General features: G+C 54.0%; 4 protein-coding genes across 13 annotated transcripts in view; all 4 read right to left on the reverse strand.

The window, feature by feature from the left end:
- Positions 1 to 2,252, reverse strand: part of P2RY1 (purinergic receptor P2Y1) — a 3,320-nt gene extending 1,068 nt beyond the window's left edge. The window contains exons 1-2 of the mRNA XM_021547506.2: positions 2,145 to 2,252; positions 1 to 1,761 (exon numbers count right to left, since the gene is read on the reverse strand). The exon at positions 1 to 1,761 is cut by the window's left edge and continues 1,068 nt beyond it. Coding sequence (XP_021403181.1) covers positions 602 to 1,693 — 1,092 coding nt within the window. The 5' untranslated portion in view covers positions 1,694 to 1,761; positions 2,145 to 2,252 and the 3' untranslated portion in view covers positions 1 to 601. The remainder of the gene's footprint in view (positions 1,762 to 2,144) is intronic.
- Positions 2,253 to 27,886: 25,634 nt separating this feature from the next.
- Positions 27,887 to 93,181, reverse strand: MBNL1 (muscleblind like splicing regulator 1). 10 transcript variants are annotated; one of them, XM_077785769.1, is made up of 11 exons: positions 93,164 to 93,181; positions 73,069 to 73,965; positions 49,716 to 49,886; positions 47,421 to 47,621; positions 42,435 to 42,692; positions 41,507 to 41,560; positions 40,576 to 40,729; positions 35,194 to 35,229; positions 34,411 to 34,505; positions 31,425 to 31,499; positions 27,887 to 30,636 (listed from the first exon to the last, which is right to left on the reverse strand). In XM_077785769.1, the coding sequence occupies exons 2-10, from the start codon at positions 73,240 to 73,242 to the stop codon at positions 31,443 to 31,445; spliced, it is 1,200 nt and encodes a 399-aa protein (XP_077641895.1). In that variant the 5' UTR covers positions 73,243 to 73,965; positions 93,164 to 93,181; the 3' UTR covers positions 27,887 to 30,636; positions 31,425 to 31,442. The 10 variants fall into 10 exon arrangements, with proteins under 10 accessions (XP_077641895.1, XP_077641894.1, XP_077641893.1 ...); XM_077785768.1 differs by lacking the exon at positions 93,164 to 93,181 and adding an exon at positions 89,054 to 89,148; XM_077785767.1 differs by lacking the exon at positions 93,164 to 93,181 and adding an exon at positions 88,814 to 88,889.
- Positions 93,182 to 105,624: 12,443 nt separating this feature from the next.
- Positions 105,625 to 108,129, reverse strand: SUCNR1 (succinate receptor 1). The gene is made up of 3 exons (XM_021547510.2): positions 108,111 to 108,129; positions 106,744 to 106,796; positions 105,625 to 106,575 (listed from the first exon to the last, which is right to left on the reverse strand). The coding sequence occupies exons 1-3, from the start codon at positions 108,127 to 108,129 to the stop codon at positions 105,625 to 105,627; spliced, it is 1,023 nt and encodes a 340-aa protein (XP_021403185.2).
- Positions 108,130 to 110,929: 2,800 nt separating this feature from the next.
- On the reverse strand, positions 110,930 to 118,386 carry AADAC (arylacetamide deacetylase). The gene is made up of 5 exons (XM_021547504.2): positions 118,196 to 118,386; positions 114,576 to 114,798; positions 114,303 to 114,372; positions 113,798 to 113,969; positions 110,930 to 112,709 (listed from the first exon to the last, which is right to left on the reverse strand). The coding sequence occupies exons 1-5, from the start codon at positions 118,331 to 118,333 to the stop codon at positions 112,101 to 112,103; spliced, it is 1,212 nt and encodes a 403-aa protein (XP_021403179.2). The 5' UTR covers positions 118,334 to 118,386; the 3' UTR covers positions 110,930 to 112,100.
- Positions 118,387 to 139,007: the final 20,621 nt, after the last annotated feature.

A 139,007-nucleotide genomic window follows, 5' to 3' on the forward strand; every position in this document is an offset into this window, starting at 1 on the left:
CAACCATGCACACACCAGCAAAGCCTACCTCGAGTAAAACACCGGCACTGAAAGAGGACTGAACCAAAAATGCCACCAAACTATCAAGTAATTATCAGCACTAGAAGTAGATGAAAAAAAAAAAAACTGAAAATGGCAACTGCATCATGACTTTGATTTAAATCCTTGCGTACAACAGCGAGTGAGCAGAAAGCCTGGTCTATGGCTGAGCCTCAGAAGACAAGATACTGCTCTTATTTTTATTTCCTATTTTTAAAGACAGGCTGACTGAGAACATTTTCAAACGTGGGAGACTAAGTCATTAAACCAGATGCACTTGGATTGCTCTCCTCCTTTAGGGAATTTACTTCATTTTACTTTATCTGACAGAAGTCAGAAATAAATGAAACTACTGAAGGCAAGCTGAATTTTGACACATTATTTTCTATTAAAATTCTTCCACTGACTTAGTTAAGCTTTTCCTAAGACCAGAAAGTGAGGCTTTATCTAAAAAAGAATTTGAGACTGGTAGATTTCCCTCACACACTTGTAAGCCCTACAGTCTCCTACTGCCTCAAAGCGGAGGATTTTTTCGAACCGTTCCCAAATCTTCTGCATTCGTTCACAAACTGGTATCCCCGTTCTGTTTATACTCTGATAAAATATTGAGAGTCATGTCCTCGCTTTTGGACTGCACGTTGTGCTCGCTCCTTCTGGATGATTTCCTGGTGGCCCTGGAAAGGCGCCTTCGGAAGGTGTCACCTGCCAGGAAGTAAAGGATGGGGTCAACGCAGCTGTTGAGGCTGGCCAGGCCCCTCGTCACTTGGTAAGTGGCATAAACCTTATCGTTGAAGGCACACATATCTGGGGTTTGAAAATCCACCCTGGCCCTTAGATTTAAGGTCTTCATCACGTGGAAGGGAAGGTAAGACACTGCAAAAACCGTCAACACAATAATGACCAGGTAAATGGATTTTCTCCTGAGAGGAGTATTGTCCAAATCCTTGTAAATCAAAGCTTTCACGATGAGCCCATAGCAACCAAGAATCACTATGAAGGGGATGCAGAACATCAGCACGGTGGTGCACATGCTGTAAATGAAGTAACTTCTCAGGTAATCATCAGCCGTTGTGTCGTAGCACGTTGTGGTTTTATTTTTCCTTATCCCGGTTCCCGAGTAGAAGAGAATGGGAGAAATCGCGGCCACCACAAGGACCCAGACCAGGCTGCTGATGTACACCGCGTTCTTCTTCTTCAGCCTCCCCAGCGACTTCAGGGGGTGCACCACTCCCGTGTACCTGTGCACGCTTATGCAGGTCAGAAACAGGATGCTGCCGTACAGGTTCACGTGGAAGATGAACCTCTGCAGCTTGCACATGACATCTCCGAAGATCCAGTCTGTTTTGTTGAAGTAGTAAAAGATGAGGGCGGGCAGAGTCAAAACATACAAGAAATCGGCTAGTGCCAAGTTGAACATGTAAACCGAGATTCCACTCCAAGGCCTCATGTGGAAGACAAACATCCAGATAGCCACGCTGTTGCCCAAAAACCCAGTGATGAAGACCAGAATGTAGACGGTGGGCAGGTAATAGAACTGGAAGCCGGTTTTGGTCAGGGAGCACTTGGTGGTGACGTTTCCCGCAGACCAGCCGCCGCTGGATAACAGGTTGGGTTCAGTTCCGTTCAGAGCAGCAGAGAGAAGGACTTCGGTCATGATCCTTCCCCCAGAGTCACATAGGGCCGAGGCGAAGCAGCGAAGTCTCTACAGGCACAGAAACGCATCTGATAAAACAAGAGAGCAAAGGAAAGCTAGCTGCAAGGTGAGCCCTGCCCTGCTTTTCCTCGGAGGTTTCCAAGCGGCGGTACCGGGCCCCGCTCCGCTCCCCGCCCCGCTCCGGGGAGCCGCGCACGCCGCCGCCACCGCGTGCTGGCCCGGCCGGAGCGGGGACCGGGCCGGGGCGGCGGCGGGGCCGAGCGGGGGCGGCGGCAGCGGGGCCGGCAGCGGGGCCGGCAGCGGGGCCGAGCGGGAGCGGCCGATCCACCCGCGCCCCTCGGCGATCGCCGCCGCCCCCGCGCTGCCGCCCGGTCGCCTCCGCCCGCCCGGTCACCTCCGCCCCGGCCCGCCGCACCCCAGCCCGGCTGCAGGAGCGCCGGGGCCGCCCCACCTGCCTCCTCCTCCTCCTCCTCCTCCTCCTCCTCGTCGTCGTCGTCGTCGTCGTCTCAGCCCGCGCTCGCCGCTCCGCGCCGCCGGCAGCGCCCGCCCGCGGGGGGCGGCGCCCCGGCCGCGGCTGCCCCGGCGCCCATGGCCGGGCAGGGCCGGGGCGGCGGGACGGGCCCCGGGCGGCGGCAGCGCCGCGGAGCGCGGCCGCTCGGCGGGCACGGCGCCGGCCCCGCCGGACTGAGCCGGGCGGGACGAGGCGCGGCGCGGCCCCGCCGCTCCCGCCCCCCGCGCCGCCCCCGCCCGGGCGGTGCCGCCGCGCCCGCCGCGCCGCGGGGACCGGACGGCAGCGGCGCCGCCCCCGCCCCGGGGCACCCGCGCACCGGGCTCGGAGAGCAGCCGCGCCCGGGAGGAGCCGGCGGCGGAGCCCGCGCGGTGCGGAGGGCGCGGAGCCGGGCACGGCACCGCCGTGTGACGGTGGCACCGCCCGGGCGGGCGGGACGGCAGCGCCGGCCGGAGGCACGGTCCCCTGATCAGCCCGCACGGGGACGGGCCAGGGTCCCCTCATCAGCCCGCACGGGGACGGGCCACGGTCCCCTGATCAGCCCGCGCGGGGATGGGCCAGGGTCCCCTCATCAGCCCGCACGGGGATGGGCCAGGGTCCCCTCATCCCGCACGGGGATGGGCCAGGGTCCCCTGATCAGCCCGCACGGGGACGGGCCAGGGTCCCCTGATCAGCCCGCGCGGGGATGGGCCAGGGTCCCCTGATCAGCCCGCGCGGGGATGGGCCAGGGTCCCCTGATCAGCCCGCGCGGGGATGGGCCAGGGTCCCCTGATCAGCCCGCACGGGGATGGGCCAGGGTCCCCTGATCAGCCCGCACGGGGACGGGCCAGGGTCCCCTCATCAGCCCGCACGGGGATGGGCCAGGGTCCCCTGATCAGCCCGCACGGGGATGGGCCAGGGTCCCCTGATCAGCCCGCACGGGGATGGGCCAGGGTCCCCTCATCAGCCCGCACGGGGATGGGCCAGGGTCCCCTGATCAGCCCGCGCGGGGATGGGCCAGGGTCCCCTCACCCCGCACGGGGATGGGCCAGGGTCCCCTCACCCCGCACGGGGATGGGCCAGGGTCCCCTCACCCCGCACGGGGATGGGCCAGGGTCCCCTCCGCCCTCAGAGGGGTGCGGCAGGGTGGTGCTGCACCGAGGCTGAGACCTCTCTGTCGCACCTCTTTGCCACCGGGTGGGTGCCAAGGGCGCTGCTCCCGAGCTGCTGCCAGAGGCGGAACAGCCCTTCCCTGATTCTGCCTTCACTCAACCCTTTGAAATGTGCTCTGCAGACCAGTTTAAGTGACACGAACATGTTAATTGCTGTAAATGGAACAGCTGAGCAGAAATATGCTCTACTGACCTCTAATTAAGCGCTATACATTTGGCACTTGAGTCAGAATATGGTTATTATTTATTGTCTTGGCAAAACACAATCTGCTGGTTTCAGCCATTTCTTCCTCGTTCCCATTTTTGCTGTGTGTGGTGGGTGAGACATGAGCCAGTCAGAGCTGCTCTCAGCTCAAAGCTGTGTTCTAGACAGAGTGTTATTAGTCCTTCATGAATATGTATTCATTCCTCAAACTTTTGAGTCTGTTTAAATTATAAAACTTCTTTGCTGGAAAAGCTTAATTGGGAAATCAGCTGCATATTGTACCCCTGTGGGAATATGCAAGTGGCTGCAGATGGAGTCACCGGCCTGGCTTCCCTTTTGGGGCAACTTAAGCTACAACGTCAAAGCAACAGCTTCAGTTTTGTAAATACAATACCTGCCCTTCTTTTATGTTAGGGTTTTTTTCCCCCTTCTGTATTTATCCACTAGCAACTGCTTATTCAGTATTTTAAGATTCTTTTAAATTTTAATACCAAATGAATGTAAAGAAAAAGGAAAGCAAAAAAGGAGACAAGAAGTGTAACACCTATGTAATCCATGTGGTACAGTGAGCCCGATTTGGAGAGCTGTTCTGTGGTGCCCTCTAGGATTTGAGAGCACTGGAAAACGAATCCTGACTCTTCATTTTCCCAAAGCAAACACCAACCCACGAGCCAGACACATGGCAAATGCAGTTCAATGATATCAAGCCTACCACGCCAGCTTAGGGAAAAGCCATCTTGCTCCTCTGAGGATCAGCTGTATGACCCAAAGCAGAATTTATTTTAATGAAGGACTTGGATTATTGTGTAAAAAAGTAATAAAATATGCAAACCGATGCTATTAGTAGAGGAGAAGCCTTTTAGTTTCTCTATCCCTTTGTAAGAGCCGTTTCACTAGTGACTTCTCAGAGCCACTGCTCGCTGCAGCTTCTCGCAGCAGCTTCCTTGAGTTTCCTGTCTTGAGCAAATTCTGAGTCACGCCGAAGCCGTGCCGATAGCATCAGCAAATGCACGCTGCGAACTCCAGCCTGCCCTGCTCCCCTCGGTTACCTGAGCAGCGCTGCAAATCCAAACTGGAAAGGCAAAAGGTTAGAGCAGCAATTCCGGGAACACGCAGCTGCCAAGGCAGGAGGCACTCCTGGGCTCTGGAAAGGCAAAAGGTTGGAGCAGCAATTCCAGGAACACACGGCTGCTGAGGCAGGAGGCACTCCTGGGCTCTGGAAAGGCAAAAGGTTGGAGCAGCAATTCCGGGAACACACGGCTGCCAAGGCAGGAGGCACTCCTGGGCTCTGTGCTGCTGCCAGAGCCAGGCTGAGGTGCAGGCAAGGCCAGGCAGGGAGCGGGCCCTGGGCAGCTGGAGGGTGATGTGCCCAGGGGTGTGCCCTGCCCAGGGATGTGCTTCACCCAGGGATGTGCCCTGCCCAGGGATGTGTTCTGCCCAGAGGATGATGCTCTGCCTGGAGGATGATGCTCTGCCCAGAGGATGTTCTGTGTGTGCTGCCTCGCCCAGGCACCTGTGGGTCACACTGGCCTCAGGGGGAATGCTGACATGACAGAGAGACACCCTGGGGAATCTGTGGCTGCATGGAGAGGTGACAGCTGCACTGGTGGGACATTCCTGGTGTACCAGTGTGTGCTGAAGGATGGATACAGAAGTGCAAACACCTGAAGGCAGACGTGCTCAGTATTGGATCCATCCTTCCCATTCTTTACCTGCAGTACTCTTGATCTGTTACTACATGCTCCAAACTCAGATTTATAATCTTCGCTACCAGGGCAGGATTTTCCGAGATACCAGACTCATCCCTGTAACTTTTTTCTGAGTGTCATCTCATTTTCCAATGGCTCTTGGGAAGGGTGGGCCGCTGAACAGACTGGTTGTGACAGGGCTGACGGGGATTGCAGGCACCCAGCTGCCTCCCTGCCCGGCAGGGTCGATGGCACACCTGCACCCAAGCAGCCTGTGCTGTCCAGGTACTCCTCCCTGCCCGCACGGGCAGCCTGCTCCTCAGCACGGCCCTTCTGAGCCTGCTGGCCCTGGGAATGCAGATCCCACAGCCTGGCTACAGCACTTTGCACATTCTGGCTGCGCTGCTTCAGCTGCAAAAGGTCCAAACGGATGAGTAAAGAACAAGGCAGATTTTTTCTCAGCCACTCTGTTCCACGCCTTCTTCCACAGCCAGCAAACGAGTGCTTTCCTGCTTGCCACGCCGAGCTGTTCTTATTTTGGAGCACAACATGAAGCATGTTGCATTAGCACCTTTCCTCCATCGCTCCAGCATATGCCTGGAGCTGACTTGGTTTCTGTCTGGTAGAGCTGGAGCTGAATTCCTTCCAGCTCTGCCTCTTAATGCATTTTCTGCAAAATCTGGGATTTTATACCACTGATTTCCATTAAACTGAATGTTTTGTTCCGTTAACAGCCGATTGAACCCAAACGGATGATCTATCCCTAACGAGGAACCAAAGTGTGCTGGAGCACGAATGGAAATTCCCAGTCAACCCAATTAGTGCTGAGCTGTTTGGTGTGGGGGAGTGTGGAGGGAACAGGCTGCTCCTGGATCCAGCTGCTGCTACCTGTTGGTGCTGGTTGTGAGGAAGACTCAGATGCCTGTCTGCCAAGGGGCCCAGACCAGGAGCAGGCTGAGAGCTGGTGGAAAGGACCCTGGTCCATGGCCACCACACACCTGCCCGTAGGGAGGGAAAACATGCACGTTGACACACACACAGAGGGTGTAAGGCACGCTGCATCTCACCCGGGAGAGCTGCTGGAAAGGACAGGTGAGCACAGAGCTCGGGGGCAAGTGCAGAGCTTGGAGATAGAGCTGCTCTCAACTCCCCACCACAGGACACCTTCCCTGCTGCAAAAATTCCTATTTCACACTTTACCTCAATTGCCTTGTGACCTACCTATTGGCTTCCGGAGAGCTTGGTTCGCCTTCACCTTAGGAAATTCCTTAGGTCAAACATCAATTTACCACACTGTTTTCCTTCTTCAGTTCCTGAAGATTCTTTTATTCCTTTTTCATGTGCCACAGAAGACAACATCTCTTCCCAGCGCTCATTTATGCACCCTGCAGGCTTTCCACGGGGAGCCCAAAATACAATTTATTTCATTTTAAAATACTTCTGCCCTCAGAGCATAAAACACGTTACAATATTCCCTTTACAGCGCACCATTCCCCTTTCCCCTTTTGAAGGGCAGGTTTCTAGTGGGCAGCTCTGCAGCAGCCCCAGGGCTCCCCAGGAGCTGCTGTGCAGAGGGGAGCCCGTGTGCCCGGGCAGCCGTGCCAGGGGAGGGGAGGGCAGCGGGAGGGGCCGTGCCAGGGGAGGGGAGGGCAGCGGGGCAGCCCTGCCCGGACCCGGCCAGCCCCAGCCCCGCTGTTCGCCCTGCCTCGGAAACCAAGCGGGAAGCGGCAGCTGCAGAGCTGATGAGGATAATGAGACGTGTCCGTGGCACAGAGGACACGCGGGATGCCAGCGGGATGTGCCCGGGGAGAACGGGAGAAAGGAGCTCGCTCCGCGCGGTGCCCGGCAGGAGGGTGCGGCGGGGCCGGGCTCTGCTCCCGCACAACGGGCAGGACAAGGGGAAAGCGAACCCGGCCTGTGCCAGGAGACCCTGGATAGCGGGAAAATCCCTTCATCCGAAGGGTTGTGCAGCCCTGGCACAGCTGCCGGGGCAAAGCTGCAGTCCCCGTGCCGGAGGGGTTGAAAAGCCCCGTGTGGCACTGCAGAACCCGAGCAGATGGTGGCACTGGCAGCGTGGGGGACTCCGTGGTCTGGGAGAGCTCCTCCAGCCCGAGCGACTCTGTGGTTCTGTGACTCGGCTCTGCTGGTGTTTCTGCCCTGTGCTTGCTGTCCCTGGGCCTGTCCCCCCACAGTTTAGGGGGTGGCAGAATCGTGCTGTGCTCCAGCCCTGCCGGAGACTCCCCAGCACCTGCTGTGGCCTGGGGAGCAGCTCCCTCCCCTCCAGCACAGGAGAAACCGGCTCCTCTCTGCATTTCTGTGTCTGAGCTGACATTTTGCTGTCTGGAAAACAAAAGCTGTTCCTGGGCTAATTAAGTAGATCTCACACAGCATGGAGCGTGTCCCAGGGAGCCAGAGTCCCACGGTGTGGGCTTTGGGAGGCAGGATGGCACAGTGTGGGCCCCTGGGAGCTGCTGAGCCACTGACCAGCGGTGGGGACGTGGGCAGTGTCTGGGGACGTGGGCAGTGTCTGGGGACGTGGGCAGTGTCTGGGGATGTGGGCAGTGTCTGGGGACGTGGGCAGTGTCTGGGGACGTGGGCAGTGTCTGGGGATGTGGGCAGTGTCTGGGGACATTGGCAGTGTCTGGGGACGTGGGCAGTGTCTGGGGACGTGGGCAGTGTCTGGGGACGTGGGCAGTGTCTGGGGATATGGGCAGTGTCTGGGGACCTGGGCAGTGTCTGGGGACATTGGCAGTGTCTGGGGACGTGGGCAGTGTCTGGGGACGTGGGCAGTGTCTGGGGACATTGGCAGTGGCTGGGGACGTGGGCAGTGTCTGGGGACATTGGCAGTGTCTGGGGACGTGGGCAGTGTCTGGGGACGTGGGCAGTGTCCAGCACGGGACGTGGGAGTGCCCGGCAGGCCGGGCCAGTGGCCGGAGGGAGCCCCACAGTAGCTCCCCAGAGGGCTTTTTGCCTTATTAATGTTATAAACCAACAACGATAGCAGAGTCCCTTCTGTATTCCAGAGTATGCAAATGGTTTGTGACAGCAGTACAGCACAGCAATAATTGGAGTTAATGGAGGTGACTTATTAATCCTAGTAGAGCAACTACACTTCCAGAGCCTAAAGATAACACAGGATCCTGGAAAACTTGCTCTAATTACAGCAGGGAGCAATCTTGCCTTCTTCCTATATGGCCAATTCAAACTGAAATTACTATTTTCAGCAGAAAATCTCTTTTGTTCAGCTCCTGGCCAAGAAAGACAATTCTGCCGAGGCAGTTTGATGGCACATTAATACTCACATTATACAATTTCCTCAAATGCCAAGAAGACAAACAGGTCAGAACACTGACAATCTCATACCAGGGGAGACAAAATTAAATATTTCAATTAAGAATTTGCTACCTAATGCATAGGGGGATGAACGTGACGCTGTCTCTGAAGTGCTGTGACCAAAGCTATGGCCCAGCTGACTGGTAGGACACTACTGAGGCATCAGTGGGACCCTGCGAGTGTCTCCTTCCAGCCCTGTGAGGTTCCTCATGTGGCACAAATAGGGGCAGTAGCCAAGCTGGGACAGAAGAAGTCAAATACAGCTCAGAAAGCACCTGTCATTGCCTCAGCATCACATCACAGCCATCATCTGCTGATGTTAACAAATATTAGCAATATGTTCATTTGGGTTTTCCATTAAATTTCACTATTGGTATTTCTTCATATATTTATTTAAATCCAAACCCCTGAGAGCCCTGTGGAGCTGCCGCCCCCGTGCCCCGTGCCCGGCCTCTGTGCCGCCCCTGCCCGCGCCCGGCTCCCGATGGTTCTGCTGGAGCAGCACCGAGCAGGGGCGCGCCCCGGGCACCCTGCACAGCCCCGGGCACCCTGCACACCCTGCACACCCCGCACAGCCCCGGGCACCCCGCACAGCCCCGGGCACCCCGCACACCCTGCACACCCCGCACAGCCCCGAGCACCCTGCACAGCCCCGGGCACCCCGCACACCCTGCACACCCCGCGCAGCCTGCACACCCCGCACAGCCCCGGGCACCCCGCACACCCTGCACACACCGCACAGCCCCGGGCACCCTGCACACCCTGCACACCCCGCACAGCCCCGGGCACCCCGCACACCCTGCACACACCGCACAGCCCCGAGCACCCCGCACAGCCCCGGGCACCCCTCACAGCCCCGGGCACCCCGCACACCCTGCACACCCCGCACAGCCCCGGGCACCCCGCACACCCTGCACACACCGCACAGCCCCGGGCACCCCTCACAGCCCCGGGCACCCCGCACACCCTGCACACCCCGCACAGCCCCGGGCACCCCGCACAGCCTGCACACCCCGCACAGCCCCAGGCACCCCGCACACCCCTGCTGCCCCCGCTGCCCCGGCCTCCGTGGCCCAGGCACTCCGCTCTGCCCCGCGGTGCCCGCGGCTCCCGGAGCCGTCCCTCGGCATCTGCCTAATGGGTCCAAAGAGCTGCTCGGGCGCTGCTTGCAGAGAGTACAGCAAACACAGAGCAGGGAGCTGCAGCTGCTCAGCCCTCGCTGCCAGGGCTGAAACCGAGTGGTGCTGGGAGGCGCAGCCCCCAGCCCTTGGTGCCCTTGGTGCCCTTGGTGCCCTTGGTGCCCTTGGTGCCCTTGGTGCCTTTCGTGCCCTTGGTATCCTTGGTGCCCTTCATGCCCTTCATGCTCTGGGTGCCCTTGGTGCCCTTCTTGTGCCCGTGATGCCCTTGGTGCCCTTCATGCCCTGGGTGCCCTTTGTGCCCTTCTTCAGGCCCTTCTTCATGCCCTTTGTGCCCTGGGTGCCCTTGGTGCCCTTAGCACCAGCTTGGTCTGCCCGTTCCTCACATGGGTTTTCCTCTTTGCAACCTGCCCTCCCTCACTCCCTCCCATTTCTGCTTGAAAGGTCTAATTAGGGGAAGGAATGGCCTTGAAAATTCCAGTCCTGGAAGTGGGAATCAAATTGTTCCATTTAGCGCTGCCACATAATGAATCCTGGATTTTTAGCCTGATGCCAATTCTCACTTTTATTTTATTTCTGGAATATATGAAAATGCAGTAATGACAAAGAAGTGTCAGGAGTTTAAACCAAGCGTTAAAAGCCCCCTTTTCTGAGCTCCCTTCCAACAGGTTTGAAGCAGATGGGGGTAGGAGCACCTTGAGAACCACCTCTGCACTGCTATCTCCAGCCAGATCTTTTCATCCCTTCCCAGCTCCTGTTCCCTCCCTCATTATCCTGCAGCTTTCTCTCCCGGCTGCTCTGGCCTCCTTCCTCCCGGAGCTCTGCGGGGCACGGTCACCCCTCATTACCGGGGTGCTCTGGACATCCCTGTCCTGTGTCCTGGGACCATGAATGTTCTCCTGCCCCCTCTGCCCTGACCCCAGGACCCCTCTGGCTGCACATGATGCCGAGGGTGAAGCCCAGCAGCTCGCAGTGACGGTGAGGACGGAGGTGATGCCAGGGGACACAAAGACAAATCAGTACCCCAGATAAAAACCCCTAAAGCGAATCCTGCAGGACAAAGAAAAGCCAGCTCAGCCCTCACGGGAAGCAGACCCTGGCACTCCTCACCAAGGCCATTTCCAGCACAGGGGCAGCCTCTGAGGCACAGCTTTAGCTGGAGCTGCAAAGGCTGCAGCTCTGCAGTGCTGGGGGTGGCCCTGCTGCAGGGCCCCTCTGTCCCCACATTCCCTCCTCCCTGTTGACATGCCAAGCACAAATAAACTCACCCGGCTGGCACCCTGAGCCCTGGCCCTCTGCACCCTGCGGTGGCACTGGGACCCCCCCACCCCCGTGCAGCAGGACTTGGCACCCACACCTGGGTGAGGCCAGTGCCCGCTGCAGGCACATCTTCCCTCCTGCCCTTCAGCCTCTGCTCGTCCTGTGCTAATGCTTTCCATCCCTTAATGACTGATTGTTTATCCAGCTCTTAAGGGATTAACCTTTGTCTTTTCAATTTGGAGCTTCAGGAGCTTATTCCATGAGCCCGCTCTAAAAATGTACCAGGAAAAAAAAAATCACTGGCATAGATAATCCTTTTTATAACCTCTAGAATTTGACTGAAAGAACCCACTGCTAAGGAAAAATACATCTGTTAATGTTCAAACATGAGTGAGCCTGGTTTTTGTTGTACAAACCTTTTAAAACTATTAATGATTGATTTTAAAGTCTTATATTTAGTGGTGGGGGGGCAAGACCAGCACTGACTTATAACCAGAGCAAACTGGGCAGTGGGAAGGCAAAACCTCCTCTGTGAGTTCCTCTTTGCTGCTTTGCTTTCTAAATGAGGTAAAATCAATTATAAATGGGGCAGGTAACAGAACTGCACTCCCAGCTCTGCAGGGATGGCTCTGATGAGGATCAACACCAAACCATTCTGTGTCCTGGGGGTTTTCTTTGAGCAGCTCATCCTTCATGCCCAGGAGCAGCTCCCTGGCACGGAGCTCACTGGGTCTCCCTTGGCAGACTGATTCCTCTCTGTCTGACACTTCCACTGCAAGCTACGGATTGAGGTGTTTTATCTGTCCTGCTGAGAAGCCCGATGGACGGGCTGCCCAGGAGCTCAGCTCTAATCCAGCCCAAAAGATGGGCACGGGTGGGAGGAGCAGGCAGTGGCACCTCAGCAGCAGCAACCCCACCCAAGTGCTGCATCCAGCACAGAGAGGGCTGGAGCTGCTGGAGCAAACCCAGAGGAGACCACGAAGATGCTCTGAGGGCTGGAGCCCCTCTGGAGCCAGGCTGGCAGAGCTGGGGGGGCTCACCTGGAGAAGGAGAAGCTCCAGGAGAGCTCAGAGTCCTGCCAGGGCCTGGAGGGGCTCCAGGAGAGCTGGAGAGGGACTGGGGACAAGGATGGAGGGACAGGAACAGGGAATGGCTCCCAGTGCCAGAGGGCAGGGATGGGTGGGAGACTGGGAAGGAATTCCTGGCTGGGAGGGTGGGGCAGGCCTGGGATGGAATTCCCAGAGCAGCTGTGGCTGCCCCTGGATCCCTGGCAGTGCCCAAGGCCAGGCTGGACAGGGCTGGGAGCAGCTGGGACAGTGGGAGGTGTCCCTGCCGTGGCAGGGGTGGCACTGGGTGGGATTTAAGGTCCCTCCCAAGCAGTCTGGGTCTCTGATCCCAGGGCCAGGCTGTGCTGGCTGTCCCAGAGGTGCTGAGCTGCCCCGGCTGGCAGCAGTGGCACGGGAGGGGAGGGCAGGGCTGCCAAGCTGCTTGTGTTCAGCCAGCCTGGTGTGCTCAGCTGGGTTAGCAGCGTGTGAGTGATGGGGGAGCGCCGGGCAGGGGCAGCAGGGCTTGTGTTTGTGCTGTGCCTGGCAGGAAGGCACACTCCAGCTGCCTTAATGGAAATAAATTCCTCCCTGGTACAGGTGCTAATGAGGCTTCATGTGTTTGGCCAAGGGAGCTGCCCCAGGAACCCTGCCAAATCCCCTCGGCCTGGCTGCAGCCAAGGGAGTAGCAGCCACAGCTCGGGCTTAGTGCTGCTGTGAAGGGATGAGGAGTGGGATCAGCCTGCCCAGCTCACTGGCCACGTCACGAGATCACATCTCTCAAGTCAAAATCCGGCGCTTCGGTGAATTAATTCCATGTAAGCTGACAGGTCGAATGGCTGGGGCCACTTCTGGGAGCAGTGGGGTGCCCATGCCAGCCCCGCTGCCCCAGGCTGCTGGGCACCACGGCGGGAGGATCCATGGATGGATGATGGATGGACGCTTCCCCACGCCTGCCCTGCATGCCAGGCCCCAGTGCCATGTGTTTAAACCTCATCCCTTTTCTGTGCTTTTCTCTGGTGGGAAAACCCGATTTTAAAAAATTGTATTTTAGCACTGCTTAATATTAAAGCACATCTCCTTAGGGGCTGTTTTAAAAAAATGAGCCTTTGGGCAGGGGGAAACACTAATGTGCACGAACCCACACAATTTAATTGATATTTTCCTGTTTAAATTAATGCAGAGTTTTTAAAGGATGCTTAAAGCCAGGGCAAAGAATTCTCTGGTGGTGTTAACTGGGCAACTTAGAGCAAATGGGCTTCAGCAGAGAAATGCACAAATAAATGTGCTGTTCTAGCAGTGCTCACGGAGCAGGCAGTGAATCCTCTCAGTGAAAGCACAGAGAAATGACAGGCTCGTGGTTATTGACTTTGGGTTTTGAAATGAAATTACAGCAATTATTTTTGCTCTCGTGAACAAGAAACGCAGAATTAATAGAACTGGCAGGAGATGAATATTCAGTGATCGGGCTGGGGGCTGCGGTGTTGTCAGGGTGCTAAAGCAGTGAGCAAACATTCCCCGGGAGAGCCGGGTCCGGGCTGGCTGCCCGGGGCTCCGTCCCTCACTCCTCGGGCCGGGCTGTGCCAGCCCCGTGCCAGCCCCGTGCCAGCCCCGGGGGCTTTGCAAGGACGAACTCGGCTGCTTGAGCCGCAGGGCACGGATTGGGCTGCCCGGGCGGGCTCGGGCTCCTCGGGCAGCGATGTCCTGCCCTCCCCACGGCCAGAGCCCCGCCTGGCACAGAGCCCAGGGTGCCCTGAGTGCCCAGAACAGAGCCCAGGGTGCCCAGGGCGCCCAGCACAGAGCCCAGGGTGCCCTGGGTGCCCAGCACAGAGCTCAGGGTGCCCAGGGTGCCCAGCACAGAGCCCAGGGTGCCCAGGGCGCCAGGCACAGAGCCCAGGGTGCCCTGGGTGCCCAGCACAGAGCCCAGGGTGCCCAGGAACACAGCCCCGGGTCCGAGTGACGAGGGCACTGCAGGGCACGGTGCCCACCAGCCGTGCCCAGCTCCGGGGCTGCAGAGCCCTGCCTTGAGCCAGCCGGGAGCCAACAACTCAGAGCCACCCCAGCCTGCCCTGCCCACCCCCCAGCCCCGCAGCTCCCCCACGGATGGAAATTTAGGGCAAGGCTTCTTTGTCCAGCTCACAGCTTACCTTGGGAAAGAAAGTATTTTCTGCTGCTAATGAAAAGGTATTGGTTTGGTTTTGGAAGCAACAAACTACCACACAGCAGAAACAAATGGGGGGAAATTATCTTAGAAACAGTAAAATGCACCAAAATTGGTTTATGCTGGTGCTTGCAAGGTCCTTGAGCAGCCTGTGTGTGCTTTGTCCCAGGACTGCTGATCCTCAGCGCTCTGTGCGTGCCAGGCCCTGCACGGAACGAGGACACAGCCAGGCCAGGAAGGGAGGGCATGCAGCAGAGCCAGGCAAACCCTGTCCTGCGGGGAGGGATTAGAGATATCTATATCTAAATCTAAATCTAAATCTAAATCTAAATCTAAATCTAAATCTAAATCTAAATCTAAGTATAAATAAATCTAAATCTAAATCTAAATCTAAATCTAAATCTAAATCTAAATCTAAATCTAAATCTAAATCTAAATATAAATATAAATATAAATATAAATATAAATATAAATATAAATATAAATATAAATATAAATTTATATCTACAAATATATGTTATCTCTATATATGTATATACATATATGTGTGTATATATATATATATTTCCTATATATATATTATTTTAGGTTCCCACAGCCTTGCAGAGGAGGCATCAGAACAGCACAAGCAAATGTGTTTACAGCTTCACGCTTAAATTTGAAGCGTGTTTCTAACCTGACATCTGTGTATTTTCAGCCCTTTCCAAAGCTCTTGTTTTGCTTTCTATGGCTTCTGCTTCATTATTCTAATTTAATAAAGCCGCAGTGAAGGCAGAGTGCCGACTCTTTGTGGCTAATGAAAGACATTGATTTGTTTGTACTTCTTGTTATAGATTTTACCTAATTACAGACATTTTTCAGAGGCAGTTGAAAAAATAAACCCGCAGCTGGTTTGAATGTGCAACCTATTATTGTATTTCCTAGAGCTGCAGAAGAAGTGCTAATGCTCACAGCGGGATGGTTTTCCATGCAGGAGGGCAGAAAAGGTATTTTCCAGGTGGGAATCCGCTCCCTTCCTTCCTCCAGTGCCGCTGCCAGGAGAGGCTGAAAAATCAGCTTTTTCTGCCAGAGCATCCCCAAGGTTGGCACCTGGGCTCTGCCGGGGAGCTCCCCAGAGCAGGGGCAGCGAGGAAGAGGAGCAGCAGCCCGGGGATGTGGGAGCAACTGGGAATGGGCAAAGGAGTGCCAGGGGCTGGGCGAGCACGATGGGATTTCGGAAAACAGAGCAGGAACTGGGGAGCAGGACACTGTTCAAAGAGAATTGTAACGGGGGAACAGAGCTGGGGTGAGCAGGACGCTGTTCAAAGAGAATTGTAACGGGGGAACAGCCGGGGTGAGCAGCACATACAGAGAAAAGGGATGAGCAGAGAACAGGGAGTGAGCTGAGAACAGAGAACAGGGAGTGAGCAGAGAACAGAGAACAGAGAACAGGGGGTGAGCAGAGAACAGAGAACAGGGGTGAACAGAGAACAGAGAACAGGGAGTGAGCAGAGAACAGAGAACAGAGAACAGGGGTGAGCAGCACACACAGAGAACAGGGGGTGAGCAGAGAACAGGGAGTGAGCTGAGAACAGAGAACAGAGAACAGAGAACAGAGAACAGAGAACAGAGAACAGAGAACAGAGAACAGAGAACAGAGAACAGGGGTGAGCAGAGAACAAAGAACAGGGGTGAGCAGAGAACAGGGGTGAGCAGAGAACAGGGAGTGAGCTGAGAACAGAGAACAGGGGTGAGCAGAGAACAGAGAACAGAGAACAGAGAACAGAGAACAGGGAGTGAGCTGAGAACAGAGAACAGGGGTGAGCAGAGAACAGAGGACAGGGGTGAGCAGCACACACAGAGAAAAGGGGTGAGCAGAGAACAGGGGGTGAGCAGAGAACAGAGAACAGGGGTGAGCAGAGAACAAAGAACAGGGGTGAGCAGAGAACAGGGGGTGAGCAGAGAACAGGGGGATGAGGAGCACACACAGAGCCTGCCCAGAGACCCCCCGAGACCCCTGGCACGGTCTGTGGTGGCCACAGGGCCCAGCCTGGCACCACGGCACAGTGCCCTGCTGCAGGGACAGGGACCTGTGGCTGGCAGCAGTGGCTGCCAGGGGCTCTGGCACCCACAATCAAAACCCGCTCCTTACAAATCCCGGGGCAGCTCCCGTGGGACCCATTGGCACCATCCACAAAAGGGTTTCCCTGAGATGCTGATGGGAATATGTCCCGAGGTACAGGCAGCTTTTCTCTCTGAGCAGGGATGTTTTTCACTCGACAGGGTAAATTCCAAGGTACAGGCAGCCCTTGCACTAGGGAGCTCTGGCTGGGCAGGACCTTGGCAAACCCAAGGCAGCCCTTCCCTCCCACTGCCGCTGCAGCCTGGCCACTGCTTGTCACACAGCTCACTAGAAATCACACACGTGTTGCAAAAGTATTGCTAAACTCTGGAAACTCGTCCAAGTCCCAGTCCCTACACGTTTGAATCATGCTCCCAACAAGGGCTGGTTTTCCTGTGAAAACAAACCACTACACGCTTCTCCACCCCCAGGCAGGAGCAGCTGTGGAGGTGGCTTTGTTTGTTTGTTTGTTTGTTGGTTGGTTTGGTTTTTTTCTTGGAGGAACCATTTAAGACTTGAATCAAAACAAAGATCTATTTGGAGCCGGTTCTCTTTGCTAGGGCAAATTAAGAAAAAGTTGGATTTTAACCCAAACCGTTGACATTTTGCCCTGGCAATGTGTCGCGGAAGGGCACAGCACAGGAGTCCTGCCAGCACTTGGCAGCTCTGCCTCTTCCCTGCCCAAAGTTCTTTCAGAGCAGCAGCACTGCAGCACCAGGGTCAGGAACGCTGCTGCTGGAATTCCCTGCTGCCTCTGGGGCTGCAGCAAGGAGCCTCAGGCAGCAAGGAGAGCCTGAGAGGAGCAGAGGAAAGGCTGAGCTTTACCTGAAGGCAGGGCCTGGGAGCCTCCCCTCGGGCTGGGCCACCGCAGGACACAGCCGCGGCTCCCCGGGGCTGGAGGGCTTGCACTGCCCTGGGCTGAGCTGCAGCACCAGTGGAGGAGCAGGGGTCACTTTGCCAGCATCCGTGACAGAAGCAAAAATAATCCTGTCGCTCCCACATCATGAATTCCTTAGCATGATTCATTTGAAAGCAGAAAAATTATTCCAGTGGGGTTGGCCACGAATGCTGCTGCGATGGAGGAGCGGAGGCAGGAATGCTGTGGGAGGGCAGGAGCTTCCAGAGGGGAGCCCGGCCACTTGCAGGGAGCAAATCCCTGCACCTGCCCCTGCTTCAGCTTCCTGGTGAGCAAACGAGGATGATCCAAATGAGCCGCCCTGGCAGAACACCTGGAAATGCAGAACTGAGAGGGACTGTAAAAGACCTGAATCTATTGCTGCGGGAGTACTGAACTTTAAAACTCCCTTGTGATTGTTAATGAGCCCGGAGCTCAGAGCTGCACACACAGGTCGGGTCCCGTGGTGGGGCCTCGCCAGCCCCCAGGAGTCACAAAGGAGTCACAAAGGAGCGGAGGAGGAAAAATCCCCACAAGTCCGGTTTGAAAACAAGGAAACAGCATTGTTAGCTCGTTCAAACCCTCCTCGGCTGCCTCAGGGTGTGCGCAGCCAAACCCGCTGGGTTTCCTGCCAGGGTGTCAGCGCCCTTGCTGCTGCTGCTGCTGGGCATGAGCGGCAGGATGCAGTGACAGGACTCAGCTCTGCTGAAATGTTGAGAGAGGCTCCCTGAGCTCGCTCCCCACCAGAGCATCCGGATCCGCTCCGCTGCAGCCTGGCCGCAGGGGCCGGGCGGGTCCCGCTCCCCCGCAGCACCGCGTCCTGTCCAGCCGGCACCGAAACCCCCTGGGCTCCCCCCCAGACCCAGGGGGTCTCGCACACGGGGTCGGAGCAGATTCCGCTGAGCAGCGCAGCCGGTGAACGAGCCAGCCCCGGCACCAGCAGCCGAGCCAGGAGGCTGAGCCGACCGCAGCGCCCATCCCTGTCCGCCCAGCGCCCCCAGGGTCCCGACCCCTCTCCCTGGATGTGCCAGTCCTGCCAGCCCGCGGCTGGAAGCTGCAGCTCGTTTTGCACAGGAGCTGGATCTGGCTCGGGTTCGCAGAGCAGCCACCTTCCTTCCCCCTGAGCCGGGTGAGCCTGGGCTCCAGCCAAGCTGGGAGCGCAGAGCCGGAGCCTTGATGCTCCCTGCTCTTCCCTGTCATCCCAGGTGAAGGAGTTCAATGCCAACTGTTTGGGGTGGTGTTTTGTTTGGTTTGGGGTGTAAGCACATAGTTTTTATTGCTTAAACAATAAGGAGAAGATTGCACTCCTCCGGCAGGTGCCCATCCCCTCAGGGAGGGCAGGACGTGCCTCGGGCTGTGCAGCACAGCTCCCAGAACCTCGGGTGGTGCTGGCTGGGCCCTTTCACTCCAGCTCCCTCCCTGCCCTTCCACTTTGCCTCTGGAAGCTGCTCCTGTGCCACGGGCCAGGCCCCTGAGCCCCACGGCAGCGGGTGGCTGAGAGGGGCTGTGCTGACCCCCAGAGCAGATCAGGCAGTGGGGACACGGGGAATGGGGGCACTGGGGTGAGGCTGTCCCACCTCCCAGGCACCGAAATCAGCTTCTTCTCTCCCTGCCCGCAGCCCAGCCTCTGCAGCACGGCTGTCCTGTGCCATTCCTGGGTGAGCCGGAGCCTCACTGCTGCCCTGGGGGCTCCAAGGGAGAACCTCACTGCTGCCCTGGATGAGCTGGAGCCTCACTGCTGCCCTGGGGGCTCCAAGGGAGAACCTCACTGCTGCCCTGGGGGCTCCAAGGGAGAACCTCACTGCTGCCCTGGATGAGCTGAGCCTCACTGCTGCCCTGGGGGCTCCGAGCTGCAGCACAGCCCCTGCCCAGCACCCCGAGCTCGGCACAGGCTGCCCGGGCTCGGTGCCACAGGTGAGGAAGAGCAGGAGCTGCTGCTGCCCCCTCCTCAGCCGGGGTGCCTGGCAGCTGCAGGGAGTGAGGGCTCCGCTCCTGCCCTGCCCCACACGTGGGCTGTGTGGGGATGGCCGTGGGCAGGGGGCTGCCGCGGGGGCTGAGAGCCTGCAGCACCCCCAGCCCTGACACTGGGCTCTCTCTGGGGCTCACGGGCTGGTCAAACAATCCTTTCATTCCTGGAAGCTCCCAAATGGCTTTCAAGACCTGAGAAAAGTGATTCTTAATAGCTGCCTTCTAATCAGAACTTTTGGCCATTCGTGCCAAAGCCTTTGTTGACATTTTGTAACTCTTTTATTTATAAATTCCCTTCCCTCCACCGCGGGCTCTGCACAAACAGCTGTTCCACACAAACAGCTTTGCAAGCGGAGCTCTATCTCCCGGACTCAGTTATCATACTTCCCCCAGACACAGGCCTGCTTAATAATTAACGACTTTTTAAATTGACTGGAGTATGGTGTGGATTCCTGCGGTGCACCGAGGAGCCAGCCCGGGCCCAGCTCTCGCTGGGAGCCGGGAGATGAGGCTGTACCCGGGCGTGGGCAGCGCCAGCTCCCGGGAGCCCCGCTCCTGCGGGAAGCCACGCGGGGTTTAGAGATCGCCGCTTTCCCAGCTCTCAGCCACGGCAAAGCAGCCGATGTTTAAACAAGACACGAGCCTCAGAGCCGGCGAGGCTGGGCTTTCCGCAGCTCCTGCCCTCCTGGGTCTGCTGGAAACGCCAGCCTCACCTGGAGGTGCTGCCCAGCCCAGAAACCCCGAGGGATTTGCTGTCCCCACGAAGGGCTCGGGCTGTCCTGGGGCTCTGCCCTGAAAACCCGTCAGAGAGCATCAGCATTCCTCGTCCTGGGCAGCTCTGACATGTTTTGAAGTGAGCTGCGAAGCTTTTACATTCATAGTTGCTATTCACTATTTTGAGTAGAAATATTAATTTTTTTTCACATCGAGCAGTGTTAAACCCAAAGTGCTGGAGCATGGCAGTGCTTCAAGCTGCTAACAACATTCTACTCTGAAATGTACCCATAAATAGGAAAGACTGGATAAATTATACTGTACAGCTCCATAAAACTGACATAAACCCATAAGCAAAACTAACAGGAAAGAAAACCTCTCCTCAGCAAAGCTTATCTGAGTCCTTTAATTCTCATCTCCAAGTCTTTCCTCGTTTAACCTTGGTTTTAAAAGACCTTTGAAAGTTTACCTTTTTTTTTTCCCCCTTTCTTAAAATAGTACCAGCTCCATGCAGTTTTGCAGAGTGAGTGGCAGGATTTTTCATCTCTCATTGCATTTACTCTCCCTGCTAGTGACAACTGGTAAACCTGGCATTCAGCCTGGGTGGGGAAAACCGGCGGGGCAGTCAGGGCTGGAGCTGCCCTGGGCTGTCCCGCAGCGGGGCCCAGCAGGGCTCGGGGCTGCGGCTGCGGGGAGCGCTGGGTGCCCGGTGAGCATCCCCGGGTACGGCTCCGCTGCTGCCCCCCGGCCCCCGGCACCGGGACCGGCCCTGCCCGCGGCCCCCGGCACCGGGACCGGCCCTGCCCGCGGCCCCCGGCACCGGGACCGGCCCTGCCCGCGGCCCCGGGCACCGGGACCGGCCCTGCCCGCGGCCCCCGGCACCGGGACCGGCCCTGCCCGCGGCCCCGGGCCGGCCCGGCTGGAGCAGCCCGGGCAGAGCAGCCCCGGCGCTGGGCTGGGCTCTGCCTGGGGAGCTTGGCCGCTCTTCTCGTAGGTGTTGAGTTCCTCAGCTGCCTGCGGGCACAGCCGCTGTGCTCTTGCCCCCGAATTGCGAGCTGCAGCCGGGGCCGGTCCAGCAGCCCCTGGCCCCGGCCAGGGGAGCTCCCAGCCAAGGACAGATCCCCTCGCTCCCGCGGCCTCTGGGACCCAGCAGGAGCCTGACAACGAGCATTTAATTAAAGCCAGTCCCCACGTGTTTGAAAACAATTGTTTTTAATTACAGTGCATCAGAATTGTATTTTAATGAATTGTACGGTGCTGTGGTGATCGCCATTCACTTCCAAAGCTCAGGAGCACACAGATGTTCATTTTCTGATCTCTGTTTTTTCACCCTGCACAAACACACTAAGACAACAGCCTGCCTGCAGAAGCAGCCCCTGGCCGGGGCGGTGCCCGCGGAAGGGCTCCGGCATCACGGGGGCCAGCACCGTGCGGGAATCCGTGCGGGAGCGCCCCGCTGGCTCCGTCCCGTGCCAGGGCTGCTTCCAACGGCACCGCTGCGGCTTTGGGGGGTCGGACCAGACCGCAGTGACCCGCAGCTCGCCCAGCACTGAGCTCTGCCCGGAGAACGGCGGGGGCTGCCTCCGAGCAGGGCCCACCCTTCCCGCATCTTCTGTACCGGAACCACCCGGTCCAGCCCGGGAGGAGAAAAGGCACGAGAAACCCCGGCTTGCAAAGCCGCAGGACAGAGTCGCAGCTCCGTCGTGGTGTTACTGCTCCTCTCCTCTCCTTTCTGGGGTGAAGGCGGAGCGCAGCCCCGTGTCAGCCCCACCGAGGCGCCCCGGCAGCCGCGGCAGCCCCGAGCGAGCGGGGCAGCGGCTCACGCCGTTCGGAACGGCAGCAGATGCGGGGGGAAGGCACCGCGCACGGAGGCTGGAGCCGCTCCCCGCCCGGCGAGGAGACAGCTGGGCCTCCTCCGGACCGGCAGAGCGGCGCTGACTCAGCCCCGGCGCTGCGGAGCCGCGCGTGGGGCTCCGTGTGCCCCGAACCGCGGGGCTCTGTGACCCGAACCGCGGGGCTCCGTGTGCCCCGAACCGCGGGGCTCTGTGACCCGAACCGCGGGGCTCCGTGTGCCCCGAACCGCGGGGCTCTGTGACCCGAACCGCGGGGCTCTGTGTACCCCCGAACCGCGGGGCTCCGTGTGCCCCGAACCGCGGGGCTCTGTGACCCGAACCGCGGGGCTCCGTGTGCCCCGAACCGCGGGGCTCTGTGACCCGAACCGCGGGGCTCTGTGCCCCCGAACCGCGGGGCTCTATGTGCCCCCCGAACCGCGGGGCTTTGTGTACCCCCCGAACCGCGGGGCTCTGTGTGCCCCGAACCGCGGGGCTCTGTGTACCCCGAACCGCGGGGCTCTGTGTGCCCCGAACCGCGGGGCTCTGTGTACCCCGAACCGCGGGGCTCTGTGTACCCCGAACCGTGGGGCTCCGTGTACCCCGAACCGCGGGGCTCTGTGTGCCCCGAACCGCGGGGCTCCGTGTGCCCCGAACCGCGGGGCTCGGTCCCGCTCCAGTCCCGGGGACGATCTCGGGCCCCGGCTCTCGGCAGCGTCCCGAGGAGCGGGAGCAGAGCCCGGCAGGCAGCAGCTCTGCCAAAGGCATTCCCGGCTTGGCACGGGACCTGTTCCCCAGGCAAGAAGAGACACGAAGCCGCTGACACGTTTCTTCCTGTTCCCATTGAAAAACCGAGAGAAATCATGCGCTGGGTTTAACAGATTTCTCCCAGAATGAGGCTTCGGCTCAGAAGGGGAGGATGGGAGGGTTTAAAAAATTAATACAAAATTCTGTTTGCCCCAGAGTACTGTCACAGCACGCTCGGACAGGCTGCCGGGTCCCTCACCGACTCCTCCTGGCCTGCAGGGATCTGAGCTGGTGCCACTCGGAAAGCAGCAGTTTGGTTTGTGTGATCGTTAATGCCCACTGCATCGGGAAAGGATTTACAAATCAAGTACAAGAAAATGTTGCCCATCTGTTACGAGTGGGAACCTTCAAAGTGCAGCATCACAAATTATCACCCAGGACTGTGGAGAAAAAGAAAAGGAGGGAAGCAAAGGAAAAGGGTTGGAGGAACGTCCCCTCGCTGCTGCGTGTCCGGCTGGCTGCAGGCGGGGCACGCTGCGCCGCCGGGCAGAGCGGGCAGCGGGCACTGCCCGGGGCTGGGCTGGAGCTGCCGGGCAGGGGAGCCCTGCAGGGCCGGCAGCAGGGAGGGAGAAGTGCAGAACGCCAGGAAATCTCCGGGAAGAGGAAGGGCCCACGTTCCAGCAGGGGAATGACACGGGAGAGGCACGGCAGACACAGAGCAGGGCTCCGGCAGGTTCTAGCTCTGGGTGCTGCCCGTGGGTGCTGCCTTGCTCCTGCATGTTAGGGCACCCCAGGGCGTGGGGCCGGCGCCATCCCATCCCATCCCATCCCATCCCATCCCATCCCATCCCATCCCATCCCATCCCATCCCATCCCATCCCATCCCATCCTGCCTGATCCCGTCCATCCTGTGCCGTCCCCACAGGAGGGTGGCAGCGCTGCCCCGACAGCCCCAGCTCCCGGGGCTCACGGCCCAGCTGCCCTGCGAGGGACCCAGGGCTGCAGGAGCCCAGGGGTGGCAGCCAGGGCAGCACCGGGGGCTCAGCAGTGGGCACAGGGCACAGCCCCGTCTCCCTTCCATGGCAAACGAGGGGTTCTGTCAGCATCTGCCCAGCGGCAGAGCCGCGTGTGTGAACTCGCAGCTGGATTGCGTTCTTGCTGCCCTGGAAGCAACGTGATGCCTGGATTCCTGAGCAAGAAAACAGATTGGGAAAGAGAGGATTGCTCAATGCACCTGCTGGTGAGTCAGAGGGCACAGACCCGGCACGGGGGTACCCAGAGGCAGCAGGGAATGACCCCGGCGGGACCAGCCCCTTGCTCTGGCAGAGAATTGGTACTCCAGGCTCAGCTCTGGCCTGAGCCCTGCCCTGAACCACTGCCAGGGCGCTGGGCAGGGCTTGGCCAGGCCCCCAGGGCCAGAGCTGCCCCCGGCAGCAGTACCCTGCAGCCCCAGGCTGCCCTGGTGGCACAGGCATGGCCAGGGAGGGCTGCCACGGGCCTGGTGGCACAGGCTGCGGCCACGGGCTCGCAGGAACGGGGCTTGGCCAGGTCACCAGAGAAGGTGCCAGGCCAATGTCTGCCTCTGCCAACAGCCAGCCCCAGGAGGCTCCTCCAAATAAAGTGACATGGATAAACCCATGAAAGGGCAGCCAGACCAGGGTGTGCATCTCACAGCAGAGACACACGTTCTCCGAACAGCATGGAGGCATTTTGGAGAACAGACACCAAGTGGCTGATACCGGCTATGGGGAGAGGTCAATCCAGGCAGTCAAGGGGACCCTCGAGACGGAATGTTGGTAGAGGCTCAGGGACCCCCCCAAAAGTTTCATAGGGTAAGTTGGATTTTGTGAATTCCCTCCAGCTCTCTCCTGTGAGCTGCTCCTCTTTCCTCTCTATCTGTGCATCTATTTTAGGATGAAGTTTTCACTTCAGCACAGATGTTCAGAACTGGGTTTCATGCAGTAACAATATGTTCACATCATTTTCCTTTTTGCACCAGAAACCACAAACCGAGGAGCTGGAGCCAGCAGCAGCTGGCAGAGCTGGTAAGTGACTCTGGGCACATTCCCCCCTCTGCTTACGGCTGCCGATGCCATGGGCACGGTGGCCACGGCCAGACCCCTTGGCCACCACGTGTCGGGGTCTCCCTGGCAGCAGCCCGGCTCCTGCTGGAGCCCAGCACATCCCTCTGGCTGCCCTGGCTGGCCCCAGACCCTGGCAGGGGGCTCAGAGACCCTGGCACAAAGTCAAAAACACCTGTGGCTTTGATTTTAGCCCGTGGAAAAAACTGCCAAGTCTGTGTGAGAAATTACAAGCCACAAGGGTTTGAGTAGTGTGATATTTGAACTAAGACAGGGTGAAAAAGTAGAATTTTGGGGCTTTTTAGAATGGGGTTCAGGGGTATAAGGTGGAGGGATATGTGTGTGTCCTGACCTTTTTCTCCTTCTCCTTGCCCTCCGTGTCTTGCTGTGCTGGTGACACTTTTCTGTTGGTTTAAGGTACAGACACACTGCCCAACACAAATGACAGATATTGGCACGTTATTGCAAACATGGCACAGGCAGTTTTTGGTATAAAATGCAAACATCCCCTGAGGGCAGACAGAATGCCATGGCCGAGCTGCTGGCCAGAGCTCAGCAGGGCAGAGAGAGAATGTTCTAGAGAAGGGAAAATAAACAGCCTTGAGGAGCTGACCCTGTGCATTCAGACTCCTTTGGCTCCTCGGGCTGGAGACGAGGACTTTTACACTCTCAGGCCATCCCGAGAGCCAGCAGGCACCGCTGGCACCCCTCAGGGCAGAGCAGCGCCCAAATGTTAAATCAGGCAGCAAAGGGAGCGTGGAAGGCGAAGGCCGGCGTGGGAACAGTGGGAATGGGAGGGAAGGGAGGGAAGGGACCAGAGAGCCCCTCCACAGCCACGGGGCTCCGGGGCAAGACCTCAGAGAGGGGAAATGTGCTCTTTTAAAAATTACAACTAATATCTGGCTGCAAAAACACCCTCAGAATTATACTGTTTCCTCCTTCCTGCAACCATTTCCTGCCCAGGGAGCAGAGGCGACTCAAACTCCTCCCCAGGTTCCTGTTCCTCCCTCCCTGAAGGCCCAGAACCCTCCCCCAGTTCAGAAAAGCCTCCCAGCTGCAGACACAGGAGATGCTTGGAACAAAGTTTTATTACTTTGCTTTTCACAGCTGATACAGCCGTCATTGCTGCTCGCGGGGTTGTCACTGTGCTGGCCCTGGTGCCCCATCCCAGAGGGGTGCCAGGGGCAGCGAGGTACCAGGGGCAGCGAGGTGCCAGGGGCAGCGAGGTGCCAGAGCCGCGGCTCCACCTGGCAGCAGCTCCTCCCGTGGCTCTGCCCGGCATCCGAGCCCGGCATCCGAGCCGGCATCCGAGCCGGCATCCGAGCCGGCATCCGAGCCGGCATCCGAGCCCGGCATCCGAGCCCGGCATCCGAGCCCGGCATCCGAGCCGGCATCCGAGCCGGCATCCGAGCCGGCATCCGAGCCCGGCATCCGAGCCCGGCATCCGAGCCCGGCATCCGAGCCGGCTCCTCGCCGCAGCCCCGCGGCAGAGCCGCTGCTCCGCATCCCCTCCCCAGCCCGAGCCGGGCAGCACGGACCGGCCCGGGGGTCCCGCAGGACGGGGGAGCCCCGGGACCGACCCCACCGCCGCTCTCCGCTCCAGAGGAAATCCAGCTGGGCTCCTCTTGCCAGCTCTGAACCGGCGCTGCTCGGCGCGTTGTTTTGTTTTTGCCTTGGCAGCTCAGTGTGGGGACAAATGATGCGCTGGTGTCATCCTGAGCACGGGACACAGGGAGTGCAGGGACTGGGTGCTCGGCCAGCAGGAATGGGGTGTCCAGGTGTGCTGGGCTGGGAAACGGTGCCAATGGACCTGCATGGGAAAGGCCAGTTCGTGCTAGGGGTCACAGGAGACACCTGGAATCCCCCCGGAAAACGACTGCCCTGAGGTGTTTCCTGTAATCAATTAAAGCTGTGATATTCTGATCAAAAATTCTGCTTATCGGTGATTTGTGGGAAACCGACGGAGGAACTGCAACACGTGGCAGCAGAGCTCCCTCTAATGTCAGCAGCCTCTGCCTCACCCGCTCCCTCACCGCCCTTCCCAGCTCCTTCCTTCCCTGGGCCCCATCCCTGGGCCCCCATCCCTGCACCTCCAGGTTTCTGCTCCCCATTCCTTCCCCCCAGTTCCATGCTCCCCTCACTCCCTCCACTCTGAATTCCCTGCACCCCCAGCTCCCTGCTCCCCATTCCCTGCACCCCCAGCTCCCTGTGCCCCCATTCCCTGTGGATCCAGCTCCCTGTGCCCCCATTCCCTGCACCCCCAGCTCCCTGCTCCCCATTCCCTGCACCCCCAGCTCCCTGTGCCCCCATTCCCTGTGGGTCCAGCTCCCTGCTCCCCATTCCCTGTGGATCCAGCTCCCTGTGCCCCCATTCCCTGTGGATCCAGCTCCCTGCTCCCCATTCCCTGCACCCCCAGCTCCCTGTGCCCCCATTCCCTGTGGATCCAGCTCCCTGCTCCCCATTCCCTGCACCCCCAGCTCCCTGCTCCCCATTCCCTGTGGATCCAGCTCCCTGCTCCCCATTCCCTGCACCCCCAGCTCCCTGTGCCCCCATTCCCTGTGGGTCCAGCTCCCTGCTCCCCATTCCCTGCGGGGCGGGCCCAGGGGTCCCAGTGAGTCCCTGAACCTCAGAGGTGTTGCCACAGGAGGGTGAGGACAGCGGGGGCTGATCCAGGATCCTGGGGCTTTGTATTTACCCCCAGGATTTAACAAGAATATCCTCAACAGGTGCTATTTTACTGCCTGTCCTGTGGATGGAACGTGGGGGTGCAGAAAGCCCCAGTACCAAAAAAACTGTGGGCAGTCCCACAAGTGCTCAGGACATGTCCAAGCCTGCATAACGCAGTGGAGCCACTTTTAACCTGGTAAAGGATAATTAAGAAAGAGAACTTTTATTAGGGCAATTTCACTTTATTTTTTCCATACAGCAAGGTCAACTATAGCAGTAATAATAAAATAAGCATAAACCCAAATTGCAGCCCAGGACAGAGTACGTAACTGGAGCAACTACAAGCAAAGTAAGTCTGTGGTTACGTAAGAGCAAACCCAAGCGCCCGTCCTTCCAGCAGATGGCCCGGGGGCTGAGAGGCTCGTTAATGAATTAATTACCGATTGCTGCGAGCCCAGCCCCAGCCCGCTCCCAGCCTTGGCACGCACAGGGTGGCCGGGTTCCTGCAGCGCTTCCTGCCAGGGAACATCTCCCGGGCTGTTCTCACCTGCTGAAAGAACAGGAGCACTACAGCGAGAAAAGAATCCCCTACCTACAGCTACGGGTGCTGTTCCGTTTGCCTGTCCGTGGTTGAACTCCGTGAATGTCAGTATTCGTTTTGAAGAATCTTTTTTGTGAACAAGAAACCACTGAAATTGTCAGAAACTGGTTTGAATAGCATATATCTTTAATATATTTTGATACTTTAAACATGCAGTAGAATTTGAATAATGTACGGAATATCTGAGCCATGATTCCCTGGATGGGCTGAAGTACCTGCTTTTTTTTTTCTTTTTTTTTCTTTTTTTTTTTCCTTTTTTTTGTTTCTTAATGATTTTCAGGCAGATTTGACCCAGTGGAGCTTCTGTCAGTCATGAGATCTCAGAAGGATGGCAGATCTTTCCAGCTGAAAAAATCCTGGCAAACTACAAGCTGTCCACATAAAGCAAAGCAACTTTTTGGAAGGGGGATGGAGTGCTAACTCTGTGCCACTTTTGCAAGCAATTTTGTTCAGCCTGTCATTTTATTTAGCCTTAACAAAACTCCTTGTAATTATAGACATTTTTATTCAAAATAAGATCTTACTATTATACAGGTTTCTCTCTTTTTTGACTATATACAGAAGTGCAAAAAGTCAACCTTCGCTCTCGACGTCCCAACTGCAGCATAATCAACCCTCAAGAGTTTGCACACACACACTAGGATTCTTGTTACGTAAACTTTGAGTATTTGGATTATCAACAAAAAGTCCCTTGATCTATTGATTATGCAGCTTATTTATAACAAGGCCTGATATTCAGGGATTTCAAAAAATATTTAAACAATATTTTAACATTTGAAATGGATACAGTAGAAAATAAATTTTATTCTAATATCTAGGAACTAGATTTTTTTTTTCTCATAATAACTAATTACAAACAAAATAAATCATCAAAATATTACTCAATTGTCTGCCAGGATTGTTGCCATAGCAACAACTTAACTTCTTACTTAGCAATGATTATATAATTATAAGATATCCATATAAAAGATCTTTGTTCTTTGAATGAAAACTAGACAAGAACTAACAATGACTGACATTCTTACATTGTCGTATTAGATCAGTAAAATAGAAATCATTTAGTTAACAATAATACGAATACTCATAAGACACTACATATAGATTCCAAACTGAGTATGTTATGAAGAAAACTACTTTTTTTTTTTTTGTATTTTGAAAAAGCCATCAGTAAACTCTAATAAAACAAAATTCTATGAACTGAAATGGTATCAACTGATAATAGAAAATGAAAACGAGCTAATAAATGTAAGAAAACTACACTTTTAACAAGAAAAAAATAAGTAAATTCTCTATGGTAAGTCACTACAATAACATGTGAAGTCACCTATACTTTCTTAACACGATTGAAATTACATTGGTATGGGTTTTAACCCGTAATGTAATAATCTAAGGCTTTAATAGATGTACAGTACAATCAGGAAAATCAACACATCATTCTTGTCTATAAAGCATCTCTCTCAAGCATAAAAACTCGCAGTAAACTCGGAGTATGGCGAGTTCTACAACTGAACCCGCGCCTCTCCCTCCCTGCCCACCTGGGGCCTGGCCCCAGGCAGCCCCTGGCTGAACAGAGCAAAAATATCCTTTACTGGCTGCAACATCCAAACCACAAAAAGGAATTCCTTTGGATGAATCCATTCTTAGAACTTGAATGCACATCTATTTGTTTGTTTTTATTTTGTAAAGGCTTTCTAAGGCTATAAGCAGTTAATCTGAACAAAAAAAAAATCACATATAAAACTCACCCGAGTATTAACCCACCCAATTTCTACACTAACGTCTCATTTGTCCTATTTTGGTTTGTCATGCATCTGCTGTCAGTGCTTCTGCGTCTTTGTTTAGAGTCGCCGCGGACGCGGGACTTGATGAATTAAAGTGAAACCCATCTCTGCAAAGCATTTATAGTCCTTGTGACTCCTGACAGAGGCTATAAATAGAGCAAAAGAAGTTCCTCAAACATTTGTTACTGTGTCTCAGAAATGGCTTTTCCCTTTGCAGCTCACCTTTTACAGTAACTATGCATAAATAGGGCATACAACGCCTTGGGAGAGTTTACAGATAATGTTGTCCATAAGGGTTATGCACAGCTGGAGCATCTCTCTGGTGCTGCCCACTGGCTGTGAGGAGCAATTGGCCATTTCTGAGACAGCTTTGGTTTGAAACAGAACGGTGCCCTTTGACTGATCGGTACTCATCAAGTCAGTGAAAACGTGGTTCTGAAAATAACACTGCAGAAATAATACTCTGATGGATGTACAGTCTATGGCACTTCATGAGAATCCTTAACAACGTGGTACTTAAAGCCATTGATGTGCTTTAAAATATACACAGTTGTGGTTTTGCTTGGCACATTCATCTCTGTCAGATTCCTCTCTTCTCATTTCTTACAATCTATTACATTAAAAATATTACTCTTAAAACAAAAATTACTGTGCATGCACGCTCTCGTCTATAATGGCAATTTTAAATACAAGGTGCACCTTTGTTATTTGTAAACCTTGAAAGAAATAAACTTACTTTAAAAAATTATATCTTGGTCTACAGACGTACCAATACATAATAGATTGTGGCGCAGCATCGTCGGCCTTTCGGGCGGGCGCGGGGCTGCGGGAAAGGCGGACGGTGCTGCGGCCCGGACAGCACGATCACCTCAGCACAAATATCAATTCAATGTACAAAGGAGATAGGCAACAGTGTGCAGTGGAGTCCCACGGCCTCGCTTCGTCTCGTTAACATGCAATGTGTGATGTCACTGCTGAGGGGTTCCCAGTGCTGCTGGACAGTATTTACAAACGTTATGGCTAATGAGCTCGGCCTCTTCCCACCCAAATCGGCCTCTTCGCCGCGGATACCATCTGGGAAGGGAAGAGCACAGAGTGTTCTGGGCACAGCCAGGACGGTGTCACACACAGCAGCCCCAGCTTCACACGCGAGGCTGTGGCCCTGCAGAGCCCTCCCATCCCATCCCATCCCATCCCATCCCATCCCATCCCATCCCATCCCATCCCATCCCAGCCCATCCCAGCCCACCCCACCCCCTGCCATCCGCCCTCCCTGCATCACTCCAGCCGTTCAACGATGGTTATGCTCAGCTGAAAGAGCCGCCATGATAACCAACCCACTGTGGCCAGAGAGTCAATCCTCACCCTCAGAAATAATTCCATTATGGCCAAGGAATTCAATAAAAACACAGCAGAAATGGAGCACAGGAGAGAGAAAGGTAACTCAAACGAGGAGCCATCAAGGGGAATCTCACAACAGGAGAATTATGAGTTTCCAAACCCAGGGAATGCTGGGGTTCCAAATGTTGAGATTTAAAATTCTGAAGAGAACCTGATGGAATCACCTTCTCCCCAGGGCTACCCCTCAGCTCAGGTCAGTGCTGAGGCCACCACAGAGCGAACATAAACCTTTGTGAACCCCGATTTTGCTGGGTGGGCTTGTACAAACTAACATGATGTGGCCACTGGTATCTGTGGGATCTCCCCTTGGAGAGGAATGGCTCCTCAGAGGGGGCAGAGCCTCTGCCCCCAGAGCTTACTGGTTTTCTTAGAAAGAAGACAAAAACATTCTGTCCCTTACAGCAATAACCTGCACACATAAGGGTAAGAAAAAATACAGCAACAACATATTGGGAACTTACTGTTTGATGACCAAATGTCTACATCTGTGTAACATACTTGTGGCTAGTCAGATGTTCGGCAGATATTATGGGTATCTACAGGTAAGAAATGTAAACAGTGAGTGACAGGTGCAAGGAGCCCACCCAGAGGCACAGCATTTGCTACAGAACATCAGTTTGGGAAAGGGAGGATCAGCTGTGAGTTGGTGCATTTATATTGTAACTATAAGTTAAAGTCAACTGAAGTGCTACAATAGCAACTTATAACTGGAAAACACTGGGTTAATACTACTGGACAAATACAAATAAGTATTACTGGTTGTTCAGGAAATAGGAGAAGTTAACATCTACAAGTCATGCAGTGCAGTAATTGAAAATAGCCCTTTTTGTTGGCCTACACAAAATTCTGTGCTTTCAGTGTCTCAGACGGTGAATTCTACAGTGGCCTCTCTCCAGTGTGATTTTGTGAAGTGCTCACTGCTGTCACTGTCACTGTCCTGGGTTCTGAATGCCAAGCCTACGATCCCTGGGCGTGATTACCATGGCTGGTGGAAGTGCGTGGCTCAGAAGAGCCCCGTCCTCCCCGCAGCGCTGCGGCACCGCGCGGAGCCGCCGGCACGCCAAGCCTCCCGAGCAGGGACCGGCCCCCAGCGTGCTCGGCTGCACAAGCAGCACCGGGCACGCGGCTCCAGGTGCCCCTCCAGCAGAGCAGGCTGCGCCGGGGCCAGCTGCCAGCAGTGCCACTGGCGGGTGACGCTGCGCCCTGGCTGTGGTCACGGCGGCACCCAGCCCCGCAGCGCCCAGGGGAGCAGGGAACCACGCTGGGGCCAGGACACAACACGGATTTGCACAATCCCAAATGGCCGTGGCACTTGGAAAGACCCTTTTTCCTGACGGGCACCAGGGATGGCCCGTGAATCTGCCCAGGCAAGACAATGGGGGCTTCTTCTCAACTAACTCCCTGGCAGGACCTGCTGCTGCTTTTCCACCCACGTGCCCTCTCCTCCCCTGGCAGCTCGCACATCCCAGCATTCCAACTCCACAGAAACGGGCTTGGAGCAGAATGAAGCTTCTCATACCATGTTTTCCTGCTGCTGCAGGACAGGCTGCGGCACCCGGCTGGAGCAGCATCAGGGGCAGTGCTGTCGAACAGACCAAGGACCTTCCGCACCAGCCCGGGAAGATGGAGGGCCACATCTTTAGCCTTTGGCATGCAGGCACACGGCATTGGGTGGCATTAAATACCTTCAGCATTGCTCACATGGCATATACATATATGGGCATATATGTATATATGGAGGTTTGGCTGCAGACTGCACTAAGTGTGTTATGAGGCTCTGGGGAGGAAAGGCATGAAATGACCAGATTCTACAGGAGGAGGTTTTCCCTGTGATCTCCCTGGGAAGTGCATGGCTACTAACAGAGAGAGGATTTTAAAATAATGACTTTTTCTGTGGCTTGTCTTGCTCTCACAACCCTCAGGTCATGCACAGGATACAGAGACACACTGGAAGTAACTGTCTGGTGCAATAAACTACAATATTAAGAGACTTTGGGCATACAGGAGGTTGTTTGCTGAGGTGGCACATATGCAGAGGTAGCCCCACTTGTGAACTAGCTTTTCAAAACGCAAATTCTTAGGCAAGTTTAAAGCCCTGAGTGAGCTGTTCGTTCAGCAAACATTTCTCAAGAGAAGAAAGTGCTAGCTGCTGAGCAGACTAACCTGGGCTGCTTTTGGAATTCTACAATATCCAGGTTCCTTTGGAGCTCGGGATGTGCACGCCTAGGTGTCACTGGTGTCACTGCAATGACGCCATTTGGGAATTGTGTTTTTGAGAGATGAGGAAGCAGACAGGTTAACGAGGGATGTACAGCTGGGGCAGCACAAAATGGTAAAGGTTGAAGCCAAAGGCCCTGGGGCTCACTCTGCAGCTCTGGTGTCCTGAGGAGCCACCTGTCCTGAGGCAGGAGCCGAGTGCGTCAGGTAAGCCTGCCTTAACACTGGCATTTACCTGCACAGGAGCAGAGCTGCACAACGCTGAGGAGAAGCTGGAGCTCCCTTTCTAAGGGGCACACATGTGATCCCATTGAGCTGGAAGCAAGACCTGCATATCAGACCAGAACTGACAGCTTCATGGCATGGACAACTAACTGCCCAGCAAACCTCAAAAAATAATTAGCTTTTAGAAGAGGAACAGGAAAACTCTTTAAAACGTTTTTATTGTTGCACTTTCAGCCAGGCGTTGTACAGAAATCTGCTTTTCTGACAGCATCCTGTGCTCAGGTGCAGCTCCAGCCGCTCCTCTGGGCCAGGGACTCATCTTTACAGCATTGGTTCTGGCTTTCCTGGGAGGACTTCTAATCACTTACGTGGCAAAGCATTACTCTCATATTCCTGAAATACATCCAAACATGGCAATGACTGGGGTGGCTATTGAGAAAAAAACCCAGACTCTAATGGGCATTTTCTTATCTGAGCTCTGTTCAAAGCAATGGGCCACGCCAAGGAGAATCACAAGGCTGCAACAAAGGCTTCAAGGAAGTTTCTGTGTGGCCCATGCTCACAGTGTTTTGTTTTACGCTTGGAAGAGGAGAGTCAGAACATGTCTGGACTGCTAAACTCAGACTGGAAGAACCTGCAACCCCTCTGCACAAAGACTCCCCTGGCTTTCCCTGAGTTCTGCGCTGAAAGGAGCTGTTGGCTCCACAGAAATGGAAATAAATCATGGGTTTGTGTATTATCCCTTGCTCTTTGCATCCCTGAGAGCAGAAATAAGCAGCATGGCCCATAAATGTCAAGACTGAGTCAGAAACCCTATTGTCAATTATTTTTAGCATCAGAAATGGAACTGCAGCACCTTTGGAGCACAGCTAAGGGCTGATTAAGCCGTGCTGCAGCTCTCTGAGAGAATGTGTAGGCCAACAAGAGGTCAGATCCAAACCCCCATGCTCATTAAAGCACCGATTTCGAGTCGTCTGTAAGGAACAAAGCTGTAAATTAGCAAACCTGGTTGGCTGTGGCTGTTGCAGCGAAGGGAACACTTGTGGCAGATGTTGTTGCTGCAGACACAGTGGCTGGCGTAGCACCGTGCACCATGGGAACTTTCGGAAGGAAAATCAAATAAGCAAACGTACAGAAGAGTGGAGCAGAATGGGACCAGAGCGCCACGTGGCAGGGCCATTGAGCATGGTTCACCACAGCGAGAAGCCCGAGACACCATGGCCAGCGCGTGACATGCAACCACAGTGCAAAGCAGGACAACATTCCGGGACAGGGGGAGGGAGGTGAAAGAGAAAAAAAAGGGGAAAACGCTTGTTACCATCAAATCAAGAAAATCGACACAAACAAGCTTAACCGTTTCAATATGAAAAACAACAGGAGAGTTTTTTTCAATGCCCTTATATTTACAAATTTTTGTCTTTTAAAAATTCAACCCAAATATTTACTGCTAGCAGAAATTAATCTTGTAGAAGGACAGAATACAGCTATGTGGCTATGGTAAGATACAGTCTTTAGTTAACACAAGATAGTTTCTAAACACTGGAACTCATAGTCCAGTCAAAATCCACCAAGGAACAAAGTGCAATTAAAAACTGCTGTACAAAATTAACATCTACGTCTCCGTGTCAATTAAATAAAACAATCACATTTAATTGACAGGTGTTAGTGCAGGAGGCTCGGGGAGATGGACTGGCACAAGGGCTGTACATTAAATCTAGCAGTGGATTTTGAGGGTCTGTGAGCTGCACCACAGGTTTAAGATAATCAAGAAACAAAGCTGGCACCTACCAACACTTGTAGCGGGTGTCATGCACAATATTGAGCCTGCTCATCATGCATTGCAACAGGAAGGTGGATTTGGAAAGGGAAAAGAATTAAAACAACCCATCACACGTGTAATTAGAAATTTCATTGAACAAAGAAGAAAAATTGTTATTACGGGCACAGTGGCATGTAACTGTCAGCACAATCAAACCATACAATAGCACAGTGATCCGTCAGAACGAGGCCTCGGGGACAGGGCAGCACACAGAGCTGTGCTGGGACCCTGCTGGCCTTCCTCAGCTCCAGCTCACAGCTCCTGAAACCTTTCTGCCTTTTGACACAAGCCTTGTCATGGCCCTTGCCCTGCTCTTCTCAGATCAAAAGAGATGCTTCAAACTCACCCTGCCTGCGGTCCTCAGTGAGGTACCAGGGACCAGGCCCTGCTGTCCTTGTTGGAGCCATCCAGGCAGATGGACAGTGGGAGGTGACACCTCTCCTCTCCTCTCCTCTCCTCTCCTCTCCTCTCCTCTCCTCTCCTCTCCTCTCCTCTCCTCTCCTCTCCTCTCCTCTCCTCTCCTCTCCTCTCCTCTCCTCTCCAGTGCCCAGGGAATGTCTGGGAATGTCCAGTGAGTGGGCAGGCAGGGCTTTGGCTGCCCCTGAGCCCTGGGGCTGCCAGAGAAGGGGCAGTGCCCCAGCCTGTGCCCCACACATGCAGTGGCTGGATGGTCACAGTGCCTGTGTAGCTCCTGGTGACACCCCACAGCCCCTGCTCGGCCTTTTGCTCTGCGTTGTAGGATGTATTGTAAGCTGCTGGTGCTCACAGCCCCAACTCCCTGCACACACACACCTGGGCAGTTCTGCCCTGCAACCAGAGCCAGGAGCAGGAAGGTCTTTTTAGGATCATTCTGGCATCATTTTTAAGTATCACCAAGTTGGCAATTCTCTTTATGTTACACAGCAAAATGCCATCCACCAGACTAATCTCACAATCTTCCATTTCTGCTTCCAAGATGAAAAACGTATACTGACCTTCCAGAATATCCATTTTTAATAAATTATTTACTTTTTAATTTAACAAGTAACATTTATTAACACTGTTAATGATAAGTGGGAGAGCAGAAACGGAAATAAACTCTGGAATCTGGGAATGAGACTGCAGTCGAAATGGAAACGTGTTCTAGCAGGCTGCCAGAGGCAGCCAGGCAGTGCTGGCCTGTGACATCCCGTGGCTGTGTGGGGACAGGGAATGGCTCCAGCCGTGCCAAGCGCTGCAGGGGATGCTCAGCCCCAGGAGCATTTAAGTATGCAGGGAAGAAGCTGGCCAGTTTAATTACTGCTGGGGCCAAGGTTATCCTCTGTCACTGCTGTATCTGTACAGCAACAAGGGCAAGGGCATCATCATGCTTCCTAAGTACTCCTCTGTGCCATGCAAGAGACTGAGGACACTGGCAGAGGGTAGAGGGAGGGTGCCTCTCCTGACCTCCCCTGGCACAAATCACGGCTGAAGCCAATGGGATCACTTGCAAGATAAAAAATGGAGCAGAATTTGGGTAAAAAGCACAACCAGTAAGCAGAACTGCTTTCCTGGTCCCCCCCGTGGGCGCTCAGTGGGGCTCCAGAGGAGCTGAGCTGTGGCTGAGCTGTGGCTGAGCTGTGGCTCTGCAGGAGTGCCCTGCTCACACGCTGTGCACCCTGCAAGGTTCCTTCCCTCCATGCACCAGTGCCCTCCCTGCACCTGCTACATCAGCTGGGCATTGCAGCCACTCTGAAACATCCTGCAACGCTCTTCAGTTCAAAGCTCCACACTTCAGTCTCAATGAGCACCATTAACATTACAACCAGTGCACACAGTTTTTGAAAGGGAATTAAAGCAAATGAATGTGAGGCAGAAAGTAGAACGCTTGCTGGGGTGGCATAATGCCCAAACACAGATATTATGCTTTGTGACCCTCTTACCAGTAATAAAAATAATTTTTGATATGATCTTAATATTCCACTTGACTTCAGAAGCTTTGACTGACTGATGAGAACACATGAATAATGAATGTGCACTTTCAATGTTCCTTGGCTGTTCAGCACAAGGCAGAACTTTAATTTGAGGATATTCTGACTTAACTGACCATAACTTCATAAGCAGATTATTTTTGCAGCACAATAAAACTATTTCTATAAATATTCTAGGTTTACTGTTGTTTTATTTATTTATTCTTTTTTCTCTCCTGTATTATTTCCCTCAGCCTATTTTTTCTGCCCAACCTACTAAAGCCTAATTAAAAACAACACTCCAGAGAGCACAGGCGCTCCTGTGGAGGTGAGCAGTGGTGTGTGACCTTTCCCTCCCCAGTGTGTTGGGGGAGAGCAGTGGTTTTGCATAGGCCCACAGCCCCAGGGAGGAAAGTGCTTTAGTAAAGCCTCTGTGCATTGAGTCACAGGCAGGAACAAGGGAGTCTCTGGTGCTGAAGCTGGAGTAACTGAACAAATACACAAGGGGTTATCATGATGCAGCCTTTCCTCACTGGCTCTGGGGCTCAGCTGCCAGCTGCAATCCTGCCCCTTGCACTGCAGCAGGTGCCAGCTCCTGGGAGCATCCTGCCAGCCTGGCCCTTCCTCTGGAGGAGCTCGCTTCTCTGGCCACTCTGGTCCCCTGGGGACACACCTGGGGCAGAACAGCTGCACCCACACTCCTGAGGAGATGGGAGCACTGGAGGCACTGGAGGTCACCAGCTGCCCCCAGGGCACTGCAGCCAGGACATGGAGCAGGCGAAGGGCTGAGGACCTGGAGCTCTGCACATTGGCAGCAGGAGGGTCACCCACGTCTGCCGAGGTGCCCCAGCTGGCAGCCGGGACCCAGGGAGCAAACCCAGGCATGGCAGGGTTTGCAGGCCTGCCTCCTGCCTCGGCAGACTAACTCCCTCATCCCACCAGCACAAACGGTCCTGGTTCTCTCCTGCAGCACCCCTGAACTCCCCTCTCAGCCTGGGGACAGCTTCCAGCAGCCACGGTTTGGGGACACCTCAGGAGGAGGGGAGCTGTGCAGAGGGAGCTTTAGCTGGGAGAGCTGATATGAATGTCTGAAGAACATTTAATCACTTAGGGCGTGCTGGAGTGCAGTGTCCACCCCCAGGCATGGATGTTTCCTGGATGTGCTTCACATCCCTGGCACAGCCAGCCAGGACAATGCCTTACAATTCATAAGAGGTATCTGAGGCTTTCTGGGTTATCAGTGGGAGAACATGAGGAGTGAAGTGCCCTGCAGAGGGGAGGGTCCTGCCCAGCTCGCCCACAGGGGACCAACCCTGGGCACACCCACCCTGTGGAGGCTCTGCAGGTGTCCTGCCCTGCAGCCCTCCTGCACACTCTGCCTGGAGCAACTGGGAACACAAACAAGCACTTACACCTTGGCTGTTTGAACCTGAAAAGTGTCACTTTAATTCAGATCCCACTGAGCTGCCCTGGCCCTGCTCCGTGGCCGTGGAGCTGGGGGCACCCACGCTCTGTGCTCTCCGTGGTTTCGCAGGGACAGATGGAGAAACTCTGTTTCCAGGTGACTGTGCCCAAACAGGAACTGATCCCGCTTCTTTTGGAGCGGGAAAAACTAAAAAGGGCAAGGTGCCCAAGACACTTTTCAAACTTTTTGGAAAGTACTGGACTACTGGGAAGCTCAAACTGCAGCTATCTGAAAAATATAAAGAGAGAATTTATAACAGCTCAGGCTAAAAACTCACTTTTCTTGTGTAACATACACTAAACTTCAGTGGTCAGGAAAGGCCTAATGAAGCCTCAAGAACCACTGCCAAGCTCCTGGAGGCTTCAGTGGGGATCTGCTGGAGGAAGAGCTGAGGCAAGGTGTGTCACTGACATGAAAGACCCCAGTCTATGATGAGGTGCAAATGGGGTCTGGCACACACAAACCACAACCCCGGCTCCTGAGTTTGAAGGGGAAGTACAAAGGCAGCTCCAGCATTTCCAGAAACCATCCAGACCCTTGCTGCTTTCATGGAAGCTGGAAAATTGCAGTTTATGGACTCCACTGGTGATGCTGCGCCAAGAGAGATGTATGAATTGTTTAACATTCATGGGAAGGATTCTGAGTCTATCTGGATGGGGCTCTGAGCAATCTGGTCTATTGGAAGGTGTGCCCCCATGGCAGGGGGTCTGCAATGAGGTGGTCTTTAAGGTCCTTCCCAACCCAAACCACTCAGTGGTTCCGTGAGTCTGTGACTGCACATGTATTTTTATATGAATTTTAATGTGTGGGCTAAGGATCTGACCTGCAGCTTACCCATCCCATCTTGCTATTGACTCTAGCAAGCTTTGCAACATTTACTGATACGTTTCAGTAGCTGTAATTCATTTTTGAATTTTTAAAATGCACTAGATCAAGAAACGGAATTTTGTGCCATTTAAAGTACACGTGTTGGTTGCATGCCAGGTCAAGACACAACAGTAAAGGGCATTATACTGATCTCCTGGGAACATACTTGTCGAAGATGTTTAGGATAAAATCCTTTAAATTTCTGGGTAGGGACTGATTAGCTCTATTCCTTCCCCTTCCCAGTCTGCATTATGAAGGGCTGTCCTCACAGACTCTTTCCCATTTCTGAGTACAGATCTATCAGCTGGACACCTCCTGGAATGATGGTGCTGCTTTAGGTGTAACAAACTACCTCAGCTGTGTAACTGAGGGCAGGAGCTCCCAGGACACACTGGAGATCACTTCTCATGCAGTGCCATCGGCAGAACCAAAGCACAGACTCCAACTTTATGTCCCATCCCTAGTCCTCCAAAAGGATTTCTGCTTGGTCCATAGCACAGGCATCAACTCTTCAGCGATTACACCAGGACTCTTGTGAGGACAAGCACTTGGCTTTCCTCAGTCCAAGACCAGCCCTGAGACATCAGTGGTGGAGGTGTGCAGGTTTGTGATTCTCCACCCGTGAGACTGCCTGTGCCACCTGGGATCACTGCACCCCATTAAAACCCCACTAAAAAACCCCTTCGTGTGTGTGACTCAGAGCCACCAGTGCCAAGGCCAAGGGGTCTTACAGGGAAACAAGCACGACAGCTGAGGGATGTGGAAGGAAGAGCAGTTAATCCAGGGAAAGAGGAAGGAGAGAGGAGATTTCAAATTCTGATTTGGGGTGACAGAGCATGGTGCTGATTTTGTGTTAGACTGGAAAACACCCACCCAGCTTCTGCGAGGAGCAGAGAGAAGCCAGCGCTGCCGGCAGCCCGTCCTGTGCCCAGGGGCACGGGGCACTGCTGTGCCCTGGCTGGAGGGGCTGCCCGTGCCTGCCCTCCAGCACACACCACGTTTGCACCAGCAACCAACAGCTGTGTCCTAGTGTGCTTTCCCCAGAAATCCCCCTGCTCCCGCCCCTGGAAAGGCACCAGTGATGCACTTACCTGGTGGGAGAAAGGCTGTATGCTGCTGTAACTGCATGTTGGCAAGAGCTTGCTGGTATTGGAAGATACCAGTGTTAAAGACTGCGGTGGCACCATTGGTTTTTTCAAGCGCAGGCCTCTTTGGTAAGGGGGGAAGTACAGCTTGAGGAATTCCCTGAATGGTGGATGGGTATAAAAATAAAGTCCAGTAACAAAAAGAAAAAAAAAAAAGGGAGGGGTGGGTGGGGTGTGGAGGAGGATGGGAGGGAGGGAAGAAGGGAGGAGAAAAGGAGAGAGAAAAAGGAAAAAAGAAAAATCAGTAGAAGGCAAAATAACCAGGCAGCACCATGTTTCTCCATGAGCAAGCAAGCGGCATAGCAGACTGAACTACCAAATAAAAGGCGAGGGAAGAGCTTTCCAGGGAGCACCATTTGCCTACACTAGAGCGGCACAGGGACCGGCGGGACAGCCGCCACGGGCACCGCATCAGTGCCACGCCACGGGAAAGCTTCGGGCTGGGCCAGGAGCCAGGCTCTCGGGGAAGCAGCACTGCTAGCTCCATGAGGATCACACGTAGAAGCCATGTTAATAGTCACCGCCTGGAGTGGATGGCAGGGCCGCGGTGACACCCCAGTCCCCGGGCCCCAGCGCTGCCCGGGCATGCAGAGCGCGCCGCATGCCGGCCCCGGCCGCCTCCGCGCCACCAAGCCATGCCAACGCCCCTGCGCCGGCACCCGGGAGGGGACAGGGGACAGGAGGGCAGGGGAGGGGACGGGAAGGGCCGGCAGGGCGCGGGGGCGGCGGGGAGGGCACCCGGCCTGGCCCACCGCCCGCACGCCCTTTCCGGGGACGTGGGGAGGGAAACCGGGATGTTCCATTTCTACACATTAACCCCAAACTCGACTCTACGATACAGCTACATGCCAAGCTAAAAGGTGAAAGGTCATAGTACCAGGTCAAAGGTTGCCTCGAGGGGTCGCTTCAGTGATTTGACAGCCGACTGAGTCTTAATTAGCAGGCAGCGAGCACATGATGGCAATGGCCAGTGGGGTCAAGCGCATTAACATAAACAGCAAGCAGAGGTGCGTCATGGGGGCAGCAGTGCATTTGGGGAGGTGAGAAAAAACAAATAAAAACAAATCACCGGATGCCGTGTACAACGGTAACAAGACTAGGCATGCAGGGCCCGACGGGCAGGGCAGCGGGGCGGCGGGGTGCCCACGGCCAGCCCCGGCCCCACCAGGGCCACGCCGGGTGGCCGCGGGGCTCACGGCCGCGCACAGCTGGGCACCCGCGGCCACCGCCTCGCCCCGCCGGCCCTGCCGCCCCCACCGTGCTCCGCTTCCCACACCCACGGCTCAGCACAGGCGGGACCCTCTGCCACCACAGCCCCCCAGTGCTGCCCTCGCCTCGCCAGCACACCTCAGGGGCCCAGGTCTGGCTGCTGCCGCGACGGGCACGGGACAGCCACCGCCAGCCCTCGGGGACACGGGACGGGGACAGCAGGAACATGGTCAGTCCACTTCAAACTACACCTCTACAAACACGGACTTACAGAAACTAAACATGGATTTATCTAGCTGTGCACACACACGGACACACAGCTGACCAGAGACACAGGCAGTACAGACACGCACACACGCGTGCACGCACAGAGGTACGCACAGCTACTCCGTACGTCGGCAGGCAAAATTAGTCACACACCTCAATGGTCTGGAACTACTTCACAGCACATCTGCACCACATGCTGAGGAAGCTCATTGCACCGTGTAGTGACCGGGGTCCCCAAGCACACGCACCCTCCTCAGCGAGGACAAACACACATCCACCATTGCCTCTCCTCAGTGTACGCCTACGTCCAGAAGTGCTCCCACACTCACCATGGCAGCTGCAGTCGCTGCTGCTTGGGCAGCTGCAGCTTGGTTAACCTGGTACTGGGCAGCCTTGATCTTGGCTTGCAGGTGTGCAGGAGGGTGAAAATATTTGCACTTTTCCCGGGAGCACCTCCCTTTGATGTAATCCATGCAGACGGTGACCGTGTTGTCGTTGGTGTCGATCATGGCGCTGTCGGCGGGGTGAGCGAAGCGGCAGTCGTTCTCTCCCCTGTTGCAGTTCCCACGCTGGTACTCCCGACATACCTGTGACACCAGGAAAAGAAAGCCACTTACTTTGGGTGATGGGTGCTGCAGGCACGGCTCAGGGCAGACACAAACTTTCTGAAAGTCTGTGAGAGCACCATGAGGAGGGCTCAGGAACCTGGCAGCAGAGACTGGCTTCTCCAGAGCCTCTTCTGATGTCAAGGAGCATGAACCCCACCATGATCAGAGCCAAACACACTGCAGGTGTCATTCTGGCTCCCCTTTAGCTGCCCAGGGGGCTGTTTCTGTCTCCATATGCTGTGGCTGCTCTCGGGCACCACCCCAGCACCCCAAGGCGCCCAGCCATGCTCTGCTGTGACCTGGCTGTGCTCGATGTGCTCATTGAGGTGATGGACGGTGTGTGGCCGTCCCCAGCGAGCCCCACCGGGTGGGCACTCTGTGTCCATGTGCCCCCACAATCCAGGAGCCTGCCAGGAGACAGCAGCCCAAGGCCACGGTGGTGGCACAGGCACTGTGCTGCCCAGCATCACCCCGGGGAGGTGGGGAATGGCTGTCACACGCCAGCAGCCAGCTGGGGCTGGAGGGCTCAGACGCTGCAGCTGCCTGGGTGACAGCCCCTGCAGGGTCCCCCTGGGCTCCAGCCAGCCCCGAGCCCACACAGACCCCAGGCCCCCAGCACCGCACACACAGACTGCCACCGGCATGACAAAACCCAGCCCCTCTGCACGGGTGCAAAACCCTGTGTCTGACAGACCAACGTGGGCTCCTGCCATGGTCACTTCTCCCCAGACTGCCACAAAAACAAAAACAACAAAAACACTTCACATTCCGGTTTTCAAAAGGCCATAGGATACAACGGCACAAAAGCAACCTGGTCTGCCCAAAAATAAAACCCTTTAGTAGATGGAACTTCCTGTTCAAGGTGGGTGCCTGTGAGCTTGGATCATAAGTATTTCCTCAAGAACCTTGGCTCTGATCGCTGCAACATCCCAGATTGGTGGTGGTTTGGTTTCCCTTTACCCCCACCAGCCCTCTGGCTGCCATTTACCCTCGTGCCACTGCCACTGCTCCCAGCAAATCCTCATGGTTATCAACTGCCCCCCCTGTAGGACCAGGACCAGGTTGAGTGTGAAAACATTTGTCCAAGGCTATTCCTGAACGTTCACAGGCTTTTTTCACGTGGTGACAGACTCCAGGTGTGTACTGGCACCTGAGCCACCTGAGCCAGGCCCAGCCCCTCCACGGCCCCTGCTCATCCCGTGCCCTCTTGCTCAGGGCTTGCAGAACAGATTCTGCAGCACACCAGAAACAGCTCAGGCAAATTCCTGGACTGGAAAAGAAGCACTGGCCTGCCAAGTAATCCTGCAGCCAGATCCCTTCCCTGGTCCAGTCCCCTCCAGTGACACATGCCAGCCAGCACAACCCAGAGCTGACCAGCTCCAAGAACTTCTAAGCTGCTTCTCTCTGGCAAAACATGGCATGCAAAACCAAGTGAAAAACAGCTTGGCTGTGGTCATTCCTGACTTTGGAACACCTCTAATAGAGAATAATAGCATTCCAACAGAAACAGCTGTTTTTGGTAAAGCATTAGGCAATTCCTTTTTCTCTCACTTCCCTGTCCTTCTTGCTTCTTTTCTAGTTCACTGAAGAACCACACTTTGTTCAAGAGATTTCCAACAGGGGAGGAGTGTGAGGAGAGCTGTGGAAAAGCCCGAAACCATGACACTTCCATCCTGAGATGCAGATTCTTTACAGGAGTGGCTGAAAACACTGGACACCCGACACCTGCATGCTGTCAGTATGAAATCCGGATGAAAGCAGTCACCGACCTCACTTTACCAAGACTCACATTCATTCAGGAGACGCAGCCTGCCCAACACAGCTGTGGTGTCTGCCTGCATCCCTGAGAACCCCAGGTGTGCTTACTGAGAGCTTTCAGCCTGGGAACAGCTTGGGGCTGTATGCCAGAACGTGTGCTGACTTAATTTCTGCCAGTGTATATCACTCTTGAAAATAAATATTTAAAAGTCTAAGCAGAACCAATCATATTCCAAGATTAGATGCTAACATCATTGTGGTTATTTTTCTCCAGGACAGTTCATTCCAAGGGAGAGTGAGTGGAGCCTTATAAAGCTCTGATCTCGCTGTAACAAATGGCAATGCCACAGCTGCAGCCCCGGGAAGAGCAGGTAGGCACTGCTGGCTCCTCTGGAAGGCAACAGCCACATCATACAGAATCTCCAAAATCCATTCTGCATTTCTGTAGCCTATAAAGTACATTCAAATATTTTGCTGTTCATAAAAATTACATGCTCGATTAGTGTTTGGATACTAAATTTGGATACTCCAGATCAGATGACCACTGTGCTGGAAAGCATTTGCAAATTATGTTCTCACCTACACGTTTCACTGTTTAAATTGGATTTTTAGAAGGGAAAAACAGTATTGTGACCCTAAGAGTGCTAGTCTAGCATCTCCCTCTCATGCAGAGGAGTTTGGCTCAGCAGTGCACCACTTCTCTGAACAGCAATATCAAGAGAAGGCAGCTTCCAGAGGGCCCAATCCTGCACGCCGAGGTCCCAGGTGACATCAGCTCCCTGTGCACAGCGCTCACAGCCTGCAGCCAGCACCAGGGCTGCCCTGGAGGGGCACACAAAGGGGTGTCCCTGCTTTCCAGGGTGCCTGGGGACAGTGGTACATCCTGCTTATGACCAGGATGCTTCTGAGCCCTCATGTCCCACCCTGACCAGCCCACGGGCACTGCAGGGCTGGAGGCACAATCAAACACAGCAGCTGATCTTGGCAGCACAACTCAAGGGGTTCCCACCATAGGTATTCTCCTCTCCATACTAATTTCCAAATCCATTATGATTTATTTATGAATTTACCTAATTGCATTTTGGTTTTAATCCACCTCTGGCAGGTGTCCATCATGAAACACAGTCCTCAAGGGAAAAACATCCCTGGGTGATTCCAGCAGCCACCTGTGTGCCAGCTCAGAGCCCGGCATGGCTGCCTCCCCTGCAATCTGAGCGTGCTTTGGGGAACGCTTCCCTCGGGGAAAACATCTCTAAAAAGGGAAATGATGTGATCCCACAGGAGGGTGACCTGTGGTGAAGTGAGCTCTGAGAATAGTGACAGCAGCAGCGGGAAATGCTGGCTGCCAGATGATCCTCCACACTGCTCCCAGCTCGCCCCTTCTGAGCAGCAGCTCGTCAGTCAGGGATGCAGCTAAGGAAAAGGAATTAATTTCCCTTGGAAGGAGAGTTCACCCCTGCTAGTGCAGATGCACAGGCAGAAAGAACAGAGGTACAATACAGTAGGCTGCATAAAACAGAGATCGTTCTTGCTCCTCCCAGCGTGCTCCCTGAGCTTAGTGAGCAGACCCAGTGCCAGGAGGGAGAGCAGCAGCAGCCGTGCAGGAGGCAGCAGCCTCGAGCCCTCACCCCGCCGTGCCCAGCACACACCAGGCTGGCAGCAGGGCAGCCTGGCTGCTCAGCCTCCCCCATGGCTGCCTTTTAACCAGCAGACCCAGCTAGGGCTGCCAAGCACCTGCTCTCAGGCTGTGCCCACGGGCTGAGCTCTGTGCTCTCAGGCTGTGCCCCAAGCTCTCAGGCTGTGCTCCATGCTCAGACTGAGCTCTCAGCCTGTGCCCACAGGCTGAGCTCTCAGGCTGAGCTCTATGCTGTCAGGCTGAGCTCTCAGGCTGCGCTCTATGTTCCCAGGCTGTGCTCCATGCTCTCAGGCTGAGCTCTCAGGCTGAGCTCTCAGGCTGTGCCCCAAGCTCTCAGGCTGTGCCCCAAGCTCTCAGGCTGTGCTGCATGCTCAGGCTGTGCCCCAAGCTCTCAGGCTGTGCTCTCAGGCTGTGCTCCATGCTCTCAGGCTGAGCTCTATGCTGTCAGGCTGAGCTCCCAGGCTGTGCCCCAAGCTCTCAGGCTGTGCCCCAAGCTCTCAGGCTGTGCTGCATGCTCACGCTGTGCTCCATGTTCTCAGGCTGTGCTCCATGCTCAGGCTGAGCTCTCAGCCTGTGCCCACGGGCTGAGCTCTCAGGCTGAGCTCTATGCTGTCAGGCTGAGCTCTCAGGCTGCGCTCTATGTTCCCAGGCTGTGCTCCATGCTCTCAGGCTGAGCTCTCAGGTTGAGCTCTATGCTGTCAGGCTGAGCTCTCAGGCTGTGCCCACAGGCTGTGCCCCAAACTCACTGCAGCTGGCGGCACGTCCCTGGTCCCTGGCTCCCCGCCCACGCTGCCACAGCACCGATAAGGTGCCGAGAACACTGTCAGGCCTTTCAGATAAGAAAGATTGGGAGCAAGGGAGAGCAGCAGCTCGAGAGCACCGACACTTGTCAGGGTTGTAGCGAGGGTGATAAGGCAGGTGCGGGAGGCCGGCAGGGGAGCGTGGGCACGTGTGCCCGGAGCCAGAGGCCGAGTTATCTGCAGCCCAGCAGCTGCAGCTCTCTGCACTCTGCATCTCTCCCCAGCGCTCAGGGGCTGTGCCCCACCATGTTAGCACCTTCTGGGCACACACTAACAGCTTCGTGGCACCCTTGCTGCTGCCATGATCATTCCTCAATATTCCCATTTCCTTCTGCAAGGGAGGCTCAGAAGCAGACTGGCAGCCTGAACTTACTGAATAATCACTCAGTCAGATACAACATTACAGCCCAAGTGAAACCTGCATTATTTGCTTTCACAAGGGAGGTATTTCCTACCTAAAGACATAATAAATGACAGCACTGGTGAGAGTAAGTTGCACCACGCAGCTCCTACCTCCAGCCTGTCTGTCCTCATCAGTTTCTGGGCGGCGGCGGCGGCGGCGGCAGGGACGGGCACGCCGGGGTTTCCTGTCACCAGCATCGGCGCCGTGGGCAGGATCTCGGCGGGGACCAGGCCCGGAGACACCGGCCCCAGGTAGGGGTTGAAGGCGGCTGACGCGTTGGTGGCTAAGCTCGGCGCAACGGAGAACATGGGCTGCAGGGAGACAGGGAAAGACACGCTGAACTCTGCTGTGCCACGCTGTCACCAAAACAGCTCCCTGGCCGTGCCCTGCTGCTGAAGGAGCTGAGCTTCTGCTGCTGCCCGGACCAAAACAGCTCCCTGGCCGTGCCCTGCTGCTGAACGAGCTGAGCTTCTGCTGCTGCCCGGACCAAAACAGCTCCCTGGCCATGCCCTGCTGCTGAACGAGCTGAGCTTCTGCTGCTGCCCGGAAAGGAGCACTTGTTGTGTTTGTGGGTCAGGGAACACCTGTGCAGTTGTTGCACGTGAGCCAGAGCATGGGACAGACGTTCCCTCCAGCCCCTGCGGGCTCTCCTCCTCCAGGTTCCCTGAACACTCGCAGCACGTGGCAGCTCCTGGAGCAAACTCACAGTGCATTCACCCTCCAGCAATGCCACACTGAGTAACAGATGCTCTGTGGGGTCACAGGGGACCTGGCCACAGCAGGTACAACACTGACTCTTGGGGAAAAGGCATCTGAGAGCCCTGACAAAACATCAACCACACTCGACTTCAGGCACAGGCAAAGCTTTTCTGACCCTGCTGCAGCTAGAGCTGGCTCAGGAACTCCTGGGGTTTCACAGCCACAATCCTCCTGTTTTACAGACTCCAGCAGCCTGGCCATGCAGATACTCAGACACTCACTGCATCAGGGAGATGCTTTAGTTAGGCTAAAACATTAAACCAGTGGAAGAAAGAGCACATGCAAATATGATTTTGTTTGTTTGTTTGCATGTTTTCAAAAAAAAGTCAAATGCCCTTGTGGGTGTGAAGAGCCCAAATAATGCTGTGAAAACCCAACACAGAGCTGCTACACTGCGGCAAGGATTAAATAACACTCCTGCCCCCAAATGCAGTGTAACTGCCAAATAAAATTCAGCCAGGAGTGTTTGTCTTTCACTATCTAAATAAAGTTACTCGAGGCATTTAGGTTATTTTCCCCAACTACTTTTTAGAGGGGAAAAACAACTACAGATTTAACACAACTCTTTCTCTGTTTCATATCAATTTAAGGCAGACAGCAGAGAACAGCACATGTTTCTGTATTCCTGAGGAAATGACTGAATTGTCTGGAAGCAAGAGACGTTGGAAATAATGAACAAAAACATGCAGGGATTACTGGAGAAAGCAGAATGAGGGTTGTGTAAATGGGTATAATTTCTGCAATGCTTATGATTCTTCATCCATGTGAATGGGAAACAACCTGGCAAATATTACAGGAAATTAAATATTACTCTTAAATACACTATTAATTAACTGCACTTTTCATTACTGGTTTATCAGCTATGTAATAATGAACTTCAAAATAGAACCAGTCTGTTAGTGTGTAACTTAAGAGATGCTGGTGTTTGATTTCAGCCCAATACCCTCAGACAGACACCTGTGTGCCTGCTGTATGGCAAATAAGACTACCCCATTTATTTCCTACTGAGCTTATTTTCTAGCAATATAAATATCCTGCAGCCTTTTGACCACTGCAGAACAGCAGCAGCTATCAGAGCCAGCTGGCATTGCTCTGAAGCTCGCAGGCACATTGTGATGTGCTGCACAGTCCAAGTGGGGATACCCCCTGTCCTCCAGCCCCATCTGCACATGGCCACTCTGGGCCAGGCACAGAGCCAGCCCAGCTCTCTGCTGCTGGGTGGGCTCATACTGACTGATGCACTAGCCATGCTCAAGCTGAGCCTACCTCCCTCTGAACTAAAGCTCAGTTCCAGCAAGCAACTCTTTGGGAAAGTTCCCTTGAGTGAAGGGAAAACACCCAGTGGGCATCTTCTCAAAGCCAGGAGGTTCCTAGAGCACATAATATTGCAAAGGAAATGAAAATCTCATGCAGATCACTCACTTTCCAAACTCTGAGAATAAAGTCGTGAAAGATAAAATAACTCAAGATTACTGAAATTAATTAAAAACATTACTTCAGGCAAGGCAGAATTAAGCAACACAAGACATACAGAGGGGCATTTCAGTGCAGTTGGTTCCTCTCCCATTCCCAACCTTGGTGGGATTTCCTGGTGGGAAGCCTGTGCTTCCTGGACTCAGCCCCAGCTCCTGAGGGACCCCACGTACCACGGGCTGCAGCGGGGCTCCGGGCATCATGGCATTGGCCAGCTGCATCTGCTGGGCCAGCATGGCCATGTTCTTCTGCTGGATCAGGTTATTGCGGCCATTGATCTCCAGCTGCGTTTTTAAGTGTGGTGGTGGGTGAAGATATTTGCAGTTTTCCCTTGAACATCGGCCCTGAAGAAGAGAATGGACACAGTAGGATTAGAAGCTGCATCTTTGTTCCTTATGCCACGAGCTAAAGCAGACACAAGCAGACACACCACATACCTGGAAAAAGAGATCTTAAATGAGCACAATGTAAAAGTCAGAGCCAGTTACTGCTAAATGGGTAACATGGAATTACAGCATGTGTTGTTGGAATCAGAGCAGTTAACCAACCTGATTCTGAAACCCAGATTTAACTCAATGTCCTCATTTCAGTGCTGGGGTTAAGGCTGTTCCACAGCTCTCTGGATGAGATTCAAACCCTGGCAGTACGTGTTGTACACCCCAACCACTCAGTGTACTTCATACACTCAAATGCTTTACAGCCATAAAAAATGATTCCTGTGATCTAATGCAATGTCCTCTGGCTCCCAGGAAACAAGCAGCCTCGCTGCTTCCCTATTGAGACCAGCATTTCTATCCACCTAGGCGATGGTCTTTAAGGAAAGCTATTTACTCAAAGACTACCAGAAAATACCCCAGCCCCAGGTAAACCGTGCTTATGCTTTGCTACCACCAGCTACTACCAAAACACTTACATCCTCCTTGTTTGCATGTAGCTCTGGAGCTCAGGGCACCTTTAACCTTCAATCTTTTTTAATTTACAGATCTTAGCACATTTCCCAGAAGAAATGCAGATTTGTCTGTCTGGGAGCAGGGTTTCCTGCTTCACTTTTATTTCATGGACCTGTACAAACGGTGCACAGAGCGCCCAGGAGCTGGAAGCTGCAAGCCAGGGGCACAGATGTCACCAGAGCACGGGCAGTGCTCACCCCTTGACCCCGCAGCTCCCAATCACCCTGCCACCGGATCCTGCTAACTGCAGCCCACAGAGCTCAAGGCAGATCTTCATCTCTCTGAACCTTCTCTGAACTCTCCTCCAATCATTACAAAAGGACTATTATAACTGAGAAAATTCAGAGGTGGCAGGGGATGCTGCAGTGGCCTGATGGGCCACACCAGCAGAGCAGGGGATTAACCCAATCCTACTGGACTGAAACTCGGGACAAATGCTCCTGAGGCTCCCCAGCACGCCCCTCAGGGCCAGCTGGGTGCCTCGGTGTCCCAGCAGTCTCACGGGGTGCTTTGCCCCAGCTCTGGGCTCAGCAGGGTCGGGCAGTGCCTGCTGAGCTCAGCTCAGCCCCTCTGGACAGCGCCGTGTCTGCAGCAGCTGCCACGCAAACTCCTCACTCTTATTTGAAGCGTGACTCTCCTTGCAGCAGTAAATCTTTTAATCTCATGCTGCCTCTCCATTTCTTTTTTTGGTGTTTATAATAGATTTATTTCCTGCTCTGTATAGTTCACTTTCATTGTCACAAACGAAGAAATGCCATCCACTCCGGATGGGAGCAGGACGTGCCTGACCTTGCTGTGTTCAGCCTCCTGTGACGCCTCATCGGGTGCAGCACAGGGCTCAGCATGGTCTGGTGATCAGGAGTTGGACTGGGAGGATTTTTCACCTTGCTTTCAGGGGAGCAGGAACTTGTACCCGTTCCCAGGCACCCTCCCACAGGGCAGAAGCATCCCCAGCTACTCCCCACAAAGCACAAGGCGCTTTGTGTGAACACTCAGAATCGTGGAAAACACAGCAAACTCGGACAAAAGAAAATGACCAATCACGCCTTGGAAAAATCATATCCAAAATTCTACATTCTGAAAATCCAGGGTATTTCTAGAAGACTTGGCTTCTCTGACAGGTGTGTTGGATGATGTCAGTACATATGGGTTTTTCAGACCTGCACACAGGTGAACAGGAGCGTGCCCATCTCTGTGTGGTCACCACCAGGCTCTTCCCCACAACACCAGATTTCTGGGAAGTATAGCACACCCTGTTTTTAACATCCCACAGTAAATGTTAGCAATACAACTGCAATTTTTGCTTTCTGATAACAATCTCCTTCCAGAAAACACCCTAATTGCATATTTAATAACACAAAAGCTTTCTTGGGATTCCCTTCTTAGACTGCAAGCTCCTTTACTCGCCGAGTCTGTGATTCTGTAATTTGAAGTGGCTATTCATGGTCAGACCTACAACCCTCTAACACTGAACGGCCTACCTCCTAAAAACAGAAGAAGAACCTCCTTGTGGCAAACAGAGACTCCAGTGAGCGCTACACATCCCAGCTGCCCTGCGTGAACACACCACCCCATCACTGCTGAGCAGTAATTAATGACTGGCAGAGCTGCCACTCACTGAACCACGTGGGGATGCTCGGAGGGTGCTGGAGCTGCGTGTTCCCTCTCTGGGGGCTCTGCGGGGGCTGCTTCCCCCGGGCCGGGCTGCCAGAGCTGCAGAACCAGCAGCCACGCTCGGCAGTGCAGCTGGAACACACGGCACGCTCCTGCTCCAAAACAAACACACAAACAGCTCCCTCTGCCAGGAGCACAGATCGAGCACAAATCCCTCCTGACCCGAGCAGGACGATGGATGGCTGCTGCGTACCATCAACCATTGCCTGTAAATGGTAAAACTATTCCTCCTGGCCCATGTGTTTTACCGGAAAACATTTAACTCCATGTAAGCTATGGTTTACTTTTTAAAAATAAACTGTTTGCAGGCGTGTTGAGGCTGCCTGCCACGTTCAGAGAAAGCTTTTTAATGTATCCCAGGGCCTGCCTGGCTGCCTGCAGCCCATGACTTACACCTCTGAGGCAGTGAGAGGCAGGGCTGCAGTCACTGAGCCTCCACAAAGCTGATGCACAGCCTGTTTGCAGACAAGCCCAGCGCCTGCTGGAGGGGTCCCCGCACCCAGCCCTGCCCCTGCCCGACGCGGTGGGACCACCGGGGCCTCTCCCCAGACCTGGTCCCACACCGTAACCAGAGCTGGTTCAGGGCCAAACCCAGAGCTGGGGGCAGTGCTCGCCCTCCAGACCCTGCAGCTCCCCCAGCTCACAGCCCAACAGCCTCCCATGGAGGGGCTCTGGGTCTGGACACTCCCAAAGAACTCTCAGAGCAAGCAGAATGCCAGCTGAGGGCAAACACACATCTCAGGGCAAGGAGGTGAGGGCATCACCCCTGTGGAGCCCCCTCAGCTCCCCCCAGGGCTGCTGCTGCGGCACAGGGATACTGATGGCAGCACTCCGCAGACACTTTTTAAAGTGAATCCTTTCATGTGAAAACACACCAAAGTGACCACTTAATGACGTCTCTGTGTGCGACTCTTGTACATAAAAGCCTCAACCCCTCTAATGGATCATTTGGCTTGCACAGCTAATAGCACTCCTACCGGAGTTGTCCTACTGCCATGAAATACAACAGGATTTAAAAAAAGAAACAAAAAAGCAAACAGAGCAAGCAGACTGCCAGCAGGAAACAGAAGGAAAGACACCAGCTCAGCAGCAAAACCCTCCCTGCTGCTCCTGCTGTCTGTGGGTCCCTCCTCCTCCCCAGCCCCAGGGAAGCACAGAATGATCCCCAGTGCCACAACAGTGGCATGAGGATGGGGATGGGGACACGGATGCAGATGGTGACGTTCACACCTGTGCCACTTTTCTTTGCACCCACAGTGATGTCAACTCAGCACCTCTCCAGCCCTAGCCACCCTGACTCAGGGTAAGGTGGCTGCTAGGATACCTCTAATGACCCCAATTCTCATTTCATAACAGCATGAGCAAATGCATCAACTACATATGGGCATACAAGTACTTACATAAATTCTCTAACTTTTATACATTTTATTTATATTTATGTATTTTAAAATGTATGTGTTTTAACATTTGTATAAATATTCAATACAAGATGTGGTTGATCTTGGTATTACTACAAATGTTTGTATATCCCCATGTCTGTATAGACACCACATACGTATCAATCCATCAATATTTATATTGACACTCCCAGGACACACAAACTGTCGCCTGGGATTGAGCAACACTTCATTTCCTCCCACCTGCCCCTAGGCAGTGCTGTACCCCAGGACCCGAGGGAATTACGTTTTTCCAGGGGTGCAGAAAGAGCAGCCTCCCCCCAGCCCGAGGGGCAGCACGGGGCTCACAGCACCATTGGGAACCACAAGCTCTTCCAGTGCTGCCAAATCCTTTTAGAGGCATCTCTGGTAACCCAAATGGTGCTCACTCAGGCATGCAATGACCCACAATTTAAGAGGAGATGACTACGACTTTCTGTCCGGATCAAGTAAAACACAGGGCAGATTTAATCTGTTTATCGGTGCAGATTGCCACGGTGCCCAGCTGCAAGTGGCCAGGACAGAGGGATGCTGAGCAGGCACTGGGATTGCTGTCATCCAAATCCTGCTCACAGCTGTAATCCCCTGACAGCGACCCGGCAGGCAGGACACAGAGCACTGCACAGAGCCCTCACCAGGAATTTGCCCTGAACAGACCAAGCAGATAAGCAGCAGGAGAGGGGTGAGGGCCCATCCATCAGTGTGCCCATCCTTCTGCACAGAGCTCGGGACTGAGCCCATCGCGGGCACCCGCTGCACCGGGACCGCAGCTGGGCACCCCTGGCAGCTGCCTTTAGCTGCCAGAGACACCACATACCCCCAGCCTGGCATCCCCTGTCCCACAGGGCAGGACCCGCATCCCCCACGTGCACTGATGTGAGCAGGGACAGAACAACCCCCTCCAGACGTGCACACGGGCGAGGGGTGCACAGGCTCCAACGCAAGGACTGGGGGAGAGGGGCAGAGAGAAGCCCCCCTTAGCTTGGGTGCACTGCCACCCTGACAGCAGGCAGGACCTTCAGCAGGGCATTTTCACTGCGGCGCTGTTTGACACCTCAGCTCCCGAGCAGATGGCACAGGGAGCTCCCGGGGGCTCTGTCCCCAGCCTGGCGTGAGCACAGCAGTGCCCACTCCCGTGCGTGCCCGGCGCACACCAGGGCAGCGCCGAGTGCCCCAGAATTACCGTCAGGGCCACAAACCGCCCGTGCTGCCACAGCACAGCACCGGCCTCCTGCAGCTCCGTGCCTGGCAGCTCTGATGTTTTCATGGCACAGAGCCTGCCCTAAAAGCACTGCTGAGAACTGCAGCCCACGCCCCAGACACTGGAAAGCACTGCTGCAACCCAGTCCTGAAATGCCAGCACATCCACACTTTGGGGGTTTTATTGACAGAGTTTATACAAGAATTATACCTCTCCTGATTTTCTTGTTATCCTTTTAATTATATTTTTTCCTTGTTTTTAGCAAGTACAGTATCTTGACATGCTGTTTTAAATACCATTTAAATATTATTAGAATACATTTGTCAGGAAAATATATTGACTGAAAAAAAATTAATTCCCCAACATCAGTGGGGAAAGTATCAAAATATCATTCTATTCAAGTGAAGTTAAATGATAAATTCTGACTGAAATTTGGGAAGTTTATTAAACTTAATTTCAAAAAAGGATTTGAGTTTACAATTGAGCACAGGTGAAACAAAGCACTCTGAGGGGAAAAGCTCTAATTGTGAAATTTCATAGCATCACAGAGTATCATTTCATAGCATCACAGAGTATCATTTCATAGCATCACAGAGTCACAGACTTGTCAGGGTTGAAAGTGACCTTAAAGATCACCCAGTTCCAATCCTGCTGCCATGGGCAGGGACACCTTCCACTACCCCAGGCAGCTCTGAGCCTGTCCTACCCAGCCTTGGACACTTCCAGGGTTCCAGGGGCAGCCACAGCTACTCTGTCAAGCTGTGCCAGGGCCTCACCAGACTCACCACCCTCACAGAGAAGACCTGGCCCTATCGTTACAGATAAGTTTTCTGAAGCCAGGGTCAGCCTCAAACGGGAACTGTTCTGAGGATCAACGCCAAAGCCTGGAGATATGATTTCAAATGATCCTGAGCTCTGCTCCGAGGTGGCACTTTTCTCAGAATGTGGAAAGCAGGCAGTGAGCCCTCCCCAGGCGGACAGCACCAGCACAGGTACCTGCACACAGGAGCAGAGCAGGTCCATGGCACGGGGGAGCAGGGGCTGCTGGCACCTGAAGAGCACCAGCTGCGTTCCCAGCACGAGCAAGTGTACAAAGGAGCACACGTTTGAGCTGGCAGCATGAGGAGTGATCCTGACTCTCTTTCGGCAATGGCACACGGAAACCCCCGCGCTCTGCTGGCACCCGACAGAACAAACCCAGCACGTTCCCCTGCCGGGAGCCCACGGGCTGCAGGGCACCCTGTGACATCCCTGAGAGGAGCTCGGAGACGTGACCTGATTCCCAGGGACACAAACAGCTCCTGGTCCCCGACTGCAAATGGCAAGAGATGTTTTACAACGCAATAACCTGCCTAAGATGGACAGATGCTGCTTAATGACATCCAAACCCTTCTACTTAATTACTGCACACCTCCAGTACTGCCAAAAGAACCCCGAGTGGCTGTGGAGGCGGTGGGAGAGCTGTCAGGACTGGGACAGAGGTTCTTGGGCATTACAGAACCCACAGCCTTTCAGAGCAGCAGGGACACTGGCGTGGGTGCCATACCCACAGACAGGCTGCCTCTGGCAGCTAGCTGACACCAAGCTCTGCCTCTGGCAACCAAAAATATGACACTTCTGGCTTTTCTGTACACTTTGCTTATATGATAAACAAATGAAGGCCATTCAGAGTATTCAGTAATAAAACAAAAGAGAGGCCAATACAGCACCCCTGGCACCCAGCACAGGCTGCTGCACAAGGCAGGGTGCACAGGGTGCGCTGGAGCAGGGCACTGGAGCTCAGTTTAGTCTGATGTCACCACACCACTAAACACGAAGCTTGGAGATCAATTTCCACAGGGGGCTGAGGGCCACTGAAGCCCATCACAGCAGGCAGAAGGTGGAAATCGAGACCTCTAGAGCAGCACAGGGCGAGCCACAGGTTTGACAGTGAAGGTCCCTGACTGTCACCACCACAGTGCCACTGACTGAGGTGTGTGAGAATGGCCAGTGCTGCCCTGCCTTCCCTGCAAACCCCAAGGACGAGAGAAGTTTACATAGGAATGGAAGAAAAACAACTCAGAGCTTCCAGTAACAGGACACATCAGGCCAGTGGACACCTCTACCAGCCAGAATCCCACTGTGACTGAAAGGACAAACCCACAAACACACTTGAGTAAGGCAGAAAGCACTGCTATTGTCCAACAAGAAGTTTAGGAACTAAATAAAGTTGAAGAATTTCTCTTTTGGAAAAAAAAAAAAACAAAACCAAAACAACCAAAGCAAAACCAGGGAATCTTTAACAACTTCTAAGAAAAAATTCCATCTGTTTTCCACAAGAGGGAACTTTTGACAAGACAGTGATTTCCTACAAAACACCCCTTTAAAATCAGTCAGCGCAGCTTCCCAGGACCTGTGGCAGAAAGGAGACCCTTAATCAGCAATTCAGGAGGAATCAATGAACCCAGCCACATCCACCTACGAGGGCAACGCACGAGCCCCAAGGCACTCCCAGCTCAGCAACAGCCCCAGCACCATGGTGCCCACCCCAGGGCACTGCCATGTCCCACCCCGGGGCACCACCACATCCCCCTGAGACACTGCCAAGTTCCCCCTGTGTGCCCCTGCCAGGGACCACCACACCCCCCTCCTATCCCACACCTTGCCTCCTTCCTTCTGTTGGCTAGCAATTAAGTACCCCTGGTCACTTCGAATTTTTTTTTTTTTAAAGCTCATACTGTCTAGTTTCAAGTGAAAATCAAAGAACAATCATTAAAAGATAAAGATGAGGCTGACAAAAACTAACCTTGCATCTTTCCTTAAATGTGCAAGACAGACAAACACAGCTCTTCTCCCTTTATTCTCTACCATATCATAATTATCACGTAAGTTGAACTGTTAGCCTTGGCCTTCGTTTCTGCATGTGTCACCACCATGAAACCCATGGAGCCTCAAGGGGTACGTGCAAGGTAAAACAATTAAAATTAGTACTTGTAGTGATAAAGTGCCACAAAAGAGTAAAACAAAGGAGAGATGCTCTTTCCCTGGCATACCCAGCCCTGCTGTAGCCTCAGGGTCATGAGCGGTTTAATTCTGTGAACGAGAACCTGTTTTTCATGCTGTGACATTTATGTGTCAGTTTTCACACCCAATCTCTGCCAGGCACTATTCATTTCCTATGAGTTCTGTCCCTATTTGCTTGCAGATAAAGTTTCCCTCCCCACCTGTTGAAATTCCATGTAATTAATTGTACCTGGGCACAAGCACCACCCGAGCCAGCAGCAGCTCCAGCAGGACCCGACCATGTTGCTGGGGACCCGAGGACCTGGCGCTGGGATGTCTCCTGTCTGTGACACAGCAGCACTGTCCTCTCGGGACACGGGCACCTCCCGGGCCCCACTGGCACCGTCCCACCCTGCCAGCACCGGGGGAAGTGCCTCCAGCTGGTCCGAATGCCCAGGATGTCTGAATAAGCCCTCGGTGGCAGCACAAGGCGAGGCCCTGAGTCAGCTCTGCATGGCCACCCCAATACACAAAAATAGCTTGTTTATTGCTCCTGAGGTGTTATTTTTACACCAGCAGCACTGGTGGCTGTTTGCTGTGCTGGTCCCAGCGGAGGCACGTGGTGGGGCCAGGTGCAGGAGCTGGCAGGGTGCTGGGCTGGGGACATCCCTACCCGCCTGCCCACCGTGCCTCGGAGCAGAGGGCTCCACGTGGGGCTGGGAGAGCTCCAAGACACCTCCAGCCACTGCCACCCTGCCACCGTGCCCAGCACGCAGGGACCGTCACCTCCGCCTGCCCATGGCACCAGCCAGTGCCTCCAGGCTGCCCCCGGAGCTCCGGAGGGAAACCCTCTCCTGAGCAGCTCCTTCCATTCCCACCATCCCAAGGAAAGCCTGCCAAATCCTGGCGTGCCCGTGGCTTCCCGTCAGCAGGAGCAGTGCCCCTGTACACACGAACACGCCCGTCAGCAGGAACAGCTCAGGGCAGCGCTGCGATGCCGCCCGGCTGCGCCCATGCCAGGCGAGCGCACATGGTGAACCCAAGTGCAGCTCTCCCTCCACAGACCAAACAGTGCCCAGTGCATTCCTGCAGCACCCAGGGAACGCTCTCCTGGGCTTCACAGCTCTTTACACACCCTGCCTGCAGTGGAAGTAAGTCCAACGGATGGAAAGCGAACATCCCCGAGGGCTGCAAGTAGCAAATAAAGAGGCAAGTGGGAACGGGACGGAGCACAGTGGGACAGCGGCAGAGGAAGCTGCTGGCAAGTAAATATTGCCCAACACGACAGCAGGATTGGGGAAAAACTGACAAAGTGGAATAACAGGAAGCTTAGTCACTTCTGGACAAAAAAAGTGAGCATGTGAGCGGGGCGGAGGGGAGCGGAGCGCCGGAACACCGGGATAGATGGGAGGGCTGGGACGGGAGCGGCGCTCCACTGGCAGGGCAGGCATGGACACCCTGCCGTGGGCACTGCCCTGGCCATGGGCACTGCCCTGGGTGCCCCACTGCACCAAACCCTGCACACACATTGCAGGGTCCTGCACAGGCAGGGCAGGCATGGACACCCTGCCGTGGGCACTGCCCTGGCCGTGGGCACTGCCCTGGGTGCCCCACTGCACCAAACCCTGCACTCACACACTGCAGGGTGATGCACAGGCTCCCCCAGGGGAACTGTGACCCCGTTAGCCCACAGACCCAGCTCCTCCTCAGCACAGGGAACACCCCAGCAGCTCAGTTTGGGGTGGACAAGAAAACACCAGCAACAGTCCCTCGGAGAACACGGTGCTGGTGATGGAATTGCCATGGTCTGGTGGCTCTCAAGCCAGCTGATATTCAATCACAGAGGCACTTTGCAGAAGCTTCAGGAGTGGGGAGGAAAGCTCAAAGGAAGATCACATTTTCCTGATGGCAACGCAAGCATCATTACTGTTGAAATATGGTCTGTCCGTCACTGATGAGGGCATAACAGCACTGGGTGTTAGTAAAGGGACTAGAAAAACAAACCCAAGATTTTACTACTTCATCCAGAGAGGCAAGAGAAAAGGCGAACTTGAAGTAATTAGAAGCTAGACAAAGAAAGCCACCAATACATGGCCAACTGATGACAAGCTTGAGTAATAGTTTACTGCTTAGGCAAGTGAGGGAAGAAAAGGATATAAATAACAAAGGGTATAGCAGAAGAGAAATTTAAGAAAACTTAAACTAAGTTTATAGTTCGAAAACTCATACAGGTTGGATCAATCTAAGTAATTCAGACTTCAGGGACAAAAAAATTATACCAAAAAATGTTGATGCATTCAACATTACAAGGTGAATGGAGAGTTGAAAGTCTTTAACAAAGAACAAATTGAAGCAAGCAAGGTAGGAAAGGGAAAGTGTCATGGGTAAACAAAGGCTGACACATCAGGTGTGCATGGGGCCCAGTAAAAGCTTCCTAAGCAAATAAACACCCTTGGAAGGAGGGAAGGGCTGGAGGCCCCGCCAGCAGCACTGGGAGTCACACGCAGCACCACTGCCACTGTGCTTCTGGAACAGTGCTCAACAGGCCCTGTATCAGCACAGGCTTTTTTCTCATACAGCCCAGGAATAATTTCCTGCACTAAGTGCTTTCCAGGCCTCTTAACATTGATACTGCAGATCAATATTTCACAAAGCTGTCTGATGGACTTGCGTACTCATTTAAGCATCTCTAACAGGCAGTGCTGCTGTAACTACACACTCTGCATCCCTGCTACCTTCCACCCCAGAGGTTTGGACTCACTGACTTTCACATGAAACAAAATGATAGCAAAATAACAGAACAAAAGACCTACTGTAAGGCAGTGTGCAAATAAAGACAGTATCTCTCTGCTCTGTCCACACCAGTGCAGTGCAAATATAATTACAGCTACCAGGAAACATTGCTTGCTCTCAGGAGCTCTCCAGCCTCCCTCTGTTAAAGCCTCTGCATAGGCTTTACTTCTAAAAACGCAACTCCTTGTTAGAACAAATACTTAACAGAGCAGGACCAGGTGAGAGCCTCTGTGTGCTCAGGAATGCGGCTGCAGGGTGAATATTTGATGCAAAAGTCTGGAAAAGCTCAACTCTGTCAGTCACACACTGAGGAGAAAAACACTCAGAAAAGCTTATGAAATATGTGACAATGACACCGGAGGAGCAGAAAGAACACACAAACAGCAGAAGCTGCTTTTCAGTGTCTGTAAGGCCTCGCAGAGCTCATGGGCATGCAGAACACAGAGGTGCAGATCCACCTGCCCTCGCCGCGCTGTGAGCAGAGCAGTACACAGGTGTCAGGATTTATTTTTCTAAAGTTAAATAACCACAAAATATGCCAAGCACTGCTCTGCGGTCAGAATTCCCTCTGTTTATTTTCACAGGGGCACTGACAGCTGCCATGCCCTGTCCCAAAGCAGGGCTGTGCAGACAGCAGCAGTGCTCTGCTCCTGCCGAGGGAAGCTCGGCTCCCGCGCCCATCCCAGCAGGAGCTCACCCGGGAGGAAGGAACAAAACCCCAACGCAAGGGCACAAAGGAAAGAGGAGTACTGTTTTACAGATGCAGACTTTCTGCAGGAAGCAGCATTTGCAGGAAGAATTTCTTTTCAGAAAGGGTGGCCAGGCATGGGCTGCCCAGGGAGGTGATGGAGCCCCCAACCCTGGAGGTGTCCGAGGAATGACTGCATGCGGCACTCAGTGCTCTGGGCTGGGTGACAATGTGGGGATCAGGCACAGCTTGGACTCGATGATCCTGGAGGGGTTCTCCACCCTAAATGCCTCTGTGGCTTCTGCTCCTGGCAGTTTGATGTCGCTGTAGGACATTTCGGCAGTGTCACTAGCTAGGCACACGCTGAGCTGCAGGAAATGCCACCTCTGCAGATACTCTGTGTGTGTGTGACCTGAAGACTCAAACGCTCGCACTTCAAGTGTTCAGCCACATAGCTGGTGGGAAATGAAAAACTTTCCATGTGTGGGAGCCAACAGAGCTGATGAAACAAACAGGAACATTCAGAGGGAGGACTGGCGTATCATGATCTCATTGCAGAAGCACTTTTTCCCCAAGTTCAGCATGTGTGAGGCAGAATCAAAGCTCCAGAGATGAGAGCAACAGCCTCGGGGCTGGGTTGCAGGGCTGCCTTACAGGTGCTTGCTCTTCAAAAACCTGAATTCTCTTTTAATATATTTCACTTAGATCTGTGAGAGGAAACAACTTGTTTCTGAGTATTAAAAGGAGATAAAACAAATATTGAATTGCTCTATTTTGCTTTTTTTACGTGAGACCTGTCTCACTCTAAAAGTAGTAAAACAGCAAAGTAGTGAAATAGAAAACGAGAACTTTCTACCCCACAACCTCCCTACAAAGAACAAGGTGACAGGGACAGCTTTGCTCACCATTATGCCCAAGAGCTCAGAACCCCAGCATTCCAAGGCGCTGGAGATGTCCTGTTCCCAACAGCTGATCCTGCTCTTCTGTGGCACCACAGCCTCTGGGAATCCCTGCCTCTGCAGCTCCCAGGGCTCAGACAGCTTTTACACAACATTAAGGAGCAGAAGCTGAACCAAATAATTTGTCAGGTGATCAAACAGAACTTGAGCAGTCACTCAGTAACACTTAATTATTTGTCATTTAAACAAAACAGAGAAGAAAGAATGGAACAACCACAGATGGTGCTGGACAACTGACCTCCAGAAAATGATAAAATCCAGCAATGCTTTCCAGATTTTAAATATTAAACACGAGTGTATCTTTAGCAACTACAATTTTAAATTTTTTTAAGCATAAAGTAGCTTCTTAATTCACAAAAGGTCTTTGTAGTTCTGAATGCTCCTTTTTGCATACAAACCAAAAGTCAACACACAAAACACACAGCCTAAAAACACTTGGAGGAGTAATATACATACAGACATATATATAATATACTAGCACACACACACACACACCAATAGCCTACAGTGTGTGCAGAACTGAGCAGAGCAGAACAGTTGACAAGTATAACAAGTAATTTCAACCTTCCACTGTTGTTACTTTTTCAGTGTCTAATTCCTTAGATATCTAAAATTACCGGAAACATCTAAACCATAAATATGTGACAAATGCTGCGCAGAAATATTTTATATTGTTACAAACATTGGAATGTGTTTAGCCAATGGACTAAACATGAACAGGAGACTCCACTTCCCTTCTGATTTTCAGTGCCGGACTTAATGAAGCCAAATGCCAAAGGATTCCAAGGCAAAACGAGGTGTGCTTTTCTTCACGGTCGAAAAAAGAAAATCCATCTGCAAATGTTATTTTTCTCTTCAGATATATTTAATCACACCAGCAACCATGTTTGGAACTAGGTGCAAAAGACCTGTTGCAAAAAGCTGGCAGAACGTGGGAATAAACACACTTTGTCAAGGAATCTTGGAGCCTGTCAGCACACATATATCTCTGGTATCGCCTGATCTCCCTGGCTTGTGTTTCCCCTTCCCCTCCCATGTGCTCACACACTTCAGACAGAGCCCTCTCTCCTGTGTTATCTGCCAGGTGCTAAAACAGCATCTGACCTCTTCAGCCTTTTGTCTCTCTTCTGTCCCACACTTTAATTTCTTTCTCTCTTCTGCCTTGTCTTCTCTTCTAGTTAGAGACTTAATCACCTTTTTCACTTTTTCTCATAAAAAATCCCCCGTTTCCTCCTGTTCAGTGCAGCCATGGAGACAAACCCAAACCCTGTCGTGGCTGCAGTGAACTCACTCTGTGCTGCACGTCTGTTTTGCCAGCTGCAGCTCCACACACCATCACTGCTGCAACAAACGCCCAGCCTGGTGAGGTGTTTCCTGGACTGACCAACCCCCCACAGCCCTCCAGTATCACCTGGAAATCCAAATCACAAGTTAATTTGTTTACTATGATACAATTCCTTGTGTTCCACTGTCAACAAGAACTTTGCATTTTAAGGTACTTTACTTGGAATTGAAGTTGCCATATCCATCCATCCATCCATCCATCCATCCATCCATCCATCCATCCATCCATCCCTTGCCCAAGGGAAGCACCTCATTCTACTCCACAGACACAAGGTGCAAAAAACAACAAGCAGACTCTTCTGTTAGTAGACTCTTCTGTTTCCTCTAAGGAGTGTTCAGTGAGCAGGAAGTCTTTAACCCTTTGGTTTGCCCAGCCAGGGGCTTTCCCAGCTCACCTGCATTTTTATTTGGTTACAGCCACTGTAGACATCCAGGCTGCCTCCTGACTCAGCTCACTGCAGGGAAAATTTTACCAGGGCACCAGACAAGCAATGGTATGTCAATGCAGATGATTTTCTGAATGCACTCTACAACCAGAAAGCAAGCAGAATTCCAGGAACAATTTCCCATGCACAGCTGGCTCTAAACACTGACTCACTGTAAGGAAGGGGACGGGACAGCAGAACCAGCAGCCTGTGCAGCTGCAGCTCAGCCTGCCTCCGGTGGCACAATGTGCTCCGAGCTGCTGCCTGCTGACGCCGAATTCTACACAAATTCTCTCTCCTGAGCCAGACAAGGCTGGAAAGATGCTCTAAAATTAAAAAAAACACAACCTCCTCCTTGCCCAGTATTGAATAGCAGCACTGAACCTGTACAGGTTTTTAGCCTGAGTCCCACCAGGATGAAGAGCGAGCAGAAAACAATGAGTATTACTCCTGCAAAGTGGTAGCTACCTACTACACCTGCAGCTCCCCCAGCTTTGCTGCCTGCCCCAGGACTGCAGGGTTTTCCAGCATGCCCACACACAAACCCTGTCTCCCAGGGACACCACAGACCCCTGGAGCCGGAGCCAGCTCCTGCCCATGACCCACCCCAACCTCAGACTGCCCTGCTCCAACTCAGATTCCATGGAATGTTTGCTCCTCCTGGTCCCACAGGTATATCCCCCAACAGAGGTGGCCTCACAGCCACCCACCTCCACATCCTCACAGCTCCCCCTCTATGTGAGCTGCCTCCTGGTCCCCTGAGCACACGTGGGCACTTGCCCTCCCACAGAGTGGGCAGTGTGCACACACACTAAGGACAATTTCCATACTTTGCAATTCCTCCCTTTCAGATTTAAATCTCAATCTCACAACCATTTATTTCTCTATGGAAGCCTGGAATTAACCCATACAAATTCAGTGAAATCGCACCAATGCTTTCTCCCAGAAGTGCTCCTCTTTTCAAACAGCACTCTTTCTCTTTTTGCTAAGTCTCTGTACTATTTTGCCAAGTAAGGAATGGTCCAGAGAAATCTGGAGCTGAAGAGAGTCTTTCCAGGAACTTGACAGGACTTTAAGTGCTCTGAGATGAAGCTGGATCCAGACCTGTTCCCCAGCCGGCCCCTTCCCCACTCCTGCTCCCGTCAGCAAACTTGGGAAGATCAGCATTCTCCCATCAGAGCCCACCATCCCCTCTCTGAACAGACAGAGACCTTTTTGGGATCTCCAGGGCTGAGAGCTGAGAAGTTTATCCAGTGACTGAAGTATAACAAAAAGGCAATCTGAGGAATCAGCTTGCTAGTGCCAGGGCAAAGCCCTCCAGAAGCACTACACTGGATTTCTTCTTTAAAAATCCACTTCATCAGATGTATTTTCCTTTATTTCATCAAATATCGCAGTGCTTTCAGCTACCTCAGTGTGTGTTCTGCATCAGTTAAGTCCTGAGATGTTTCCTAATGAAGAGGATAAGTCATAAGTATTTCAATAAATTCAACCGTGAACCCAAGGGTTTTCTTACTCGCATAATCCTGTGTTTCAGGACCTGCCGATTCACTGCCAACTTAAATCTTATTTCAACAGCAGTAATCCTCCTAGTGGCACTGTGAAACGAGGGACAAGGCAGACCTCTGGATCAGGATAAAAGCAGCTCCTGTTATTTCCTAGGGGCTGGCTGAGTGCTGCTGTGCAGCCCCGGCGCAGGAGCAGCCCCAGCCCGGCCGCCGCGAGGCTCTGCCGGGAGCACAGCCCAGCACGGAGCATCTGACGGGCCTGACCCTGGCAAAGCCCAGAGCCCAGAGCCCAGAGCCCTGCTGCTTCCCTCTGCAGGGATGTGTGCACCTGGAGGAGGGCTGTGGCCTCGCCCTGGCTGCGCCCGCTCACCTGCAGCAGAGGCTCCTTCCCAGGCATCGGACACGGGAGCAGCTCCTGGCACGAGGCGCAGACTCCTAAGCAGTAGTTCCTAAATAACATCCAGCTGGGCTAACAAGGCTCTGCAGTCCCAACAAAGAAACACCAGCATTTCTCCAAAGTCAAAAAACAGATGTGATAATTCGCTCTTGAATGTAATTTGTTGCTTCCAACAAATTTCAGTGAGCCTTGGCAACAAGGCATCTGTATTTGGAAAAACAGACACTTGGGGTCATCCTGGGAAGGAGACAGGCCTCACAGGCTGCTCCTGATCACTCAGTTAACACTTGGGACCAATGTCTGAATGTTCTGGACATGAGGTTTTCTTATTTTATGCTTCTTTACATCTTCCCTGCACAGCAGTTCAGAATTTTACAGATTTTGACTATGCCCAGCAGAGTTCCTGACTGTAACAGGAGCCCACGCTGGTTTCTATTATGCGCAGCCTTTAAGAAATGACAGCGCAAATGCTGCAGTGCAATGTTTTAATTTCTACTTAATTTCTTTCTGCCAGAAAGGCAGAGCTGAAACTGTAAAATGAGCTGTGAAGGCTGTAGTTAGTTGTAACTCCTCTGTCCAAAGACCTGATAAGATTTCAAAACACCATCTATCTTCCCACAGAGGAACACACGTGCTTTCAATTGTTTGGTTTGCTAATGGACTGTTTGCCACTCCACCTAACAATTGCCCCATTTTCTCGATGTGTTTGCCACTTTTCCCTTTGCTTCCTCTTCTGGAGCTCAGCCTGCTGGCAGACACGAGCTGGAGAGGAGAAAAATGGCAAATCAGACCTTAGGAATTTGAACATTGTTTATGTTTTCATTTTTTGCCAAGGGTTACTGCTTTACGAGCTTCCTTGGAATCAGCCATGTGTCCATCTGCCTCCCAGCCCTGAGTCTCACCTCATGCCTGCACCCCGAGTCCTGCCACCGCCCCACGCTCCAGGGATGCCAGATACCACACAGGTAAAACTGCCCAAGAATCACCTGCTCAGGTGTTCTGGGGTTCTTCTTTTGCCTTCAGTGAGGAAGAATCAGACCCATGACCTGCCATTCTCAACATGATTAGTGCAATAAGCTCACGGGATTTTCTTTTCTTTGTATTAAATGAAATAGAGTTCTTACTCTGCACCCTTAGGTAAGTGTCACACAAGGGAGAACAAGTCCAAAAAATCAGTCTTTTTTTAAGTAGTGACAAAGTAGAGAGACTTTGGTAGAGAGATTTGAGTAACTAATAATTACATCTCTGAGGTAGATGAAATAAGATGCTCATTAATTTCAGCAATAATAATAATAATAATAATAATAATAATAATAATACACTTACATATTTTTAAGCCTTCTTGGTAAAAAGTGGCAGTCACTTTTACAGAGTTCAGGTGTTCTATTTTAAAAAATAAACATTTCTACATCAAAAGATAAAATACTATCATACCAAGTGCTGGTAGGTCTCAGACACTAGGCACCAGAGCTTCAACCTCAGACATCATCACTGAAGTGACTTACACTTTTGGATTCCAGCTTTTTCTTATAATGAAAAAAAAAAAAAAAAAAAAAAAAGGCAGAGATATGTGGAAGTTTAAGACTTTCCAGCTGTTACAGAAAGAGCAGAAAAAGCTTTTACACTTTATTGGGACACCCAGCTTGAACATGAAGGAGCTGCCTGAGCAGGAGCATAACTTCAGAGACCAAAAGCTGACTTGGAAGCGCAGCACCTGTGGCACACCTTATCTCCAAAGCCACAGGCTGGGACTCGTGTTTGCCACGGCCACCGAAGCCACGTGAGGGTCAGATCACTTCGAAGCAGCAGGTTTGGGAACACAGCAGCCCCAGCAAGCACAGCGGGGCAGTGCCAGGGTAGCACCGGGACAGCACTGGGGACAGCAATGGGACAGCAATGGGGACAGCAATGGGACAGTACTGGGACAGCACTGGGGACAGTGCTGGGGACAGAACTGGGGACAGCAATGGGGACAGCACTGGGACAGCACTGGGGACAGCAATGGGGACAGAACTGGGGACAGCAATGGGGACAGCAATGGGGACAGCACTGGGACAGCAATGGGACAGTACTGGGACAGCAATGGGGACAGCAATGGGACAGTACTGGGACAGCAATGGGGACAGTGCTGGGGACAGAACTGGGGACAGCAATGGGGACAGCACTGGGGACAGCACTGGGGACAGCAATGGGGACAGAACTGGGGACAGCAATGGGGACAGCAATAGGGACAGCACTGGGACAGCAATGGGGACAGCAATGGGGACAGCAATGGGGACAGCAATGGGACAGTACTGGGACAGCAATGGGGACAGCAATGGGGACAGAACTGGGGACAGCACTGGGGACAGCGCTGGGGACAGCAATGGGGACAGCAATGGGGACAGTGCTGGGGACAGCAATGGGACAGCACTGGGACAGTGCTGGGGACAGAACTGGGGACAGCAATGGGGACAGCACTGGGACAGCACTGGGGACAGCAATGGGACAGCGCTGGGGACAGCAATGGGACAGCAATGGGGACAGCAATGGGGACAGCAATGGGGACAGCAATGGGACAGTGCTGGGGACAGCAATGGGACAGCACTGGGACAGTGCTGGGGACAGAACTGGGGACAGCAATGGGGACAGCACTGGGACAGCACTGGGGACAGCAATGGGACAGCAATGGGGACAGCAATGGGACAGTACTGGGGACAGCACTGGGGACAGCGCTGGGGACAGCAATGGGGACAGCACTGGGACAGCAATGGGACAGCAATGGGGACAGCAATGGGGACAGCAATGGGGACAGCAATGGGACAGTGCTGGGGACAGCAATGGGGACAGCACTGGGACAGCACTGGGGACAGCAATGGGACAGCAATGGGGACAGCAATGGGACAGTACTGGGGACAGCACTGGGGACAGCGCTGGGGACAGCAATGGGGACAGCAATGGGGACAGAACTGGGGACAGCACTGGGACAGCAATGGGGACAGCACTGGGACAGCAATGGGACAGCGCTGGGGACAGCGCTGGGACAGCCGAGCCCCTGCCCCTCCGCTGTGTGACACTTTCCCCAGCACAGGGCTGGCAGTGGCCATGTGGCAGCCTGGCTGCAGTGACAGTGGCCTCGGTGCATCTGCAGCTCCCACAAGATTTGCATCTGACATCCATCTCCCCATTGTTCAGACATCTTTATCTCAGCTTTCAGGAAACGCGGATGACTCATCTATCGGAACATCTGACGAAGCTAACGTAATTTCAGAACGAGTTCTACTTCGGCTTATTTTTCCAAGAAAAAGAAAGAAGTAAAAATGTTTCAAAATTATGGTAAAAATCAAATTTCTTTTGCAAACCAGCTTCCTGATTTAGGAACTTGAGATTATTTTTGCTGTAGACAGTCTAACAGGCTTTTAGGCATCCAAATTTAGGAAAAAAATCCTACGGCATTTAAACAAGGCAGAGCCAGAGCTGGAGCTGACTCAGCCGCTCCAGCGCATAATTTGAATACACTACATAATCATTCTTGGTTTAAAATTATCTTCCTAATATCTAAGGGCCAGATTATCCCACACACATTCATCTTGATTCACGGCTGCCCTAGGCCAGCCCCGCAGGTTCCATTAGCGCTAATTAGGCAGCGGGATGATAACATCTCCTCGCTGGGGCTGTCCCAGCCCTGACCTCCTGCAGCACCTCGGAGGTCACAGGACAGCCTGGCTGCCTTTCGCTCGCCCCAGCGGCTACTGGTTCTGCTCGCAGGTAAGGAGCAGCTGCAGGTGTGCCCACAGGACGTGTCTGCAACCAGAGAGGTGTCCAGAGCCCAGTGTCACTGCTGGTTCTGCTCGCAGGTAAGGAGCAGCTGCAGGTGCCCACAGGACGTGTCTGCAACCAGAGAGGCGTCCAGAGCCCAGTGCCAATTCTGGTTCTGCTCGCAGGTAAGGAGCAGCTGCAGGTGTGCCCACAGGACGTGTCTGCAACCAGAGAGGTGTCCAGAGCCCAGTGCCACTGCTCCACACAGCACAGCAGGAAGCCTCGGGAGGCAGCACGGCTTCCCTGGCTCTAGCCCTGCACAGTTTGTGCCTTCATCTCACAGGAGGGGGAAATGGTGATTTAAAAAAAAGCGCTTTACCCAAGCTGCAAGTTTCACTTCTGGCATCTATTTTTGCCTCTCCCGGCAGGGCAGGGCAGGGCACTGGAGTCTGGCTGCGGCGGCTGCGCACTCGGTGCCTCTGTCCCTGCGCCCGCAGAGGACGCCTGGGCCAGGGCCAGCGCCGAAGGGCACTGCCACTGCCCAGGGTCCCCTCCGAGGACCTGCTCCGCCTGCCCGTGTTCCGAATGCAGCCGAGCACACGGGCCATCTCCAGCTCGGAGGAGTCCTGCCAGGGGCTGCAGCTCTGCAGCACTCACACCTGCCTGACGTCAGCTCACACAGCAGTCGCTCCTAAGGCACACCAGGTCTTGGAGCGACACATCACAGCATCACACAGCGGGCTGGGCTGGAAGGGACCTTAAAGGTCACCTCATTTCAACTCCTGCCAAGATGCAGGAGTCTGTACAGAAAAATTCAGTGACTAAGTATCTGTCTTATGTTCAAGAGATAATGCAAGAATAGCTGTATAATTAATACTAATATTATATACACTAATAAGAAATCAAATATTTTAACATTAAGGTCAATTTTTCAGCGTGCTGCTATTTTAGTAAAGAACAAGGACATTACATATTGAATTACTGAAAAATTAAAAATTACTTTTGAATATCCAAACCAAAAATCTTTTTTAATCTGTACTGAAGTATTGACTGACCTTATAAGGTCCAGACAGAGCTGGTGCAGCATCTCCCTAAATTGCTTTTGCAGAACATCTGAAGTTTGGGACATTGCAGCAAGGTAACTCAATGACTGGACAGCACACACCAAAACTGACACAGCTGAAACAAAACCAAAACTGAGCAATGGCTTCAGCAATGGCGATTGGACTGGGAATTCCCCAAAGGGAGATATTCCATTTTCTATTTCCCCGAGGTATTCTGGTACATGGTACAGCTGCTTAACTACCCACCCTGCCAGGGGCTGGGGACCGCTGGCAGCCGCAGGCGCCGGGCCCACGCCGGGACACCGCGGGATCCTGCCCCGGATCCCCAGGAGCCTCTCCAGCACACAGCAGCTCAGCCACTGGCAAACCTTTCAGCAGGAGCACAAGTAAACAGCTCTGGTCAGCAGTGTATTTTTAAACAGCAGATTCTTTCCCAGCTCCCGGCTCAGCCCCTGCACTGACTCCACAGGGCAGCAGCACACTCCTTTCCGAGGATCCGCAGCAAGGCTGTAACGTTACCCACGGTTATCACCCACGGACCTTGCTGCGCTTGGCAAAGGTCAGCCTTAGTTCCTGCATTGAAAAAGGAAGCGAAGAGCCCTGCTGACGGCAGCAGAAGGGCCAGTCACGCTGCCGGGGCTGGGGAAACCAGGCCAGGCCGCGGTCCATCCTCCCTTCCAGACACCAGCTCACGCTGCCGCCCGGCTCCAGCACCAGCAGCACCCCCGTCCAGCACCGAGATTTTAAGGCACTTTCAGCAACCACTGACATCGTGTCCGGGTGGCTCTAGCAGCTGGCTTCCAGCCTTTCGGCCAGATCCTCACGATGACAAGCGGCAGGCCAGCGGGGTCAGGCCGCGGTGGCCAGACGCACGTTGCCGGGAAACCAACCCAGGCACACTGCGGGTGCTGCTGCACCAGCAAAGCCGTGGTGGCAGTCACAGCCCCTCGCCCACAAACGGGTCAGAGGCTCTGGGGCCAGGCCTGTGCTCCGGCAGCACCGCCATCCCCACGGTGCCACCGCGCAGCCGCCGCCGGCCTCGCCGACACGCGGTGCCACCGCGTCCTCGTGGTGACACCGCGGGGCTGGGACTCCCCCCTGGCACCGGCAGCCCTGGCTCTGCTCCTACCTCCAGCACGTGCTTAATGCATAAAAACATCTTGTTTTCACCTTTTAAAATTAATACCCTGCATGCATGTAATTGCTGTATTTAAAAATAAATTGAACAACAGAGAAACAAATCCTTTCAGTATCTGCAAGGGAAGCCATGGCTGGGGGTGATGGAGCATCTCAGGCCTGAGAGCACTGTAGAGCTTTACCCTGATCCCTGACCAGAGACAAGACACACTGCGAAGCTCGGGACGCTGAGGATTTGCAGAGGCCGCCGTAAGCCCCTTCCTGCCCCACGCACGCTGTGCTATCCCGGCTGAGCCATGGGCTGCAGGAGCTGCTCCAGCTGCCTCCCGAGCACGGGCCACCAGCAGCCAGCTCCGCTTCCCGGGGCCCAGGAGGAGAACATCACACTGCAGAAGAAGCTGACAGACAAGTACACTTCTGCTTCCGAGTTTTGATTTTTTCATTACTCTGCTGGATTAATTCTGTACTGTTTGTGGTATGAGTATTTGACATGTTAGGTTACTTAAATCATGAAAAACCACGGGAAGGAGATGGGACCTGCACATTTAACACCTGACACGGCAGCTACAGTGAAACAAGAGCCCTGTATTTATGGTGCCTAGCTGGGATGTGCCTCCTGAAAACCCTCTGTGCTCCTGCACATCCAGAGGCACCTTGCCTTCTGTTAAGTGCTGTCCTTCCCTTAAGCCAGCGCACTTGGGAAAAAGATGGGATAACCACGCCAGTGCCAAGCACAGAAAGGCAAGCAGGGTTTTCACAGGCACCTGAATAACCCAGGCAGGAAAACACTCTTCTAAGGTTCACTATCAGCTGTCCAGATACACCAACAACCCGCTGGTAGTTACGAGATGGAAACAAATCCTCATATTGCTTACGTGGTTTGTGCTATTAAAAACAAAGAATCCTCACAGTGACTTTGCTGTTTCTACGTGAAGTGCCCTTTATTCCAGCTACAAGCAGGGAATAATTTGGAGGCAAAGAATGAGCCCCTGTAGCCATACTGGAGAATTTGAGCCCTGCCAGACGTATTTTCCCTTCGTTCCCTATATCCTTCCCCTTCCCCTGAGGAGAGCAGCAACACAAATCAACAAGCATCAATAACATAAAAGCAGCAAAACACTCCACTGCTGGCAGCCAGCGCTTGCTCCTGTTCGGCTGCAGGATTTCTCTGGCTACAACTGCTTCTTTCATTAACCATTTATCCTTGAAAATAATGTAATATTTACTCACTTTCAATGAGTCAAAGCAGGCGATTACGCGTCCGTTTTCAACTTGGCAGCTTTTCGACGGGTGTGCAAATTTACATTCCGTGTCTGGTCGTGAGCAAGTCCCCCTTTGGAACTCCCTACACACTTCCAGCGTTAGCCATTTTGTGTCCCGGATCGGTGTGACGCTAACAGCCATCTTTAGATTTTACAGGTAGTTAAAATTTCCAATAAAAACGGGCACACGAGTAGCTGAACTGATAAACTGGAAATTATGGAGGTGCCACCTCCAGAACGCTTTTTTTTTCCCCCGCTCCCTATTTTAAACTGAGTACGTGTCAGGCTGGGTGGCTGCAATCTCGAGGAGGGCTGTGTCAGCGGAGTCGGAGCGCGGCGCCGTTAGCGGGCTCGGAGGGCCGGGCCGCCGGCCGGGTGCGCTGCGGGAGCGTGGCCGGGACTAGCCCCGCGCGCTCCGCATCCCGGCCGGAGCGCGGCCGCGCGAGCACGGGGAGCCGGCGGGCTCCGGCAGCAATCCCGAGCGGCTCCCGGGGCGGCGGCGGGCAGGTGCCTCCAGGCAGCGGGCTCGCAGCGGGCTCTGCGGTGCGACCGGGATCGATTAGTTTGGCATAGACAGATGCAGCAGTTTAGAGCAACGACCGACACCGGGCTTAGGCTGGGGTTTTTCTCCTCCTCTCCTTGGCTTTCGGGCAGCAGAGCTCTGACCTTCGCGGCACACTTTAGTGCACAGTGCAGCGGCGGCGGGGGAGCGGCGCCGGACCCTCCTCCCGGCGGGCGCGGGGCTGGCAGCGCCGGAGCGCTGTCGTCGCAGTCTAGCTGGCAGCAAGCAAGGCAAAAGCAGCGGCTGCTCTAGAAGCGGTCCCAAGCAGCAGCGACGTCAGGAAAGGCACTTCTTAGTACCAACCTGTGGAGAGAAGAGACACGTTACGAGCGGGCGGCGCGGGCGCCCCGCGAGCCGCCGCCCCGCGCAGGGCACTCACGGCTGCGGGCGGCGGGGCCGCGTCCCCGCGCGGGGCCGGGCGGCAGCTCCGCCGCGGGCCAATCGCGGCGAGCGTTGCAGCGACACTCCGGGCAGGGAGCCAATGGCGGGGGCCGTCTTATGAAAGGTCGCGCCTGTCAGACGCCGGCCGCGCCGCGCTGCCCCGAGCGCGCCCGCCGGGGGTCGCGCGTGCGGCCCGGCGGAACGGACGCGCGAGCCCGGCGGGGAACGGCACCGGGAACGGCACCGGGAACGGCACCGGGAACGGCCCTCCCCGCCGCTCGGCCTGACCGCCCGCCGCCGCTCCCCGGCGTGCGGAACGGCAGCGGCACCGCCCCGTCGGCCCGCCCGCCGTGAGCACCGAGCCCAGACACGCTGACCCCGGAGCGGCTCGGCCCCGGCGGAGTCCGACCGCCCGCTCGGACACGGCCAGCGGCACCGGGGCCGCGCCGACAGCTCGGGGAACACCGGCCCTGCCCGCAGGAGGAGCGCTCGGCCCCCGGCCCGGCGCGGCGGCAGCTCCGGCCAGCGCGAACCCGGCGGGCAGGAGGACAAACCGGGCAGGAGGGCAAACCGGGCAGGAGGGCCAGGAGGGCAAACCGGGCAGGAGCGCAAACCGGGCAGGAGCGCAAACCGGGCAGGAGGGCCGGGAGGGCAAACCGGGCAGGAGCGCAAACCGGGCAGGAGGGCAAACCGGGCAGGAGCGCAAAACGGGCAGGAGCGCAAACCGGGCAGGAGGGCCGGGAGGGCAAACCGGGCAGGAGGGCCGGGAGGGCAAACCGGGCAGGAGCGCAAACCGGGCAGGAGGGCCGGGAGGGCAAACCGGGCAGGAGGGCCGGGAGGGCAAACCGGGCAGGAGGGCCGGGAGGGCAAACCGGGCAGGAGGGCAAACCGGGCAGGAGGGCAAACCGGGCAGGAGGGCAAACCGGGCAGGAGGGCCAGGAGGGCAAACCGGGCAGGAGCGCAAACCGGGCAGGAGCGCAAACCGGGCCCTCGCTGCCCAGGCGGGCTGCATGGGCTTCCCTTCACGCCGCGCCCCAGATGCCCAGCTCTGCCGCAGAAGCCTGGTGCCACCTGCAAATACAAACCACTCTAATGAACTAAGGCTCCCGTCCCCCCCTGAGGATCGCAGTGCCCAGAGCACGGAGCAGAGGGACCCTCGTGGCACTGCCTGGCACACACTGACAACACCAGCAATGGGGATTCTGCCAGCACTGCAACCCCGCAGCATCCTCCACCTGTGCTACGGGGAACACTATTCCCATCCTCATCTTTCTGAAGATGCTGCTTCACCATCTTCCTATTTCCCACCCCTCCCATGCAGGTCACTGACACAGCCCCCAGAATCACACCCTGGGAAGCGATACTCTCAGCGTGCACGCAAACCAACAGATGAGAAAAAGCTACAGTCTTTTTCTAGGGACACAGTGATCAGAACAACCAACTCCAGGGGAAGGAAAACACACCTAACAGAGCTAATGAGATTACAACAGGCACCGTGAGTTCTTTGCCAGGACACTTGAAATCATGCCACATTTTTAATCCTTGCTACCAAGAGACAAACAACTACATCATTACTTGCAAGCACAGGTTAACAACTTCGTGTCTGTGTAGTAAACACAGATACTCATTTGCTTCAATTGCCTAAAGCTCTGAAGGTCGGGGTCATCCTGCACCAGCAGTCACTACTCCTCAGTGCTTGGGATATTGAATTCTTGGGTCTTGAAAACCTGTTCTGTAACAAATGTCCAGGCAAACCAGTTTGGTTCGTGCACTTGTGCCACGCTTCCCAGCCATGACAGATAGCACCTAGAGATCTGAAAGCAGAGGATGTGCTGCTGGGTCCACCAGATCCACCAGGCATCCCTGCAGCCCCGTGCAGGAATACCAGCACATCAGAGCGCTTTTGGAAGCCCCAGCACATCTCCCAGCCTTCAGTCAAGGTGCACTGCAACTTGTCCTCTGCAGACAAGAGCTGGATCTGCGTCCTCCCACCTCACTCCTGCACTACACAAAGTGACCTGAGTTACTTTGTTAGGAGCATCTGTTCCCTGTGAGAGCCTCAGGACAGTGTGCTGCAATGCCAGCAAGAAGGGCTCTACTACAAAGCTGTGGAACAGCTCTAAGCAGGTTTTCTCCTGTTCATCAGCTTGGTAACCAATCCATACCAAGCATTGATTTTTCCAAACACCAAGAAGAGTTAGAGCAGCAAATTGATACATTTTATATGCTAAAGCCAATGCAAGTTAAAGGCCACCGCTTCCAAAGAAGATATTTCACTCTCATTACACAAGCAGCCACCCCTAACAAGAAATGAAAGAGAGATGAAGGCAGCAACCAAAATGAAAACAGATGAAAACTAACTTTTGTGCTCTCATGTACTCAGAGGAGAAATATTCCTGGTAAGGCTCCCCAAACTGTGTTTTACTCCCAGGTTTGTAATAAGTTCTGTTAGGATTTGGACAGTCACCCACTTGGAGAGAAATCCTGCTCCTGCTGAGGTCAGTGACACACTTGTGACTGCACTAACTGAGCCTGAATTCCACCCTTCCTTCTTCAGGCTGCCAGCCACAAAAAGAAAAGCATTACTCCAATGCCTCAAAGGTAAATCTTTGGAACACAAAGAAATACTATATGTGTATTTTGTAGAAACAGTTTGTTGTCTACCTGAAAACAGCCAGAAATGTCAGCTTTAAAAATAGCCTTTGAACAGAAATAAAGCCTGATGTCAGACCAGAGGTTTATCTTCAATATTCCCACTAAAAAAAGGAAGATGTTAACAGAGAATCATCCTTTTTTATCTGCATAAACTATTTTCCCATGACTTGGAAATTCTCTTGTGATACTCAGTCACTAAGGAGTCCCCAGTAAGCTCCACATGCTAGAAGATACACTGTCTGCAAAACCCAGCCGATAGGACTGTAACAAATCCAGTGGGAGAACCGTAGGGACAGGACAGGAAAAGGATTGAACTTTCTATTTTTCATTTCATTAAAACTGATTTAGGGGTTGACAGTTTCTAGACCCCACCTAGCAGAGCAGTCAGTACTAAAGATTCTTGTGATCCACAGGTGGATTTTAAAGTTCACTTTTTGAAATTTGGAAGCATTTGCCACTTGTCTTGAGAATATTGCAACATTGGTTAGGCCAAGGCAGAACCTTGCCTTCACTGAATATCAAGATACAAGGATTGAAAGCAAATTAAACAGTGATTCTCAGAAGAGACAGTAGAGAGAAATAACACTGAGAAGTCATTCCTTAGAAGGGTAACAGAGATGACTTAGTTGTCTCCTGAGCTGGGTCAATGAAAATGATTAAGAAACAGCCTCACAAATCAATGGAAAGGTTATCTGGAAATGTCCAAGAAAGTGAATCTGACGGAGAAGAGACTCCTGTTACTGCCCCTTATTACTATAAAGAAATGTGCAGACAGATGAACAATGTGTTTCCCCCCTCAGTACAGTCTCTGACACAAAAATGAGGTAACTGCCTGCACTGAGAATCGCCCCCAAAGAGGCACAGTTTCCACTGATCCTGCACCTGGCTTTGCTGGCCATCCCTGTTCATCAAATCCACACAGGGCTCTCAAAGAGCTGGGCAGGCAAGGAGCGCAGCACTGAAGGAGAAGATGGCAGGGAAGAATGCTATTTTTATGCGTAGAGAAAGTAGAAGCTGAAAACACCAGTCTCAGTGACATGAGAACTGTCAGCAAGAACAGATAATTACACAACGTGAATTCATCCTCATGACAATGACTCTAATGAGATAGGAAATGGAATAAAATCAATATTCTATTTACACTGACAGGGCAGTCTCAAAGCCTGAAATTGCCAAATGGCTGTCTTTTAAATCAAGGAACACAAAATTACTGACTCCTTACAGTATTTTCAAAACACCTCTGCCAAACTCAAAGTTTACCAATAACATATCTCAATATAAAATTTGGAACATATACAGCAATTACTCCACGGCACAATTGAGGGATATAATTATAGCACTGTCACAAAATTAAGCTGAAACAATGAGCTAATTAGCATCTTGTCACATAACAGCATAGGATTGGATAAAGGAAAATATTCTTCAGTAAACCACAGCTGAAAAACCCAATTGTCTCACACTCTGGGCTGCTCCCATAGGACAGCACAGAAAAGCAAGATGATTCCTCTTACAATTTTGTACTTTTGTATATTTTGAGAAAAAATGGGAGTGCAAAGGCAGGAGCAGAAAGCAGCCAGCTCTAGAGCAGGGTCTATAGGCTGGGCTGGATTTCACAGCTCCCCAGCCCAGCAACCTGGGCCTGGGAGGCTGCTAAAACTGCAAGCACATGTTAGCTTCAACTACTAAGTGCCACACCAGATTAGTAAAAAAACTGCTAACACTGCTTCTGTGATGCACATATTTTGCATGACATACATAGTTTTAGTACTACTACTAGTAGTAATGTTTTAAAGGCTTTTTCTGTACTGTTTTAGCTCTGACAGACTTTCCTGGTGCAACCTCCCACTGACTTCAGTGGCTCCTCCAGCACGTCCCCATCAGATGTAGTTTAATCTTGAGTCTATTTCACAGTTTCTGAAACTGTTTTAGCAGAACCACCTAACTGTGACATTCCATATGAATTTAACACACCCAAGTGTACTCAGTTCATGAAAACTTGATAAATAATGAAAAAACAGGCAGCATGTTGTACACTACATGCCCCAGCCACATGCAGAAATCGGGTATTGCCCCAAGATTTCCATCCCTAATCAAACTGCAAACCAATTCCCACCAGCAGCACATGGGCACTGACAAATCCCACAGCTCAAGCCTCTCTTACTTTAGATTACAGTAATGCTATTTTCAAGTCAGAAAGCTACACTGCAAATTCCATAAACCCTCTTTCCTTTAAGGAGCAGACGGTTACGGATTAACTGCTCTTGCTGTAATTTAAAAAATATTAAAGTCAAGAAACATGCCTGTTGGGTTTTTTTTTAATAACCTGGGATATATATCAATCTCTGTTACAAAATTTGAGACTTCAGGGACACATGGCATTCACAGTTTGACAGCATTAGCTTGATGTCTATTTATGAACAGGCACAGGCCAGGCCCTGTCTCTGAACGAGGATGTGGCACACAAGCTGTTATTCTGTTCTTGCAACTTTGAGTCAGGGACACAAAATGGGCAAGGACTACTCTGCCTTTAATCCACTTTTCATCAATTTATGTATTACAAAGCATTTACATATCCATCCCCACCCACCACTGAAGTAGCAAATACTGTTTCTGGTAATAAAATCATATTCACACCGTAATTCCTTTGCCATAACATGCACACAATGCATTTTAGAAAGGGGAAGTTCTGTATTATCCTGGCACTGGGGAAATCCAGCCATAATAGAAGTGACATTGCCCAAGCAAGCCTAAAGAGAAGTTGTTTATCTTTAAAAATAACAGTAATCTAGTGATTTAAATTAAAATTCCAATAAGTAACAAATTGAATTGAAAAAAGCAAAACCTGCTTTATTAAAATAAGTTTTATTTTCTTGTTCTAATAGTAATTTTAAACATGTTGTTTCTACACAAAGGCTTTTGAGAGGGCATAATAAATCAACTATGCACCCTTCCAAAAACGACAAGCTATTTATTAATCTGACTCTTGCACATTTTGTTTGATTAACTGCAAGTGTACACAAGCCAAGCAAGGCAGGAGAGCAGCAGGATGACCACGGCAGCGGGGTCAGCGCGGGAGGAGCCCCCAGCCCTGGCGTCTCCCCGGGGCAGCACAGGCTGCGTGAGCCGAGCACTGCGCTGTGAAAGCTTCCCTGCTCTGCACCCTGCAGTGTGTGACCCTGCTGGCTGTGTCCTCAGCCACAGCCGCACGGCAAACCCAGCACGAGTCCCACAGCCCAGGCTCAGAGCTGGGAGGCACCTGCAGCAGCAGCAGAGAGGCAGAAACTGGCCCCAGCGACAGGCGATTTCCAGCTGCACACGTACGTATGAATTTATATTAAACACCATGATTAGCATCATCCACAAGAAGAATCCCTACAGAAAAAAAAGCCACGTCCATGACTCAGCAAGGGAAGGAACTGCTTCCCTCTGACACCAAATTCCGCTGATGCTGATGGTTTCAGAAGTGACCCGAGGAGCTCTCCCTGGTGAGAGGTGCAGCAGACACCAACCCCGGCTTCCCAGGGGTCTGATGCCTGAACATCTCCAGCACTGCAAGGGAAAACAGAGCAGCACCTCAGTCCTGCTCAGGCTTCCACTTACAAACTGGTTTCCACTTCCCTTCCTAATGCAGCTGCCACGTGGCCCTGGTGCAGAGGGGGCTTTTCCTTCCCCGGAGACAGCTGGATAAAGCAGTGGGCAGAGGAGTCCTGTGGACCACTGCAGACAGTGCCTGATGGGTCAGGACATACACATGGCCACTAAACTTTATTAATTTATTAATAGTACCACTTCCTCCAGACAATAAACCCCTCCCCTTGGCCTCACTAACTCATCCCTGGCTAGGCCACCCCTCCCACCTTCGTCCACATCAAAAACTCCAGATTTCAAATTCAACCATGACAACCACTTTGTTAGGACAACAATTTCAAGTCAGGTGTGTGAATGCAGCCACCATATCCCTGCAGACATGAAATTAACTAGCAAGATTAAATCTAAACCTAATTACCAGGAATAGAACAGGCCATTCATGTCGCCTGCTCCACACTGGTGTGCGGTCCTGCTCCCGGTGACAATGCCAGCAGCTCTGCTGGCCCTGAGGACACGTGGAGCACAGTGGGGCACGATTCCATGGGGGACGCCTTGCTGCTCCCTGCCTGCTGCAGAACAGGCTCACTCCCAGCCAGGCCCATGGGAGTTATGGCAATCATGGATTGCTTCATCTTGCATCTGACTTGAGAGCAGCCAAAAAGGGCCGTGAGTCCCACTCACGAGGAACTCGTCACACCGAGTTCTGCTTGCAGCAGCTCTCAGAACTGGTCACCAGCTCAGCCATGGCGAGCTATGGCAATGCAGGGACACCCACATGCTTCTCCCCAGGGAGCAGAGAACTACCTGGGAATGAGGGACACAGAGTAGGTCCGTTTGGACTGAAGGACTGCTGCTGAAGCGGCAAGCCAGCGGCCTGGCTCTGCAGCACGGCCAAGCAGTGCCAGGCACAGCGCCCCGAGGAAGGAGCAGGAGTCCCACTCTGGAGCCACGGCGGCATCGCAGAGCGGCAGCGCTGCCATGCTGGGACACCGGGAGCAGGGGGAGGCACTGCCAGCTCAGCGCGATGACGACACCGCCCGACCCGGTCACCAACATGAATCACGGCAAGGACAGGCCTGGAAAACGCTCCAGCATCTGCTGCGAGGCAGGAGACACAGCCGCCTGCATTTGCATTCACAGCTGGCTGTTTCTCGGGAACCTCAGATCCAAAATAGAGCGCTTGCAGTGCTTTGATTCCTCCTAGCCTTACATTTAATTTATGTTTATAATCACATCCTTCCAGGATAAGAGAAACTTGTACAACTTCTCAGAAAATACAACGAATCGATAGAATTTATTTAATTAGTTACATAAGAACCTAAACCACAGAGAATGGGATTTTTAGTTCTCTCTGCCCTGTCACCACCTGAGGTATCAGACATGACTGTTATACACCAAATATAAAATGATTTTTCCATACACAGCAAAACTAAACCAGTTTAGGAAACGCTTTCCTTGACATAATAGAGATCCTTACATATACAGTGCTGAGCAGCACAGAAACACTGACTGATGGGATCAATTTTGGATTGTGACCAATCTCACACAAACTAAACAAATACATGAATCTTCAGATACCAAGTAAAAGCTTCAAATTAGTCACCGGTATTAAAAAGAAGTAATAAAAGCAGTATTACTTTTATTTTAGGAAGTAAGTAGAAAATATCTTTGAGACAAGTTTTTAATCAGTATTTGCTTTAGCATAGTTATGCTTGTTCATTTTGAATTATGACGAGTACACAGCTAACAGCAACCGTGAGAAACAAGGCTCTAGGAGCTCCTGTTCAGAACAGCCTCCTGCACACGACCTCAGCCAGCAGAGCTCCCCCACAAGGGGCACAAGTCACAGGGGGCTCCTGAGCTGGGCTGGCTCCTGCACGGCGCAGCAGGTGCCACTGACACTGGCCCCTAGGACTTCTCACAGATTTCTCCATCCTCTGTTTGGGTTCTCCTCGATGTGTCCCCTTTTCCACTAACATAGCAAGCTACCCAAGTTAAATGCAATGAAGGAATTTTGGAAAGACCTCAAAAGATCACTATTCGCCTTGTATTTTCCTTCCTACCTCTAAAAGCCATTTTAAAACACCAAGAATGAAAGCTTACATTTCTACTCTTACACAAAGAAAACAGAAATGGGGATATTGGAAAACAGAAACAGGGATATTTGGAAAACAGCTTCTGAAATAACTTAAGAAAACCTAGCTTTTATGAAAATGGTGATTAAAGGCAGAAGTTGTAGAATGCTCAGAAGCTGTAGAAAACAAACCAAATCCAAAGCAGTAATTTTGTCAGTCACACAGAAAAATCGGTGAAAGAAGTTCAAATGCTAGTATTTCTGTTCTACCATTACCTGTATTTAATTAGAAGAATTGAACAGAGCTGCATCTACTTTTCACAATAAAAATCACATCATTAAAGATTTATTTATTGAATATATTTGCACGTAAATCCAGGAGCTCAATAAAATGTTGATAAGCAGCAAACAAGAGATTTGCCCTGGGACTACCTTCACAGCAGCCTGCAAAGCTCTAGCACCACAGCAAGCGCCGCACTCCCAAAACAACATTTTTAACTGCTACACATCAGAAAGCTGAAAAATACATAATTACATTATCAGGATCATGGACTCACTACCTTTGATTTTTCTGCTTGAAATGAAAGAAGGCTCAAAGTCCACTGAAGTTGTGCCTACATTTGGAGCATGGAAGGATTCCTGTATAAAATTACAGGTAAAGAGCACCAAACTTCACTGAAAACCAGAGGCTGCCACACAGAGTCAGGAATGCTCCCCAGGCACTAATAAACTCTTCCACACACTGGAAACAACATTTTCATTCCGACTTGTTCGGATTTTATTCCACGCTTTGGAGAGGCACAGAAGAGAAATGGGAGAGCTCATTTCTCCCCAGAAAAGCAAGTGCAGCTGACGGGACCTTCCTTTTCTGGGAGGCAGCGGCCCCGAAACTCCACTGAGCACGGCCCCAGGGAGCGGCGAGGAAGAGGAAGGGCGGCTGGCCCGCTCAGCACCCTTTACATGGCCAGCACAGCACCCTTTACATGGCCAGCTCAGCACCCTTTACATGGCCAGCTCAGCACCCTTTACATGGCCAGCGCAGCACCCTTTACATGGCCAGCGCAGCACCCTTTACATGGCCAGTGCAGCACCCTTTACATTGCCAGCTCAGCACTCTTTACATGGCCAGCGCAGCACCCTTTTATATGGCCAAGGCAGCACCCTTTTATATGGTCAGTGCAGCACCCTTGACATGGCCCATGCAGAACCCTTTACATGGCCAGTGCAGCACCCTTTACATGGCCCATGCAGCACCCTTTACATGGCCAGTGCAGCACCCTTTACACGGCCAGTGCAGCACCCTTTACATGGCCCGCGCAGCACCCTTTACATAGCCCATGCAGCACCCTTTACACAGCCAGTGCAGCACCCTTTACATGGCCCGCGCAGCACCCTTTACATGGCCCATGCAGCACCCTTTACATGGCCAGTGCAGCACCCTTTACATGGCCAGTGCAGACCTGCCGCTGTGCCTCGGGCTTGGCAGCCTGCTTGGAAAGCCTGACCCACGCGGCTGCTGCAGCGCACTCGGGGAGCGCGGGTTCCGAGCCTCCACACCGGGCCACAGAGCCACCTGCCACGGCACAGCTGGGCTCCACTGAGCGGGGAAAGCTGATCTCCGGGAGCGCCGGGTACCGTCACCGCAGTGCAGATAACGCCACTGCAGCACCACGGCTCCGGCAGCCCCGGGCCAGGGGGCTCCGGCTGCCTGCAGCCCATCCCTGCCGGGGGCTCCAGCTGTCCGCAGCCCATCCTTGCCGGGGCTGGGGGGCTCCGGCTGCCTGTAGCCCATCCCTGCCGGGGGCTCCGGCTGCCCGCAGCCCAGCCCTGCCGGGGGCTCCGGCTGCCCGCAGCCCAGCCCTGCCGGGGCTGGGGGGCTCCGGCTGCCCGCAGCCCAGCCCTGCCGGGCCGCCGGGAGAGCCTGGCTCACACACCACACACGGCAGCGCCCAGGGCCCTGCCACACTGAGCTGGGCACTTCTGACTGCTCTCCCTTTTTTAGAAGGAAAAAATTCCAATTAACTTCTCTGGAAGCAGGATTGGGCCCAGAGCCCACAAATGCTCTGGGTTCCCAAGTCCTTACTCACTGCTCGCAGTTGGACTCGCTGGCGCGGGAGACAGCGAGGCAGCAGGAATGCGCGGAGCTGCTGCGGGAGGATTTGGGAGCCGGGGCCCAGCCCTGCTCCTCCAGCCTCCAGGCTCCGCCAGGGCTCGGTACGTGCTGCAGTGAATCCCAGCCATGCACGGTACAAACGCTGCCCTCACCCTCCCGGGCCATCCGGAGGGGAATGCAGATGCCAACAGACATCTCCTGTGCAGGCTCTGCAGCAGACCTGAACCCACAGCCACCCAAGTCAGGACACACTATTTATAATGCTTTCAACATTTCACTTTTCTCTGCAAATAATACCTGCTCCAAGTTCAAGTCCAAGGCATATTTTGCCTTGCCGGATGATCTGCGACCGTCTCATGACTTATTACATTGTTATCGCTGCTAAGCTGAGCAAACAGGGCTGCTAAGTCTATTAATCTTCTGAAACACGAAGTCTGAAACTGCAGAAACAAAACATCTCACTACAAGATACATAAAATGTGCTATAGAGAGATAAGGGGGGAATTCAGTGCACGCTCTGTTAAGGTTTTTCAGTGCCACTGCAAGCAAGACTGACGTACTTTTGCAAGTGCCGACTGTGGATGTAAGACCAACAAGTTACATAAGGGAAAAGAAATCCCTTTACAAGAGCTGCCTGCCCCAGGGCGGCCAGCGAGGCACACTTCCCGCAGGAAAACCTGGCCACGCCGCAGGCGCCGAACTGCCACCTGTGCATTCACGAGGAGGGCTGATAAAGGCAGCCCGGCCCAGGCAGGCTAACCAGGCGGGCTGTGCAGGCAGCAAAAGGACTGCACATAATGCAGCCTATCTAGTACTTACTGGTTTTTTTCTGTGGAAATTCACTCCATTCAGCTACGCGTATTTATGTACCAAAATATCTTCCTGAGAAAACAAGTACTTGGCCTATTTGCCCAAAGCAAAGGTCCCAGGAGCACACAGGAGTCATACATTTTATCAGAGTGCTCAGACCAGGGCATCTCCAGGGGGCAGTGAGGCTGTGGAAGGACAGACAAACCCAAGCTGAGCTGGCCCATTCCCCAGGCTGGGCTAATGCTGGTCATGCACTTGCCTCATGGGAATTACAGTCTGGCTACACAAAACTCAGGCCCAGCTGCCTCAGTTTTCCTGCACAACCTGTACATTCAAACCAAAATGAACTCAAACTGCAGGATTTTGCACCCTTGTGACAGAAGTGCTGTCACCTTACACACTGCTGCTGCTCTTACTAATTTGTACTACAGCAATTTTCCGTCCAAAAGCTTAATCAAGTTGAATTGTGAAAACTTGAGACATATTTTACTGAGGATAGGTTATAACTATTGCAAACATTTTTTCTTCCTAGCTAGTAAAAATATATTTTGGATAAAAATATTATTCTATAACAATTACATGCACATAATCTGAAACATGGACTATTTCACAGGGTAGAAATTGACAGAAAGTGCACGTTTAAAAAAATGAATTGACCCCTTAGGAAAAGCAATTCTTCTGATAGAATTTGTCTCTGGCTTTTTACTCTGAGCAAAGTACTGACAAGGACATTCCCCCTGCACAGACTGTGAAGGGAGAGTGGGCTCCAGAATCCTCACAGGAATCACACAAAGCCTTCACCTTGCACCTCGGTATATTAACTGTGTTTTCTCATCTTAGGATGTATTGAAGTTTCATCACAACTACAACGGGGTTTTAATAGTCCCTTCTCTTTCTTTGTTACCTGCTGGGAACTCTCTTTGACACTAATGGAATTGCAATTGCACATATTCACAGCAGAGCAGGCTCCAAATGTCACCAAGGACAACACCCAAACATATTTACATGTTTATTCTTTTGCTAAATAACTATGGGGTAGGAGGAAAGAAATGTTGTTTACTTTGCTGCATAACTTGGGAAACAGTTTACAGTAAATAATTGTTGATAAAATTAAATTTTAAAATAATAAACATAGGCAACTGCTGTAATCCTTAAGGCACACAAACAGCGGAGACCACAAGTCATGCAAGGGAAAGGAGAGCCCCCTGTGTAGGGCTGGGCACAGCAGGACACACTCAAGTGTAGGAATTCCCAGAGAAGCAATTGAATTCTTCCAGATCCTCCCTCTCCCTTCCCTCCTGGCAGGAGTAGTAACAGGAATTTGCTGATAAACTCATAGTTGCAAAAATCATCCTTGGCATGAACATAAATCATAAGGAATGGGAACAGAACTTTTCCTGCAGTTTTACCTTAAGGAGCTGGCCTTAGCTGGCCTGTTTACAGCATTCCCGTCGAAAATATGTCTAAGGAAAACACCCATTAAGCCTTTGAAAGTAACAGTTACCACAAGGCCTTTTACAACCCAACACGCATGACTTCCTCAGTGTCAGAAAATGATGTCTGCAGATTATCCACCAGTTCCTGAGCAGGAATCATCCACTATTTAGGAATCAAGAGGTGCTGAGGCTCATCCCCCAAATCACAGGCGTCCCTGCATCACTACCACCTCCCCACTGATGCTGAAGCAGAAGAATAAAACAAGTACTCAAAGAAAATAAAAACAGAGAGGGAAGCCTATGATTTAATCTGAGTTGGCCATTAGATCTTCATCTACACCACGTGTAAGAACCTTCCTGTGGCCACAGAAACCCCCCTGGACAGTGAGAGCAAAACCATTTGGATTTACAGCCTGTCTGCTCTGGGCAGCCAGACCCTGGCCCTGCAGGGCAGCACCTCCCAGCAGCCAGGGCGTGTTCCAGCTGTTTGCTGGCACCCGTCACCATCTCCTGGATGTCACCCTTCCACACCAGGCTTCCAGCACAGGCGGCTGAGGACAGGGGAGTCAGAGCAGCACCCAATGCGGGGATGCAGCAGGACACGGCTGGGACATCGCACCAACACGCAACGGGACATTCACCCGCCCTCCACAGACCCCTCAAGGACAGACTGAGGGAGCACACTACAGATCCCGCTACCCAGGAGAACCAGGCTGGAGGCAGCTGTGGGATACACCCGGACTGGCCACTACCCATGCCTGCTTTCAGCCCAGACTCCCAACGCCCCTGGTTCTGCAGTGGCACATCCCAGCCTTCCACATGCAGCAGTCCTGTCACCATTGCAGTGAGAACGGGGTTAGCAAGCCTTTCATTTCTTCCTCTTTTATCTACTTTAAATTATCATAATACTGTTCTATGCCAGCGGGCCTGCCCAGGGTCAGTGTCACATGCAGCCAGCCCGAGGGAAGCCTGCAACCTCGCCTCAGCTCTCACCCCGAACTTCCCCTGCAGCAACAAGTGCCATCGGTTAATTATTCATTATGTAAATAATTTCCTTGTCACTTTGGAATATGTTGTCATTTCATTAGAACCCCTTCTCCATAGTGCTAAAAAAGATGTACCCAGTTAAGTTATTTACCATTACTATTCATTATTTCAATCCCTCTTTCCCATTACATCCCTTCCCTGCTCTCCTTATTTTATCTGTCACCCATGTCCTGCTTCTCCCTTTCCCAGGGGCATATATTCCCTACTTCAAAAAAATCACCGAAAGAAATTATTTCTTTTTTTCTAAAAAAAACCAATCACACATTTTTCCAAGACAACCATTTAACACAAACATCTCTGCGTTTTTCTCTTCCACTGTACCACCGTCGTAACAAACTGACTAGCTTGCACCTGCCAACCGAAGTTCTGAATTCAAGAACTTTCTCCAGAAAGGAAACAGAAACCTCTCTTTCCGTCAGGCTACGGCGGCAGCTCCGGGGCCAGGCCGTGCGGTGAGAGCGCGCGGGGCGCTGCCGCCCGCACCGCCGTGTGCTGCGCCCGCACGGCCGGGCCCGCCTCCGCCGCCCCCGCCGCCGCCCGGCGCTGCCGGCCCCGAGCCCCGGCCGAGCCCCGAGCCCCGGCCCCGAGCCCCGGCCGAGCCCCGAGCCCCGGCCGAGCCCCGGCCCCGAGCCCCGGCCGAGCCCCGGCCGAGCCCCGAGCCCCGAGCCCCGGCCCCGCGCTGCCGAGCGCCCCGCGGCCGCGGGCTCCGGGCCCCGGCGGGGACCCTGCCCGAGGGCCGCGCCCCGGCCCCGGCGCAGCCCGGCGCCTGTCCCGGCCCGCCGAGCCCCCCTTCCCCGGGAGCCGCCCCGGCCCCGGCGCAGCCCGGCGCCTGTCCCGGCCCGCCGAGCCCCCATTTCCCCGGGAGCCGCCCCGGCCCCGGCGCAGCCCGGCGCCTGTCCCGGCCCGCCGAGCCCCCATTTCCCCGGGAGCCGCCCCGGCCCCGGCGCAGCCCGGCGCCTGTCCCGGCCCGCCGAGCCCCCCTTCCCCGGGAGCCGCCCCGGAGCGCCGCCGCCGCGGCCCGCGGGCCGGGCCTCACGCCGCACTCACCCCGGGCCTGCCGGCGCGGCCGTGCCGGCCCGCCCGCCCGCTCAGCCGCTCATGCTGACGGCGCCGCCGGCGCGGCGGGCGGAGGCAGCGCGGCCCGGGCTCCCCGCGCCAGCCCCGCGCCCGCTTCCGCCGCCGCCCCCGCCCCGCCCGGAAGCGCCGCCCGGCCCCGGCCCCGCCGGCAGCCCCGGGCCCGCGGGGAGCCCGGCCCGGCCCGGCCCGGCCCCGGCCGGCCGCGCTCACCTGCTCCCGGGGCGGCCTCCGCGCTCCGGGCACCGCGGGAGCGAGGGGCAGGCGCGGAGCGGGGCGGCGGCGCGGCGGGCTGCCCTCCCCCGGGGCCGCCCTCCCTCATCCTCCCCGCGGCGGAGCGGCCGGCGCCTCATGAGTCACCGAGCCGGGCCCGCACACGTGCCCGGCCCCGCCGCCCGCGGCCGGGGAGGCGCGGCAGGGGCGGCGCTGCCCGGCCCGGCCGCGCAGCGCCCAGCGCGGCGGCTCCAGAGCCCCAGGGCCGTCCCGGGGAGCACGGTCCCCCAGAGCCCCAGGGCCGTCCCGGGGAGCACGGTCCCCCGAGGACCCGCTCCCAAAGCGGGCGGCAGGATCCTGCTCTCCTCCTCTGAGCCGCAGCAGCCGTTGCAGAGCGGCTGGTTCTGCCGGCTGCCGCGGGGGCTGGCACGGCTCCCCCGGCACCCACCAGCAGCGGCTGCACCGCTCCGGCCCTCCAGAGACGCAGCCCCACCGCCCGGGCGACTGCTCGGCTCTGGCCCTGTCACAGGGCAGGTGTCGGTCCGGCCGTGTGGCTGACACCGACGGCAGAGTGCACAAAGATTAGCCAGAGGTGTACCAAAGTGTCCCCTGCCACGACACGCACACGGGGTCATGTGCAAAGGGCTCATCAGACCACCGTGGTGCTAACCACAGTTTAGGAAAGACAAACTGAAAAGAGACAAGGAAAGAGACAGGGAGTTTATCTCCAGTGTCACGTACTGTTAAACGTCTTTTAACACAGATACCTAAGCAGAGGGTTGTTTTGTGAGATGAAGTAATGACAAATAATTCCTCACTTGACTTTGGGAGACAGATTTTGTTAGCTGGTCTCTAGATCTAACTCCAGCTGCTTCCTTCATAAGGCTTTTTGTTCTGTTACAAGCCTGGAGGGGATATAATTAACTTTGCTTTTCTTGTGCTCTAATCGCCCCTGCAGCGGAGCAGGCAGCACTTTGGAAACAGAATGGATTTAGTGAGCATCCCTCCTCAGAGCTGCCCAGCCTGGGCAGCATCCAGGTGTGCCACATGCCCGAGGGAGTGCCGGCACCTCAGTGGCTGGGAGAGCTTTCTGATACCTGCTGGTTAACTCTGATGGCTTTTTGCTAGAAACGGGAGGCTGAAAGGACAAAGAAGCATTCCATTTTCTTTCAGAAAAATGTCATGTTCTTACACTTTTGTTTCAATGAAGTTTAATCCAGAGCAGAACAAAACTCATGACAACTGGTATCCCATTGTATTTTCTATTTGCCTGCCTCGCTGTGGTGCAGCGCAGATGTCCCCCAGCCAGAGCAGCCCTGGCTGCACAGCCCCGATGGGCCCTGGGAGTGAACATTGTACTGGGCCACTTGTGCTCTTCCTGTTCCCGCTCAAGCACAAAGAGCTCCCGGGGCCATTTCCTCCCTGAGAACCGACATCACCACTCTGGGCGTTTTCAAAGCACTTCTGGTCACAAAGTTTCTGTACAAACTCCTCCCTGCCCAAATTCTTCTTAAATAATGGCGTGGAACAGTGTCTTGGCACTGGGAGACTGGAGCTGTGTCCTGGGCACAGTGATGGCATTTCTCACAGTATCCTGGAAAGTGAATGCATTCCATTCACACTGCTTTATGCAGGTTACAGCAGATCAAACCCTGAGGCATGGACGTCGGGCACAAGCTCATAGCAGAATGTCCAGGCACGGCAGGGTAAAGAGGAAACCGTAAGGAAATTTCAGATGCAGGGGTCTCCCAGGTCATCATCCAATGCCAACAGCAACCACCACCTGGGATTCCAACAGACTAATTGTCTTACAGCAAAGATAAAGAAATGTGTCATAGCACACTGCATCGTGCGCCGCTCAGCCCTGAAGACATAAATCGGTACTTGAGGACAAAGAGAAACACTGTATGCTAAGAAAGTTTTTTGAGGGATACTTTGTGTTTTACAGTCCCTGTGAGCTATTGCACGTGGAGCAGGAAGAGGAGCTCTCCTGGCTGAGTCAGGGCAGCCCTGGCGCTGTTGAGGGGAGAGGCTGACCAGTGGAAACGGTGCCAAGGTGCCTGCCCTTCCCTCTGAGCCCAGCAGGCAGCAGGGCCAGTGGTCACCCGGAGCATGGACACCAGTGTGTCCCAGAGCCTGACACGAGGGTGCCTGTGGGCATCCTCATCCCGGCTGCGCCTCGAGCAGAACAAAAACACTTCCTCGCTGCCGGGCTCCCACCTGTTAGGAGCATGGGGGGCTCCGTACCCGGCCTCACACACAGACAGAAACCACCTGAGCTCCAAGTGTGTCTTCATTTTATCTCACCAAATAGCTGCAATACAGCAGTCACTAAATCAACCTATACTCTGATTTTCCTTCTCTCCTTGAACCTTCATTAAAGACAGACACACGAGTTGCTTCAAACCCGAACTGAATATGACTGCAACCCTGGAGAAGCCGTTTGCTTCCTGATGCCCTTATTTGTGCAACACTGGTGAAGCTCAAGTTCCCCAAAAAGGTCTGACACAAGCTCCAGTGCGGCTGCCACGGAAGGCCCTGCTGCCTCCCTGCTCTTCCGGAGCCCGCTCCCGCGGCTGCTGCACGGCGCACGCAGCCACCGCTTCCCGCCAGGCCAGAGCACATTTGTTTCTGGTTTAATGATCTCATCTGCATGTGCATTTCTGTAAATATAGCACACAAATTTATGACTTGGCCCTTACACTGTTTTGTCCTTTTATTTTAAAGCCTCCTGCAACTACTGTGTGATAGCATTCTTGTTGAAAGCAATAAGATACTTAGAATCTCTCCTAGTCTACAAGCACATAAATGAGAAAAATCCACAGCGCAATTCCTAGCAAATAATTGTGACAGACGTTATAGCTTCTGCCTTTTCTGCAAAGGCAATTTCTTTCCTTCTCTGCAGCTCATGCTGGAGCCCCTCCAGCAGCACCTGGTCACAGCCCCAGCCCCACGGGAGCAGTGTGGGTGCTCAGCCCCACGGCTGCTGCATGCGATCCAACGTGGTGTTTAGTCACGGAAAACTGGCGGGACGTTCGCCAGCAGTAGCAGATTTCACGGTAGGAAGCTGAGGGTTGCTCTCAGAGGATTAATGTCATTTCAATCTCCCATGCACTTAACCAACAGCCCCCTAGAGTGCCGGAGAGGGGCTGAGCAGCAACGCGCCCGGGATGGACACCCACCTGCCTCGCCCAGGGCCGGCAGGACCCTGCGGAGGAGCAGCACTCGGCCCCACAGGGAAATGCACCCAAAGTGGTGCAGGGCTGGCAGGACCCTGCAGAGGAGCAGCACTCGGCCCCACAGGGAAATGCACCCAAAGTGGTGCAGGGCTGGCAGGACCCTGCAGAGGAGCAGCACTCGGCCCCACAGGGAAATGCACCCAAAGTGGTGCAGGGCCGGCAGGACCCTGCGGAGGAGCAGCACTCGGCCCCACGGGGAAATGCACCCAAAGTGGTGCAGGGCCGGCAGGACCCTGCGGAGGAGCAGCACTCGGCCCCACGGGGAAATGCACCCAAAGTGGTGCAGGGCTGGCAGGACCCTGCGGAGGAGCAGCACTCGGCCCCACGGGGAAGTGCACCCAAAGTGGTGCACAGCATGGCGGGGGTGCCTCACCAGCCCTGTGTCCGCTCTACTGCCAGAACACAGCAGATGTTAAACCAGCTCACAGGGCTCTTGTAAGCATGCAAAAACCTCTCTAGCTTTTCCAGCGCAGTAAGCACCACAGGTGATGAACGGATAAAACGGTGGTAAAAGCAGAAGAAAGAGAAGTTGCACACACCGGCGCCATGGCAGTGGCTCCCGCGCCGTGTTTGTTCCACGTGTCCCTGGGACCAGGCTGCTGCCACTCAGGGTGCAGCTCCACACCACAGGGGTCCCAGTGGACCCCCAGCACGCAGCACAGCGGGTCTATGATGGGCCTGACTGCAACTTTTAATGCTCTTCAGAACCACAAAGTTTTGTTACTCATGCCCTGCATAAAACCATCTTGCATTTAGTGTTAATTTCTCTACTAAATTATTGAAGTCTTCACTAACTCAAGATAGCGAGGCACGTACGCGAAAGCGCAATGAAAGACGGCAATGAAACCGTCCAGCTTTGTGAACGACTCACCGTCCATCACGACAGCCGCGCTCTCCTGCTGCGCTCGGCGGGCCCCGCGCTGGGGCCAGTGCCTCCGTCCCACCCGGGGCTCCTGCGCGGCGCACGGGGCGCCGGCAGCGCTGCTGGCACAGCCGCCGCCCCGGTGCCGCGGGGCCAATGACAGCCTGCTGCTCTCTGCGACCGCAGCACGCCGGCCCGGCCGGGGGAAGCGGGGACAGCCCAGAGAGTGACACTTACCGAACCTATGGGGCCGAGGCAGCGAAGCGAGCCCTTCGTGCAGCGCTAACCACGGCCACGGGCTGGGCTTTGCACATCTATTTTCTTAAGGAAGCAAAAATTACTTTCTGCTAGTAAAAAAGGACACGCCAGAGGAAGTGCTTTGCATGGCGCTGCAGCCCGGCTCGCTGCCGGGGAGCTCGTGGCAGGGACACGGACACGCGGCTTGCAGCACTGGCAGACGTCTCCCTGCGAGCCATTAATCTGCCCGCTGGCAGCTGCTGGGGAAACGGGCTCGGGCCGCTGACATGGGCCATGGCCCGCGCTCCCTGCCTGGAAATGGGGCAATGCTGGGGCGGTGGCCCCGACTCCTTCCTGCTGCAAGCCGCAGATAACGGCTGCCTGGCCAGCGCCGGCACCCGCAGCGTGGCTGGCCTCGCCTGCCAGGCACTTTCGGGCCCACTTTTGCTATTTCTGCTGGGGTTACCACCAACTCCAGGCTTCCAAAGCCAGCAGCCCTTCCACCCAAAGCTCTCAGAGCCAGCTGGAAATTCCCCTCGCTCAGCCCGGGGGGAAAACGCCATGGTGTCCTATCCTCACTGGCCGTGCCAGCTTTGGTAAACCCGTGCAGTGGCTCCTGCCCGGCAGCGGGCATGGTGGGCACGGCCCAGGGCAAGGGCTCTGTGGGCCGTGCTGCAGGGGAAAGGCCGCGTGGCTGCCCTCGGCTGTGCCAGCTGTGCCCCGCAGCCGGAGCAGGAGGCTCGTACCCACTGCCCCCGTGCCGGGAGCGGAGCCACCTCCCCGGGACCCGGCCCTGCAGCGCCCGAGCTCGGGGCGTGCTGCAGGCGTGCTTGGAGGTGCAGCACGCAGCTGAGCAGCCTGGAAGTGCTGCTGCGGGACGCTGCAGCCAGCACGGCCATGCACAGGATTTCCTGTTGTTTCTTTCCGCTCCTGCACCGGTGTGTCCCCCTCTGCTCCTGCCCTGCAGCAGAGCGCTGCTGGATTCACCATCCCACCCCACGGGGTGTTGCAGGAGTGGGGGGAACAGCTTTCCACGAGTCCCTGAGCCTGGCTCGTGGCAGGTACCAGCCAGCCCCGGCCTGGCACAGCCCCAGCTTGGCCGCAGCACCAGCAGCGGAGTGGGGGAGCACGTCTCTGTGTCTGCACGCTTCCTCACTGAGCCTGCTCCAAGAACTGCCCTGTGGTGAGACAGACAAGTCCCGAGTCCTGATTTCAATCGCTAATAAATAATAAAATAAATTACAATAGTCACCTGAGAATTATCTTTCCTATTACAGAATTTTGTGTGTTTTGGCGGGGATAGGGATCTCTTCCCATCCTGAAGCCTTTTTCCAAGCAGAGTACAGGCACTGCAGCCATCCCAGGTTTCCTCCAGCCTTGCAAACACTCAAATCTATCTTCCTGTCTCTTCAGGAAACCTTCTCTAGAATTCCTAGCGGTTCTGTACCTCGGTCAGAGTAAAACCCCCGATAAGGGTGAAAGGTACCCAGAAATTTCACCCAGAGAGATACAACAGATAAAATTTCCCATGGGTGTCAGCTATCTGTGCAGAAACCCAACATCCTCAAGGCCTCCATCAGAAAAGAGGCCGCCATGGAGAGGGGCCCAGGTCTAGTGTGAAAATCTCGGCTGCAATGACAGATTTTCTCCTTTCTCTTGGTACAGCTGTGGGACTGCCAGGCACAGTGAGCTAGCAAACAGCCCCGCTTCATCTGACGTGATTGCCCGGGCTGCAAACAGAGAGCAGAGCCCACCCGCCTTCCCTGTGCTGGCAGACATGCAGCACGGGGACTCTTCATGCTCTGATGAGTAACACTGCTCACCAAATACTCACTACAGACACACATTGTCACTCAGGCCATGGTGTGCTTTGTGGCGCTGGTTCTGAATTGAGCTGAAATGTGTCGTCGACCTCAGACTGCACAGGGTGAGCAGTCGTGGTGAGACAGATGACAACACTGCCCAGCTTTTTGCCTTTTTTTTTGTTATTATTCCTGAAGAGTCCAAAGCCTGAAGGTTTTCTTAGGCTGCAATTATTAAAATAATGAGTTCCTTCAGAAAGCCAGCGAGACCAGCCCATGTCACGATGCTGCTGAAGGGGTTTCTGTTCCCAACATTTCAGGAGCTTTAATTCTTTCTCACTAAAGCTGACTGTGTCTGACCAATCACCCCACTCCATCCTTATTATTTTTCCAAATTTTGGTCACTTCTTTGTTTTGAAAAATAATGACTGTAAAGTTTTTAGGGGCAGGAGCATTTTGTTTTGTTTGCAAAGAATAAGAAGTCTCTGGTTAATCTGTAAAAGATTATCTGAATCAGAGGAAATGTGGGAAACATATGGACAATCTCATCTCTCCCTCATTAGGAGATAAAGTGTCCTTGCTCCTCATTTCCATCCCAGCATTGGAGATAACAGCTTTGCCTTCCTGCTGGATATCGTGTCAAACAGATCCAGATTGGAAACAAAGGTCCCTTCCTTGATACAGGAACCAGGAGCAGGATCCCCATGTTTTTATATTAAACCCCAGAAATAATAATAACCTGACCCTTTTGTACCTTGTGTTGTTTAGGCAGCTTCTGTATTTTCCAGGAGGAATTGTGTCACCAAGGCAGACCTGCCATGGGCACACTGGCCTGGCTGGCACTGGGCAGGAGTGGGAGCATCTCAACATCCCTGAGTTCCATCCCAGAAAGGATTGTTTGAGTCCAGCCATAAAGGAGGACAAGGTTGGCTCAAAAAATAAAACACATAAGTCCCAAAAGTTAAATTCATATGTAAAGGCAAAGTGCACCAGGTGTAGCAACAGACACTTATTTGCTTTGTTTGGCATTTTTTCCCTTTCAAAAGGTAGATCCCAAACAAGTGATGCTACTAAAGGCATCCCTCCTGTATTCTTTACCTTTTTAAATCTTTTTCACTAAACGTATCCAGGTATAAAATAAAAGATAGTTTTAAGAAGTTTGCAGATTTTCAGGCCTAGGACTCTATTTAATTTTCTTTTTCAATGCTGCTTGCTATCATCCCAGTGGCTGGCAGAGAGCCAGTGGAACTCCCCTCCTTCCCTGCCTTTCACAGCCTCCCTGGGCTTCCAGAGCAATGGCACATTCCTGCTCGCACCGATGCAGCCAAATTAAATATTAGCTCCTGGAAATGTTCCTCGTTTCTCTCACATATCATCTGGGTGAGGCTCCCTGGGCTGAGGCTCGCCGGTAGCGCGGTGCCCGGGATGCTGAGGCACATTTGGGGTGCTGCCCGCAGCTCTCCCAGGGCAGAGCGCTCCCAGCCAGAGCCAGGGGTGCAGGTGGGGCTGGACCCGCATCTCCTGCCACCCTCAGCACACGGGCAGCATCTCCAAACCTCCTCTACAACCAGGACTTCGGGCACCTGGAACCCATCTCCAAACCTACCATTTCCAATCTGAGCTGCCCAGCCGTGGGGGCACCGCCTGTCCCCTAAATGACAGAGGCATCAACACTTCGCAGCCACATTTACAAACAAAGAAATTCTTCAGGGAAAAAACACAGACAACTACTTACTAGTTACTCTCACTATTTAACACAAAGCAGGGCTGCTGCTGAGCAGGAAAAGCTGCTCTGGTGAAAGATGTGGAGTTTTACCAAAGTATCCCTTTTTCTTCCAGAGGATTTGTGCATCTGTGACCCAAACCAGCCATGTTTAAAAGTATTCTGGTGGGAAACTGCCAAGGGGCACAAGTGGAAACTCAAGGTGAGTCTGCCTTCACAAAGAACACAGCAATTCCTAGCATGGAGACATTTCCAAAGGGCAGCAATAATGCACAGCCTTTCATACAGCCCCACGCTACATAACCCAGCCGTGCTCCAGCATGGCCACAGACCGGCAGGCAGTGACAGGGAGCAACAGTCCCCTCCTGCCAAGGAAGGACATGAAAATTACATTTCAAAGTCTGGTTTCATTTCTATGGGACCTTGGAGGGTTGTTGCTACTTGGCCGATGCCTCCACTGCAATATTATGGTATAAGGAGCGAGGCAGACGTGGCTTAGCGACGCCCATATTTTTAGCCAAATAACAGGGATGCTCTGTTTCCCCGTGTTTTAGCAGCACTGGCCCCAGCAGTGCCCAGCACCAGCCCCACACCCTTTGCCAGCAGCCTGTGCGTACCTGCACGCCGGTGTGAGTGTCACAGCCCTTGCACCGGCCCGGCACGGCCGAGCCCGCTCCCCTCGCGACCTGGGCTCACGGGCACAAGCGGCCGCATCGCTCCGCCGGAGCGGCTTCTGCTGCGCGGCGGGCAGCGCTGCCCGAGCTCCGCGGGGCCGGCCGTGCCGGGCCGGGCCGGGCCGGGCCGTGCCAGAGCGGGCAGCGCTGCCCGAGCTCCGCGGAGCCGGCCGTGCCGGGCCGTGCCGGGCTGGGCCGTGCCAGAGCGGGCAGCGCTGCCCGAGCTCCGCGGGGCCGGCCGTGCCGTGCCGGGCCGGGCCGTGCCAGAGCGGGCAGCGCTGCCCGAGCTCCGCGGGGCCGGCCGTGCCGGGCCGGGCCGTGCCAGAGCGGGCAGCGCTGCCCGAGCTCCGCGGGGCCGGCCGTGCCGGGCCGGGCCGTGCCAGAGCGGGCAGCGCTGCCCGAGCTCCGCGGGGCGGCCGGCGGGAGAGCTGCGGCCGGGGCAGTGCTGGGCTGGGCAGTGCCGGGCCGAGCTGGGCAGTGCCGTGCCGGAGCAGTGCCGCGCCGGGCAGTGCCGGGCTGGGGCAGCAGGGCCGAGCACGGCCAGCGGCTCCGGCACCTGCCGGGACACGGTGTCGCCGGCCCGCCCGCAGACAGCCGGGTGCCGGGAGCGCCCAGCCGGGAGCCGCGGCACCCAGCGTGTCCCCGCCGGGCCCCGGTGCCCGGCACGGTGGCGGCAGCGGAGGGCATCCCTGCACTGCCGGCACGGGGCTCCGCAGCTGCGGCACGGGGCTCGGCCCCGAGCGCTCAGACCGAGCGGTCCCGGCGAGCGGGGTCCGGCCGCTGCCGCTGCTGCTGGGGCCGGGCTGGGCAGCGGGACAGGACCTGCCCTGGCCCGGGGCAGGGAGGGGCACAGCCCGGCCAGAGCCGGGTAGCACACCGCAGCTCTGGCACTCCCCTGGCCCGGGTCAGGACCGGGTAGCACACCGCAGCTCTGGGGCTCCCCTGGGGCTCCCCTGGCCCGGGTCAGGACCGGGTAGCACACCGCAGCTCCGGGGATCCCCTGGCCCGGGTCAGGACCGGGTAGCACACCGCAGCTCTGGGAATCCCCTGGCCCGGGTCAGGACCGGGTAGCACACCGCAGCTCTGGGGATCGCCTGGCCCGGCACACATTTTCCCAGCCTGAGGAATGAACCAACACAGATGAAGTATTTTGGGGACGGCATTGGGTTCACAGCATACAAGAGGCCACATTACTTCACTGGAGCAACTTCTGTGGCTGACAGCCCTCACCTGGATCCACTAGCCCCATCCTGTCAGGTCCAAAGCAAAATAATCCAAATAGAAATATGGGAAGATGACAGGAGTGCTGTTTCTGTCTTGCTCTCATCAAGGCCGAGTCAAACAAGATAATTTCAGGGTTTTCTTCTGTAATCACACGTTGCTCAAGAGCTGCCAACAGGATAATGGGCCCCAGTTAACCAGAGCATGGCGACAAGCACAGACCCCACAGAGGACAGAGAACACACCACCCACTGCACTCTGACACCCCAAGAACTTCCATGATCTGCTTTTCTGTGCCAGCTGTTCATAGAGCATCAGTCCCCTCTGTCAGTGTCCAGGTTCCTGGCCCTAATCCATGGGGCTCAGCCCTTCCACAGCTTGCCATGCCATAGAAAACCAGAGCAATGCTTGCCCAGTACAGACCAGTTGGTGCAGGGGGCATACTGGGGTGGAGGGTGACACCCCCAGAGCTGGGGTTAATGATCAGCTCATTTTGTAAACACCAGCTGGTTTCCCTAACTCAATATTTAGAGTTGTACTCTTTCTAATTAAGTAGTGACTATAGCTACATGTCATAAAAATCAGACTGAAAGTCCTAATCATTAGGTCATATTTTAATTGGGTTTTTTAGTGAAAAGGGCATCCTTTGTCTCTTGTGCTTTTGAAAAGTATATAAAGGAAAAATATGAAAGACACTATTACAGAAGGAGAGAAAAATGAATAAGAAGTGTCACATCCAGACAGTGAGTCCATTCAACAGATTTACAGTCTGCATGTTACAGGCATGAAGCACAAACTTGCTTTAAAATAAAATTTAAGGAGCCCAATGAATCAAAATCAAGTCTGTCATGCTAAGAAATACTGTTGGAGAAACTTATATTCAATACTATCAGTACAAGAGCCTGAATCACTGTAGTGATAGGCAGCAGTTTTAAGAAAAATTGATTTCTCTGATGTAATTCAATATAGGAATAAAGTAGCTAAGAGGAGCCATTTAACTCTGTTTATTTTTATCTTTATCTGTGTAAAGCAATACTGGGTACTACACAGAGTGGTCTGAAAAGCAGTTTAGGAGGTAAGCAAGCTTTTCTTCCTCACACAGGCAGCAGGTCTGGAAAAGCCGCTTTCATAAATATGGCAAAAGTCACACCAAACCCCTTGGAAGTTTGTATGTCACAGTGAGCAGAGGAACTGTTAATGAGAACAGGATAATTGTCACTAAACATTAATTTCTCTCTATTTATTTTGGTTCAAGGTCAATTCTGATGTTATTTCTTCCCTTGCCAAGTTATACCAAACACTCTGCCCAAAGGTGTTGCAGGCAGGAGAAAACAAAGACTGAATTAATCTCTGATGGGAACGGGAAAAGTAATTTCAGGATCCTTTGAGGTTACTACTGAAATCCTTCTAGGAAATAACAGAAATCAGAGGAGAGGAGAGAGCATCTGCTCATCAACTCCAGCTCCATGCACGGGATGAGGATGAAGGACGTGCCCTGGTCCTGAGGGAAGGCAGGGACAAGCACTTGGGGTCACAGCCCTCCTCCTGAAACACAACCAAACCCTGAATTCAAAGGGATTTTATGGAAATCAAGCCATCTAAAGCATCCTGTGACACTTCCCTAAATAAAGCAAAATGAGCAGCACGAAGCACCACCATTTTGTAATGATTGCCCTGAAATGCACAACAACTAATTAAAAGGAAATAAGAAAAAAACACTCTGAAAGACAAATGGGCACTGAAAGTAATTTGTTCGCAGGGATCAGGGAAAGCTTATTTCTCTGTGACAGAACTATAGGCACAAATCTCACAGAAGCCATAATTTCTTAGGGCAGTCAATAGCTGAAGCATTCCCTGCAAAAATATTGGGTTGAAATACAGAGAAACTAGAATATCCCCATACACCATAAAGAAAAATAAACATTAGGGTGATAAAGTACTTCCTCTCTTGTCAAAAATGTATTGCTAGATGTAAAATCGCGGCAAGCGAACCTCGTGCATGAGGTTTTTAAATTCGGGCCTCTGTAGAAATGTGCTCTAACAGGATGATGTTTATTTTCCCTGGCTGCTGCTGGCCCTGGAGAGCCCCCAGCCATTGTGCTCCTGCAGGAGGAGGATTTCCGCTAGTAAACCTGCCAGGGGAGCACAAGCAGGCATCCCAGGAGCTGCGTTTCCTTAGGAGAATGGAAAACCCCTGAGTGCCAGGAGCTGTTCTGTGACAAAGTAGATGTGGGCAGCCCAAGGTCCAGCAGGTGAAGTTATGTTTGCTTTGAGCCTCTGCACAGGCTGGTCAGGGGAAAGGAGATGTGGGGATGTCCAAAGACAAAAAGAGAAAGTCCCCATGCTTTTAAAACTACCATTCCAAGGATGGAGGAGCCCACTGGGGCATTCCACCTCCTGAGCCGCTTGGCAGCTCAGCTGAAGACAGAAGAGCCCCGTGTGTGCCCCTGCAGAGCCCAGGGCAGCTCCAGGCTGTGCCCAGCTTCCAGCTGCTCCTTGTTTTGAGTGGTTTCACTGGTAACCCAGCTGGAAGGGTGGTTTTGGCACATTGCCTCTTGGTTCCTACCCCTGCAGAAGCTCCTTCACCCCTCCTGCCTTAGCACAGGGCAGCTCCCCCACGCTGCTGCACCGAAGCTGAATGCACATTTCCCATAAAGCAAACTGGGTCACTTCATTTCTCCTGCAGAGCTCCTGATTCCCTCTGACTGTCCCACCACAGCCCTACACCACATGCACAGACATGATCTCTCCAGCAGATCACTCAGCCAGGCTTCCCCAAGAGCTGCCACATCTGGCAGTAATTTTGTTATAAAGAGACTTTTGAGAACTGTCACCTCATTCTTACCTGTTCATCTTGCTCCTTCCTTGTGCACCTGTGGACAAGCAGCACAGCACAGAGCACAGGATCCTTGTGCAGGCAGGGAAGCAGCACCAGGGCTCCTGTTTAACCCTTTGGGCCCCACATCCTGTCTGATGGAGCTCCCGGGGCAGGTGGGATCCATTGCCTCTCCTGGCTCGTCAGCGCTGCCCCTGCTCCAGCCCCTCACCTGGGCAGAGGACACCCCCAGCCCGTGCCCAGCACTGCATCACCGGCTGGGAGGCTTACAGCTCCCTGTTTCCCCCAGGGCGTTTGGGCAGCTGGGCTGTGCCAGGCTCAGGCCCCACCTTTCCCAGCAGAAAGAAAGAATTGGGCCAACAGCAAGTGGGCTATGTCTGCCCCTGAACAGCAGCCACCAAACAGAGCAGGCCTCTGGGAAGGAAAAAGAATTCCTAAGACCAAGCCTTGGAGCAGCTGAGAGCACAGGATTTATTTCAAAAGGCAGCAGGCAAACTGCTGGATTGCTTTATTTACCAAATAATTTAATTACTTCATCTGCACGGTTATTTGTGAGACCTTCCATCCTGCCACTCTTATGTGGCCGTGTCAGGAAGTGAGGCAAGAGTGCAAGAATGAACAAAGCAGCAGTTAAAAGTTCCACTTCAGTTATGTGGGTCAAAATCTCAATAAGACACAGAAAGCTGAAAGGAAAATGAAAGTGAGTCTTGCAGGCACCTTGCTCCGACATCAGATCCCTGCAGTGCTCTGCCCTGTGTCCGGGCGCTCGGGGCAGAGCCTCGTGCTGCTGACCCAAAAGCTGCTCTGGCAAACAGTAAAGCTCAGAGTGTTTCCATCAGTGTGCCTGCACACCTGGGGGCTCCCCAGAGGCCTCAGGGGGCTGCAGAGGTGGCCTCGCCTCACCAGCCAAAGGACAGACTGCCCAGAGGGTGAAGCTCCTCCTGGGCTCCAGGAAGATTATTTTTAGCTTACGTATTTTTAGAAAGTGAAAACCAAATTGAAACCAGAAGTCAGCTGAACTGGTATCTTCGTTACTGTCAACACGAGCAGTGAAACTCTGAGCTGCCAGTGTGGCAGTGGCATGGTCAGGACACCTCTGCTGCTGGAATCCTCACGGAGGTGTCAGCTCCTTCCCGGTGCCCAGGGCAGCCAGGCAGCACCCCTCACACAGCCCTGCACGGGATCCCACAGCCTGAGTGGGAGTCCTGCCCTTCTGGGGGCATGTTCTTGTCAGTGGCTCCTAAAGCCATGCAGAGCAGCAGCTGCTGGGGCACAGGGCGCTGCTGACCCCTGAGCAGCACTGCCTGGGCACTGCTGGGGCAAAACGTGATGGGAACAAAGGCAAACCTGGCAAATACCCTCTAAATGTCAGGAGAAACATTGCGGGACATTTTACACATTCCAAGCTGCAGAGGACCTGAGGTTTGGTTGGGTTTGGAATGAATAAAAAATAGATCCATGTGATTTCTCGTGGGTGTGGAGCTGGTTGTGAATTCCCTCCAAAGACAGGCTCCTGCAGCTCACACCTGAGGAGCAGCCTGAACACAGCCCAGTGTCCTGGCCCTGTGTTTGCCTGGAAGTGGCTGCAGGGCTGGGAGAGCCAGGGCAGCCCCCAGCCCCTCGCCCTGCCCTCCCCACTCTTCCCAGGAACAGTTATTTTTAGGTCACTTACCGCCACTAAAACATACTTGGACTGTTTTCAGGATGACTCACAGCTGAATTCCTGTTCTGGAGGCATTTTCAGTCCACACCCAAAATGAGGGAAGACAAAATAAAATGAAACCAAAAACACCCTGTCTGAATGAGAACCAAAGCCCGTGTCCAGCTGTGCTGGTGCCAATGCCTGCAGCCAAGTGTGGCTCTGCCTGGGGGGACCTGCACCGCTGCCCATCACCTGCAGCCACACCTGAACCCACCTTAGCCCTGCCTAGCCCAGCTCAGGTGTGCTTTGGAGCTTTAGTAATTCAATTTCTCCATGTGCTACTCAGGAGTAGAAGAATTAAGCGGAGAGGAACAAGTATGTGAAGCTTGAACGTAGTGGCTTACATTCTCTTTTCTATCCCACATTAAATTGCAAAACCAGCAGCATCAGGGTAAATTGTGTAATGATCAGAGGCTTCGCTCATTAGTTTAGGGAAATGGAAGCCATGGAGACTAGGGATTGCTGCTAAAGCAGAGGTACAGGCAGGGCTGTCAGCAGGGGGAAGGAGCAGAGCCCCGCAGGTCCCTGAGTCCCTCTGAGGTGCCTGGGCTCTGCCTGGAGCTCCCCAGCCGAGCAGAGCCTGCGGTGAGCAGCACAGCTCACGGGGAGCCAGGTGGGTGCTGAGACCTGCACTGGTGTGAGGACAGCAGGGAGGGAACGCTCAGCTCTGCTCAGCACTGGGGTCCCTCGGCACTGCTCTGCCTTGGCTCCTGTCTGGCGATGGATCTGTGGGATGTACTGACAGCAGGAGCAACACCTGGGGCCGTGGGCACCCGTGGGAAAGTGCCATGCCCGTGTGCACTCAGACAGAACCCTTGGTGGCTCAGTCATATTAATCCATAAAAACTGTCACTACACACTGTTTACAAAGAGAAACCAGCTCCTGGCCATTGACACAGGGGCATGGGGTGCCACATGCTGTACAGACACCTCTCTGGAGAAGGCACCCAGCGTGCCCGTGGCTCCAGCCCTGCCTTGGGGCTTGGACTGGGCTCGTTGGGCAGGACTGGACCCAGGCAAGACCAGGGCAGTGAGACCTGGAGGCTGTTAGGCTGGCAGTGCCTCCTCTTCCAGCAGACCCAGCCTCAAGGAGGAAATCTAAATTGACCAAGCACCTTGAGCTTCGGCATGGCTGTTTCTGTGCCAAAAAAACCCCAAAGCGAGTTTCTTCCACGTTTCTGCAAAGGGCACAGGGTCACCTCCCTGGCAGGCACAGAAGTGCTGCTGCTGTGTGGGGCTGGGGACCAGACCCTGCTTTGATGACTCTGACAGGGCACAGGCCCATGAGACATGGACCGAGGCAGATGCTGAGGTCTCATGGGCACTCCGGAGATCAGCAAATAAAGTAAAACAACACAGAGGAGACTTTTCCCAGTTTTTTAAGCAGTTTATTCTCCAGGGGCTGGTGCCCCCAGCACAGCAAAGCACATTGCAGGTGACTGCCACATCAGAGAGCAGAGCCCAGGCTGGGCTGGGTGAGACCCGAGCCGTGCCGGTGCTGGGGAGCAGGGGGTCCCTGGGGCGGGGGCCCTGCGTGCCTGCAGGTCTGCGGGCAGGGGAGGGGGCTGCCCACAGCCTGCCCACGCTCCCCCAGCAGCCCTGGGCAGCCCGAGCTCACGGGAGCTCAGTGCTCCATCGATCTTTCCCCTGTCTCTTTGGAGTGGGGGCAGTCCTTCGGAGAGTAACGTGTGCTGCTGATCGATCCTGCAGGGAGCAGCCAGGGACTGGCTCTCATTAGCTCCTGGTTCATTAGTAGAACTGCTAATGAAGTGTGAACCCTGAGGTCTAAATTCTGCTTCAGGCTATAGATTCCACGGGTGCTTATGGACAGTTATATTGAAGATAGGTATCTCCATACCCTGCTAAGTGGCAGTGTGAGTGCCTGGCTGTCCTGGTGACACATGAAGGCACGTTTTGCCCCAGCCCAGGCCAGGCCCACGTTATGGCTCACAAAGCAGCTGTCTGAGAGCTGCGTGCTTGCCCTCAGAGAGCTGATCTGGTGGCCTTCAGATGGCAGCATTAATGGGCTGTGGGGTATCCACTGAGGGCAGGGTCCTGCTGGGAGCGAGCAGAACATCCCTCCTGGTTTGCTGGAGGCAGCTCAGCAGGAGTCTCCTGTACAGTAAGGTAACAGGTGCATTTAGAGGAACACAATCAGCTCATACCTATTCTATTGCATAATAAAGTTATCTAAAAAAATGGCACATTGCTGAATGCTCTCCCTAAGAGAGTTTCCTCCCAGACCTCTCCCACTACAAGGGGTCTGCTTACTCATTCACTTCCCAGTGGTTGTTAGCCTGCCCAGGAGCTGTCTTGTTCTGGCCATCAGCATCTCTCTGAAGTGGTCCCCCATCAGGAAATAAAAAACAGGATTGATGGCACTATTTAGAAAGGCAAAGGGTCTTGTGATGATGTAAACGGTGCTGATGATTCCCTGCGCGCACTCGGGGACGTTCAAGGCTGGGATCCGGGACGCGATGCGGACGTTGCGCATGACGTGGTAGGGGGTGAAGAGCAGGGAGAAGATGACCACGGTGAGGATCACCAGGGTCAGGGGCTTCTCCAGGGTCAGGGCAGAGCGGACCTGCTCGCTCCTGCTTTTCAGAAAATGAACCATCTTCACGTAGAAGCAGCACATGGTCAGGAGAGGAATGAGGAAACCAAAGACCGTCAGGAACATGCTGTAGGCGAGGCTTTTCCCGGGGTCTCCCGAGCTCGCGTAATCAAGACACTCGTCGGTATTGGCAGGTGTTAGAGCCTCCAGGAAATGCAACAGCGGCAGCTGCTCCAGGATCACCCCAATCCATATGGCCAGGGACACCGTGACAGCTGTTCTCCTCTTCTGCAGGAGGTGGTCCCTGAAGGGGTGCTTCATGAGCATGTACCGGTCAGCGCTGATAGCGGTGAGGAAGAGGATGCTGCTGTACAGGTTGGCGTGCAGCAGGAATCTGTTGCTGTGGCACAGGATGCTCTCCTTTGCCCACTGATCGTTGGAGTAGCTGTTCACCAGTATTGGCAGAGTGCACAGAAGTAGCAAATCTGATATGGATAAATTGAACAGGTAGATGTTGCCGCTTTTCCATTTTTTCAAGCAGAAAATATAGCCAAATACCACAACGGTGTTTCCAATGGCACCTAAAATGAACTCAAGGCTGTACATGGTGGGGAGATAATACTTTTCCAGTACTCTGCTCATCAGAAAACAGTCACTGGTCTCGTTCGCAGCCTGGAAAATCAAAAGAAAAAAAATAAACACCTAACCCAAGTAAAAGATCATTGCGCAGTTATTGTTATATCATTGCTGTAATCAGTGAATGCAGCCTGCTATTTCCTTCCAGCCTACAGGGTAAGTAGATATGTGACCTCAAATATCTCTCACACAAGGGATTGGTACTTGCAGACACTGATCAGTTACAGAAGAAGATGAAAAGTCGCCCGAGTGAAGACCTGTGTGAGGAACTCGAAGTGGGAGCATCACCTGGATGAAGGCATCAGTCACTGCGTGCCAGCTTGGCCACAGCCAGGGCAGTGCCAGGGGCCAGGAAAGTGAAACCAGCCCGTGGGTGCCCTGTCAGAGCCTCGTGGAGTCATCTGCCCCGTCACCCAGCACCGGCCCCGTGGGTTCTCCCTCGTCGCCGAGGCAGAGGTTTGCTGACAAGGCTGGTGAGGGATGAATGCATCAGCACCACTCGGAGCTGCCTGGGGAGCCAGGAGAGATGTGTTTGTTAAACGAACCCAGCCCTTAATTGAGCACTTTGTGTGCTGTGCTGGAAACTGGGTACCAGAATTGCACAGAGGATGGAGCACATCTCCTGTGCATTCTGCCAAGGCTTTCTTCAAAGCTGCACCACACATGAGCTTGCTTTCTTTCTAAAGGCTGGTTAAAGAAATGCTTTCAGCTACAGGGAAGGAAATAGAGCAGGATCTTTACTCCTCTCCCTCCTCAGCAAAGCCACCTGCCCCTGCCACAGGACACAGACAGCTTTCGGTGAGAGCCTTGGATAAAGTGTCAGCAAACAATTGGAAAGCAGGGAAAGCCAAATGCCAGAAACTGGGATATAGATTAAAACTGAACTCAAGCTAAGGTTAAGCATTTCCAAAGGTGTTTTGGTGTCAAGAACTTGTTCTCAGGTCTCTGCCCTCAAAGCAGAGATCAGCTGTATTTCATTTCAAAGGGAATCATAAGGCAGAACAAAAACTCCATAAAGTCATTTCCATCGAGCCTCTACACTTACTCTGTGTCCCCCAGGAGACAGAAATTCTACAGAGAGTGCTTGCTCTGCTCAGACCTCACCTGCTGCACCTGCTGAGCCCTGTCTGATAATTTCTTGAGGAGAAACCCAACACCTTAGTGAGATTCTAAATCTAGAAAGCACATCACAGACATCAGCACCTTAAATAGCGATGGTAATTGAAAGTTTGTATGGAGAGCTGCATTAATTTAGCGAGTTGTTAGGAAAAGGCTGACAGATGACTTTTAAGGTAAGAGGGTGAAGCAGCTAGAAGCCCACTCAGAGGCGGTGGAACAGAAGAGTGCCCCGGAGCCCTTACCATGGCCGGGCCGGTGCTGCCTCGCCGCAGGTCCGCGGAGCCGCGCGCTCGCCGCGTGCGCAGCGTTCAGTCATTAACGTTCAATGATTAACGAGGCCGAGGCGGGAGCTGCTGGCTGAGCCCCAGGTGCCAGCACCCCTTCCCCTCCACCAAGGGGAGGGCAGCCCTGGCCTGAGGGGCAGCGGGGGCCGCAGGAAGGGCAGCGCTCACTCCGCACGCAGCAGCGCATCGCCGCTGCATGGCCGCTGCTTCACTCAGCACTGCTGCATCAACTACTGGCAGAGATAAAATACAATAATGCTGCTAATGTGGAGTGACCAAACCCCGCAGTGACCAGTTCCACCCCTCTGCCATGGGCAGGGACACTTCCACTAGACCAGGCTGCTTCAAGCTACGTTCAACCTGCCCTTGAACATCCTCGGGTATGGGGCAGCCACAGCTTCTCTACCTTCCCCCTTCCTCCCCTTTATTGTGATGGACTTCACAGTTAGCAAATATTAACTCTATTAATATATATAAAAAGCTATTGTAGCTTTTCTCTGTGGACAAGGCCAATAAATCAGATCATATTAAGACATTGCAGAAGCTGATTTTAAATTTCCCCCATGGCTAATAACTGACATTGGCTTCTCATTTACCAGCTTTTAAATGTCTTGTTCATTCAGGGAACTGCTGTTGCACTGAAGGATTAAATAGGGCTGAACAAATGGAGCATTTCTTCCTTCCTGCAGCAGTAACTCCTCAGAAAACTGGTGAGGGAGCAAGAAATGCTCCTTAATGTCATTTCGGTAGGCTTAGATCAGTCCCTCCTTTACAGCTCTGTGACTATTGCTTCAGTTGGTTGTACTCCTAAGCAGTTTTCTAACCCTAAGTTATTCTGAGGCTGCCCCAGTCACACATGCTGGCACCTGTAATCGCACTGCCTTTCTGCAGCCCTGTGCATGCCAAACCCCTGAGCTGGGTCTGCAGTCCTGGGCATAGAAAACCCCTGAGCTGGGTCTGCAGCCCTGGGCATACCCAACCCCTGAGCTGGGTCTGCAGCCCTGGGCATACCCAACCCCTGAGCTGGGTCTGCAGCCCTGGGCATACCCAACCCCTGAGCTGGGTCTCAGCAGCAGGCTCTGTGGCTGCTGCAGTGTTTGGTGCCTGGCACTCCAGGCTGGCTGCCACGGCCGTGCCCGCAGCTCCTGGTGCTCCTGGCACGGCAGGCCGGAGTCCTGCTGGCCTCTGCTGGGCAAACCCAGCCCGGGCTCCAGCCCAGGCCGGCCTGAGCAAGCAGAAGGGAGCCCCAGAGCTCGGGGTGGCCGCTGATGGCAGCGCCGGGGCCCTCCCCGAGCCCTTCTCGGGAACGAAGGCCCAGCTGAGCACACCAGGAACAATCAGCCCACACTGCCAAAAATACCAGAAACCCAAGAGCACTGCCCAGTTCTGGGCTTTGGGGTTTTGGTGGTGGTCTGATGGGGATTTTTTTGGTTTTTTTAACTTGTCTAGTACTTCAACAAAAAGTTAAGGATTCTTAAGAAATGGGTGATGGGGAAGACCACATTGGTGGGGATGCTTCAAGGATGCTTCATTTCCTCCTTGACTCACCTGCAAGCATGAACCCCACTCTCTGTGTGCACCTCCTTCTGCACCCTGTGGTAGGAGACTCTGTGATAAATCTGTCTCCCTGTGCTTGGGCATCCTTGGAGGGTTTGATCTCTGCACCCAGAGCTGGCTCCAAATGGGGTTCTGAGCCCCACCACGGTGAGGCTGAGCTTTGTCCTTGACTGTCAACCACAAATCCCATCCTTCCTTCAAGGGAAGATTTTTGAAGATGCACTAAACTTCCCCCGTGGTGGTTTGTCCTGTTTTCTGGTGTGGATAAATGGGTTGATTGCTGCAGCTCCAGCCTCTCCTGCCAGCAACATCAATAGTGCAGCTTTCACTGTCTCATTTTGTGCCTCACCAAGCGTTTCCAATCCCAAAAGTCTATTTCAGGAACCTAAACAAAAACATACAGCCCAATCAATCATGAGTCCATATTTAGGTGCTGGTGCTTAAAAGCCATTTACTTCTGGTTCCAAGAGCATCCTATAAAAACACACAAGGAAATCTTGGCAATTTTTGTCTGGCATTGTTTCTTGGAACATAAATTTTTCTTCTGCCTTACAGGCAGGCATTCAGTGTCCCTGACACAGCTGATGCCTGAGCCACGATGGAGGAAGACCAATATTGGTGACAGTGTGAACAGGGAGGATGGCCCAGGTTTGCCCCAGCTGGGCTGGCACAGGCACCTCCAGCAGCCCTGAAGGGAAGCAGAGCCAGCTGAGCCAACACTTCAGCCCAGTGCTGCTCTAGCAGCAGCATCCCAGTGCTGCAGGGCAGGAGAACAACCAAAGCCACTCTGGGTCACAGCAGGGCAACCTGCTGAGGGATGTGAGATGGGCACGTCCCCTCCAAATCAAAAACACAGCCATCCTCCCTGAGCAGCCTCTTAAGCAAGGTTGTCTTCCTGGAAACCTCAGCTGGGCTCATTCCATTAGCACTTACAACCCAGAAATGCCACCCCAGGGAACATTCTTGTGGATGTGACCCTGAAACTGTATAGAAAATCCAACCAAAGGCATTGCTGAGCAAAGCCCCAACACCCAACTTCCTCAGGACCACTAAGAGGCTGTTAATTCATTCCAAATGTGGGAGGAATCAAACAGCAGTGGAGCTGTCTCTGGCAGCAGACAGGAGCCCAGTCTGTGGGTGATGCTGGGCTGTGCTGGCAGTGCTGCAGGGAGACCTGAGGAATGACTCCAGACACTCTGGGATTGAGCACACGAGCACAGATGTGCATCCAGAGGTGTGCAGAGGTGCAAGGAGAGACCCACTCAGCCAGTGCTGCTTCCCTCCTGACAGCCCAGCCCAGCAGCACCCATCCCCAGCAGGAGTGAGAGCAGGGCTGGAACCCGGGGCTCTGCAGCAGCCACCCTTTGGCTACAGCACAGCTGCCACTGCTTCCCCACGCATGGGACACCGAGTGACAAAGCACACTGCACTGGAATCAAAAACAAGTTTAATCTTTAGATTCAACTTCATAAAGATGGAAAACGGCAATCATCCCGTACACATTCCATCTGAACAGGCCGCCCACACCCAGGAAGAATAACCCAGAATTATTGAAGATTCAGTACCTTTTATGCAAAAGAAAAGCAGGATACATTAAGTACCTGCCCACTGGCTGATTTACTTAAACCAACAGCCAACCCCTGTATTCATGCTTCAGTCAAAACTTTTAGGGTTTATATTTAACACACCCAACATTTACACAGAGGTTATTTGTTCCACACAGCCAGCTGAACTATGTTTCTTTTCCAGCCCCATAAAGCTACTAAGCTAATTCTACTTTTAAGAAATCATATGTGAAATCTGATAAAAAAATTTCAAGGACAATTAGAACACCTTGTACATGACTTAACAGTAGTGTTATTGTAAGCCTGGGATCTTCACAGCTTCCTTTTCCCAGTGAATATTCAGTGCTGGTTTGATTCACTATTTCCTGCTAGTGCAAGGATTAAAGAAAGGAAGTAGGAGTAAGGTACGTATTTAAAAAAAAAAAAAATCCAACACAACAAAAACCCTCAAATTAACAAAACTCCCAAGACAAACAAACAAGCAAAGCCCAAAGCAGTTTCACAATTTTTTAGCCATCCCACTGGGTTTCCAAGTGCTTTCCTCAAGCTGTGCTGGGCAGGAACAGCAGCTCCAGCCCAGCCTGCTATGGGCAGGTCCCTGCAGCTGCCCCGAGCCCCCCGGTGCTTCCCTTCACCCCATCAGGCCTGGCAGCAGCAGGGCCCCGCTGCCACATCCCACGGAGCCAAGGGAGATGGGAAGAAAGCAGCCACCGGGCACGTCCCGTGTGCCCACAGCGACCTGGCCCTTCGGCACCCACCGCAGACTGAAAGCGTGATAGAGGGAAGAAGAGCAGCAGGCACAAGACACCAAATCGTGGAGGCTGCAGGGCCAGACGAGGAACCCCAGGGCAGTCCTGGCAGTCTGGGGGTCTGAGGTTCAGATGACAGCACTGGGGGAACACGGGGGTTAGGATCACACTGATTTCCCGCTCCAGCCCCAGCACCGCACGGGGGAATTGCAAGGGGGACGGCAATGAGGCCGAAAGGCGGCACGGCTGCGGCCACACCTGGCGCAGGTGAGGAGAGCCCTTCCCGCTCACAGGTTCTCCCTCAGCCAGCCCACGCAGGCGTCGAGCAGCCGGTGGGCCACGGCCAGCTCCAGCGGCCCCGCCAGGAAGGTGACGGCGCCGTGGAAGGCGTCCTTGGCGTGCAGGTGCGTGACGGGCACGCCGGCCTGGCGCAGCCGGCCCGCGTACATGGCGCCGTCGTCGCGGAGCACGTCGTGCTCGCACGTGAGGACCAAGGTGCGAGGCAGGCGGCGCAGCCGCGCCTCGCCCGCCAGCAGCGGCGACGCGCGCGGGTCCAGCAGCCCCGGGTACCGCCGGGCCAGCTCCGCGCCGCCCACCGCCGGGCTGGCGTACGCGTGGGCCCCGCGCATCTCGGCGGGCAGCCAGCGGCTCCAGTTCACCAGCGGCAGCAGCTGGGCGGCCTCGGCCGGGACGTGCCTGTTGGAGGCCATGGCCTCCCTGAGCGCGGGGTCCGACGCGAAATACTCGCTCCAGAACCGGACCATCAGCGACCGAGGCAGCATCGGCTTCTCGGCGTTGTCTCGGTAGGACGGCAGGTCCAGGTCCAGCACCTGCAGGGCTGGGTAGATCAGAAGTTGAGCTCTGAGCTTGGTTTTCACTTCAGGGTCCTCCACCAGCTGGAGAAAAAACAAACCGTAGCAAAGAATCGGTAAAGGTGTACATTCTCCCACACTGATGGTTCATCTGAGGTAGGAATTAAGACACGCATTTTGCAACATGAGCAAAATAAGATTATCAATAAAACCAGCATAAAGAATTTCTGAATGTATAGGCAGGTTATCTGAAACAGCATGCTGTAATAAAGTTCTCAAATGTCAAATATAATTTCATTCTATTTCTTATATTGAAGGATAATGATTTTTGGGAAATCCTCTTTCTGAAATGTTGATGCTTTCTGAAGTGCTGACAGCAGATTTTCTATAGCTACAGAAAATTTCTATTCTTATATCACAAAACTTTCAGTTTTCTGGGTCTCTATCATTTCACACAATTCAGAGCATGTTCATGCGTTTGGTTTTTAACTGTGAGATGTTACAACTCAACCAATTGCAATTCTGTGCATTTTGGAGATGTAACAAATAAAATGTGATGAATTAAACATTGACATTTCTTATATGTCAATCTTTTCCTCTCTTCACTAATAAATTTTCCATTTTCTCCCTCATCTTCTGCCTTTAGCATTTGCAGCAAATTCACCACCATTCCTAGTGTTTCATTACAGCCCAAACAGCTTCTCAAGAGAGCAACATCATCGTGCTGACTTTATTTGACAAAGCTGAAGGAGAAGTGCAAAAGGCACCAAATTGTATGATCACACACTGCAACGTTTAGTGAGGGTTCTTTTTGTTCGCTTGTTTTCCCTGCTATTTGCATCTTTATGAGTCACGCAGTTAAAATTCCCTTTTCAAACATCATACCTAAACCAGTCAACACGAGCTTAAGTTTAGAATGCTGTAAGCCCCGACTAGAGGGCGGAGAGCCTTTTTTAGTGGCAGATGTCTGGATGTCACTGGAGCTCCTGCGATGCCATCCAGTGGCTCAGGCACAGCCGCTTGCCTGGTCCCCAGAAGCCCCGCGAGGATCCCGCAGGCTGTGACATCCTGACAAGCCACGAGAGCAGCGTGTGCTGCACGCTGAGCTTTTCTTAGCGGCCGTGAAACCACACAAACAGCGACTGTGAGCTCGCAAACCGCTGGTGCGGTACCTGCTGTGCCACGGCCGCTGCCAGGTTGCCCCCGGCGCTGTCCCCGGCCACGCAGACCCGCGCAGGGTCCACCCCGTACTGGGACAGGACCTGGCTCTGCAGGAAGAACTTGGTCACCGAGTACGCGTCTTCAAACTGGGCAGGGAAGCGGTGTGGAGGGGCCAGCCTGTAGCTGGTGGAGGCAAGAGAAGTGTGTTAGTACCTGCTGTTAATAAAGAGAAGGACTTGCTCACATCTCACAGCTGGGGGATGTTTATTTCCATGCCCAGAAAAGTGGGAACTGTCTGTCCCAGAGGATCCACTTTATTACCCACCCATCTTTGTAAAGACCAAATAGCCACCAGCCACAGCTCTCCACTGTCACCCTGGCAGCCTCTGTTCCAAATGTGTTTAAGTCAGCAGGAAAGCATGTGACCAAATACAGAAACATTGAAAAATCAGGCTAATAGAAACAGATTCATTTACTCCAAACCCTCATCCCATCTGGAAGGAGAATATCTCTTACTTGACTGACACCACGACAGCATTTATCTCGTTCGAAATCCGCCGTGACATGAGATCATAGCCGCGCATGCCTGGAATGAGAGCCCGGTGCCTGTGAGAAGGGACCCTCACCCACGGCTGCCTGCTCCTCTGGGCAGCACTTTGAGCCGACTTCCCCCTGCTCTGAGCTGGCGAGACCCCAGCCCCCCGCCCCTCCCTGTGGCAGCTCCCACCGAGCGCGGGGCAGCGCTGGACAGGGTGTTGTGTCTTTGGCACGGGGCAGGGCAGAGCTCACCCGCGTCTCCCACGCACCAGCCGCCGCCGTGGAAGTAGACCACGGCCCTCCTGAGCCCGCCGGGCGCCCTCCGGGGCACGAACAGGCGGACGGGGACGCTGCCGAGCTCCGTGTCTGCCACGGTGACGTTCTCGTCGGATGTGGGAGCGACGAGCTCGAGAGCCGTGAACAGCCTCAAGCCCTCCATGTAGTTCATCAGCCCCAGCAGCTCAGCCGCCTCCGCCTACAGCCAGGACGAGGGGAAACTGTTCAAGTGCAGCCTATTTATTCTCGGATTAGCATCCCTTGGAGCCATTTGATGCTCCCTATAGGTGCGCGTGGAAGCCAGTACAGCAGGCCAGAGCAGAGTGCCTCCCCCTGAGCTTGGCAGCGCAAGGAGCGCTGGTGGCACGGGCTGACGCTGCCCAGCAGGGCCAGAGCCCAGCCCAGAGCCGGGGCCACTGCTCCGTGCCACGCTCAGCGCTCGGCGTTCACGAGGGGCACCCCCGCAGCCCAGTGCCCGGCACAGCGACCACCAGCATCACACGGGCTTTGTGACACAGAGAGCCACCCACAGGCCTGGCCTGCTGCTGGCACCAGCGTGGCGTGGGGACAGCTGGGGACCAAAGGCAGAGAGCCACCCAGAGCCACCCACAGTGCCTGCACTGCTGGCACCAGCGTGGCATGGGGACAGCTGGGGACCAAAGGCAGAGAGCCACCCAGAGCCACCCACGGCTCCTGTGCTGCTGGAGCACCAGCACCTCAGCTCCTCCACCACCACCCCCGGCAATGGGACGTGGCCCTTTTCCCTCCCCAGCCTCATCACATCACAATTGGAACAACAGGAAATAAAGCCAAGCTCTTACATGCTGTCTGATGAAATTCAGAGCAGGTTTGAATTGAAATTAGCCCAGCCTGGTGCAGAACCTGTTTGGAGTTTGGCTTCCAACAGATGCTTTATTGTCCACAGGGAGAATGTGAAACCCCCAGAGCATGACTGGTCATCTGCTGATAGGTGTAACCTCCAGCCTTCAGACTGTGATAGTGGAAGTCACAGTCTGACCCTGCTTGGGGTATTTTTTTTTCCCCTTCAAATTGTATTTAAATCAACTGTTTAATCATCATCTACATAGAGCCAGGTTTTGAGCAACCTGGTCTAGTGGAAAGTGTCCCTGACCTTGGCAGGAGGGTTGAACGAGATGAAATTTAAGATCTTTTCCAACCCAAACCAGTCTGAGATTTCATGATATAACCTTCTTTTTCAGGAGCTAGAATAGCACGCAGCTCAGCCCTTGCTGGCAGTCTTTGACAGGGATTGTCACCACAGCTTTGAATCACCTCTCTCTGAAGGCTTGGAGCGGGTGATGCCAGGAGGAGCCCTGCCAATCCCAGTGTGCTGGAATTGGGATGGAGATGAGTGGGCAGGCCCTGGCACACTGCAGAGGGAAGCACAGGTCCTTGCCATCAGCTCCATGAAAACAAACAAACACACATACACATGCCAGAATTGCTGTTAGCCACCACATTGACACAGTTTACATAAATATTCCTCAGTTGTTGGTTTTCCCCCAAGGATTAACATCTTGAAAAAACAAACATCTCAGCCAAAGTGAGTCCTGCTGTGACTCCAATGAGCTTGTGAAAGCCCCGCAGTGGGAGGAATTCCCTGAGCCCCAGCACTGAGGGTTTCCAGTGCTCTCAGAGTTGTTTTCCACAAGTGGACAATTTACATTGTGAGAAACCACTGGCCTGCTGCCTGCGGTTTCCAGGCCATTATCAATAAAAGGAAATGGTGCCCTCATCTGAAAATCCCTCATTGTCCCAGTGTGAGATTATCGGGTGAACAGGAAAACCAGCCACTCTGGGGGCTGGGATCCGTGTGCTTTGGAAAGCGTTTTCCCCAGTCCCTACAGCCAGGACAGACCCAAAGCCTGTGGAGGGAGAAGGGAGCCTGGCTGTGCCTGGCCAGGGCAGGGGCAGTGCCCACAGGGCTTCCAGCAGGTCGGGTTTCCAGAGGGGCAGCAGCCGGATGAGGCACCCCGGGGGACGCTCCCCATCAGCCCGAGCTGGGAGAGGGGCCCGAGTCTGGGCTCAGCGCTTCCACAGAGCTGGGCTGAGGAGGGAGTGAGCCCTGGGGGGATGTCACACACCAGAAACATCCCTTTGTGTTTTGTACCTTCTTCAGGCGTTTCAGACTGAGGGCACAGAGCACTTCCTGGAATACCTGGGGGATTTTGGGCTCAAGCACTACAGCAAGTGGCAGGTTTGCTGTCAGGCTGTATCCTAGCTTGGCAGCACATGGACACAGGACACAAACATCGGCAGCCAAGGGAAACGTTCCCAGCCTCCCTGCTGCAAAGAGGGGGCACCAAGGGTTCTGAGCACACCCAGCAGGGCTGCCAAGCTGGGGGCTCCCCAGGACCCTCCACAGCAGAGGGGATGGAGATGTGCCGTGTCATGGTGCTCCCTTTGGGAGCTCGGAGAAGATTCTACTGCTCAGGAAGGCTCGAGGGGGGCACTTTGTCCCCTTTGCTCAAACCAGCATCAGGGAGTCAGAGAGACTACAGCAGGGTCCCCTCTGAAGCACAGCCCTGCCCCAAGTGACTTTGAGCCACTGCCCTGGAATGCACGTGCATTCAGGATATACTTAGGATAATTTAGAGCCACCTAACTCTAATTTGCACTAGTGCAGCTCCAGGGAGGCTGTGGCTGTGCCCATCCCTTGGGTTTCACAGGAGATGAGAGCCCAGTTAGAAAATGCCTGCCCACAGCCCTGCTGTTCCCAGGCAGGCAGGACAGCAGTACCACCTTCCAGGGAAAACACACTATGCTGGCACAAAGAGGACGCTCCTGCGGCCAGCAGTGCCCTGCTGACGTGACAGTGGGACTGAGCAGGCACCGAGCAGGTACCGGGCGTGCCTGGGCAGCTGGCACTGGGCCTGCCTGCCCATGCCTGCCCTCCGTGCAGGCTCCATCCAGCAGGGGATTTAGGAGGGCAAGCAGCAAGGCAGCGTACCAACACTGCTGGCCATAGTTCCTTTCTTTCTCACCACTCCCATCTTCCACCACCTCAACCCCCGAAATAAAACAGGAGTCCCTGACACACCCCAAAAAACTGCTCATCCTCCCTTCTCCTGCAGGCTGGGCAGCCCTAAAAAGGTACCCCCTGCCAGCAAGGGCTGTCTCACACAGAGATGTTGCTGTGTGTGGTTTTCAGGCCTATTTTGTCAGTGGATTTCCACAAAACCACAAAAATCAGCAGAATGTGAGAGCTGCTGTGTCTGCCCTCCCCGGACACACAGCGCTGCCGGGGAGCTGGGCACATGGAGTCAGGAGTGAGTCAAGCAGCAGGGCTGCAGCTGCACAGCTCTGTAAAGCAAGAGAAGCGTGTCGATCCACAGTCACACCCCACATCTCATTCCTTACTCTGAACGGCCCTTTCTCAAGGCTGCAAGATCAAATCTTTCCTCCATTTCTTTGTATCCTAGCCACAGTCAGCTCAGTGCTTCATCTCAGCGGCCCCTGCCCTTGGGTCGGTGTAACACCGTGCCCGTGTAACGCAGCAGCATGGCACACATGCACTGCTGCGTCCCCGAGAACCCCCCTGCCCTGCCCTGCCCTGCCAGCCCCCACCACCTCACCAGGTGTCCCAGGGCCCTCAGGGAAGCCGAGGTGAGCATCACTGTCCAGGGCTGGGCCAGGTCCTCGGGGAGCGGGCTGTAGATGTAGTAGCCGAGGAGGGCTGTGAGGAGGCACAGGCAGAGCAGCCTGGCTCCCATCCTTGCAGGCTCCGCTCTGGCGCTGCTGGGAGCAGCTCTACCCACGTCCCAGCAAGCCAGCACAGGGCAAAGTTAATCCCGTGTTTTGCTTGGGTCCTGGCCAGGGGGTGATTTCTTGTCGTATCATCCGGGACAGAGGTTACTCCACTGTGCAGATTCCAAAATAACACTCTTCCACAGCAGGGCGTGCGGCCGCCGGGAGCAGCCGAGCCGGCCAGTCCCGCACCGAGCCCCGCTGCCAGCCCCGCTGCCAGCCCCGCACCGAGCCCCGCACCGAGCCCCGCTCCGAGCCCCGCACCGAGCCCCGCACCGAGCCCCGCACCGAGCCCCGCACCGAGCCCTGCTGCCAGCCCCGCACCGAGCCCCGCACCGAGCCCCGCACCGAGCCCCGCACCGAGCCCTGCTGCCAGCCCCGCACCGAGCCCCGCACCGAGCCCTGCACCGAGCCCCGCACCGAGCCCCGCACCGAGCCCTGCACCGAGCCCCGCACCGAGCCCCGCACCGAGCCCCGCACCGAGCCCCGCACCGAGCCCTGCACCGAGCCCCGCACCGAGCCCCGCACCGAGCCCCGCACCGAGCCCTGCACCGAGCCCCGCTGCCAGCCCCGCACCGAGCCCCGCTGCCCGGCCCACACTGAACCCCGCACCGAGCCCCGCTGCCAGCCCCGCACCGAGCCCTGCACCGAGCCCTGCACCGAGCCCCGCTCCGAGCCCTGCACCGAGCCCCGCTGCCAGCCCCGCACCGAGCCCCGCTGCCCGGCCCACACTGAACCCCGCACCGAGCCCCGCACCGAGCCCCGCACCGAGCCCCGGGACAGGCGCGGGGACGGGAGCGGAGGCGGCGGGGCCGCGCGGTGACACCGGTGCCCGCAGCCGTGTCGGGTGCCCGGGGCGCCGAGCTGCCGCTCTGCGAGCACAAACTCAGGCAGAGCCTGGGACCCAGCGGCTTTATCTTTTCAGTTGAAAACGGAGGAGATTGCCTTGGCTAAAGTTCTGCCAGCAGCAAACAGCACAGCCTCGCGCCCCCGGGCCGAGCAGCCTGTGGGGTGGAGCATCCTTTGGGGGAGCAGGGCAGGAAACAGCACAGAAGGCTGACAGCTGAACCATGTGTCACCTGCCCAAACACAGATGAAGACTGGCCCTTAGTCAAACTTTCAGACATTTAATTTCTCAGCATCTCTGAGTACTATTCAAGTATTTTAAAAATCCATCTGTGCTCTCTCCCCTCAGTCCTTCTGCAGCACGACAGCCAGTGGAAGCCCAATGTCCTTGACCCCGCTCCAACAAAGCCAAGAGAGAACACAGCTCCACGGCCACTCCACCTGCCCTGGAGCACCGGGTGCTGGGCAGGGGACAGGCGAGCCCACTCTGACACAGGTGAGGGTGGCCCAGCCCTGGGTCCTGCAGTGACAGTGCACACACAGGGCTGGGCACAGACCAGCAAACCCAACTCCCCTTTTGCACAGCCCCTTTTGTCAGGGGCTGAGAGGTAAAACACAGGTAAAGAAGCCAGATTTCAGGTGGCATGGGAAGATAAGGTACAACTGAGTGATGGGAATGCAGCACAAAGCCCTCTCCTGCCCTGTCCCTCCCCAGGAGCAACAGAAGCTCCCAGGACAGCTCTAGCACGGGCAAACAGCACAGAAGAAGATGAGGCCAGATTGGAACAAGCACAAAACCGGTGTTTTATTTTGTTGCACTTCAAGAAGGTTTCCTGCTCTCCTTCCGTGCTGGTCTCCAGGTGGAAGCGTGGCTGTGCAGCGACAGTCTGTGCTCCGCTCCTGCCCCGAGCTCACCCTTGCCTCACAGTGCTTAACCTTGAAAGACCGACTCTCATCTCGTGCCAGAGCCACTCCCCTGCCCTCCAGTGAACCACCCCAGCAATCTCCCTGAGACCACAGCATTCCCAGATAAAGGAAATCATAAACTGATTTACCCAAAAGAACTGCACAGCATCAGCTGCAATATGGGAGTTGTGGAATGGAATATGAATATGTTTGTACCAGCAGTCCCTCTTCCCCCACTTCCACCCCACTGCAGTTCCACATACTGCACTCGCACAGCATGGCAGGCCTTGCTTTGTCTGTCAGGCACACAATCACTCAGCTTGGAAAATCCCCCAAGACCATCGGGCCCAGCCACCCCCTCAGCGTTGCTCAGGCCACCAATAGCCCATGTCCCCAAGTGCCACATCCACACGGCTTCTGCAGGGCTGGGGACTCCACCACTGCAGCCCACGGGCATTATTTCCCAACGTGGGCATTAGATCCCAGCGTGGGCATTATTTCCCAACGTGGGCATTAGATCCCAGCATGGACATTATTTCCCAATGTTTGCATTATGTCCCAATGTGGGCATTATGTCCCAATGTGGGCATTATGTCCCAGCGTGGGCATTATGTCCCAGCGTGGGCATTATGTCCCAGTGTGGGCATTATGTCCCAACGTGAGCATTATGTCCCAGCGTGCATCTAAGCCTGCCCTGACTCAGGTGTCCTGCACTGCCTGGTGTGCTGGGCACGTCACTGCTGTGGCCCTGGCTGAACCGAGGGGTGCTCCTGGCAGCGGTGGCACCCCTGGGCTCCAGGGTGGCCCTGCTGTCTCACAGACACCACTGGGACCGTGATGCCAGCAGTGGTTTTGTACACCCAGCTGAGAAGGACCACATCTCCTCCGGGCTATGGAGTGACAACAGCTGCCCAAAACGGCACCGAGGGCTGGCAGGGCCCCTGGGCCCCATCTGCTCTGGGTACCCCCATGGTGATGGGGTCAGGGCAGCCACAGCCCCGCGCCTGCTGGGGACAGAGGTGCCAGGCTGGGGACAGCCAGCCCCCAGTGGCCCTGCCAGGGACAGAGGTGCCAGGCTGGGGACAGAGGTGCCAGGCCGGGGACAGAGGAGCCAGGCTGGGGACAGAGGAGCCAGGCTGGGGACAGCCAGCCCCCGGTGGCCAGTGCCCCCGCAGGGCTGCGGGATGGACGCAGGGCGTTGAAGGCTGCGGGAAATGACTCCGCAGCCCCGGGGAGCGCGGAAAAGCTTCAGCAGGAGGGGCCCAGGCGTGCCGGGTCGGGGAGGCAGAAGCGCCGGGGCTCGGCGCTGCGGCGGCCCGAAGCGAAGGGCTCGCGGCCGGAGAAGCGATTCAGGGAAGGGAGGGAGAAGCCACCGGGAGGCAGTGCAGCCCCGCAGACTGCCTCCCCTCTCCGCCCCGAGCGCCCCGCCGCCCCGGCCGCGCCCGGCGCTCCTTGCCCCGCAGGGCGGGCAGGCTCCGGGGGCTGCGGGAGCGGTTCAGAGCGCAGCTGAGCGCTGCCCGCGTCTGCCTTCCGACAATGAAGGCGCTACCTTGTAGTAAAAAGCAGAAACTCTGCCCTCTGATGCCTCTGATGGACACCCACTGACTGCTCAGTACTGCCGGAGCAGCACGGGGCTGAAAATACCCCCCGAGGCAGGGGACAGCTTTTGGGTTACTATTCAGAAGCCAGTGCTAGATTTCCTACCACTTCACTAAGCTCCAGTTATTTCTGCTTTCATTCTTCTTTTTTAGTATCTGTACTTTTAATGCTAAACACAGGACTGTAAACTGGCCTGTTTCTGTGAAATGAAGGGATGCCATTCCCAAGAAATTTTATACAAGAGATTTTGGGCACTGTTCTTTTTCATCTATTGCTTATTACCAAATTTTAAGTTGTATAAATGGAAACAAATGTCTCACTTGAGAATACATTCGTACCCTGAACTGAAAAAAAATCAATTCTCTGAAACTTTAGTAAGCAGAAATATAGCACATGCAGTATTCCCGAACACAAGGCAAAGCAGCAGCTCCAGAAACACACTGTGTTCATGAAGGTATTAAAGTAGCCAATAAAACATCTTCCAACTCTGTCTAAAAAGAACATTATTATCAGGATATGATAACAGGGTTTTTCAAATAAGTCAGTGTTTTGCTTTGATGTTTTCAAACTGAAATCTTGCTTTTAAACATGCAGCTTTTTACTGTTTGGCAGGAGGGCAGCAACAATTTTGCTTTTCACTCCTTCTATTGTGAGTGAAGCAGCAGGCTCAGAGCTGCTCCCTGGGAGTGCACGAGCATCTCCCTCTGAGCCAGCACAGCCCCTGCTCTGCAGGCAGCTCAGGACAGCAGCCCCTCAGTGAGCACACACGGATCAGGATCTGCACACACTCCCAGCCTCTGGTCTTCTCTTCTACATTAAAGTTTATCGTCCAAAGTAATTTAAGGAGCCCAAACTTATTACAAGGATTTCATCTAGTTCACACCTCCCACTGCCAGCTTCTCAATCTCCATCTAGTTCTAGTTCTCATACAGCTTCCCTTTTTTATAGAAATAAGCACAGTTCCTGAGTTCTGGATCCAGCAGCAGCTCGCTGGAGTTAGATTTGCCATCCTGGAGGAACAGATAAGGCAGAGAAGGAACCTGGGGGGCAATCAGCAGCAATCTTACACATAGTCAAAGCAGAAAATTTTAAAAAACAGTTGATAAAACCAAGGCAGTCACTTGGGAAGGGGAATGACCACCTGAAAGACCACGAACAGGAAAGAGACCATTTGGGAAATGTTTGCAGCAAGAGGGGGGTTGGATTTGTTTACTCAGACACGTCTCTGCTTCTGTGAATGCACATGTGTGCACAAGCAGGAGCACATGTTGAAGGCTGGATTCTGAAATTAGTGACACTTTGGAATTGCAGAGCCACCAGGCATGCTGAGGGTGAGGAACAGGAGGGATGTTATCCACACCAGAGGTTCACAGCGTCTCTAGCTGAGCTGCCATGGCACTGGGGGATTAAGCTCATGCTAAAGCAACAGAGCTCGGAAATGCAGTTGCAACAGCAAGTGAGAAGCAGCATGATGAAGGCCAGGATTTAGTTACTTTTGCTGTTTATCTTGCCAGATGAACACTCCGGGACGTTCCTGCTTGTCTATAAGATTAGACAGAGCTGATCTGCTCTGGGGAGCAGCTCCAGCCCCTGCTCCGGGGCAGCAGTGCCAGCAGTGCCAGCAGTGCCAGCAGTGCCAGCAGTGCCAGCAGTGCCAGCAGTGCCCGCAGTGCCAGCAGTGCCCGGCTCAGCGCAGCGGGGGCAGGTTTGCTCCCAGGGCAAAGGCTCCAACCTGCGGGAGGGCAGCTCCTGCCCCACACACACCCCGGGCAGCAGGGCTGTGCAGCCTGGGGGCTCCCCTGGGCTGGCAGTGCTGGATGTGGGACTGCAGACAAGGCTGTGCTGCCAGGGCAGCCCGGGGTGCGGGGCCAGCCCAGCTCCTCTGCAGCCCCGCTGGGCACAGCAGCCATGCTGCCCCCGCTCCTTTCTCCAAAATCAGAAAAAAGAGAAGAAAGTATGGGGATTCCCATGCTCTGGGAAGGCTCTGATATTGCTGATGATCAGATAAAGCCACAGCAACAGGACCAGCAGAAAGTACCCAGCTGCACTGGATCTAATGTTCAATAAACCAAACATGCAGCAGTGCTGGTACTTCCCCTGGCTGGGAGATAACCACATGGCTTGAATGAGCAGTGTCCCAGGGAAAGCCTGGGCTCTTGGGACACAGTGTACCCCTCAGGTGCATTTCATGTTTCCCCCCACAGATCCCTCTTGCCCTGCTTCTCCCCAAGCTGCCCCACGCCCACCTCCCTGCAGGGCCCTGCCAGAGGCTCTCCCTTGCATGAGCAGCTCCTGCTGCACAAAACAAAGACCCAACTGCTGCCCAGACCTCGTTTCTACAAAGCTTTTTCTTTCATTTTGTAAGCAGAAAATCTTGGCTTTCTTAATTTGTTCCTTTTGTGAGTAGGAGAGGGAAAGGAAACGACCAGGAGTGATTCTCACCAGCTGCTGCAAACACCAACACAAAAGGCCCCAGGGATATTTCTTTATGCAAGAGGAGGTTTGGCCGCATATACTTGGCCAGTGTATTTGTGAGAGAAAGGTTAAGCTGAAACCGCTGTGCTCCCAGGTACCCATCCCCTGAGCAGCACGGAGCTGCAGCAGTGCCAGAAGATGGATTTTAACAGTTCCTATTCCCACAGGAAAAGTGGGGGCTCAGTAGGGTCCGTTACACAGCTCAGATGGGTGTAAAATCACCTGACTGATCTCTGCAAGATCCTCTGCAGGAGCACAGGGCCCATGCCCTTGTGCCAGCAGCAAGTCCATCCTGTGTCAGCACCCAGAAGCAGCACTGCCATTGTGCCACCGTGGGAGAGCTCGGGCTGTTCCCTGCCTGGGGGCTGCTCAGCAGCAGCTCTGTGCTGGGGGCTGTGTCCTGCTGCCACCCTGCAGTCAGAGTTACACCCCAAGCACCAGAACTGGAGCAGCAGCCACGTGTCCTGTGCATCTCTCATGTGCAGCGCAGCCAGAACTGGCAAACCTGCAGCTTTCCTCTTGCTCCTACAAAGACCATAGGGAAAGGCTAGCTCTCAGTAAAAGCATTTCTAAAGGCAGCCTCACACTAACATTCTAGTTTTCATTCTCCCAGCATGTAACAAGATCAATCATTTGGCTAAAATCAAACACAGAACTGAAAATTTCAACTCCCAATATTCTCATCTGGGGACACATTTTCTCCCCCTGCTCGTGTTCCTCACACCCGTTCTCAGCCAGACCCAGCCATCCTGAACCAATGTTCTCCAGCATCTGTGGCCAGGCTGGAGCTGAGGAGCCCTGGGAATCTCGGGGAGATCCGGGCCAGGGAGTTTGGGAGGAGCTGCAGTCCCAGAGAACACTGGCTGCTCAGACCTGCCATCCTGCCTGCAGGATGGGCCATGCAGGGAGCACAGGCACGCCAGGGGACACGAGCTGCTGCTGAGCAGCTCCTCAGCAGAGCTGAACGTCCGTGCTCACACCAGAAACCACCAACGTGTTTTCTCACATCACCCTGCAGAGCATTTGGGACCGTGGGTCACCTCTGGCTGCTCAGAGCTCAGCCAGCAGAAATCCTCCTGGAATAATCTCACTGTGAAAGGTCCAAGAATGAGGATTCAAGCCAGGACCACGTACAGTTCCTCCATCTTTCAACCCACCAGAGTCGTACAAAACTAGAAGAAAATATTGCAGAAAGTATTTGGTTGATGCTGAGGTGGGCATTGGCCAAAGGCTGTATTTTATATCTTAGAGTTCTTTTCCAGCCTGGGCGATGCTGTGATTCTGGAACAACTGCAGTGGATTTGCAATGAGACATCCACGTCCCTGAGGCTCGTCACTGCTGCAGCTCAGGTTTCCCCATTTTGCAGAGCAAGTCCCAGTGCCCCTACTGGGTGATTTGAAGTGAAAACCATCTACAATTACAACTCACTAAAACCTTTAAAAACCCATTTCTGTCTTTAATAATAGTAGTGCAAGCTAAGCACATAGCTCTCAAACCACTTCTCTAAATATTAAGTCGGCTCCAAGACCGTGTTTTGCCCGTGGGGAGGTGAAGGCAGGGATGGAAAGTGACTCATGGCTTTGCACAGTCCGAGAGACAAAGACAAACCTGGCTGCTGGTGCCTGCAGACTCCTGGCAAGTCTCCCTTTGTGGCCCCATCACTTACAAAAGCACTTTGCAAAGTGCATCCCATCATTTCCTCATGTCAACCATTTAAAAGCTGCAAGAGAATCCACAGCCTTTGCCAGTAACCAACAGAGCCGAGGAAAACAATTAGAATATTAACAGGACTGAGGTTTCTGCTGGGATTTTACCAAGGACTGGCCAAAAGGGTTTACCAAAACTTCATAGAAACAGGCTCAGGATGTGAAGGGTGTCAGATTAAACATCCACAGCCCTTTCTTTTTTAACAATCCCAGCAATCAGCATTTCTTGCCCCAGCCCATGACAGCCTGGTGGCCTTGGCACCCTCCTTGTGGCATTTGCTGGGCCACAACGTGCAGTTCTCCCCAGGCAGCTGCAGGAGCTGCACACCCACCCGGGCAGAAGGACACCAGGAGGGGGGACACTTTTACTACAAAAAGGATATTTTTAAAATTATAAAATGCATTATAGAAGATTTAGCTTCTACAAAACAGAAGAATCAACTTCAGGAGGAGGTTGGCTTCAAGCCACAAAGAGGCAAATATAAAATTATCAATGTCTGTATTTGAGTGGAAACTCTGAGTTCCTCTGAAATTTCATTCCTGCTGTAATCCTGCTCCAAGCAGGAACTTTCACTGTCAGCCCTGCTGTAATCCTGCCACAACCAGAAACTTTATGGTTTTTCCATGGACTGCATTCTTTCTGGCTAGAAACAAATTCTGGCTTTATCTCCCAGAGCCAGCTTGTCCCAGAGGTGCCCCCAAGCCAGCCCTGACGCTCCAGGAGCGGACCGGCCGCCCAGCCCCGGGGAAACGTGGCAGAAATGCCCACCCGGAGCGGCTCCCGCGGCCGGGAGGGGACCTGGCCCCGGTCCCGGAGCTCCCCAGTCCCGGAGCTCCCCAGTCCCGGAGCTCCCCAGTCCCGGAGCTCCCCATTCCTGGAGCTCCCCAGTCCCAGAGCTCCCCAGTCCCAGAGCTCCCCAGTCCCGGAGCTCCCCGGTCCCGGAGCTCCCCAGTCCCAGAGCTCACCCAGCCAGAGCTCCCCAGTCCCGGAGCTCCCCGGTCCCAGAGCTCCCCAGTCCCAGAGCTCCCCAGTCCCGGAGCTCACCCAGCCAGAACTCCCCAGTCCCGGAGCTCCCCGGTCCTGGAGCTCCCCAGTCCCGGAGCTCCCCAGTCCCGGAGCTCCCTAGTCCCGGAGCTCCCCAGTCCCAGAGCTCCCCAGTCCCGGAGCTCCCCAGTCCCGGAGCTCCCCGGTCCCGGAGCTCCCCGGTCCCGGAGCCCACCAGCCAGAGCCCCCCAGCCCAGCTGCAGCAGCCTGGCTCCTGCAGGGAGGGACAGTGTCTCAGCTGGTCCCACAGACCAAGAGAGGCAGGCCCGGGGTGTCCGACCCTTCCTCACACCTGCGGAACACCTCAGCAAGGTCAGCACTTCCCTTTGTCGGAGCTTGAGGAGTCAGAAATGAGAGCTGGATCCCACTCAGCTCTCCGAGCCAAGGAAATCACTGTCTCTGGGAATGAGCCCAGGAGTCAGACATGCTACTCAGTTATTCGGGTTCTCTGGCTTGTCTTAGACTTGAAATAAAATTATTTCAAAAGCTACACCTGGAAATGTATCGCAGCCCCCCTAATGACACCGATGAACAATTTAAACACAACCTGTTGTTGCAGGTGGAAAAGGCTCCCTTGTTCCCTTTGCTCCCGCCAGCTCAGGAAGGAAAATCTTCCTGGGATATTCTGGGCTTTGCCTCCAGAGTGCAAGGAGAGGGCAGTGGGGCGTGGAAGAGCCCCAGGAGATGCCCATGCAAAGGACACCTGATGCCCACTGGCATTCCCAGAATGCTGCATGTGTGGCAGTGAGCACAGGAAGGAGCTGCAGCAAAAAAACTCCCGGGAAACTACAAAGAAAAACCAAGGCAGCATTTGATATCCAAGGAAGTAGAGAGGAGGAAGCATCATTGAGTTAAACTGCTCAGTGCAATGGCTTAACAAGTGTGAAAGTGTGTTACATCCAGCATTCCTTGACTCCCTGCTGACTGCTGTTTCCATGCACTGTTTTGGTTTTAATACAAAATTACAGCTCATAATACTCGTGAATAGAAAAATAGCAAAGAACAGCGTGTACATCCAGAAGGACAGAGAAAATCTCCACATGCCCTGTCCAGCCAGGCCAGAAAGGAAATGAAGGCTGAACATCCCCTCATAATGAAGGTAAAAAATGAAGGTAAAACAGCACCAGAGCTGCTAACCACACGATCTGAAAGGGAAACTTTGGTGCAAACCCCTCCCAGCTGTGTCCCATTTCCGAGGCTGCTCTGGCAGGCACACACAGCATCAGAGCTTTGCACATTCAGGCAGTTCCCTGCACACCCTGCTCAAGGGAAGGTGTTTATGCTTGGTTTTATGTTTTCCCACCATGTGTCACTCCTACACTCCTGCTGCTGAAAGCACATTTCGCTGAGGTGACTGCTCCTCTCATGGCTATACAGATAAATTTTATTGTTTTTTTAATACATGGAATAAAATTGTAAAAACTGTCACACAGACACTGCTGTGCTGGCTTTGGCTGGGGCTTAAACCACAACAGTTGCTTGTCTCAGAATCAGGATAAACAAACCACACAGGCTCAGTACTGCACTGCAGGAAAGGTTCTGCCCCCAAATTTGTTCTGCATCGCTTATTACAGACATGTGCCACTGATATCAGTACTTCTCATGCTTCAAAAAATCATTTACCCATATGACATAGGAGGGGTTTGTCTCTGGGCATTTCTGCCCACCATAAATTCCAGTGCCATTGCCTGGTTGCCATCTCAGGGTCACCTGGACACCGGGCAGGAGGGAAAAGCCCCTGTGCAGCTCTGGGAGGTGGCAGCTGTGGGAACTCCTGCAAGAAACCTGCAACCTCAGCCAGGAGACACCAGAGGAGCAGAGCTGTGAGACAAGGGCACAAGAGCTCTCCAGGGCTCCTCCAGCTGAGCAGCGCTGATGGCATTTGCTAGATATGTTTAGTTTCATTTATCCCCTCAAATATAACCAGATACATTCAGCCTCTCGAGCCAGCAAGCACTCACATAAACATCTGAACTGGGGAAAAAATAATGGAGTGCTGGCAGAAAGTGAGCCAAATGTGTTTGTCAGAGGCACTTGGATTTGCAAACCCAGCCCTCTACAGCCAATTCAATCTTTGGAAATCAGTGGGAGTTTACCCATGTCATCACTGGATCAGAATTTGGCCCCTCATCCCTGCTTACCACGACCTAGAGATGAAATCCAGCTCACACACAACCACCCAGGTATTTTCTACACGTCCTTACGAGGGAAAACTTGCCAGCACAGTAAGCCCTGTGGCACTCTTAGCTTGGTTTGTACCGGAACCAGCATTGCAAGGGAAAGGGAAAAGCCAGCAGGAGAATGCTAGGTAGGGCAGAGGCTCAGCACAGGGGACCGTGTCAGAGGTTTCAACAACAAAGAAAAGCCGAGCTCCATGTTTGTACACAACTCTCCCAAGCATCTGCACTTAAAACATTTGAGCTACATGGCTTCTCTGCCAGATGTTTCTTATTCCTCTGAGGCCAGAGATGGATAAGGGGAGCAGAGTGCACCTCCAGGGTCAGAGCAGCCCACTGGAACCTGCCTGGGAGGCACAGCCTGGATCTCCAGTATTCCCAGTGCTCCATCCACCTCCCCCAGAGGCCCGTTCCCACTGCTTGGGAAGCAGCACCAGGGGCCAGGGATGTTCCTGGTAAGGAATGGTGGGATGTGCAAACATCCAGCCCCACAAGCACACACGGGACAGCAGCTGAAGGTGTGGGCAGAAGGGAGCCCTGTCACCCCAGAGCTGTCTGAGCCAGCAGCACAAACCCTCCCAAGGGCTGGGGTCAGCAGCAGCTCCCTGCTCCCCAACCTTGTCCCTGCTTCCCAACCCTGTCCCTGCTCCCCAACCCTGTCCCTGCTCCCCAACCCTGTCCCTGCTCCCCAACCTTGTCCCTGCTTCCCAACCCTGTCTCTGCTCCCCAATCCTGTCCCTCCTCCCCCAGCCTGTCCCTACTCCCCAACCCTGTCCCTCCTCCCCCAGCCTGTCCCTGCTCCCCACTGCAGGAATAGCAGCTCCCAGTGGGAATCTCACAGGTACTTGGTGCTGCTGTGGGACTGACACAAGGACTGACCTGGAATAAAAGGTTATTTTCACCTGCACATCATGCCATCACACAATCACTGGGGCACAGAAGCTGCCAGTTTTGCCCAACACACACGATGTTAATCTCAGGACTGTAACACCCTTCTGGGGCAGTCACTTCAGACCTCACATTGTCACCACAACCAGAACAAAGCCAAGGGCTTTCTGCTAAACACAAGGAGATAAAACAAACCAGAGGCCAAGAGCATGTGAATTTACAGCTAAGTACTCCCAGGCAGCAACTCTGGTCTTGGCTAATTTCAACATCAGAAAATGTTTTTCCAGGAAGGGCTCAGAAATGAGCTGAGTCTTTTAGAAAAGGAAAGAAGCCAAGCTGTCCTTTTTCATTCTTACCATGAAAAAGGAATTCTGAATGTCCTTTTCTAGAAAAGGAAAGATTACATTTTGTTCAAAGGCTGGAAAACCAATAATTTTGGCCAGGTGCAGCTTCGGGTTCTTCCATCTGCGGGCACTGGTGGAAAGCCCTTCCTCAGGGCTCGGAGGGCACAGCCTCTGAAGGAGAGGGCAGCAGGGGTGGCTGCGAGGCTGCTGCCCCAAACACCTCCAGCGCTGCCCTGGGCTGCTCCAGGGGCACGCCAGGACAGTGCAAGGACAGAGAGAGGAGTGCAGGAGGCTGCTGCAGAGCCGCCACCTGCCCCTTCCAACAGGTAACCAGCGCCTGATGCTCCGCTGTGAAACAAAGCAAAAATGTGCATCGTGCCTGCAAATCCAGATGAAAATCTCCTGTGATTAAGTCCAACATTTACTGCAAATAAATCCGGTGTTTAGAGCTGTTTTCCAAGTGCTTTGCACATAAACAGGGCTTTATTAACATGCTGGCAGAGGTTTAAAAGCTGTTTAATTGCACAAGTCCCCGCTGGCTCAGGGCTGGCAGGGACAATCCAGCAGGACAAACAGCTGGACTTCGACCCAGAGCAGCTTCTGGCCACAGGTTTGGGCTCACAGCCACAGCACCAGCCCAGGTTCCAGCACCTTGCAGAGCTGAGCTTCCTCGGGAAATCATTTCTGCACACATAGTGACAGCCACCTCCAGCCCTGAGACCGCACTGAGGAAAAAAGTCATTTTCTCTTCAACTCAAAAAATGCTGGAAAACAGGAAATTGAGGCAAATGTAGAAATAAGAACAACATTGCTGGGGTTTGTGAACAGAGCTGCTGAATATGTGGCTCAAGAACTGCTAAAAGAATTAAGGACACATTCCTTTCAGCTTGATTCAACAATTTTCTTTACGTAAAAAATGCAGCATTTAGCTGACAGTTGTGGAAAATTTACCAGTTTTTAGCAGAGATGTACCAGCTTTAAACAAAGCTCTCAGCCTGCATTCACAACTTGCTGTCATTTTACTTAAGACCAGCATCAAAGTCTTTATTGATCTGACCATTTCCTGTTGCGAGATTCAGCCATTCCAAAACAGAGTCATTGCCATGTCCTGATCAAAGTAAAGGTTTTTTTGTACAGCAGTGATGTATTGTACCTACAGCAGCAATGCCTCGTACCCACAGCCTCTCTGAAACCAGTGATTTTTCCTAGTGCAGCAACAGAAGTCAGTCATGCTTTTGGGCTTGACCTGTCTTCAATTAAAGACTCACTGAGACAGTCAAAGTTTGAGATTCCTAATGCAGCACATTTAATTTCCAGATGTAAGCCAAGGAATAAACAGAAAAGAACATTTATTTTAGTGGCTGTCGAGTTGCTTCCAAGTGCTCTGTATCCCACATCCCTCACAGGATAAATAAAACCAGACCATGCTGGGCTGAATGCAAGGGATCCCAAGTCCCAGAGCCCGGCTCCTCCCAGAGGATCCCGGCTTGCCCAGGTGTCCCAGGGGACCCTGCAGCACCTCCTGCCCCGGGAGCGCCGGGCAGGGCCCAGGGGAGGAGGGCAGTGCTCCCCAGCCTGGCACCAGGGTCTGTCCCTGCACGCCGCCCCTTCCCCGTACCCCCAAAACGATGGAATTCACATTAAGAGATTTGCCAGCAGCAGCAGGGAGGCAAGAATCTACAGCAAGCTGGAGGGCGAAGGAGTGGAGGTTTGTTGTGTTTTGAGATGTACAAAATCATTGGATTTCCTGACTTGCAGCTGGGTATTCCAGAGGAGGAAAGTGGAAGAAAGTGCTGCTCTGGAATGGTTTGCAGCCTTGATCCTGGAGAGTTTGTTGCACTCAGCAATGGAAAGGACATTCGATCCCACCAACAGCTCCGACACAAACCGACACTCACAGGAGCCCAAAACCCCTCCAAAGGAAAGGGAAGGCGAGGGCAGTCCCCCAGGGAAGCAGACACAAATGCTCTGCCCCTCAGCAGCCCCTCCTCCCCTTACCGTGCCCCTCTCAGGAGCTTTGCTCCGTCCAGGCTGCCAGCTCAGCCGCGGCCATGCCAGCGGGGCTGGGCAGCGCTGGCATCTCCTGCTCCACTCCCCATCAGTGACCGCCCACACCTGAGCCAGGTGCCAGGCAGGGCTGGCGCTGGCAGCCCAGGGCCAGGCAGGGCTCTGCTGCACCCCTGGCAGCGCACTGGCGCCCAGAGGCTTTCCCAGGCAAACCAGTGCTCGTACAAACAGGATTCTGTAAACTCCTTTGGTGTGTCAGACTGCACTCTGGTTTCCTGCAACTGCATGGAATTCACTTCACTGATGAAAACGAATTTGTTTGAACCTCTGGGCCCAAGGGACCTGGATCTGTGCCATTATCAATACATCCATAGCTCAGAGCTACCACAACAAGGTAAAGCTCAAAATGGTCTTTAGCTACCTTTAGTGATATAATTAATTCAAAATCACCCCTTTCCTTGCAGTCAGTGAGGCAGTAGCCCAGGCCTTTGGCCAGCACCTTTACTGGGTTTACTGGGAATGGCACAGGTGGTCATTCCAGCTCTGCAGGGCTGCTCCTGCTCATCCCCCTCACATTCCCCAGGTCCCTCCTGCGAAGGAACGAGGCTTCAGATCGTGTCCCCTGTCACATTGAACTTCTTCATGTACTCCAGACACCTCCAACATTTTCAGCGTCACACTTAAAGACATCCACGTTTGAAACTGCCAAGTCACATTATTGGTGCAGCAGCTCAGAAACGTCTGCACAGTACGAGGTCAAACACAGCCTGGACAAGCAGCGTGCAGAGCACAGAGAAAGGAACTGCACAGCCGTACTCAATGCTGGAGCACAGCCAGCCAACACAGACTTCAGAAACCTTGTCTGCAGACGTTTGTGAAGTGGTTTTTTGACTAGATCTTGATTTTGCCTGTGGTGATCCACTTTAAACCATAGCACAAATAAACTTATTAAGTCTAACAAGTGACACCACAGCTTCAGCGTGGTTTAAAGGTTGAACCGCCCCACATCTACAGCTCAAAGCAGAGCAGTTTGTGAGCATTAAATTTGCCATAGGACACAGCCACATCCAGAGCTTTGGAAAGCCAACAGCCACATGGCAGACCCTGTGAGGCACTCAAGAAGCCATAGGAAAATACTGGTAAGACTAAAGTAGCAGAAGAGACAGTGGGAGATCATTATCCAGCTATGACCTCATTATTTCAATTAGGAGAACTACAGTTTTTAAAGGATTTTTTAATTAGATATTCTCAACTATTTGAAAGTTGTGGAGAACTACTCTGCTGAGCATACAAATGGAGACGAAGGAGAAAGTGTCAAGTTTGAGCTCTCCGCTTTTCATTTTTTAATCCATATCACACTTTCACATGCCTTCTCGTCCCAAAGAGTTTTCACATGCTATTCCAGAGAAAAATTATTCCATCACTTAGAACCAAAGGTTTTTAAATGGCCCAGCAAGTGACCAGCCCCTCTGCCTTCATCAGTTTATCAGTGCCAGTTCTGCTTTGTTTAGCACACACAGCCCCAGAACCACATATTTACTTTTTGCTGGCATAGCTGTAGCAGGAAAGTCTTCTAGTGCCAGTTAAACCTCCTCAGGAGAGTGTAACCCAACTCTATGTGACGCAGTAAGTTCAGCAAGTAAACTACATTCACTAGATAAAAAGCACTCTTGCCCCCTGCGTTGGCAGCACAAAGACCCCAGGGTGGCATTCAGGCTTCCTTACCTGCAGAACAGGCACCTCTGCTTCCCTTCTCCCCACAGTCCAGCCCTGAAGAACTCTCATTTTCTAGTCTTGACCTTGACAGGCTCACGTAGTAATTGCCACATTCATGAGGCTCCTCACACCCTGCTGTTGCTGGTTTTCAATCACAAGCCCCAAAGCAGGGACTCACAGGCAGCAGAGCCCTCAGCCAGCCAGGGTCTGCCCCTGTGCCTGCCTCAAACACTCCCAGGGCTTTGCCTGGCAGGAGGCGCCTGCGCCTCGCCCTCCTGGCACCTGAAAATGATGCAGCTGCCTGGCTGAGCAGAGCTGCTGACAAACTGAGAGCAGCACCTAGCAGAGGGCAGAGGAAAGGCTGCAGCTGACACCTGGACTCTGCTTTGAAATGGTTTCTTTAATTGTCACTAGGAAATAAAACATAATTTGGAAACACACTCTGACGCACAGCTCGGGAATAAGCAGCCATGCCTCATCCCCCTTACCCAGAGGCATCTGTTGGTGATGCCTTCTTTGGGCGAGGGTGGGCTTGGTTAGTTTTTCCCTTGGGGGTTTCTGCTTGTTTTTTCAACAATTTAAAAACTAAATTAGAGACCAGTGTGCAATACCATCTTTGCCTGTTACTCCAGGACAAGCAAAACTTGTGCAGCAAAGATCAGCTTTTGGTTTGTTTTCAGCTGGCTGGGAGGTGTTCAGGGTTTTGTAATGAACTGCAGTACATTTTCCTTTAATTACTGCGTTAGACCTTTAGGTTATGGGGGCTATAGATTTGTAGGCTTGCTGCCTTATCCTGTGGATGTAAATCCATGATGTATAGTGGCCATCAAGAAACAGGAACATTCCTGATTAATCACCCTCACAAAACAGCTCCAGAGAGCAAGACAGAAACCTCCAAAATCTGGTTCAGTGCTGCTTTTGCAATTCAAACCATGAAAAATCCACTCCAGCTGATGTTGAAGATGAGTGTTGGAAACATCCAGCCTGCACCTGCAGAAGTGCTTTAGCAGGAGCGCCTGGAGTGGATTTGCAGGTGCCTGTGTCTCCTGACAGGGGATGAAAGATCTCCTTGTGAGCACAGGAACCACTGGTGGAGCATGTTATTGCAGATCAAACACGGGATTCCCCTGGCTGAGGATCTGCTCCAGTAATGAGGAGAGCAGATCCTCCTCAGGCACGCCGAGTGTTAAACAGGCTTTTCCTCTGAGCTGGAGTGACAGACGACCCCTCCCTTCCTGCCCACCTCCACCACTGCCGTGGGAAAGAGAAAGGTGTCACAGCTTCCCAGACCAGAAAATGCAGACCTTTCTCAGCTCAGCAGGTGCTGCCATGCTGGGGTGAGACGCTCCCAGCCCCTCCCAGTGAGGAGCTCTTGCTGTGCCTGCCCACAGCGCGGATGATTTACAGAGCCCCAGGTCAGCTCTGCTGGATGGAGCTCAAGAGCAGCAGCCACGGGGGTCCCTGCCCTTCTCACCTGCTGTGGACATCAACGAGAGCCAGGCCCACCCAGGCCAGGAGGGACGGTCTCCATCCCACCCAGGCCAGGATGGATGATCTCCATCCCACCCGGGCCAGTAGGGATGGTCTCCATCCCACCCGGGCCAGGAGGGACAGTCTCCAGCCCAGCCAGGCCAGGAGGGATGGTCTCCATCCCATCCAGACAAGGAGGGATGGTCTCCATCCCATCCAGACCAGGAGGGACGGTCTCCATCCCAGCCAGGCCAGCAGGGATGGTCTCCATTCCACCCGGGCCAGGAGAGATGGTCTCCAGCCCGGCCGGCTGAGGGAGCACAGGCAGGACAGGAGGAGTCTGGAGCACAGAGCTGCTGGGGACAGGGGGGACAGAAGGGGACAGGGGGGACAGGGGGGACAGGAGGGGACCGTGAGGGCTCTGCAGGGTGGGTGGTGTGAGCAGGGGAGCTCTGGGTGAAGCAGCAAAGCAAAGCTGATCCCCGTGAGGGCTCTGCAGGGTGGGTGGGTGTGTGCAGGGGAGCTCTGGGCGAGCCTGACTCCTGGGCCGGGTGTTCCTGAGCTCTGAGCAAGGCTGGACTGTGACAGACCGGAGTGGCCTTTGCTGCCCAGAGACCTCAGTGCTGAGCCTTGGAGCACCAGTGTCACCCTGACAGCCCGGCCCAGGCTCGGCAGAGCCGGGCTGTGCCCTTGTGCCACCTCGGGCATTTGTGCACTGCTGTGCAGATCATTTGTGCACTGCTGTGCAGATCATTTGTGCACTGCTGTGCAGATCATTTGTGCACTGCTGTGCAGATGTCCTGCCAGCCTGCCCAGGGTGACCTGCCCAGGGTGACCTGCCCACAGTGACCTGCCCCTCTACCTGCCCACGGTGACCTGCCCATTCTACCTGCCCAGGGTGCCCCCAGGAACCCACAAACCACACAGACAAGCTGTGGAGCAGCTCTGCCTTCCCTCCTGGGAGCCCTGGGACAAAGCCAGGTTATTCCACAGAAAGGTACATTAGGAATTGAACTGTTGAAAAATGAGCTGAAATTGTGCTCCACTTTTTGTACATACAATTTGTTATGCAGATCCATCTCACAAACACTTCCTTCACTCAGCTTCCCCCTTCCCAGCACTCCCGAGCTCACACTCAGTCACACTTTTTGCCAAAATATAGTTTCACTTAACAAAAAGCTCCCTTCATTCTCCCTTGTAATGAATTCCAGCTAAACCAATGTCTTAAAGTCAGACATGGGCCAGAATTGCCAGCACAGCAGCGAGCTCAGCATGGGTTTGTGCAACCATTGTGTTCCCTGTAAGGCCGCCCCGGGAAATCCCAGCCACATCATTATAAAATATTCCACATGTTCCTCAGCCACCTTCCAGAGGGAGAACTTTGTATCTCTTGTAATTTAATGCTCTGCCTCTCAGCAGTGAGAGCTGCAGCTTAATGACAACAGACAGCACATCCTGAGATGAAAACCTAGTTCTTAAAACATTGACAAAGTCCACGTACATTTAAAATATTTGTTTGTATTTTAATGCAGATTTTCAGATATTTGATTTTGGAAAATGTTCTCAGAATTTACTTCAGTTCCTTGTCTATCATGTCTACAAATTATGGAGACTGGTACAAATAATTTAAAAATGCCTTTTACCTCGTGTTTAAACTCACAGAAGCACAGCATTGGAATGTGTCACTCCTTGACCTCAGTCATCAATTGATTTCTTTCAGATGAACTGAAAGAAAGCAATTGATGCTTTGCTTTTCAGATAGTAATTAAGATAGAGAAAACACACCTAACAGCTTTCTCACTGTCTCTAGCACTCAGGGGAACAGAATTCAGTGTGAGCTGTCAAGATTTCCGTGTTCTTAGGGTAGCATCTAAAAATGCCACCTCAGGATGTAGTGCTGGGCTCAGTTGAGGCGTTGTTCTCTTTTCTGAGACCCCAGGTGCCAGTCACAGGAGTGGGCCAGTGTTTCTCGGCCCAGCCCCCGTGCTGAATCAAGGTGAGACCTTCCCCCTTTCACTGAGGCAACCCCTGAGATAACAAAGCCCAGCCAGCAAATGCCACCAGTAAAGTTCTAAGTGGCTTGCACAGAACGCCCCATTCCTGCCACCCCTCCTGAACTCCCACAGCTCACCTGTGATTTTGAACTCATCTGAACAACTTTAGAACCTTCAAAAATATATTTGAGGCTTCATCATATCGTTAAAGTTTTGTATTGCATTTACATCTCCAGCCAAATACCTTCCAGAAGGAGATTTGCCCTAGAACGACACACTTTCAGCAGAAGGGTGCTGTCAGTGGAGTTTGTGGCTGTTCAGACACCTCTGAGCCGAAAAAAGCGCCTGAGAGCACTGACAGACCCGCCTCCAGCGAGAGGAAACCTGTCCTGCAAAGCCTGAAGGTGCCACCGCCGCTCTCGGGACGGGTTCCGCACGGACACCCCGGACAGAGAACGCTCCTGGAGGGCCGGGGATGCGGGGCCGGGGATGCGGGGCTGGGGGATGCGGGGGCGGAGGATGCGGGGTTCCCATGCCAGGCTCCCATGCCGGGTTCCCATGCCGGGTTCCCATGCCGGGCTCCCATGCCGGGCTCCTGTGCCGGGCTCCCGTGCCGGGCTCCCATGCGGGGTTCCCATGCCGGGTTCCCATGCCGGGTTCCCATGCCGGGCTCCCATGCCGGGTTCCCATGCCGGGCTCCTGTGCCGGGCTCCCATGCGGGGTTCCCATGCGGGGCTCCCATGCCGGGTTCCCATGCCGGGTTCCCATGCCGGGTTCCCATGCCGGGCTCCCATACCGGGTTCCCATGCCGGGCTCCCGTGCCGGGTTCCCATGCCGGGTTCCCATGCCGGGTTCCCGTGCCGGGTTCCCATGCCGGGCTCCCATGCCGGGTTCCCATGCCGGGTTCCCATGCCAGGCTCCCATGCCGGGCTCCTGTGCCGGGTTCCCATGCCGGGCTCCCATGCCGGGCTCCCATGCCGGGCTCCCATGCCGGGTTCCCATGCCGGGTTCCCATGCCGGGCTCCCATGCCGGATTCCCATGCCGGGCTCCCATGCCGGGTTCCCATGCCGGGTTCCCATGCCGGGTTCCCATGCCGGGCTCCCATGCCGGGTTCCCATGCCGGGTTCCCATGCCGGGTTCCCATGCCGGATTCCCATGCCGGGCTCCCGTGCGGGGCTCCCGTGCGGGGCTCCCGTGCGGGGCTCCCGTGCGGGGCGCGGAGGCAGCGGCGGTGCCGGTCCCGCAGCAGCCCCGGAGGGGCGGCGGCGGCGCTTCTCCGTCCCCGGCTCGCAGCGAGCGGTGCCGATCTGGGGCAGCCCGGCGGGCCGGCGGCGCGCCCCGGCAGGAGGAGGCGGCGGCGGCGCCTGCCCGGCCCCGCAGGGGGAGCGCCCAGGTGGGAACGTGCGGCCGGTGCCGGTGCCGGGGTTTGTGCGAGGATGCGAAACGAGTTAATTTTGCTTGGAAC

The sequence above is a fragment of the Lonchura striata genome, chromosome 10 (assembly GCF_046129695.1).
Source record: "Lonchura striata isolate bLonStr1 chromosome 10, bLonStr1.mat, whole genome shotgun sequence".
NCBI lineage: Eukaryota > Metazoa > Chordata > Aves > Passeriformes > Estrildidae > Lonchura > Lonchura striata.

Bases quoted from the DNA above. Each gene is read 5' to 3' on its own strand.
- MBNL1 (XM_077785769.1), bottom strand. From the start codon at position 73,242: ATGGCTGTTAGCGTCACACCGATCCGGGACACAAAATGGCTAACGCTG. The intron at 41,561-42,434 runs GTGAGTGTGGGA...CTGCTAATTAAG, and splicing joins CAGCGACTGCAGCTGCCATG to ACTCAGTCGGCTGTCAAATC. The intron at 31,500-34,410 runs GTTTGCTAATTT...TCTTACCTGTAG, and splicing joins CAACAGCCACAGCCAACCAG to ATACCCATAATATCTGCCGA.
- AADAC (XM_021547504.2), bottom strand. From the start codon at position 118,333: ATGGGAGCCAGGCTGCTCTGCCTGTGCCTCCTCACAGCCCTCCTCGGC. The intron at 113,970-114,302 runs GTAAGAGATATT...TGCCTCCACCAG, and splicing joins GCTGTCGTGGTGTCAGTCAA to CTACAGGCTGGCCCCTCCAC. The intron at 112,710-113,797 runs GTACCGCACCAG...TTTTTTCTCCAG, and splicing joins CAGCGGCCGTGGCACAGCAG to CTGGTGGAGGACCCTGAAGT.
- SUCNR1 (XM_021547510.2), bottom strand. The intron at 106,576-106,743 runs GTACCAATCCCT...TTGATTTTCCAG, and splicing joins TAACTGATCAGTGTCTGCAA to GCTGCGAACGAGACCAGTGA.